At 38.4% G+C, this 144,179-nt stretch overlaps 1 protein-coding gene across 1 annotated transcript; it reads left to right on the top strand.

The window, feature by feature from the left end:
• The first annotated feature begins 9,530 nt into the window (after nt 1-9,530).
• On the top strand, nt 9,531-115,303 carry LOC121525012 (splicing factor SWAP). Its single transcript, XM_041810698.1, has 19 exons — nt 9,531-9,895; nt 11,462-11,625; nt 19,922-20,053; nt 23,635-23,711; nt 36,028-36,253; nt 36,472-36,572; nt 39,777-39,927; nt 51,274-51,529; nt 51,862-52,026; nt 52,204-52,297; nt 66,964-67,033; nt 67,955-68,058; nt 68,181-68,310; nt 78,142-78,338; nt 88,785-89,200; nt 93,041-93,172; nt 93,650-93,781; nt 100,048-100,120; nt 114,597-115,303. Exons 1-19 carry the CDS (start codon nt 9,696-9,698, stop codon nt 114,660-114,662), a joined length of 2,886 nt encoding a protein of 961 aa, XP_041666632.1. The 5' UTR covers nt 9,531-9,695; the 3' UTR covers nt 114,663-115,303.
• Nucleotides 115,304-144,179: the final 28,876 nt, after the last annotated feature.

Below are 144,179 nucleotides of genomic sequence, written 5' to 3' on the forward strand. Positions count from 1 at the left end.
TGCGACTAATGGTTTCAAATATGACTCTTTTGTTGAGTATCTCCAAAGTGTTGCTTAAACCAGCATGTAGACACATTTATGAATATGCATTTGAAGTATGTACAGCATTTATAGGTGCACTTTAAAAAATAGAAAAGAAGCGAAATTCCATTTATTCTAGGTTTATCATTTCAAAGTGAAACACTGAAGATTTTTTTAAAACTCTAATGTTGATGATTATGGCTTACAGCTCACGAAATTCAAAATTCCACTATCTCAAATTATTACAGTAACAAAAAACATCAATCCAAAAAATTGATTATTCAGAAATGCTGATCTGGAAAATTATGCCCATTTAGGCACTCAGTAATTGGTTGGGGCTTCTTTTGCACAAATCACTGCATCTATTTGACATGGCCTTTGTTGATTTATTGACTGGGGCCCAAAAGCAGAGCACAAGCCAAGGTAAAAGGTGAAGGAGTTTATTTACAAAGGTGCAAACACAAGGTGAGTTGGCTGGCTGGTGGCAGGCTGAAGCAGAGGGGATGGAGGCACTGCAAGGAAAAGACAAGGTATTAGAAACAGCAAAAATTCACAAATGTGATCACTAGTCAAAGGCACACTAGTTGTAGTTGAGTCAGGTTACCACTCAGGACCTGAAGGAATACTCTGACATTTGAAGCTTTAACCCAGGGTGGCAAAGAGGAGATCCTGATTGCCTCCAATTAGCAGCAGCTGTGGCACCTGATGAGATGCAGCTGAGAGTGCTACTTCTGCTCTGCCTAACCAGCCCGTAGAGAAAGAGCAAAAAACCAAAACAAAACCAAAGAGCCTTCTCTCCAACACAAAAGTTCATGATATGGCAAATCACTCTGTGGCACTGCTGGCTCATGAAGAAGCCCAGGTTGCTCTGATAGCTGCCTTCAGCTCATCTGTATTGTCGAGTCTTGTGTCTTTCACCTTCCTCTTGACATTTTCCTGGAGGTTCCCTATGGGTCAGGCCAATTGAATGGCCAATCAAGGAAAGCAATACCACGGTCATCAAACCAGTTTCTGGTAGTCCTGGCTTCACTGTGGGTAGGTGCCTAGTCCTGCTGACAAAAAGGAAATCAGTATCTCCATATAGCTTCTCAGCAGATGGAAGCATGAAGTGCTCTAAAATCTCCTGTTAGTGGCTGACAGTGTTGACTCTGGATGCTTTATTTTAAAATAGGACTTTGGACCACTGAGCAACAGTCCACCTCTTTTTCTCATATACCCAGATGAGAAGCATGTACTAGTATACATCTGTGGTACAGGAGTGGCTCGACTCCAGAAACACTATATCTGTAGCACATTTCCTGACCTGTCTGTGTATGGTGGCTCTTGATCCACTGACTCCAGCCTCTCCTTCTCTCTTTGTGGAGAGTGTCAATGATTGTCTCCAGGACAAGAGTCAAGTCAGCAGTCTACCCGATGGCAGTCGTGTGCACTAAAATGAACTTTTATAGGCTATTCTTTTTTTTTTTTTTAGATGCACCTGTATGCTCTTCCAACTGAAAATGTATTCTATTCTGACTGCCATTAACGCTTTGAATTACTCTTGTGAAATTAAGCCAATCTAATGCCATTGTTTCTTTTTTTTTTAAGTTGTTTGCTTTTTTTCTATTCCTTACTTTAGTTTGTGAAATGGTTTGTGTGGTACTGCTAGGTAAAAAAAGATATCCTTGAGCCTATATTTAAGCCTATTTTGATGCTATTTCATTCACTCTAGAAACCTTACTTACATTTTAAATACTTGTACTTATTAAACAAAATTTTGATTTATACCTCATATTTGAGGGACACCTATTGCTTGAGTCCTGCTGGTGCATGAGGCCCCAGTTACCTTCATGTACCTAATGGTAAAACCACCTGTGCATAAATCAAAGCCAGTCCAGCTTGGACAACAAATGTACACTCAGAGGCAATGAAAACGCACCACCAGTTTGGATTCAAATATTTTTGTGACTCAAATTTATTTTCTTATTTTAACAACTCAGATATGTTGGGTGGGTTGACTTTGATGAATTAAATGTGCCAATGGGCCGATTTGGACAATAATAAACAGATGCATTAAACATAATGAGCACAAGTTTAAAATGAAAAATCCCAACAAGACTCAACGGAACACACATTTAAAAATGAACTCAAAAGAACAGTCAGTATCGGGTGTGACCCCCACGAACATCCACACAGGCAGTACAACGTGTCCTCATGGACCTGACTAAGCGTCTTAGGTTGTCTTGGGGAAGCTGTCACCACTCTGCCTGTAGTGCATTCTGGAGTTGCTGCCTGGTTTGAGGTCTGGGTACTCTTGATGAAAGAGCTCGTCCCAGTTGGTCCCAGACGTGCTCGATGGGCGATAAATCCGGTGAGCATGCAGGCCATGGCAGACAGTTAACACCATGTTGTGCCAGGAAAGCAGCTGTGACACGAGCAGTGTAGGGTCTGGCGTTATCCTGCTGGAAGATGGTCACATCATTGTGATTCCTCAGGAATGGGACAACGGCAGGGTACAAGACTTCATCAATGTACCGCCAAGCTGTTAAGTTGCCATTGATGAAGACCAGAGGTGTTTTGTGATTGGCAGTAATCCCAGCCCACACCATCACACTGGCACCACCCCAACGATCATTCTGTCTGATGCAGCATGGAGCATGACGCTCCCCACGGTGACGCCATACACGAACATGGCCATCAGCGGCATGGAGGCTGAATCGGGATTCATCTGTGAATAAGACACTGTTCCACTGCATCAGCAACCAACAACAGTGTTGAGTGGCCCATGCCAAGCGATTTTCACAGTGACGTTCCGTCAGCACTGGCCCCACGTATGGCCTTCGAGCATGCAACTGCTGATCTTTCAATCTTCTCCATACTGTTCTGCTGCTAATACATGGCTGTCGTCTGCCTGGTGTCTCTGCAGCTGTTTGAGTAGCAGTCCTGAAATGATCACGCAGATGCTGAAGGACAATATGGCAATCCTGATGAGGAGTTGTCACTCTTTCGCGTCCTGGACATGGTCGGTCATTAACAGAACCTGTTTCATGGTGCCGCTGTATCAGTCTGGTGATGCTGGATGTACTACACCCAAAACGGTGAGCCACTTGCCAGGCACTTACTCCCGCCTCTAGCATACCCAGGGCCCTGTTCCGTTGTTCAGTTGACAGACGTGGCATTATGACACTTAAAAATGTTTTTTGTGTGGCTTTTATCATGCCTTTATATAGGGAAGACAACCACCCCTTCATTTCAACCACTGCACTTGCACAACTTCTAATCCCATATGTTGTACTCAACATGGATTGATGAGAGTACAACTCACACTGTTGAGTAACATGATAATCATTTATCTGTAACGAGGTACACATTGTGACCCCAATGGTCACTTAAGAACTCAAATTGGACTACTCAGGTCCTGAGCAAAAATAAATCAAAATTTAGAGTGTTGCGTTTTCATTGCCTTTGAGTGTACAACAGAGCACTCTGCGTGCTGTAAATGAACTAAAATGTTGATGTATATCCATTAAAAGAAATTCCCACCATTGAATATCAAGTCTGTGTGCATCGGCCCTTAGTATTTTCTTCTCCAAAGTTGTATTCAAAGTTGATATTGAAAGTCTGGCCCATGCCATATACAGATATACTGTACTGTCAGGTGCATAAGCTTAAGGCATGTAGGATTCATCAAGGGCCCTGATGTGTCACAACCTGGGGCTGGAGAGTGTGTGTGTTTGTGTTTTGGGTGGGCTAAAGTCAAGCTGGGCACATGTTGGCACACAAATGTGTCAGCCAAGGTCAAGCTAATATGTAAAGACATTCAGAGCATGAGCTAGGTTGTGTCAATCCTCCTTATTGCACGATGGTGCCCTCAGGCGGCTTACTCACCACACCTACTGCAGTCCTTATTTTTTGCCAAAACATGACAGAACAAGTTTGGCACAGTTCTGTATGTTGGTCTGTGAGGCAGAGGTGAAATATACAAGAGTGGTTCCAAAGTTTAGTTTTTTGTTTTCCACCTCAACCATCAGCACTTATGAGTGCATTTAAGGAAAGAAATGCTTAGGATGCTGAGTGCTAAAAATGCTTAACAGCAACAATTCTGTATAGAAATTTGTGCTGCCAGTAGTAAAAAAAAAAAAGGCACAGTGGACACTGACCCAAAATGTTGCTTTGTAGACACATAACACCATTTACCATTGATAAACATTTCATACCCTCTGTTCTTTTCGTGCTCTGTCCTGCTAACAGTTTCACTCTCTGCTTTCAGGAGTGTGTGAATCTATGGACAAACTTGAACAAAACACAGACATGGTTATAAATAATAAAGGGGAAAGATAAAAGCTTTGTGCTTTCAGAGAAAGCCTCTATCCCCTTCATCTGAGCTGTATACTGTATACACGCTCACCTGTGAACTTTGTTAGCCCTATTGAATGACTCAGATTTTATTTTATGCATAATTGGGCTTCAAGTAAAGCTATGGGGTACATGCATACAGCGATAGTTAAATCAAACATAAAGAAGAAACAAGAATTAATTAATTGCAGAGTTTTATAAGAAATTTGCTTTTAATGAATGCCTTTTGCTCTAAGCTATGTTTAATGAGTCACTAACCACTGGAAGCCCACCTCCAACCTTAAGACAAGCTGCTATAACACTCCTACCAAAAGATGGAAAGGGTCCACTCCAGTGTGCTTCTTTCCGCCCAATCTCTCTGCTAAATGTAGACTATAAAATTCTAACAAAGGTGCTGGCAATGAGGCTGGAAAAGGTCATTCCACAAATAGTTTTGCAAGATTAAACAGATAATTTGGAGTATCAGGGTGTAAGATCAACCTTGATAAAAGCAAAATATACCCTATCAATCAAGCAGCTTCTCAAATTTCACCATCACATTTCCCATTCAGAACTGTTAGCAAAGGCTTTAAATCCTTAGGGGTTGAGATCACATCTGTGTATTCATCCCTCTTCAATGAAAATTTTAGTATCTTATATGGAAAATGTAAAAAGCAAGTCTGGCTCATTTGTTCAGCTCTCTCAGTTGTTTGATTTACCCAAGGATCACTTCTTCAGGTACCTTCAGATTAGACTTTTTGTCCAAAAGAGTCATAGCTCCTTTCCAGACTTCTCAACACATAACATAGTCGATCATGTTCTTTCATTATCCTCATACTGTAAAGGTCTCATTTCAGTCTTACATACCGTAGCTGTGTAGATGACTGTATCCCCAACTCTCCTGAAGATGTTAGGAGACTTTGGGAGACTGATCTTGAAAGAAATGACAGACAACCAATGGGCAGCAGTGCTTTGGTTGATAAATTCCTCCTCTCCTTGTGCTAGACACCGCTTAATACAACTCACAGTTGTTCTGACAGTGCACCTAGCCAAAGCAAGCACAACATGCACTAGTTGCTATGGCCAACCTGTAGACCACATGCACGTTTGGTCCTGTCCTCGACTGACGACATTTTGGTCTAGCATTTTTGATGCATACTCTAAGATGTTTCAAAATGACATTTTTCCCAATCCTTTATGCGCACTATTTATAGCTTTGAGATCCTTTTACTCAAGAGAAAAGCATATGCTGTCATGGCATTTACCTCTCTAGCAAGATGCCTCTTCTTCTCTACTGGAAAGCACAAGCTCCTCCTAGTTTTACTTGACAGATCAGAGACCCTAGGTTTTTCTTAAAACTTGAAAAAAATGAATACACCATCAAAGACTCCTTGCAGGATTTCAAGGAGACTTGGTCTCCCTTACTAGACTTCTAAGATAGCTTACAAGTTCCACTGAAGGAAGATGAATGACCGCGGTTTGGCAGAAATAATAATGTAAAGTTGTCCTTACAATATCCCAACAATACACCATTTGGACACCTATTAGTCAGAATATGTCATAAGACGAAGGGTGTAGATGTAAAGAATGGTTAACTTTTGAGACGGGGAACTCCATACAGTAACACAACAACAAAAATGGAAAGGTTTTCAAAAATTGCCCTCTGGAACCCATTTGTAAAACTTTCCATTTTCAGGCACCCAAAATAGTGTCTGGGTGTCAACGAACAGCCAGTGATCAAAAGGTTGCTGTTTTTGGAAGACATAATTTTGATGAAAAGTGGCCTATAGCCTATGGACTTTCCAAATACCATTGGAACGAAGGGGTTAACACAGTCTGTTTCCAGCTGTACTGACACAACATGCCTTTGGAGATGTTGTTATGCCTTCACTTAGAATTAATGAAGAGGTTCTACTGCTAATGATAAGAAAAATACCTTAAGCTGCTCTCCCTGCACAACTTTTCATTATTTATAAGCACACTTGAAAATGTGATGCAGGGTGCTAACCTAGACGTGTAAAGTGCATAATTCAGCAGAAGAGAGTTGGCTTCTATGTTGCTGATATGCTCTGTGAAAATGTTACAACAACACATTAATAAAGTATTTATGGAAGTGTGGCCATGCTGTCAGTTTAACATGTAACCTCCTTTGTATGCTGCTACAGCGCTGAGCTGATATGCCAGACTTTATGGACAGCAGATGTGAGTTAACCATGAGACACTGCACAGACAAGAGAATCAAGATGAGTCTGGAATGGATCAATCGCAGATCAAAAGTTGACATTTGCATCAGTTACAGCAATTCACACTTCAAGAGAATCCCCCCCAAACATAACATTAAAACAAACATCACTGATTAGCTCTAGGTACAAAATGGGTAGGAGAGACTGAAAATTGAAAGGATGGAGACACAAAGACCGTTTCTCTTTCAAACATTACCTTCAGATGGATACACTGTAGAAAAGTTGTTGCTTACACTTGAACCGAGACATTGTCTGTGCTGTCCAAGCGGCAACCTCCTGTCCTGAAAAATGAAGCCAGTGCAGAAGTGCACAAAATTGCTGTACCACAAGGAACACCGAAAGTCCCGTCTGGACACGTTAAACAGCCAGTTTTGACACTAGAAATAAACTGGTTTACAGCCTGGTTCAAAACACCAAACGTGTCTCATTAGCTAGTGACTTATTGTGCTCCCACTGTATGGGGGTGAATTTTTTTGTACCACGATCGTTTGGATTATATTTAGGATGAAAGCTGATTGGTGCATCTCATTTCATTGACAAGTAGCTCAGCAGGCAGAGGCTCAGTTTCTGTCAACCAGAATGCTAGCTAGCAGGCTGACAGGAAGTCACACTAAGTGGGCGGGCCATTAGGTTGATCCAAAGGTCAGTTGAGACTGCAATTTCAATATGGAAGCCTCCACGGATTGGCTTTAAAAGCTGTTTGAGTCCGCCTATTGTAAGCAGACGACTGACGTCACACAGGGTTTGTCCAATTCTTTCTACAGTCTATGGTGCTGTCTTAGATTTTTAAATTGCAAGCCAAAATTTTGGAAGATAAGTTGCAATGGATTTGTTCTCATTTCAAATAAAAAACTGCTCTTGTAAAATTAACTTCAACAGCCTTAATACAGAAAAGTTGTGATGCTGTGTAAAATGTAAATAAAAACAGTATACAAATTTACAAATCTATTATCCCCACATTTTATTCACAATAGAACATAAATAACATTTTAGATGTCGAAACTAAGAGGTTTTATCATTAAAAAAACATAATAGCTCATTTTAAATTTGATGGCAGCAACTTAGGTTAACTTGCAACAGGTCAGTAACATGACTCTGTGTAAAAGGAGCATTTTAGAGAGGCAGAGTCCCTCAGAAGTAAAGATGGGCAGAACTTCACCAATCTGCAAAAAACTGTGTCCAAAAACTGTAGTATAATTTCAGAAAAATGTTTGTCAAGAAAAATGGCAATGACTGTGAATATCCCCTACATTACATACCACAATCAAAGGATTCAGAGAATCTGGAGAAATCTGTGCACAAGGGACAGGGCTGGAGGTTGATATTGGATACTTGTGATCTTTGGGCCCACAGGTGGCACTGCATCTAAAACAGGCATGACTTCACTGGAAATCCCCTCATGGGCTCGGGACCACTTCCAGAAATCACTGTCTGTCAATACCGTCTGCAGTGCCATCCACATATGCAAGTTAAAGCTGTATCATGCAAAGAAGAAGCCATATGTGCATGATCCAGAAATTCCACCATCTCCTCTAGACTGAGGCAAAATGGAAAACTGTTCTGTGGTGATAAATTAAATTTTGAAATTCTTCCTCTGAACCTAAGAGTAGAAGGACCATCCAGCTTGTTATCAGCGCACAGTTTGATAGCCTGCATCTCTGATAGTAGGGGTTGCATTAGTGCCTATGGGCAGCTTATCTGGAAAGGTGGTATCAATGCTGATAAGTATATGAAGGTTTAAGAGCAAAATATGCTCACATCCAGACAATGTGTCTTTCAGTGCCTTGCATATGTCAGCACGACAATGCTAATCCACATACAGTTTCCATCACAAAAGCACAGCTTTGCAGTAGAAGAGCATGGTTGCTGAACTGGCCTGTCTGCAGTCCAGACCTTTCACCAATAGAAAACATTAAGCACATCATTTACTAAAAATCCTACAAAGAAGACCCAGGACTGTGGAGCAGCCAGAATCCCTTTGGACAAGAACGGGGATTGTTGTTAAAAGAAGATGCCACACAAGGGTGAGGGTGGGGGTGGGGGCAGGGAACTTATGTCATGATCTTCATTTTACCATATGCTTTGTATATGTTAAAATAACAATGAATAAAGTTATTAAAAAAAAAAAAAAAAAAAAAGAAGATGCCACACAATGGTAAACACGGCCCTGTCTATACTTTTTTGGTATTGCTGCCATCAAATTCAAAATGAGCTAATATAGTCATGAAATGGTTAACTGTTCCAGTTTCAACATCTGATACCTTATTTATGTGTCTTTGTGAATAAAATAGGCTATGGGTTGATAAGATTTGCAAATCATTGCATTGTGTTTTTATTCACATTACACACAATGCCCAAACTTTTTTTGGAATTGGGTTTTCATTTGTAAACCTTTTTGTTTAACCTGTAAATAACGTTTTTTTTTTGTCAAGACAGTAGGCTATTTCCTTTCCTGATGTCCAAACCAGGATGTGACTGTGATAGTGATGGGAATCCTGACTCTTTCAGGGTTCTGTTACCCAACACTTTTGATACCCAAGCCTAGTCTAGCATTTAGCCCCTGGCAGTTTCTTGAGTTTTTTCCCCTATCATATCTCCTGTATTGGCTAATGATGGTTATATAACCTTCAAACTACAATTATGTCCCCATTTTCTCATACACAGAGGTTATCCCCAGTGCTGTAGGCTATCTGTTTCAATTTCGCAACGTAATTTCAGTGAAGTGCCGCTGAAGCACAGTGGGTATTCTCACTACTAGCACATTCAACCGATGTAAGTTCACTTAAAAAATACGATTGATTTAAACTTTAAAGGAACTATAAAATAATTTATACTTATTAATGGCGTTTATGGTACATTTTAACCACAGAGTCGTCACATGAATGCATTTATGAATATTACAAACAAATGTCGAAAGTGCGAATCGACTGCAACATTGCATTTACTTTCTTTCCAAAATGGCGACCAACGGGACGTAGAGAATCGTTTTGGGGTTTAACAACACGGAACATCGTGACATTTTAACCACCTGTGAGCTATTTGTTTACCAAAAACTATTACCGTAACGTCATTATTAATCTCACTAGTAAATAAATTGTTTTATTGAGCAAGTGGGAGATGAACCGTCGCGGAGCGGCAAAGAAAGACCACAACAACAAACCTGTGAAGAAGGATGTGAGTGACAGTGATAAATACGCCGACCTCTTGGTGTTCGGCTATGCCTGCAAACTGTTTCGAGACGACGAAAGGGCTCTTTACCACGATCATGGAAAACATCTTATCCCATGGATGGGGGACAAGAGCATCATGATTGATAGGTCGGTTGAACAAACTTAGACCGAAACATTATGCTAACCATCTATGCTGTCCGTTAGCCTGTTTCAAAATTCAAGGGACCACACGGAGTTTGTCTTAACAGAAGCTTGGAAATTACTGCACCTGACAACGAATGTGTTATTTCTGCCCGTTAAAGTGTTTATATGTCCTGAATTGACAATACAAAGTATCTGAAATTCCGTTACAAACATGCGAAGATACAATTCCCTGCCAGTCTGTGCTAACATCGCAATGCCGACCAAAAATAAACACCCAGGTGCCAATTTATTAGGCACACCAGCTAAACTACTGCAGTCTATTACAACACCAAATAAGAAGACTATGGTGGCATAAAATCTGTGGTGAAAAATATTTGTTTAAAAGGACATATAACCAGGTAGAGCTGTTGTATTTGACTGCATTAATTTGTGCTGTGTACCTTTTGAAAGTGCTCTGTAGAGATCAAGTAAAGTTTAATTCCAAAGGAGATCACGGGATAACAGCTTGGTAGGATTTGTATCTTGGCATGTTGGAAGAATTTCCTCAGGCATAATTTACAATTAGAAAAACAAGTCAAAATAGTGAAAGAACCAAATTAGAGTTTGACAGAGACCATGTGTGATACTTTCACCCTATTTTCAAATCGAGGATTTCAGTGCACACAAAACAATTTGTGTAGGTGTTAGTAGTCTGTACCTAAATTGACAATGCCAGAGAAAATTCAAACCAACAATAAAGTCACTGCAGATAAGGTGATTCAAAATATAACAATGTCCATTAAAATCATTGCATTTCTATCAATCGATCAATTACAAGGCATTCAAAACAGCAGCATTTCTACAAGATGTTGTCTTAGCATGCACATCACCTAACCTGAAAATGTATTCTTTTGAATCCTCTTGTTCTGCAGTGGCCCAACTTGTTATTCATTTGTACAGCCTTTGTATGTGTGTCTTTATCACATAACCCAGTTTTTTCCCCAGCAAGGTAGGCTAAGGGGTCCTGCCAAACCCCGAATGCCAAAGACAGCTCCCCATTTCTTTGTCTTCTCGAAGAACTGCAACTGAGAGGTGGCGTAGAGGGACGAACCCTGGAAATTGTCGCCCATTTGGGTTCTTACGGATAGGTATTTATGTACTCGGGTTTGTGTGAATGTAACTTTCTTTGCAGATGTAGAAGTAATTGATGAGAGTTACAGGGGGGGGAATTGAACCCTGTAAGGTAAGAGAAGAGTTGCTTTGTTTTTTCTTTTGTTTTGTCTTTTGATGATAGGGTCTTTGGTTTCTTATACATGCCCAGAAAGGAGATAGTAGCAGAAAAAATGTTCTTAACAGCACCATACCATTTAAACCCAATGACCTGATAAATGTGTTGAAGCAGTATTCTTCTGACAGTAATATGAGAGATTTTCAAAACATGTTCTATTGTAAAAGAATACTCCCTCTTGTCAGACAGAGGTAGATCTTTTTTATTGTAAATTTTGGGTTTTGCCTTTCCTTGGTAAGTAGGTCAGTGTTATGCACGGTTTGTCAACTTCTTCCTCTCTAATCCTGCTTTTCATCCAACAGATACGATGGGCGTGGTCACTTACATGACCTTTCAGAGTATGACAGTGGGTCATGGAATACATCCTACCAGCTGTCAGAGGAGGAAGAAAGGATTGAGGCACTCTGTGATGAAGAGAGGTACCTGGCTCTGCACACAGACCTTTTGGAAGAGGAAGCCAGGCAAGGTGAGCTGTCTGCACGTTCACACATTAAGCAGTGTGGTTTATTTAAAGCTAGAAAAAAACCTGCAAGGTAATCACAGAGCGTGTAGCAACCCTCAGTGGGATAGTCAAATGGTTTTGGTGGAGTTGTATGAGGTACTTAAAAGTACTGAGTATGCTTCTCACAAGAAAGATAACAGGCTGCAATGCCTCTGTTTGGAAAAGCTGCAGAGAGTATGGTAGCTATATACCCAGGGTAAAGGCCAAATCTGTATATTTTCTTTTTTACAGATATTCAGCTCTAGCTTTCCTGATGTGATCAACTTGCACAGCTATCTGAGGACTTTATCACCAGATTCAACATATTGTTATCTTAGTGATATCTAAATAGATATTGGTTGTTTGCAGTCATTTGATCTTGATGACGCTTGAGTGTCAGAAGAGGGTCACGAAGTGAGGAACACCAGTTAGTGAAATCACTGTGAATGGGGGAAACTTAGTACATGAAAGCTCTAAATTGACCTGCGTACTGCAATTACCATCAGCCAGTTTCATTATACATTGAGTATTATTCCTGCACATTACAAAAAAGGGATTTTTCCCACGAGTTAACCAGTATACTCGGCGTGAAGGCAACCAGCGTATTACCTAGTCCTGGAGATGTGTACTTCAAATCTGAAGATGTGGAACTTCCTGGTTTTCCATAGAGTCTTAAAGGGTCTTAAATTGGGCTTTGAGATTTAAAGGGATAAAATGCCATAGATTGTCTTATTATTAGTTGTCAAATAGGGAATGGTTGGAAGAAGCCAAGACAAGTTATGTGAGACTTACAAATTATATATTAAATCTGAACTTTGGACACTGTAAATCACTGTAAATCACTGTTGAATCTCTCATAAAATCTCCTTGATAATAGTTATCATTTTTCCTTGTGTTGATGTTGAAAAGGGTTTAAAAGTATTTGATTATATTTCAAAAGCAAGCAGCTGTAATTAAGCCAGCAAATGTGGCATAATTTAGCTGCTTAAGTACTGTTTCTCATGCTAGTGTTTGCAGCTATGCAAAGATAAGATTAATTTTAGATATTCTTGCTGCCTTCTCCTAGCACCGTCAACAGTGACGGTTATCACCAGCTGTACGCTTCAGAGTGACAAGTACTGTAAAATGAGGAATATAAGTCCCACTGGTACGTCAGACAAAGTCCATTTTTGGAGGTTTCGGAGAGGGCAAAAGGTTTATACTGTCCTCCAGCATGATGATATCGGTTGTGTTCAGCAAAATCCACAATGTGAAGTGTTCCCGCAGCGGTGTAGCTCTTTTAGCACCATTTGTCAGTTTGCACTCCTGCTAACCACTGGCACAGTTGTTGAGCTTGTAGCCTGTGGTGATAACTGCAAAGTACAAAGCCACAGTCCACAAGACAAGGTTGGTGTTTCTGCTGTATTTTGCCTTGTTTTGGCACAGCTTGCAATATTGTAAAACTCGTGTCTAACTCCTGACTTTCTGCTCAGCAAATTCCTTGATCAAAAAATATGGAAGTAAGACAAGAAAGAGTCAAAGAGTTAGATTTACAGAGTAAATTCACACACTTATACCCCTTAGCCCTCATCTCAGCCCTACCCTTTGGTTTTGCGTGTTCACGTCAGGTGAAGTGGTGTCCCAATTCTCTTTTGAATCGAGGGGTACGGCTAAGGGCCAAGGGCTACATTGCCCTTGAAATGAAGATTTTTCAGGACCACACTTAAAACCAAGAGGTATGATGAATTTCCCCCCATGCACTGCATTCAATTGCAAAATGGCACAACAGACTACGAAGGAGGCACATAAATGAAAAAATATTTTTGGCATAATGATTTTAGAAAACACAATAGTTGTGTTTTCTCATATAGTCAATCTTTAGCCACTGAGAATTGGAGTTTATTGTATTTTCGGTACCTCCACGTGTAAATTAGGGTTATAAATTTTATAAATAAACGGAGAAGATCAACACAGTATGAACGAGATGGTCGAAGCTTTATAGTCACCTCTGATGATGCAGTTGTTTATCGGCAATGTGTGATGATTAACAGCAATCAAGTAGTGTCTCATTTCTTAAGGGAAGGTTTTCACCCCTCCCCTTACCACTCTGTTTCAAGGGGCAAGGGGAAGGGCAGACAATGGTAGAAATGGGCTTCACCCTTAGACTCTAGCTAGTGTTTGGTGATCGTCATTTGCAGTGTTAAAAAAGTAGTTCATTCACACAGTTTTGAGAGCAGTGAATCAACACTTCCTGAGTTCATTCCCAACAGCTTTTCTGCCACGTCTACATTGCCACTTCAAATCTGGGAGTGGAGTTTTCTCATCATTCATTGTATGTTTATATGTATTTTAGATGTATTTAGATGTTGCCTGATGTACAGTTATCACTGCTAGGATTCATTTGCTCATCTTTCTGGTGGATTAGTGTTGTTTTTGATGGTAGACACATCTGCACCATGCGTGACATTGTCCATTGAGATATACACTCCCCACATGTGTTAGGGACAGACTCACAGGAAGAGATATTGAGCTGGTTCTTATAACTGAATGCCTCCCAATTTTACATCTGTTTATTTACTCTTTCCTTACCAGAAAACACATGTCTTTGCCCCAAATGTCCAATATCAAGTGGCAAGTTTCAGTAACATGGTACAGCATGGTAGTAACTTATCTGGTATCTCCTGGATTAATTTTTACATATAAAAACCTTTTTAAGTGGTTTGGAAGCTAAACTCCATAAAAAATATGTAACACTATAAAGTGTTCATGATTAACATTAAGAAAGAGTTCACAGAAGTTAAACTAAAGATGAGTTAACTATACTCTTAGTAAGAGTAGTATTTTAACTCCTGTGAGAGTTTAATTTCAACTCCTAAAAGAAAATAGTTAGGCTTCTTTAACTCACCTCTAGAGTTAATTGGTGATGTCACATGTACACTCAGATTGAGTTGATTTTAACTCACACAGAGTTTATTCCAGTGACCCGAATTTGCTGTGTTGTGTTTGGAAAAACCCGTCATTGTTTCAGTCTTGCTAGCAGCCGGTAGACTTTCTCATCCGTGTTGCTGGTGTACACTCGTAGCTTGTTTTGATCTGAGGTGTTCACTCCTCTTGGCTTTTTAGTTAACTGCACCCTAGAGGATCTGATTTACACAGTCTTTGTGGCCTTTTTGATTTTGTAACATCTATATTGATTAGGTTTGTAACGGTTCACGGAATTCACAGTTCGGTTTGTACCTTGGTTTTGGGGTCACAGTTCTACGATAAAGAATAAAAAGTCTCAGATTTATAATTCTAGATGACCCTTACTTATTATTTTTTCTTTTAACAATGTTAGTACTGCTTATGATTTTAAAAAAAGGCGTGTTTGAGATATGCATTTGAACCAATCACTCAATACTTTGATGCATCTAGTGTCATTAAGAACTATAAGTGATGAGAAAAACAAAAAAACAAGCAAAATGAAAAACAGCCTAATATCTCATGGTTTGAAAAAATAAAAATAAATAAAACATAATATGCAAATTAAATCGGCTACATGATTTTTAGTGCAATGTTCATATTTATGATTGATGAAGACTCCTGTAACACTGCTTTCAAATAAAGCTGAGACATGAATACTTGTGCAGACTCATCTACATCAGTGAAGGACCCCAGACTAGCTCCTGTAAACACAGGGTGGTTTACAATAGAGTCAGAGCGGAGCGCTTACCAACACATTTGCAACCTTGGCAACATTTACACCCCTAATATTCATACACATATTGGCAAGGAGCATGGGAACAACTGGTATATTGGTACTGGGGTATAAGTAGCAAGTTGCAGTCAGTTTTTTAGATGAGTGATATTTTTTTGGCTGAGTGATATTAAAGTAAACATCTCCTTTTGTGTCTTAATTGGGATTTTTGTAGGCCCATTAATCATCAGTCATAACTATCCTTTATCCCATTTTTGATGATAATATGGGTAACAGGGTTTCCTCCAGGATTTTTTGAAACTGTGGGGGAGGGCTTTGCGTAAACCCCCGACCCCCCACCCCCACCCATACGGGGTGGGGGTGGGGGGTCGGGGGCAACATTAGCTCAAAAATGTTCATCATGTCTTCTTATTGATACAGGAATTTTGAGTTTCTTTTGTTCAGACATAAGGTGAAAATAACGATGTTAGTTTTTTACCTTGACAGTTTGGGCGAGCAGCTCTCGCCTTCTTTAGAAGCGTCTCACTGACGGCGTGTGACATGTCAGCCGGCAGATTACCACATTACCACGACTTTTACAAATAAAAAATGATTGGGGTCCCTTAACTAAAAATTAAACATGGGTATTCCAAAGCTGTCAAAATAATTGTTAAGAGTTTAAATGTCTATGACAACTAAAAGAAAACAACATTTTTTTAGTTCTGTTCAAATAAATAACTTGGACATGCCACAGAATAAACACACTCAAAAATTTTTTCAAAAATGAAAATTATATTTTTTATGCTTTTACTTTGCCTCCCTCCTTACAAACATACAAAAACACTTTAAGATCATACTAATGACAACAGCCTGGGGATATGATTTGAATGAAAGACTCCTATAGTGGGATTCTGCTTTTATTATGTCCTCTTGCAATTATTTCATCTCAGAGGAGCCACAAGTCAGCCTCAGCCTTTAAAAGTTAATGATATTATGATAACTTTAAAACATTTATCACTCATATATTCAACAAGCTAACGTTGGTTCGTTCATGCTTGTTGTCAGACTGACCTGCACCCACGGACGGACACACAAATTGTCTCTCCTCTAGTCTGTCACACACACACAGACACACACCCATCTGCTCCTAACAGGAGCCTGACAGTCCGTCCCTGTTGTTTTTACCCAGTCCCGTATCGTAACAGAAACGAAACTAAAGTTCCACGGAGTTTTTACGACAACGACCTCTTTTAGATCTCATCTCCATCATGAGACACGTTTGATGATGAATATATCTACACAGGACTGCTAATTATCAGATTATAATCAGGGAAGTACTAAACTAAATGAAATTAAAGTTTATCAGCCGTCTGTGTGTGACGACAGACAGGAAGTTAAGGAAGTTACAGAGCAGTGTCACATTTCATGATTACAATTTCAAACTCTTATTATGGTTCGTAAATGTGCGCAAGTACAGACTATATGTTTGTATAGATCGATTCAATAATTTACATTTTTAACATCTGAAAAAAAGGAACATAATTCTGAGGGCATGGCGGCTTTTATGTTGGCGTGGCAGTGTGCCACGATCAATTACATCTAGCGGAAACCCTGGGAAATGAGCCATAGCAAAGTCCTGACCTACTGTAAACACATTACATGAGAACTTTATTTTCCATTTACATGCTTTGAATTTAATTAGAAAAGTGGATTTGTAAGTGTGATAGAAATTAAGAAGATCTTGCACTCACAAAAACAGTCAAATATGAGTGTTCTGTGTGGACCTTTTCTATTTTTATTTGTTGTTTTTGTTAACCATTCAGATGAAGAGGAGGAATGACTTTTCATCAAAGCATTACACACAGGGGTGTGCTTTAAAGCTTGGAATAAAATGCTTAAAATGGAGGATATCTTTCCCGGGCGGTCACATATGAAAATAATGATTGGCATATGCTGCTACTTCTTACCAGCAAAATGTTTTGACACAAATTGCTTGACACTTGAGTTCCATTCATTTTTGACGACTCACTCCACTCACTACTTGAATTTCTAAAATCATCAGTTTAGCTTCTTGTCAGTGCTGCTGCTGGGGAGCTTGAGTGTTTACACTTTTCTTAGACAGTCAGTGTTTCAGGCCTGTGTCCTCTTTGCACACTCTGCCTTACGCTAACATGATGTGTGTACAAACGGTAATCTTGCAACACTGCTGCATAGTTTAGTCTGTTGATTTTATTCAAATCTTGATTTTCCAGCACTGATTTTTAACAGAGATGGCATATTCAGCTTTTCAGACTCTAGGTCTGACTCAGGAGCGTCCATTTCCATGAAAATCACTTGTGCCTCTATGCTACTTGCATCTTAGTCTGTTTGACATTATAATGAAACTGGCTGTTTTGATGACAAAGCACCCTTCTGAAAGACAGACTTAATGACTGCAATTGAATTAATACAGCACCGTTTTAAGTGAAATATGGTGTCTTATGCCCAAACTGACATTACGGAATGAGTCAGCTAATGATTTGTGTCACACACACACCCACGCACTCCCTGCAGAAGGTTCATCCCCCGGGCTGCTTTGCCCTTGAATTTGGAGCCCTGACCCCATTCACTCAGGCTATTATCCATCTGTCCGCTGAAAGGACGGCAGGAAAGCATTAGAAATATTGATAGTTTTAGTGGGATTTTTGCCCTTGGTTCTTTATTAAAGATATAGTTTGCCATGAATTTAAATAGGAAAAGAGATGGTGCCAGAGGCCCAGGGAGAGTGTACAGTTGACTAGCCACTTGGAAGACCATAATTTTGTCTAGCTTAAACAAGGAAACATAATATTTTAATATAGGGTCCATCATTTAAATGCACATTCTGAATGCATATTAAGAAAAATAATACAATTTGATTACAACTAAACAATTAAAACAACCAGAAAATATAGTTTGTGACTTTCTCAGAGCTGGACTACTTTTCTGAACATTCCTCCTAAACTTTTGGCACATTCAACTGATGGGACTTCAACAGATTAAGATAAGAGCTCAACTCTGAAAATATCCTCCAAATTCTCAAACATTTGGCACCAACTAGAAATTCACAGATGCATTCATTCAACATTAGTGTTGTTGATTTCACACATTTCACCCCCTATAGTCTAAGGCGGGGATCATCAAGTCAAATTCCTGGAGGACCGGTTTGACAAAATTTCCCTTAAGTGAAGGTCCAGAATGTAATTTCATCTAACCTGTAGTATAATTCAGTCCAGTTTATGAGAAACATTGAAAATGACAAATTTTCACAAATTATGGGTAATAATAAAATTAATCAAACAATAATAATGAAATATCAAAATAAATTACTTTTGTTGCAAGTAAAAGCAGTTGTAGGCTATTTAAAAAACAAAACAGAATACTCACGGACAGATCTCAAAGTGCCAAGGTCACATAAAAAAAAAAAAAAAACTGAAATTAGAAAAATTAAATGAAAGGTGAAGTGTTGGTTCCCCCCTCTTCTTTTTTAAATATTAATTTTCAAAGCCATTTTTAAAATAAAAACATCTCAAATCATTTAATGCGCTTTAATAGGTGCTTTTTTCCGTCTTTCCCTCTCAGTCACCCTGTTAAAAAACTCACTCTGCTTCAGTCTTTTCTGTCCTTCTCAGAGTGTCATTGGGTGACAGTTTAAATTTAGAAAATAGATATGCAACAAAACTCAAAATTAACCTAGTAACAGAAAGTAAATGGTAAAAAAGTCTTTTGTTTACTCTAAACAATTCTTTACAAGTTAGTTTTCACTGTTGTAGTTGTCCTCTCACACACCTGCCTGCCTCTGCTAATCAAGATAGTGGCCCCTTTCTTCTCACTGGCTGCTGACTGTGAGAACAGAAAGGCCAACCCCCTCCCCAGCTTGACAGTCAAGTCATACAACCTCTCAGGGACAGTGTTGCTGTAATATTAGTTATGGTGGATACAGAAACGTAATGCCTCTGCACACTGAGTCCACTTTATCCATCCAATATTACCACACATAGAAGAAGAAATACAGCTTTTTACATCTAAGTTGGGCATGCTTGCCAAATATTGGTGCCTAGAAATTATCAGTCGATATTGCAGATATTTTCAAAATTTTATTCCCCTTCTAATAAAACATTAACCTATAGAATCCACAGATAATAAAGGCAATTGTTTACTTCCTCATGAGACTAATCATTCTGAAGCAGTAGGTGGCGTGTTGGCATGTCACCCAACATTAAACCCAGCAAGAAGAAGTCTCAACTGCACAGCACAGCTTTCCCATAAACGTCTCCATTTATGCATGACAGTGTGTTTTCATCACCTTTTGGTGTGTTTTATTTGCAGACTAATTGGCAACATGCTTTTAGTTCCTATTTTTTTTTTTTAAATTGAGGAATGTGAACTCTATTTGTTTTTGTACCAAAACACCATAGCAGATTCTGTTTATCTGTAAACATATTGAAATAATCATAATATTATTAATAATAATAATAATATTAATAATAATAAACTCCACACTAATTCTGAGTTATCAAATCCAGCAGTTTGCAAGACTGTAGAACTTGAAGATATTATTTATAAGGATTTATTTCCTTCCTTCATATCTTTTTTTGTCCTCTACAGAGGAGGAGTACAAACGTCTGAGTGAAGCTCTGGCTGATGAAGGAACCTACAACGCAGTGGCCTTCAAATACAGCGCGGACTACTACGACCCCTCTCAGCCCACTGAGGAGGAGGATGCCAACAAGGAACATGGTGAGAGCCTGCAGCACTTGTAAACTTGTATTACGCTCTTTTAATGAGGGTTTAAATTAGTAAAGAGTTTATAAATAAGCAAACAAGACAATCAGTGACAAGACAAGCTAATTCTTAACTGTGACAACACACAACATAATAAAACATACATTTTCAGGATGCCGAAGAAACCACCTTGTTTTTCATTTCTCACTGCAAAGATTCAAAAATTGTATACATTTTTTTAACAAAGCATGGTGACCTTTTTGCCAGAAAACACAGCTTACATGTGTAGGACAGAATCTTCAGAGTTAAAACACAAATATGTACACACACGTAATGCAGGAGAAATCCACTGCAATAAGAAAAAGAGAACAGATACTAAAAGTAGAGCTGACAGCACAACTGACAGCTTTCTTAATGTTGCGTTCTAAATAAGGAAGTTCAGTTATTTTTCTACTCCAGCAATGCGGCAACTGCTTTTGCTTGTCTACTGCCAAAATCTTCTAGATGTTTGGTTATTAAAAGAAATCACACAATAGTTTGAATGTGAATGTTTTGCCTGAAAATCTGGGATCTTTGAAATGCTTCTTGCTTCCTTGACATGCTTTTGGTGGAATTAGTTCCTTGTCTAAGTTGTTTGAATATTCAGCTGCAGCAGTCTTCTGTGAATAACGCAGCAGCTCTGTCTGATCCATTTCTTCCTTTATTCTTAACTGTTGTAATCCATAAGATCACCTGCAGATGCACAGACTCCAGTCAGTCCTTGAAGTAAAATTTTGCTTAAAGATCAAGCATGGAATATCTCACACATATCTAAAAACTGTACATTCAGCTCAGTATTATATAATACTAAATAAGAGTGAACGATGGTAGAAGTTTTTACATCTAGACTTTTAATCCACTGTGAACAACTGTGTTAACTGTCATCCATTTCAGTCTGACCTGGGACACACACACAAAAACAGTTGCAACTTTAAATATTTGATGTAGAGATTGCTGAAAGCACTGTGTTTCTGACAGAGAAGCAGACTGGATGCCCATCTCTAGGGAGACTGCAGTGCTGAGTTCAGGGTATAAGTACATGATCTAAAGCTAAAGATACCATCACAATTTTACCTTTGAGAATAAGTCTATAAGGGTCATGTCATGCCGAGGATTATGAGGTTCTTTCAACTGAATCTTAGCTATAGTTTGAGTCTTTCAGTTGATGTCTGCTCTTATCTCCTCCTTTAAAGTATATGACATTTTTACAATTCAAAGGCATCAAAACACTCTGCCCCATTAAATTTAAAATTTGAAGTTGGAGCGTTTCGCAGGATAAATGCAATGATAATCAAACACAGTGCTCACAAATCATTATGGCTATGAATAGTTTCTGTGTCAAAACAATTGCTATAAAAGTTTAACATCAGAATGATTTATAATCTGTTATCCATCTTAATATAACAAATATAAGTCTTTTTCAAACCTCACAGTAAAATCATGCTCTAATAGCTACCAAGCCATTTCCCAATACATCCATTAACTTCTTTAAAAATTTTGGGCTTTGTGTGAAATGTAAACTAGAACAGAATGCAATGGTTTGCAAATGTCACTCACCCATATTTGTTTCACAATAGAACATAAACAACATATCAGATGTTGAATATCAGACATTTTACCATTTCATTGGTTCACCAATCAGCAAAAAACTGCTTCTAAATGTTGTGGAACAATTTCATCAAGGTTTTCCTCAATGTAAAATTGTGAATATTAGAATATCCTACCATCTACAGCACATGACATCATCAAAAGACTGAAAAGAATCTGGAGAAATCTCTGTGCACAAGGGACAGGGCTGGAGTTCAATATTGGATGCTTGTGATCCTTGGGCCTTCAGGTGGCACTGCATTTAAAACAGGCATGACTTTGCACTGGAAATGACCTCACGGGCTCAGGACCACTTCCAGAAATCACTGACTGTCAATACAGTTCACCATGCCATCCACAAATGCAAGTTGAAGCTGTATCATGCAAAGAAGAAGCCACATATGACCACGATCCGGACCCACCACCATCTTCTCTGGGCCAAAGCTCATTTTTAGAAGACTGAGGCAAAATGGAAAACTGTTCTGTGGTCAGATGAATCAAAATTTGAGATTCTGTGTGGAAACCTCAGATGCAGTGTCTTGTGGACCCCAGGAGAGGGACCATCTCACTTGTTACTAGCTCACAGTTTAAATGCCTGCATCTGTGACATTTACAAACTTTTAAAGGAAGAGGGGGTGCTACACAAATGTAAACATGGCCCTGTCCCTACTTTTCTGATATGTCTTGCTGCCATCAATTTCAAAATGAGATCATATTTTTCATGAAATGGTAAAATGTCTCAGTTTCAACAACTGATAAGTTGTTTAACTTCTATTGTGAATAGAATATGGGTGTTATATAGAAATTAATGTGTTGACACGATATTCAGAAACGTCACAGTCACAAGACTGGCTGGGGATCTCCAGAGTGCAATGACAGCTGAGCTGGATCATTGACAAATGCACAGGCCAAATACAACAAATGCACATTCAAACACTTGATGCACGATATGAGGAGGTACTGCATGTGACCACTTCAGTCCCATAAAAGTACATTCCTTGACTACTATTTCTGGTAGCCTGTCAACTCTGAGCCAAACTCACCTTTAGCAATGTTAAATCATTCAAATATAAAACTTGGCATTTCCACACTAACAATGGGTTTATGAGATTTGAAAATCACTGCATTGTATTTTTTAATTTACATTTTACATAGTACCCAAACTTTTTTGGAATTGAGGTTGTATACTGTAACTGAATATATGATGATTTACCTCTGCACCTTGAGTGAAATACCTGAATAAGTCGTATTTCAGTCTATTTGGGACAATGCACTGTCTCATTCGGCTGTGTAAGCAGACTGTGTTCTTGTCAAGCTGCTGAGTCAATGTTTTCACTGCCAGTTTATAATAAATGGCAATGATGTATGACTGCCTCAAAAAGCAAGATTAAATCCATTTTTAAGCCTTCGTTGTGAAGAGTGATAATTTTGCCTTTCTTTAAGCCAGTAGCAGCATTTTCATACACACACCATTTTACCATGATGATAATCCTGTTATATAACTGGTGTGATGATTAAGAGCTTGTCTTCTTTCAAATTTGGGGCACTAAATTGGAGTTGAGACGTGACATAAAAGAGTGAACACATGGCGCGGAGTGGTTATTTCGGCTGTGACAAAAGCTGAATTTAAAACTGTACTCATGACAAAACCTCACATTACAAGCCAAGTGTCAAGTATGCCTTTCTTTCTATTCTGTTATTACTATGCAGAATCCCTGCAGTAAACATTAAACATGTAAATCTAGTTTCCACCGAACCCCTACATTCTTATTACAGTTGCAGGTGAAGTATAAAGCAAGATAAGCTCAGTGTTTGTGATAGATTCTGTATGGAGGATGGAATCCTGTGTCACGGCTCATCTGGGTGTTCTTTATACCCAGCAGCATCTTTGTTTTTCTTTTCTTTTGATAAAAATGACTAACCAGCCATGAACTTATTCTTTTTGTTCTGATATTTCTACCCATGCATAGAAGAGGCAGAGCCAGAGGAGACTGAGGAACCGTTCATTGCTCCCCCAGGGCTCGCTATCCCCCCTGATGTGGAACTTGTGAGTATTCAGCATCACTGTCACTCAATCTGAACACAGTTTAACATTTATAATATAAGTTGGTGTCTAGTCTGTCCAGTACAAAACATTCAGAAACAATCAGAAACTTGGGATAGACTGAAGATAAAGGCATAAACTTAAACATGGAAAAAGGAACTTGTTATGGGATGAAAAGGAAATAAGGGAACAGTAAAAAAGGTAACATTGATTTACGTCTCAAGGTGTTTTATAAAAGAGGCATATTATATGGTGTCAGGCTTGTACCTCTAGAGAGAATTGAATGAGAATCAACATATAACAGTGTGTCCATTTTTGATGAAAGGCTTTTCTTTTCATGAACAAACCATCTCTACTGTCTCCGACTCACTTTGTTTTCCCCCGTGGTAGACTTTCCTGTCTGCGCCGCTCCTCTTTGTGTTTCTGTAAAGTCAAGAAAAGCTGTGCTGTTCAAAAAAGACTACAGTTTAAAAGCCTCAGAAGCTGTGCTGTCTAAAATGGAAACACATGGAAATGAGCATGTTGACCCATGATATCACCAGGCCTATAAAATTGGGCTGGCCCTTCTTTATTCTTGTGGGTCATGACCCCTGGCTATGATAATTCACCACTGGTTTGTATTAGAGGATTTATGGTAAGTCAACATGATGAGGAAAACGATTCTGGTTTTAATTTCAGCTGCTGTGCTTTTAGCATCTTTTTACCGCTTCTAAATAACTGTTATACTGTCTTATTATTAGCCAGTCCTGAGCAGATTCAGTCACAGAGATTTTTGCTCTCAACACTCAACTGATTTTTGCCAGCATCAAAATTGTTTTGGTACTTGTGGCCTTATTCAATCCAAATAGAAGAAAAACACAAATTGAGAAGATTACCTGCACATTGATGTTAATGGATTAGGCTAATTCATTTCATGCAATTTGTCATACAAATCTTGTATCCCATTAAAGGGGCATTACATTTCCGTAACAGAGCTTTACCTTGACTGCTTCATGATATCTGGTTAAGACAGCTTACTCTCAGCCTGTAGTAAACTTTTATTCAGGTAGTGAATTTTTCTGTGCAATCCCCTCATCGCATCTGCACTTGACATGTTTGCAAGTTACAGCTTTTTTGCCTACACCAGATAAGGTTACAGGAGAATGATTTCTATGAGTCATGATTGATCGCCTGCAACAAGAGGGAAGAACCACAGAGCACACATCCACTGAACACACAATACAGAACAACACAATGTAATTAGTGTTTTATCTGGGCTGTCCAATGCCACGTTTTATTGTCAAGCCTTAACTTACTTTGTTAGATTTCCCAAAGTAAATGATGGAAAAAAATGTTCTACATAGGGGTGCATCTCTATAAATTAAAAAAATAATCAAAAAGTTGATTCATTTTAGTAATTCAATTCAAAATGGGAAACTCCTATAGGTTCATTTCACACAGACTTATATATTTTAAGTGTTTATTTCTCTAATTTTGATGATTATGGCTTACAGCTAATGGAAACCTAAAATTCATTGTCTCAGAAATTAGAATATTGTCAAAAAGTTCAATAACTCAGAGGTTTCCTGAGCCTTTAAATGGTCTCTCTGTCTGGATTAGTAGGCTTCACAATCATGGGGAAGACTGCTGACTTAGCAGATGTCCAGAAGACGATCAGTGACACCCTGCACAAGGAGGGTAAGACATAAAAGGTCATTGCTAAAGAAGCTGGCTGTTCACAGAGAGCTGTATCAAAGCACATTAATGAAAAGTTGAATGGAAGGAAAAAATTGTGGTTAAAACAAAAAAAAAAGGTGCCCAAGCAACAGCGATAACCGCAGCCTTGAGAGGATTTTGAAACGAGGCCCATTCAAGAATTTGGGCAAGCTTCACAAGGAGTGGACTACAGCTGGAGTCAGTGCTTCAAGAGCCACCATGCACAGACATATCCAGGACATGGACTACAACTGCTGCATTCCATGTGTCAAGCCACTTTCGAACCAGAGAGAACGTCAGAGGCGTTTAACCTGGGCTGAAGACAAAAAGGAATGGACTGTTGCTCAGTGGTCCAAAGTTCTTATTTAAGATAGAAGTCAATTTTACCTCTCATTTGGCAACCAATGTCCCAGAGTCTGGAGAAAGAGAGGAGCACACTTCATGCTTCCCTCTGCTGACCAGCCTTATGGAAATGCTGGTTTCATTTTCCAGCAGGACTTTGCACCTGCCCACAGTGCCAAAAGTACCAATACCTGGTTTAAGGACCATGACATCACTTTGTTTGATTGGCCAGCAAACTCACCTGACCTAAACCCTGGAGGGAATCTATGAGATATTGTGAAGAGGAAGATGAGAGACACCAGACCCAACAACATAGAAGAGCTCAAGGCCAGTTGTAAGAGCAAGTGTTATTTTTGACAGCCATTTTTAATTTTAGTCTCAGTCTTAGTCTTTAGGTTGAATGCTTTTTAGTTTTAGTCACATCTTAGTAATTTCTACCCCTTTAGTTTAAGTCTAGTTTCAGTTGACGAAAACTCAAAAACATTTTAGTTAAGTTTAAGTCCATAAAAAGTACTCACATTTTAGTCTTAACTTTTATTCCAAGCTTTATATCTATTGTCTAAATTTGGTACCAAGTCATGATAGTGTGTTCTATGCACCTTGCCAAACCTGAGGTCTCTATTTTCTACAGCTGAGAGGCAGAGTAGCGACTGATGCATTGTATTTGACAGAATTATTTGACAGTGGAGAAATATCATGGATTTTGAATATCTGACCAAAACTGAATTACAGTCATCTTGATATAAACTAAACTTACTTTTAATCAGTTTTAGTCATCAAAGCTCTATCTTTGGCTAGGTGTAGTCTATTCTTTCTCATGAAAAAAAGGCTGTTGACAAACATTTTTAATCATAGTTGTAGGCGACTAAATTAGCACTGAAGAGCAGCGTGGGCTTCCATAACACCTCAGCAGTATCACAGACTGATCACCTTCATGCCACGCTGCATAAGTTTCACTTTTGGAATAGAATTACTGAAATAAATCAACTTTATAATGATATTCTAACTTATTGAGATGCAACTGTATAGTCAGGCTTGTTTGAAGTGGTCTTCCTGTACGTTAACTTTGTTTATGAGTTGAGACTTTTCAGTCAAAAGTACTTTTCCTTCAATCTTTGCTATCGTCAACACACAGAACAAACTGCTTGGAATTCTTCCCACTTCATCCTGACTTGTTCTGACCTATTACAAACATAGGGACTCTTAACCTTGCAGGATCCGGATACGGCTGCAGTTGCTGGAGACGGGCTGAATGTGTGCTGTCAACTGAATCTACCCTGGTCTAAAAGCCTATTGATTTAGATGTTGGATCAGTTTTTATATAACGTAGTATATTGCATCTATATTTATTTCATGCTCAAGAGGCTGAAAGCTTTGGGTAGCTAATATTAGACACAAGTTGCATAGAATCCGGGATAGTTTGAGTTCAAAATATGAACATGACTGAGCCTTGGTAATTTATTCTTGAAGGAGCAGAAAGTTGAAGCAAAACTTGGTGACAAGTCTGATGTGAAGATCTTAAAATACCATCTGTATGGATGTCAAGCCCTGACAGTCTAATTATAGGACACATCAAAAATAGAGCATGGCTCTAAATGGAAACTGTTTCTGTTTTTCTACATGTCTGAGTTTTGACAATTGATTGATATTTTGAATGTCTTGATTTTTATGGACAAGTCAAGCAGAAGCCTTGATGTCTGATTTACATTCAATGACAAACTGGTATGAAGGCAGGTAAAAGAGGGAATTCTACTCTATATACATTTTTAAAGATATTTCAGTAATAATGAAATTAAACCACAATTACTGTGAGATGATCACAGATGGCCTATAAATAGATTAGCTGATTAGGCTGTCTTGTAAAACAGAAGAGAATAATTAGGACAACATCTATTGGAGAGTGAGTACAAATTGATTAGATTGGTTGGAGGACTTGGTTTCCCAGAGCTCATTGTGTTTAGCTGGAGGTGCTTGGTTTTTATGACAAACACTCTTAAAGTCTAAATATATTTAGTTCTTAATAATAGAAGGCTAGTGTGTGGGGGGAGTGTTGTCAGAGCAGAATATCTCAGGAAATGCACGCCTGTATTTACTCTATTCTAGTACGTTTGACTATATGGCTTTTGTGATTTATTATTTTGCGTATTTGAATGTTTTTAACAGACAGTTTTAATCTGATAACCTTGTTTGCCTTAATTTCTGTTATCTTTTACATTCAACTTTTTAGTTCCGTTGAGATCTCTTTTTCAAGGGAGGCTTGACCAAAAATGGCAGCTGTACACCTTTTTACATAGGGGTGTGAGTCTTTAATCATTTCATGATTTGATTCAGTTCTGATTCTGGAGGTCAGGATTCCATTTTTTCATTCAAACTGATTTTGTATTCACAACACATTCCCTATTAGTTATAATGGGTGCACAAAGGAACTGTAAATTGACATTTGGCATTAAAAAGTGTGTTCAAGTGTTCAACATAATTTACTTTTAAGTCAATAGCATTTTTATTGGCTGATAACCACAATGTAAACACATAGAGAAAACCTCAGAAACAAAGAGCTTTAGTGGGATCTTAAGTCAGATGAATAAATATGTAATAGAAACTCTGCAGTGAAAAAAAATGTGATTTTGAATCTGAATCCTTCACTGTTAATGAAGGATTTGAAGTTGGTGCCGGTCTTTATCAATGAAACGTGATAGATATTGTTGTTTTATTGTCTATTCAGTATTGGCTGGTAGACCCCTGAAGTGATGATCTGCCTTTTTTTTTTTTTTTTTTTTTTTTTAACCCCTGGTTGGGGCTTATGATATAAGCTCACACTTTTGACTCATTCCTAAATAGGGCTGAACAATTTGCAAAAATAATCTAATTGCGATTTTTTTCCCAAATATTGCAATTGCGATGTAATATGTGATTATTCTTGGGTTAATCTTATGTATTTTTCTACAAATTTAAGCAATAAATAATTCCATACGTAAGACTGTATATATTGAAAACAATGAAATTATTTCTGAAGCAATTAATCCACAGTAGCAGGAATATAGGGGTGCAACAAGCTTTAAACTTTAAAGGAGACAGCTGGGATGGGGGAAGTAAGACTTAATCTAATTTGCGATAAATTGTCCAGCCCTATTCTTAAAGTACCTCACAAATTTAATACTAAGCATACTGAATAGGTTAAGCCAATCATCCTCTTACCTGGGGTTTCATGTCACAGCACATTTAGATCATGGTTATCTTAAGCATATGAATTTATTACATTTATTTTCTGGCTCTGTGCCCAGTCTCTTAGAACTGAAGATGCCTTTTGGAATAGAGGTGAAGCGTCATAAAGAACCTCAGTCAAGTCCAATTGCCCCCTTGACCAAGTTTTGGATTTCAGAATCATTTAAATTAATATCTGCAATTCTGATTTTTCATTTTCCTCCCTGTACACCTCTCCTCTATGAATACAAATTGCACTGCTTTGCACACCTCCTCTCCACTTCTTTTTGCTTTTATGTGTCTTATTTTTGACAGTAGTCATCAGAAGTAGGCTTTAGTAACCCATGTAAGGCAACTCGTAAAAATGTTTTTATTTTTTTTTTCACATGTGAATGACGCTTTTTGTTGATAAATTAGCATGTAGGAACAGTCTAACTTGGCATATAGAAACAGTCCTGAATGCACCATAACATTAGAACCAACCAGCTCCACACACTGTTAAAGACATTCACCAAAGGACATTTCTCTCACTCTCTGATTGCTCTAGGTTTAGAGGCTTAGGGATTAGGGGAGTTCTCCCAAGAGTTTTTTTAATGGTAATATTACTTGGATTTAAAATAGAAAAATGCTTGAAAAGTGGATATGTTTGTGGGCTACAGGCTGTACAACTGGATGGGCCACCCTAAAATAGTTTGTTTGTGGCAGACATTGTGTGTTTTTCCCCTGAAATGTTTGATTCAGAATATTTGAATAGTTGATCCATTTTTGGTAGTTTCGCCTCAATTTTCTGTCATTTACTATTTGATGTATCAGTGTGTCAGTTGAACTCCATAAAAAGCCTCAACTGTAAAATTAAACTTATGTACATAAATAATGCTTTCTAATAGCATAACATCTCATAATTATAATAATCAACAAGTAACACACTGAAAAATTCAAAATGCATCGCTGTTGCTTTGTTCTGTGTGGTGCACTTGTGTAAAACTATCTTCCCTCAGGACCCAGCCAGTCCGCAACTAGACCCCTCACTCTGACCTCCTTCAGCAGCCCATTTCTTATGCATGCAAAAAAACAAGCTTTAATGTTTGCATAGGATATGTGCATATATATATACAGTACATCATCCTGGGTATAAGACATCCCAAACAACCTCATGGGAAGAGAACACCATATAGCTGCGGTACATGCATATATTATCAAGGTTCAGTCCCAAGATTGTGAATCTCTTTCTCTTTGACTATAGTTTCTTATTTCTGGACTTTTCCATTGTTGGATTTTTCATTATCTTTCATTCTTAGAAGAGGAAATGACATACTTCTTAGCTAGAAGGGAATGCTTGCATTAAAGACCAAATTCTTACTAGGTTGTTAGATAATGCAGCTACTATTCATTCTCAAGCTTTTTCATTATCTCACGTATTTTTATTGAGCTGAGATCATTGCAGTGCCTCTGCCTCTGCTGGACTGGCAATGGTAGTAAAAAAACAAAATCAGTTTGTAGGGAATGATGCTCATCAAGGATCACAGAGAAAACTGGAAAGAAGTCCCCATATCACCTGAAGTTCATTAAGTGGATCATTCAACAAATTCTCCTGAACATTTTTAAAATGTGTACCCCATCATGACTAAGTGAAAACAGAATTTTAGAATTTTTTGTAAATGTATTAAAAATAAAAAAATGTAATATTACATTGATATAAGTATTCAGACCCTTTGTAAAATGTGTAAAATTTAGCTCAGGTGCCTCTTTTTATCTTGATCTTTGCTGAGATGTTTCTACACCTCAATTAGAGTCCCCCTGTGGTAAATTAAATTTATTGGACATGATTCGGAAAGACTTATACCTCTCTATAGAGGGCCTCACAGCTGACAGTGCACATCAGAGCAAAAACTGCTGCTATATAGAATGGCCACCAGTCTGAACTTATCCAGTTCATACATGTTCATATACATTCACATGTCCCTGATGCAGCAGTAATTTGTGTGTCTTGCCCAAGCATGCATCAGTATGTGGCAGTTTGAGACTTACTCTCTGGTGGAGAGATGACCAACTTTAACCACTGAATCACAGTTGCCCCTAGTTAAATACTTAGCCAAGTTAGTGCTTGTTTAAGAATAAGAATTTGACTTTTCAAAGTTTAGCTCAGTGAATAAAATTTACATTGACTGCATTCAAACAAGGTACAGTCATGGACGAAAATGTTGGCAACCCTAGAATTTTTCCAGAAAATACATCATTTCTCCCAGAAATTGTTGCAATCAACAAATGTTTTGGTATACATGTGTTTATTGCCTTTATGTGAATTGGAGCAACACAAAAAGTCTGAAGGAAAAAGACAACATTGACACAATTTTACACAAAACTCAAAAAATGAGCCAGACAAAATTGTTGGCACCCTCAACTTAATATTTGGTTGCACACCCTTGGGAAATAATGACTGAAACCAATATCTTCCTATAACCATCAACAAGCTTCTTACACCTCTCAACTGGAATTTTGGACCACTCTTCTTTTGCAAACTGCTCCAGATCTCTCAGATTTGAAGGGTGCCTTCTTCAACAGCAGTTTTAAGATCTCTTCATAGGTGTTCAATGGGATTTAGATCTGGACTCATTGCTGACCACTCATTGCTGGAACTCTCCAGCGCTTTGTCTCCAACCATTTCTTAGTGCTTTTTGAAGTATGTTTGGGGTCATTGTCCTGCTGGAACACCCATGACCTCTGACGCAGACCCAGCTTTCTGACACTGGGCCCTACATTGCGGCCCAAAATTTTTAGATAGTCTCCAGATTTCATGATTCCTTGCAGACAGTCAAGGCACCCAGTGCCAGAGGCAGCAAAACAACCCCAAAACATCCTTGAACCTCCACCATGTTTGACTGTAGGTACTGTGTTCTTTTCTTTGTAGGCCACATTCCGTTTTCCGTAAACAGTAGAATGACGTGCTTTTCCAAAAAGCTCTACCTGGACGTATGGTCCAAGCTGACACTTTTGCACCCTGAGTCTGCAGGACAGCCTGAATTTGTGTGGAAGTTGACTGAGGATGTTTATCCACCATTCTAACTATCCTGCGTTGCATTCTTTTGTCAATTTTTCTCTTTCGTCCACGTCCAGGGAGATTAGCCACAGTGCCATGGGTTATAAACTTCTTGATTAGATTACGCACAGTGGACTAAAGAATTTCTAGATCTCTGGAGATGGTCTTGTGACCTTGAGATTGTTCATATTTTTCCACAATTTTGCTTCTCAAGTCCTCAGACAATTCTTGGCTCCTCTTTCTCTTCTCCATGCTTGGTGTGACACACACAGGCACACAACACAAAGGTTGAGTCAACTTTTATACATTCTAACTGGCTTCAGGTGTGATTTCTAGATTGCCAGCACCTGTTACTGCCACAGGTGAGTTTAAATGTGCATCACATGCTGGAAATAAAATGATTTACCCACAGTTTTAAAAGGGTGCCAACAATTTTGTCTGGCCCATTTTTTGAGTTTTGTGTAAAATTATGTCAATCTTTGCTTTTTTCGTCTAATTTTTTCTGTTGCTCTAATGCAAATAAAGGAAATAAACATGTGTATGCCAAAACATTTGTAACTGCAACAATTTCTATGAGAAATGGTGTATTTTCTGGAAAAATTCCAGGGGTGCCAACATTTTCGTCCATGACTGTGTTTTTATGCTGTTTTGTAAGATGCAGGTGTAGGAATAAGGACCAAATAATGACAACCAGTCTTACTGAGGCAGTAAGATTGTTGGTCATTAGTCAGTTCAGCATAAGTTTGCTGTGGAGTCTCTCTAGACTTTGTTTTAACTGTAAAATAAATACCTTGATGAAAGGTTGGTTAATGCCAATTTATTTCTTGAAAAACTTTGTAAGAGGGTTTTAAGAACACACTTCTTGCCAAATAACACGTGGTAGATTAGAGTCATTTTTCTTTTTCTTAAATGTGTATTAACTTTTAGGGTGCCCTTGAATGATGAGAAGTCCTTGCTGACTAGGAATGCATGAATGATTTTTCTAATGTTGGGCTATGTCATCTTTTTCTGCAGTGTCTCACAAGGTCATATATTAACTGACAGGATATGAAAGTAAATTTCTAAGATTGCTTCACTGTTCTGTGCTCTCAGCTAAGAGCTCCCAAGGAGAAAAATAATGAATGAATAATTCTTTTTCCACTATTTGGAAATGTGTGTACTTTTAAGAATGAATGTAACCAAAATAAACACAGGGATGCCTGACCATCAGAGGTGGAAAAGTACAAGAAAGAAAAATAACGGGTTAAAATTTACCTCAGAAAAGTACAAATGCTGGTCCATAAATCTACCCAAGCAAGAGTAAAGCATTTTTAGCTGAAAGTTTACTTTAAGTACTGAGTAGCTACTGAGGAGTTGTACGATAAAATATAATCTTTCTGTATTTGCAATAACAAGAGAATAGTTCTCCAACTTGGCTTATCAGGCAAATTCACACCTCTATAATAAAGTAAAACACAGTAAAATTTTGTTTAATTAAACTCATTGATAGAGGAGCGCAGGTGGCCTTGTGGTTAGGTCGTGCCCATGGATGTGGTTGGCTTGGGTTCCTACTGGCCTGTGGCTTTTTCAACGCATGACATTCCCCACTCTCTAATTCTTTGTTTTCAGGGTCTTTCCACTGCCCTATCTCTTAAATAAAGGCAAAAAGGCCCAAAATAAATCTTAAAAAAAACCAAACAAACAAGGGATGCACGATACTGGATTTTTGCCGATATCTGATATACCGATATTTTGAAACTCATTTTGACCGATACCATACCGATATTTAATTACATTTTTTCCACTGTAAAAGACACCAATTCCATCCTGTACTACAAATATTTCCTTTAAATATTGGTATACTTTTTTTTTAGCAATTGACAAAAAAATTGATTTTTTATCAGAAATGAAAGAGTTTTTTTTTTTTTTTTTTTTCCCAAATAGAGCCATACACTAATGAAAAACTTAGAGTAATGTCTTTGGGTTACATGTGCATTACATGCTATATGTATTTTTAACAGTATAGCCAAAGTCATCTGCATCTTTGAGGGCAATAAACAGCAGCAAAATGACCTGCTGACACTCAGCTCCACAGTGCAAAAAAGAAATAGCTTATAAATTTCGACTGATCCTTATTACTCAGCCAGTCTGCAGGATGGCTCCCTGAGATACTCCTGACAAAGTGCATTAAATGACAACGACAACAACAAAAAGACAGATTCTTAAATGCAAAAAATCTAGCTGTAGTTCAGAGCTTAAATATGCTTTTAAATGTTTGAGACTCAAGATGAACAAAAGAAATACCACTATAACTGAAGTAGTTCTCCTGATTCTGGTTCAAACAGCACTCACTAACTAAGCAACCAAGTTTAATGGGCATTTCACTGTAAACAGCTCTGTAACAACACAGTGACACCCACATCTCCAATGCTGGAGACAGGACACCTGCAGAGTGTGCGCGATGCACAGGAGACTTGGCACACAGAAGTCCGTCATTGCTTTTGCTGTGTTTCGCGCACTGTCACATAGCACAACATGCATGTTCTTTTTCTTTATTTTCCATATCCGAAACAGGTTATCAAAAGCGGCTGCAACTGCGGCTGCTGAGTGAGCACTCCTGTGAGTGTAGGACAGGCTTTTTAAGAATGAAATCAACATCTTTCCACTGAGGCAGTGAGGCTCAACATGCTAACAGGACAAAGACTTGGTGTCCATAAATCCGTGGTGAAGATAATATATTTAGCTTTTACGGGGAGCTTCTCTACGTGACTGGAAACAAAGTTTTGCAGTTCAGGTAAGGCTATAAGCGCCTGCTAGGTATAACGTAGTGGGGCTTTGAATGCATCATTAGCCTGCGGAAGCCTGCAGATTCCACCATGTTGAAAGGCTGATTATTAAGAGCTAATAATTCAATGATTTTCCTGTTCAGCTCTTTACCATTAGGTGGTCGCTGCTGTATTTTTTAGCTTTGTCGAATGACTTGGAGATGAGTTTTCCCTGGCACAAAGTTTTGTCATTCTTTATCTTTATAAGAAAGTCCTTGGGTGACGGTTTTTAAGATCCATAATTGAAGTGGTGGTGTTAAAGGTGTGTTGTCGAGCTCCTCCTCCCATCACATGTACTTTACAAGCGATGCCAACAACTACTTTGCTGTCATGTTCCCTCACCTCAAATTTAACACACACAGCCGACATGTTGAGTTTGTTGTTGCTGGCGCACGTCTGGCGTCATCGCATGCACTTTATTATGACGTCACATTATTCGCTGCACAGATTGGCGTAAACTGTATTATCCGCCAATACAATAATTAACTTTTAAAGCTATTATCGAAAATACGATATACTGCCGATAATATCGTGCATCCGTAAAACAAACCCACCCTTTCCTCATATATAGTTACATTTAACACTTTTAACTTGTGGTACACACAAACATAGGCACACACCACATATAGTTAAACCACTCTTTTGAAAGTATTAAGTATTTTACAATATAACAAAACTGCAGTAACTCTTGAAAATCTGTTTCAATGTGTGTCTCCTCTAGCAAGAACAAAGCATGGAGTCAACCCCCTAGCATAGCAAGTCTAACTCGGTGCATAAGTTGATTCATTGCACAATTTTTTTTAAACACATCAAAACACTCTACTCAAGGGCATAATGGGAAACTGCCCACACTTCCCACTAGATTTGTTATCGCAGTGGGCGGAGCTTAGGTTACTTGCCTGTTTTCAGAGGTGGAGCAACACTGTCAAATAACTCCAACACTGAGGATCATTTCACTTTAAATGGAGTTAAAAATTACACCTTAGAAGTTAAAATCAACTCAGTATATCAATAAATCAACAGTTTTTGCTGTATATGACTGCTGTTTTGGTATGTGAGATGTGGAATGGTTTTCTAATTCACTCTTTTCTGTTGTGTTATTTTGCCTTGAGCTGTTTGAGTGTTTCCAAGAGCAATATTTCTTGCTTCTGTGTATTACTAAATTAAAAAGGATAAATAAGTGCCTGTGTTTAAAACTTTACATTATAATTTTTCTGTCTTGCCTTTTATTTTTTTGTAGCCGGCAACCATTAAGACCCACAACATCATCGAGAGGACGGCCAACTTTGTATGTCAGCAGGGGGCTCAGTTTGAGATTGTTCTGAAAGCGAAGCAGGCTGGAAACTCCCAGTTCGACTTTCTCCGCTTTGACCATTACTTGAACCCCTATTACAAACACATCCTGCGAGCCATGAAGGAAGGTCGATACAACCTCGCCTCCGCTGGCAAGCAAGAGCAGTCGCAGGGTGAGTTATCGAGAGCTGCTATTGAATCCGTGGGTGTCGTGTCCCCTGCACAGACATTACATTTACAAAATCAATAAGTGTCATGTACTTTAATCAATGCAGAAATATCAGATCTGAACGTAAGCAGACAGATAGAGCAGAAGATTAGAATTGGACACAAAGGTTTAGCATTTGCTTGTAAATGAATCTTGAACTTTTGTCCCAAATTTCTCCCCTAGAATCCCACTCTGATGATTCAGATGATGATTGCGACGGGAATTACCTCCATCCAAGCCTGTTTGCCCCCAAAAAGTGCTCTCGCCTAGAGGAGCTTGTGAAGGTAATGTTCACCTACTGTCAACCTCAGTTATGTTTGGAGAGTAAGTGACAATTCTAGCTGGTGGGGGGGCCACTGCTCTCCATGTGACTCGCATTTACAACCTCTAAGCACTGCCAATTTTCATCACTGTATTCTCTAATAACTGTATTCTGCTTCCATCTTCATGCTGTTACAGTTCTTTGTTAGTGCTTTCATGTCCCACATTAAGACAGCCATTAGTCTTTGGCAGAGCAGCAAGATGAAAGAATGCCTTTTTAAAGAAACATAATGAGCCCCTTTTAGTAGCAAGCTGTCTTACAGTTGCCTCCTGTCAAGACAAATTTCCCTTTCAGATCATTTCCTTTCTACTAATGATTTATACTTTATGGGGTTAAACTGTTCCCAATTTTTTTGTGGGATGTGTGAACGCAAACAGCTGAGTTTTCCACCCAGATTTTACTCGCCAACCCCCAGTGTGTTTTCTGGGTAAAGCTGGAATGAGCTGATCTGTGAATGCGAAGCAGAAAAATTCTTGAAAACTCACTACAGGCGGGGGTAATGATGTTTATTTCATATGACCAGTGCAAGCCTGTACACAATACAGGACCCGAAAGGACGCTGTGTACGTAATGAAACTTATTTATAATGCTCTCTGTGTACCAGTATGTTCTCTTTGGCTCTTTTGTTGATATTGTCATTCTGTTGAACCACACATAGCATTGATTTAAAGATGAAAAGTCTTAAAAATAGGGTTTTACAGTGGATTCTGTTGCTTTGTCTGCAACTCTTGTTCTTTTCAAGTCCTGTGCTGCCTCCTCAAACCGTTCCACCCTTATCCAGCAGGGATAGTCTCCATCTGTTGGATGCATATATTAAGAAAACTCTAAAGTTTTCCAGAAATTCACATGTGAAAATAGCTTTATTCTGGCCCAAAGGTGTTTGCTTCACAAGAAAACTGACGAAATAATATGTAAATGTGCTTTTTTGATGGCTTTTGATCTCAGAATGCTTTAAACTAGGCGTTAACTGATCTAGCTTTTAAAACTGTGATTACATTAAGAATTTCTATGGTTAATTGTGACTAATCCCCCTTTTTTGTTGGATTTTTGAAATTCCACTATTTGCATTTGAAACTTTTTGTTCCTTTTTGGATTTTGGTATCTTTTTAAACTGTGGGCAATTTACTTTCTATTTGGACACAGACCTGCTTATATTTTGAAAGAAAAAAGGCACTTTGGCTTGATGAAGATTATATGAAATAAATCTAACCACAAAAAAGGAACTCATTATGGACTAAAGAAGAAATAATGGTACAATTAAAAAGAAAAATAATGACACAAGGTGCAGATGACTTTTGACTCGTCAACTGTGCTTTCTGTGAGATTTTGGAATCATTAGTAAGTACTTACTTTACAACAAACAAACACAGGAAAGTGTGTTACAATCAATAATAAAGCATGCCAATTAAAAGAAAATGAATGCGCTAATTCTACACTTTAATTGCATAACGATTAATGCATTTATGTTTACAGCCCCACTGTAAGGGTTATACAGTGGCAAGAAAAGTATGGGTACCCTTTGAACATGCCTAAAACTTCTGCACGGTACTGTATATATATATATATATATATATATATATATATAGTGCTTAACGAATTTATAAGACCACCTGTCATATTTGTCTCAAAGACCATCCAGCATCATGAAGTGCTTTAATGCGACTCTTTTATTTTCGGTGAGCTCTCCATGTTTTACCATTTTGAACAGGAATGAGGAATTTCAAACTGAATTCACCCAAATTTGAGCCGGCTCACTGGGCTTCTCTGAGAATTCAGAAATGAATCAAGCATAACATTCAACCACTAAAATCAATTTTTCTGTTCAGGAATGCAAGTAAATAACTATAATTTGACATATTAATCAAGAAATATTTATGTGCTTTACTATTTTTTCAGTTTTTTTGTAAATCAGTAAATTTGAAAATTGATGGATAACAATAATAATTGTACTTTAGCATTAAAAATATCATTTTGGTTTAAGAGCTTCTGCGTATTGGTGTATTAACCATTGCAGAAACATAGCAAATGATTTTGGTAATTACCAATGCTGTTAATTCAGGACAGCTGTGGCATAAACCTTACTTTTCTTAGGGTTAGGGTGGTCTAATAAATGTGTTAAGCAGAGTATATATATATATATATATATATATATATATATATACACACACACACACACACACATACGTGTTGCTAAAAAAATAGCCCACCCCACAGGATGTCTCACTGGAGAATATCCGGCCCCCCACCCTGAATGAGTTTGACACCCCTGCTCTAAGGGCACAACACAATATTCAGAGAGGTAAAAAAGAATCCTAGGGTTACAGCAAAAGGTTTGAAGGAATCGTTGGAACAAGCCAACATCTCATGAGTCAACCATACACTAAAGATTGAACAGGCATGGTGTCCATGGCAGGACACCATGGAGAAGCTGCTGCTTTCCAAAAAAGAACATCACTGCATGCCGGAAGTTTGCCAAGGAGCTACAGGGGAAATGTTTTGTAGTCTGATGAAACTAAGGTTGAATTGTTTGGGAAGAACCCACAGCACTACGTATGGCATACAAAGGGTACTGCATACCAACATGAGAACATCTTCCCCACAGTGAAGTACAGCGGAGGGAGCATCATTATTTGGGGCTACTTTGCTGCTTCAAGGCCTGGGCTGCTTGCCATCATCAAGGGGGAAATGAATTCCTAAGTTTATTGAGATATCTTGCAGGATAATGTCAGGGTGGCTGTACTCCAGCTGAAGCTCAGAAGAAGTTGGTTGATGAAGCAGTACAAAAACCCTAAAGTTCCAAGTTTCCATTTTGTACTCCAGTATACTGTGAGGATTCCTAGGCAGTGGAAAATAAACATATGAAGATGTATAAGTGAGCCAAAAAACAAGCCAAATGCAGCAAAATACAGTTATATACACAAGTGTTTTTTCCACTGTTAACTCTCACTGTACAGTATTTCATGAACACAATTATTACATTTTAATGATGATTTCAGTGATCATAGTTCCTGTCATTAGTGACATATTTACATCAAAAATAAATAAATAAAAGAGAGCCTAAAGCTCCAGTGTGATTGTGAACTTCTAAGGTTTAAACATGCCAAAACAAAAACAGCACTTTGCTGTGATAGCTTTGTTGACCATATTGGCTTTATGTTTTTTGCAGCCTCTTAAAGTAATGGATCCTGACCATCCTCTAGCTGCACTTGTAAGGAAAGCCAAACAGGAAAGAAATGGCACTGCAGTCGTGGAAACCAAACCAGAGGAAGTAACAGAGCCACCCGCACCCACCACACAAGTCCAGTACTCTGCAGACCGTGAGTATAAACCTTTTTTTTTTTTCTCTGAGAACAAAAGTCATGTGAAATTTATAAAGCCTATTTTTGTGTTCATCACACGTCAGGTCTTGTGTTCCTTCTTTTGTTCTGTCTTTACTTTTTCATTTCCTCCCTTTTCACAGACCAAGTAGTTTTTAGCTCACTTCTCTGCCGCTGAGCACAATAATGGATTTATCTGTAAATAAATAAATTTAAAAAGTCTCCCTGGCCTGTTGCATAACATATTTTTTCTAAAGTTTCTTTTCCACAAGATCCTGACATTTGACTTCCTCCTTGTGGACCATTTGTCCTTACTGTGTTTTGCTGCTGCTGGTTGCTCAATAGAGCTCTTAATATTTTATGCTGACCCTAGTCTATCATTGATGTGAAGGCATTTTCAATGCCTTTCAGAAAAAGTATTTGAATTTAAGGTATTCTGGGGTGCACTACACTTGCTAAGCACCAAAAACTTTACCTGAACCAACTCCAAGGCCCAAACTTGGCAGTCCACCTTGTTTCAGATTGCTCGTAAGTTGTTGTGAGTCATGGGTGTGTGCAGAATTAAAATTGTACATGAAGGGTGAGTGAAGTCTATCACATTGTGGGAATTTAAACAAAATCAAATTGTGGTGGAAATGGGGCATGTTATATTAAAGGGATAGTTCGAGTTTTTACGAAATAAAAGCATTCTCATTGCTCAAGAACTGCACTCTTACATGCTTTAATTAATCCCTGAGGGACCAGAATATAAACTGAAGGAAAAAGGATTTAAAAAAAAATTAAATTAAAAAAGTTACAAGTTTTGATTGGAACACACAGTTTAAAAGTCTGTGAGCCACTACAGGTAGTGAAACTGTTTACATGGATGCAAATAATTGGAATAAAAGGCTTTTATGAATGAAAGTGCTTCATCTAGACACACCAGTCAGAAGATAGTGATGTGATTGGGTTCATTAAAGAAGTAGTGAACCATTTTTTTTTCCTGCTGTACACTAAAGTATCTGACTGAACTACGAAAAAACACATCAATGCTGGTGTTATTTCTGACACTTGCACCAAACTGATAAAAATCTGCATTTTATGGCTTTTAATAAGCTCAAACGGACATCTGCTTAGAAAAATCTTTTCTGAAATGGCATGGCCTATGTGACGTGGAATCCTACCATCGGTGGGTTTCTACGTCACAAAATTTATATCAAAGGGGAAATGTTAATGCTAACTGACTTTACCATGCAGAGACCACTCCCATCCTGTCCTGCACTGCTTCGGCTCGGAAAACTCCGGCTTTAGTAACGCTGGTGCTGAAACAAACGGCCCAAACGTGTAGTGGTCAGGACTACCACTGTCTGTCACCACACTTCAGTGTGCTTCAGGGGACTCTGGAGGGAGGAAAATCTTTCACCTCAACGGATCGCTCTGACCTCTAATTTCCACATACAGTGAACACACCGTGAACCGCCGACCAATTGTACTGCGGAGCACATCGTTCCCTCTCTTGTCTAACAGAGCATTTCCACAGCCGACGCTCCAGACTGGCAGCGGTGCATGCCTGGAGGGACACTTCACTCCGCTTCGTTCAAGATACGCGGCAGGTAGGGCTGGGCAATTATGGTAAAAATCAGAATCACGATTAATTGAACTTTTTACCTCGATTATGATTAATGAACGATTATTCCACCCCCAGCCTCTGACTTTGTTTGTTCTGTAAATATTTTTATAATTTTAGAACAAACAACTGAAAGGAATAGGCACAGCGTAACAATTTATGGTTCTTTATCGAAACATTTGAAGTTAAAACACACGTCAGCTGAAATGAAAATGTTTTTTCGTAAAAAGTCAGATTTTTCCAAGAGAAGGGGAAAAATTGAAATAATTGACACGACAGGTTTATGTTGTTTAGAGGCTCTAAATGTCGGTTTAGATTATTTTCTATTAATTGCCCAGTTCTAGCTGAAGGTCTGTTTTCAGCGCCGTCCGCTGCCAAACTGCATCAATACCTGTCGATCAGAAAGCTCCAGAAGAGGAAGTCACAAGCGTAGAACATCCTGTTCTTTCAAAACACAACACAATGTACGGACTCCTGATCGTAAATCATCACTTTATCAACATTATGTCTCATCCTGCAGTGAGAGCAAAGGGTCACTGAGAGGTCAGTGGGTCACAGAGCTACAACGGCGACACTGATAAGGAAAAGTTAACTTTTGGGGATATTTAGCCAAAGAGTTTTACATAAAACCACAGATCCTTTAAGCAAACATTAGCCTTTTAACTTCCTCATGTACTCACCCAATGGCGGAAGCAATAATATCATGGACTTATACCGGAAAGGATGTGCTGATATTTGTTTTAATATACATCACACTTGATCTTATTATTTCTTCCTGCTTGGTATAACAAGTTAAAGTATCCACAAGTAAAACAAGTATCCGCCGCATTCCCAGCCCAGTGATACTTTGTGTGAATTCTGGGATGGGACTTTTGACGCCTTCTGTCAAATCAGCTGTTATGCTACTGGTGATAATCCTGATTATAAGAGTGATTCAGAGATGAAGTGAATCAGAATATGTAACATATTAAACAGGATAATGTTACTTTTCCTCTGCTTTCCTGTATCAAAGAATGAAAGGACAATATGAAGAAAATGCCTTGGATAATGTGCATGCGTATAATTAGCCAACTTTATTAGCTCCGTGACAATATGTGCAAAGTAATAAGGACTGTTAACTAACACTTTCCTACTTTTTTTTTTATCTTAAAAATTGGCTAAGAGAACTTAGATATGCAGTTGTGTTCAAAATATTAGCAGTGTGTTAAAAAACCTAAGTAAAGCTCAAAATCTTTATAATAGCTTTTATTACCATACACTCAAATGCATTGGGAACACTGCACATCCTATTCCAAATCAAAACATGAATAAAAATGATCAAAATGATCAAAATGTCATTACTTCACAGAAAGTGAATCAAAAGGAATATTAGGCTGTTTTAAAATAGCAGTGTATGATTTTTTTCTTTACAAACTTAAACATGTATAAACTGAAAAATGCTTCAAGATTTAGCTTTCTTGTGAATTACTGAACGAATATTTAGATTTATAACTACTGTTTCTGAGAACTGCTTCACATCTGCATGGAGTCAACAAACCTCAAACTTATTGTCTCTGCAGATGGGCTTCTGCAGAGACACTAGTTATATTTGTTTGTAATAAAGGCAACAGTATTAACAGAGGCAGTTCACAAAGTGATTTTGGTGTGCACACCAAAATCTAGACCTAAAAAAATAATGGTGCATGAATTATTAATGGGCATGCCAGTTGACAGAAATAAGTACTTAATTATCATACTTTCTAAGACAGGGCTATTCAATTACAAATTCAACTGGGCCAAATTTTAAAATCAAGAAATGTAGCCAGGCCAGAGATGTTCGGCGCCCAGTAAACAGCTGGTAATGTCAAAATTTCTAACCAATACAGATGAATTTGATGAAAAATATGCACTTTTTATTCATAGCCTCCCTTTTAAATTTGGCAATGTGACAAAATCAAATGAAAAAGTGCATAAAAACACAACAACAGAGCTGTATTTGAACATAACCTGAGATAGTAGAAATGTTTTTGCACTTGAATAAAAATAAAATAAATAGAATGAAAAAATACAATGAAATTCTGTAAATAATAATTTTGGCCACATCTTACCCAGACAAATCTTTGGGTGCATGAAATCTAAATTTGCACAGTTGTAGCTACAGCTGAAAAGGACTTGATTTATACTCGGCTTTTGGGGCTACTTCTGTCAGCATCGCTAGCCACGCTTCAAAACAATGCAGTGCATTGTTGGTAGACTGTTGCAAGGCTACACAGAATGTTGCATTTATGGTCTGAAATATTGTGGGAATTTATGAAAACTTGCAAAACAGGTTGCCCTCTGCATCTCTGGCATGAACACAGGCTGGGCCACTTGGGGGTTGGTTATGGGCCGCATATCGCCCCCGGGCCTCTCGTTGAATAGGCCTGTTCTAAGACATCATTAGCTGTTGTAGAGCAGAATTTAGTTAGTCACAAGTTAGAGCACATTGTTTTATAATGTCAATACGACGAACACATTACACAAGCTGGACAACTCATGCCACAAGGCTTTTTTTCCTGATAGAAGGCCTTACGCATATGCATGTCAGATCATGCATTTTAGTAAACATGTTCACACTTTGTTTTGAATCCTCAATCAGAATAATTTTCATTGGAGTGGAGAAATATTGCACATGCAAACACAGCTTGTGAGTTGTAAGGGCTTCATATTCTTGACTATAGAATAACTACCATCAAAGTGAGACAATTCCATTCTACAACCTTGATTATACAGCGGAGTCTAAACATGCATCTAATTGTGCCCACTTCTCCTTCATGCAGACTAAATGCACCTGAACCTTACAGCATACCTTAACAGGCACTTCATGTGCATTGCAACAGCAAATCTTTTATACGCAGAACTTGATGAACTGCATTATGACACCACTTAAAGAAAAATGCATGACAACATGTAATTTTATAAACTACATTGAAATGACAGTTTTGGAATAAATGAAATAAGACATCACTTCCCTTGAAAAGCACATAAAATCCTAAATGCTGTACATGATTTATGCATCTATCTAGGATGATTTATATCCACCTACACTCCACTTTATTCATTACATGACCGCTGAAGTAATTCCTCCATGTTTGTGTTTAGCTCTTCTTGAATTAGTTGCTGATATAGTTTGTGGTCAATGGTCAGGGCTGACCTTTGAGCATTTTCTTGTACGTTATTACATGTAATTTGTCCCTCAGTTGTCCCTCACTGTGGAGGCAGTTCCTTGACCTGATCTGTGGTGTCTAAATAGGACTGTTGATTTAGGGAAATTGGTTGTGAAGTGTGATGTGGTAGGCTGATGTTGGATCTACATTTTTGCTCGGAATGGAGGCTTTGATTTTGCTCAGTAATGCAATATTCAAAGGTGTTCTTTGTTTTTTGTTTTTTTTTTTGTTAGGGCCCTGTTTTTCACAATTGATGAGGTCGGATGTAGGATATCAGATCAATTGAAATCTTAAGGATGGGTGTCATAAAAGGATAACAAAATCTTATTGGATAAAGTAAGCTTTTTTTTGTTCTAATTTGGATAAAATCACGAGTTTGCTGTGCTCAAAACTTTCAGTCTTAATCCAAAAATTTAGGATAATCCTAATCCAACCACTGAGCTGTGCTCAGGTGTTGTACCAACAACAAAATGTATTTAAATTTTTTGCTCAATCAACTCATTTTTTAACAGTTATTTAAATACCCTAAACACAGAATCAAAATTTAGACGTATTTCACAGGTTTGAAATTAATTGAGCTGTAGTAAATCAAAGAAACACGTGGTCTACTGAAAAAACACCCACACACTGACAAATGAATTGTTTTTTAAAAGTGCACAAAAATTGTAAAAATAATGCACAAATGCATTAGTTTTCCATTGCTTTCAGCCAGTTGTGCTGGCATTCAGCAAACCTAACTGCTGATTCAGAGCAGAGATTTGTTACTGGGCAAAAGATGTGACCTATGTGACAAACTAAGATCAGTTTAGGTGATCAAGCATGAGAGAAAATGTTGGCATTAAATAAGTCTTAGACCAAAAGAAGTCATGCATAGGTACTTAATTGTTATTCTAAACATAGGCATCAACATTTCGGTGCATCTCTAAAAGGCATGTTATCTCCAGATCAACTTAATTAGGGACAGTGTTGTCAGTGGACTGTTGCTGGTAATCTAAATGAACTAAATAATAAACATAACAAGCTTTATGGAGTTAAATTAATCATTTTAACGTCATCATATTGTACTGGAATTATAAATGACTCAGCCTCATTAGTAACAGTGCTCTCACTGTATCCTTGTTGTAGTCTAGCTGAATCTAAAAATAAATGTAAGGTAGTTTAGTATGACATATTATTTTTAACTTCATTATGAATACTGAAATAACAACAGACTAAGAACCAGCCAGCATGCACATGCCTATATTTATGTTATTTCTATGCAGTGTTTTCCACAGGGCTTTAGGAGACTATGGTGGGAGAGACTCTGGACTGTCTAGGGAGGCATGCCACCCTGGGAGGAAAAAGTGTACTTTTTAAGTTAAATGCTTAAATCTTGTGCACTTTCAGAGCAAAATTAAGTGGCTTTATCTTCTGATTTTTTTTTTTCCCTCTTGATTTAACTTAAGCTATTCCAGCAGAAATTTCTGTCACAGCCTTTATTTTCTGTATTTTGGTTACTTTTATCCCTTAATTTATGATGGAGTTGTTATTTCATGTTTGTTAGCCCTGAGAAAACAAAATATATTTAAATGATACTCAAATGTAATTTCTATGTTTAGTTCATGTTCTAGAGAGAAATAATTGATCATTTTTATTACTTTGTTCCTCCCCCTTGGTAATGCATCTCAGCCAGAACTGAAAGTATTTTACTTGATTGTCTCTCTCCTCTCTGCCTCAGTCAGTAAATGTTATTTGTGGGTGCACAAATAAAATAATACTGAAATGATAATTCATGTAAAGCGACATGCCTGATTGAGCCTCAGTCTCATCAATGACAAGCTTTCACACTGTGGTTTGTCAGCTTAAAATGAGAATACAACCGGAGTATTTATTAGATCCTACATGAATATAAAGTAGAGAGGAAGAGGAACAGAAGGCAAACATTTATGTTTTACCTGCAGTTTTTCAAAGCTTGGTGCCCAAGCCCCCCCCACCCCCCACCCCCCCCGACCCCACCCCCACCCCTTTCTCTCTCTCTCTCCCGCTCTGTCACTGTGATCATCGAACTAATGAGATTCTGGTCAGACCAACTGACTGGAAGGACTGGAAAAGCGCTTGTAATCTGGAGTTCTTACCCTCTTTGAAAACAGGATGAAAGCCAGATTGAGCTGAATTACCAGAGGACACAGCCTGAGCCTTCTTAACCAGAATAAAAAAAATGATGAAACAGACTCAAATATATACAGTAGTGGCTATAAACTGCATGGTTTAGAAAATGTTGATTTATTGCACCTTTAGCTCTTGGTTGCCTCCTTAAATGTAGTCTATACTAAATGTAGGATTATACTGACTAGGGGTGTCAATGACTAAGGTTTTCCATAGTCGAATCTGATTCGTCAGATTTTGCCTTTAGTCGACTAATAGTCGAGCAGCGTTTCTGCTAGACTTTTTTGTCCCCAGACCGGCAGTCCCCAAGAATTCCGGCCATTTAGAACAACTATCGGACATTTGCTTCAACATTATTTTGTTGCATTAACAGCAGCAAAACGCATTAATCTCTCTCTTATTTTTTTTGTGTAAGTGGTTTAAAGTATCAAAATGAAAGCTGCACGCTTTTCCTTACACAGATACACAATGTACGCCCACGTTAAACTCATAAACAACAACAGTTAGCTTCACATCAGCACCATTAGCCTGTTAGCACTTTGGCCGCAGCTTACAACAGCAAAATACCATCCTCCACCAACAACAACGAAGCATCCAAACACATAACAAAGGTGCTCTCTTAACTGGACACTGCGTTAAAACTCTACATCTCATGATATCACTGTAACCTCTGCTAAAGCTGGAAATCCAACCATCCTGGTTTATTTGGACTAGTCCCGAAAAGACAAAAGCTCCACAGCGAGTTCTGTCCAGTCCTCCTCTCATTAACGGCTTATCCAAGACTACTTCTGCTAATTAGCTGGCATATGCCTCTCTCTCTCTCTCTGCTGCTGCGTCGGTGTTTCAGACGCTTAACTGTACAGGTCCCTTCATTTCAGCCTCTTCATCACTTGCAGCGATGACACAAAATCCCTCCATACCGCTGATGATATTAAACCTTTGGTTAACCCGGAAAACCTCACTTAGATTAAAATTCTGCTTTATGAGAAAGCTCTGGTCAAACTTTCCCACTTTCCCTGCATAATCCCCAGCGACTATGAGCTTGCGCCGAGAAATAGACTTGCTTTGACGTCATCATGCATACATAATTAGCCATGTGCTTGCCGTCTGAGGTGATAAACAAACCCAGTACCGCAGGACAGTGGGTGGAGTCTGATTCGACTTTGAGGCTCATAGTCGAATCAGACTCCTCTGAAGCGAATCGTCCAATCGCCGACTATTCTAGGTCACCCCAATACTGACCTTACAATCAGTGATGTTATAATCTGGGTAAATGCAAATTAGAACTGACTTGTCTAAAGTTTAGAAAACAGTGTGGAAATGGTTAAAATAGAGCACTGTTTATTTAAGACAGAATCAGATCAGTGATTAAGTTTGTTTGTAAAATGTGGCTAATGTTAGCAGTGCTTGCACCACCAGTTAACCATCTTCTTTGCATGGTAACATTGACATTCCTGTGCTGAATATATTAAGTATTGCGATTGATACATGTTTATTTGCTATTAACGGGAGCTACACTAGCCAGTTGTGGCAGGTAGTTGCATACAGTTTAGAGAGAACATTTGACCAGGATTGTAGGCTGAAAAAAAATATATATCAGGAGGTTGGTTAACCAACCAGTTAAATGTAATCTGATGTTGACTACTGAGGAGGCCAGATGTTTAATTGTTTAGCTGGTTAATCATGTGCATCCCTACTGCTAAGAGAAGTTTTTAAGACTAAAGCAAACTTCAGTATTAAAGTTAATCAAAAAACGTGTCTGTGGATCAGTCCTCCACACTCCTAAAGCAAATTTGTTTTTTTGTTTTTTTTTTTTGGCCTTTTTACACATGTGAAATGTTTATCTCAGCTGTAACACGTTACATCAAGTTCATAAATGAAAGCTCCTGTTTTGGTTTTCCATTTTCCTGTCTGGAGAAAATTGGATGTGCCATCAAAGTCAACAGGCTCAGTGACTAATGTGTTAATATCACACTGTCTCCACTTTGACACTGAAGATTTATTTTGTCCCTGTCCCTGACTTGCCCTCTGCCTCTTCCTTGCTCTCTTTTTAATAAGGGATAAGCGTTAATAACAGCTAGAAACCTTTTACGCCAAAGTCACATTTTGATTTATATCTTGTTTTTTTAATCTAATTTGAATTGATCATTACATGATCAATTTAAATAGGATGTTGTGAGCAAGACATAAAGATATGACTTTAAATAAGCAGAGCAAGTCTGATTATCATAGCACTTACATTTAACACCTATTCCAATTTCCAATTATGTCTGACAAAAACAAACCAAACGATTTTGTGGCCAGGGTTAGGGTTAGCAGATACTTTCTCAGCCTCTACTTTTTGTTTCCAGTAACCTGAAAACGTAATGCAGAGCTGAAGTGGTAAGATTTAATGAGTTCAGTTTCATTTAAAATGTCACTTAGCTGTAGGCTGTAAGATTTAGCATCACCCCACGAATGGCTCATTTTTTTACTTTCAAAATGGATTAAACAGGCAGCCTCTTGAAAATGTAGCTGTGATCTAAAAGGCTTCATCTTTGTCTGCCTTTATAGAACTCCTTTTCTTGATATTTTATCCTAAACAGCACAAATACAACATGACTATCTAATTTTGGAAATGTTTTTGTCAAGTCTTTTTTGTTTCTTTTTGACGGTGTGTACAAAAACCAACATTGTTTGGCGAGCATACAAACATGACGGTGTGCTGCACATCAATACTTGTCCACTCCAAACCTCTTTCCCCAATACATGAAACATCAAGGACAACAAATGTACATAAAAAAATACATAAATACATGTTAGAGTTGATTGGGTTGTCAAATGTTTGTCTTTTTATCACAGAGAAATTCTTTTCTCTGATTTGTGAAGACTGTTGACTCTCAGTCAGTTTCCCTCTTGGATGCCACTCTGTTATTACAGAGTGTTTCAAATGATTATGCAAATCGGCTTTTAGTGCCATAAACATTCCATTTTTTGTTTTTCTATTAAACATATGGATGGTATTGTGTTTCATGGCTCTTTGGGTCTCTAAATTCAATCTAGACACCTGTGATAATTAGTTTGCCAGGTGAGCCCAGTTAAAGGAGAACTACTTAAGAAGTCTTGCAGTTTTTCACTTTGTATGAGATGAATCTAGAATATTTGGAAGTTTCATTTATAGATTAAATCACTGCAAAACAATTAACCTTTTCATGATATTCCGAAATTTTAAGATGGACTAGTTTACTCGTATACAAACCTTCATACTAGGGATGGAGATTAAAACTCTATTCCATAAGGACCCGGTTTTGTATTTTTCTTAACCTGTTAATCAATAGCCTTTTAGCTTATCAAGACTGCTGCTTTGTCTCCAGAGTTCTGTGATGCATCGTCATTTTATCCTGTCAAAACCATCAACTAGTTTTCATAAGATGAAACATAAGCCGACTCACATCAGTACCTTTGCTTGTCAGCTCGAAGAAAACGAAAGACTCCAGCTTTGCAAGGTGTAATATGAACTCATACCACTGTCTTAAGCTGCGAAAGGACAAGTGTCTTCTTCATCTGCTCAGATCAGGGCTGAAAAGTACTCCCAAACATTGCAGCTTGTCCAGTTGGTTAAGATATTAATCCAATGTTACAATGTGTTGAATCTGGCAGAACAAAAGTTGATTAGCTCAATAGCTTAGCTTTAATAGCTGCAGATGGCTATTTGATGATGCATTCAAGGTCAGATCGCCGATAAAATGTAATGATTTGTTACAATACATTTCGACTTTTTTGTGTGTCTGTTTGCCAAACAACCAAAAGAAATTGATATTAACATCGATTAGGACTTTTTTTGCTGTTTTTTTTTTTTTTAAATTTAAATCACTTTTTTTTTTTTTTTAATTGCAACACTGAAAACTTTGTGTAACAAACAAGTCACTGTAACAAACTAGTACACCTTCGATTAGGACTTAGAATAATAAGCAGTCTTGACGAGGGTATCAGTATCAATAAATATTGACAATTTCTATATCAGACTTCATGTAAAACTTCAAACCTGATAATGTATACCCCTTGGGAAATTCTCAGAGTAATGAAAAACATTATAATGACTTTGTACAATTTCCATTTCCATTTGCAGATGCAATCTTGCCTGACCTGTTGATAGTCTTTACCAGAGTTTAAATGAAACGGTTGTCACAGTAAGAATCTGAAATCTATGAGTGCATCGCCCTTTTACTGAGATGCACGACCACCCTTTCCAATTAAATCTTAACATCTGTTCCCCTTTACCCTCCTTATCAAAGCTGTTTATTGAATAGTTGTGAATATGAATGTTTCATATGAAGAAGTCTGCGTCTCCATCAGTTGTAGTAGAGTTTGTCTTTTGACAGACAACTACTTTAAAAGATGGTTTAATTCTTCTCTTCTTTCTTCTTTCAGCTTTGTACTACGGGTACTACATGCTCCCTGATGGAACGTTCTGCTTGGCCCCACCTCCCCCAGGCATAGAAGCCACCTCCTATTACAGCACTATGCCCTCAGCTGTGACAACCACTGCTACATCTTCTGGTGCTTTGCATAATGCGGGAACTACATCCACATCCACCTCTTCTGTTACCGTCACAGTGGCACCAGCAGCTACAGCCCCCATTCAGGTCACCAGCTCTGCTGCTCCTGCTGTTGTGACAGAAACCAGGTATGAAGTAACTGGCTTCCATGGATAATAATATTTTATTGTAGTTTCTTTAAGTTTTAGTTGCATTTGGCTTGAATCATTAGATCTCATCAAATATAAATTTTTATGAACCCTTTTGATGAAAAGATATTGAGCTATAAAAAAGCCTATCAAGACTGACATTGAAAAGCACTTTGCCTAGTTAAAGTTTTTATCTTTGAAGTTAAACATTATCCGTTTTTTGATTAGGATGTTTGGAATCAGTCTTTTAATGCAACCTGTAGTTTTATTGTGCAATATGAAAAAAATCACAACAGAATTTTGATGCCAGTATCTTTAATTTCTTATCATAGCAGTCTGAAAGCTGAACCTCAAGTCTCTGCAGCAGCCACTCCAGCCGCACCAGCCATCATCCCCCCGCCACCGGACATCCAGCCAGTCATTGACAAACTGGCCGAGTATGTCGCTAGAAATGGGCTTAAGTTTGAGGCCAGTGTACGTGCCAAGAACGATCCGCGGTAAGTGTTCACACCGAAAAATAAATCCATTGGCCCTGTCAGGTCTTGGTTTTAGGAAGTCGTGTCAGTAAATTTTCTCTTCAGATACTGCAGAACCTCTTCATCATCCTCTGGCTCATCTTTTATGGGTTCTCACCTTTCATCTTATTCATATCCTTCTCTCTCTGCCTGCTACAGGTTTGACTTTCTGCAGTCTTGGCATCAGTACAACACCTATTACGAGTTTAAGAAGAATTACTTTATGCATAAGGAAGGAAAAAACCTGCCAGAGGTATTCTAAGCTTTATATACAGTATGCTCTGTGTGTATGTGAGTTAATGAATGTGTTCTGTTGTGCATAAGAATCTATGAGTTGTCCTCCAGCTTTGTGCTCCAATTAACACATTGCCATGACATTTGGCAACAGTACTTGCAGCCCCTAGTTAATGAATCCTAATAGATATAGTAACCATACAGCCACATTTTTCTGGCAGCTGCTCGAGAAACATTAATGAGGAAACCTTTTAAATGAAGCTCTTAATAGGTTAATAAAGCTTTGCCAAATAGCACATGATAAACACTATTGACAGTATAGATGCTAGTGGAGAAGGCCAGTTAGAAAAGAAAGGACGGTCATAGGCAAGGCAAGGAAGGGCAGGTTCATAGTGCTATTCAAAATCCTTCTACAAATTAACAATCAGAGCTGTAAATGTGACAAATGAGACACCAACATACTCAATATATATGATCAAAAGAAAAAAAATAATTACATTAAGCTAAAATAAGAAATCTGGATAAAATATACAAGAAAATATCAAGACCAATTAAAAAGTAAATTGCTTTTTTAATCAGTGTAATAAAGTTAATAGGTGGTGACTGAAATTTTGAGCAGGCAGCAGTTAAAAATGTTTATGACTTGTTTTATCAGATTTAACTGATTGAAAACTCCAGATTTTCCAGCAGCTTGTTCCATAGTTTTAGAGTGTTGAAATAAAAAACTGCCTCACTTTGTTTGGTCTTAATTCTGAGAACAAAGAGTAAACCTGCCCTGAGGACATTAGGGGTCTTAATGATACGTGGTGATCCAGCAGAACAGTTCTCAGCTGGTGGGTTGTGGATCTGTTTTCAGCAAATATGTGCCTCCTAGAAAGAAAAAAAAAAAAAAGGGAAAGACTCTGATATATAGAAGCTCTAAGCAGACTAATGCCCAGATGTTTTTAAAGGATGTGCTTTTTTAGATATGTTCTTTCTTTGCTAAGCTAAAGAATTTGTACCATCCAGGGTCCAAACTGCAACAGATCTCATTAAATAAATTCAAGCAGTTGAAGATTTTTGGAAATTTGGGTTTCTATTTCTCATGAACCCATTTGAATGAATGCCTTCAAGGCCAAATGAGACGTTGGTGTGCTTCTGCCTTTAAGATCTGATGTTACATCAACACATTTTGAATGATCATATCATTTTCAAACTGCATCATTATTAACTAAAATGTTGATGGGATAGAAGATGTTTGGTTTTAGCCTCTATGTGCTGAAGATACATGAAAAAGTATTTACAGTTGAGCAGTGACAGATGTGTGATTATCCCTAAAGATGTCTGACAGTCCTAGTGAGGGAAGTAACACAGGGCGGACTACAGCAGTATTTGAAATGACAACACAATAAACAAAAATGATAAATTGCAATAAACAATAAATTGGATGAGAATAACAAAATTTAGACAGTGATCAAGATTTTGATGTAACTGTGGATGAGGAGTAGTTTTGACGAGGAGGATGGGGTTTAATTGGTTATTGAAAAAATTTTAACAAACTTAAGGATAAAGGGGATTATTTACTGTTACAGCCAAGGGATAAACCGTCTGAGACGGATGATGTCGTACACTACAAGAAGAGGCGCATGTTATCTAAAGTTGATTAACTTCTAAACTATAAATCATAGCCACTTTTTCCTTGTAGAAGCCCTCTGTTCTGACATTTTAATGAACTTGGGTGACTTTGATTAAATCCACACCAGTAACTCCAACATCAAAGTTCTTTTTTTATCAACTTTTTTGATTGTTCCTGCAGCTAGCTTCAGCATTAGCCACTGTCATCTTTCCCACAATGCATTGTGGCACAGCTGTGACAGCCAGTGGCAGGCTGTCATGTTGTAACGTCATTCTCTGCCAAATCTGTGCCTGCTTCAACACTTTGAAACTGGATGAGAGAGCCTGGGGAGTTTATGATGGAGAGAAAGAGACCGAGACTGTGATGTGTCCCTCTGTGTCACTGTAGACAGAAACCCCTTTGAATAATAACTAAAAAGAAACAACGGACCACAAAATGCAAGCAATTATGTGAATATTTTGAAGACTTTTTTTCACAGAATATCTTTTTCTTCTTTTTTTGGTCCCTAAGAGATGGGAGAATAAGTTTGTGCAAAAAAATCCCTTAGTCACCACTGTTTACTGTGTGTAGTGTATAAAAACCTTTGAGTTTTAAATGCTGTTTGGATTTTTCTTTTGTCTTTATAGACCCATAAACTTTTTTAAGATTCATGTGACATTACTGCAGCACACATATTCTTAAATCATTGTCCTGAACAAATGGATGTTTAGAGCTTGGTTAATGTTTTACATAACCTGGCACGCCAGATGGATTTGTTTCACACATTCATCTGGAAAACCACTAATACACAGTTTTTGGGAAAGGGCAGAGCCTTTGAAAAAAATACTCTTTAGGGTGATTGGATGAACGTTCTGTCTGTCACATCTTTACAGGGCCAATTAGAGCAACAAAATACATGACGTAGTTGCCAACAGCTGCACCTACCCCCCTACCGAAGGAATAAACTCCATTAGAGCTGCATAACTCAAATAATGGCGACTGTAAACATGTCAGTACACGACTATTGTCGTTTTTGAAAAGAAAACAGCTCACTGCTGTTCTTTGTTCTTCTTTTAATGAAGAAATGTCGTCAAGTTCTGATGAAACTGGCACTTCAGCAGCATCCGCGCTCATGTCTTCCACCATAATTGCACTGGCCTCTTGTTGCTCCTTGCTTACATCACAACTCTGCTGCATCCGAAAGTACAGCCCCTTGACGTTGATTGATCCTGTCACTTTCTGACCGGGCCCAAACAGTTCAGAGTGGAGCTTTGCAAGATGGATTTGCCAGTGAGAAACACGGAAACGGGTGTATCCATCTGCTTTACAAGGTTATGTTTTAAAGGCTTTTTAAGACAAAGAGTCCAGGCAAGACGGAATGGTTAAAAAACAGCATAGGGCTGACAGGGTGAAGCTTTTAAATATATTTGCTTCATGCTGTATTTGTTCCAAAGGCTTAGAAATGAAGATATTTATAAACATTGAAATCCTGTGCTGTTTTTCAGAAAACTTCAGGTTCTGGGATGTTGTTTTCAACAGTACTTAGATTTCAGAGGCTGTTTTTAGGTCTCAATGGGTTATGGAGGTTGCGGTTGGTCCTAAAGCTATACCAGTTGAGAACCACTGAACCAACAGATCTGATTTTGGCCTAAGACCATTTATTGCTTCACAGATTTGGGTTTTAAATCCAACCTTTGACATACATTTAGCCAGTTTAGAGATCTGTCAATTTGTGTAATATGTTACTTTGTCAGTGCTGGCTAGGACACTAACAGCAGCTTTCTGGATGAGCTGCAGCTGTTGGATCATTTATTATTTTCTAAAATCTGACACAGTTACAAAAATCCAGTATCCTTATTTTCTTGCGACATTTTAAAGAAGGTTGTCGGCAATTTTTACCTGTTTTACCAGGGATGTGTCACTAAAGCATCAGCAGAAACAATGCTTGTATTAATAATGATAGAACTATGATCTGAATGAAGAAACTGAGTAATAGTAATGTTCTTGACAGTTGACATTTTTTAGAGTTATCATTGTGGTGATCTTTTCTCTTTGTTAGATGTTGGAGTCTGTTTGTGTTCACTTATTCCTTTGCTGTATTATTTTAATTCTGTTGCTCTGTGTTAGGAGATAAAAGTTTAGTGATTGAAGCGTTAAGGCCTCACCTCAGAAGGTGACCGTCACACCTAGACTGAGCTCAGCCCTCTAATTTGTCTCCTGTCATCAGCCCTACCTCTCCACACATGTATGTAGTTCAGTTTGATAGAATTGCAGCCGAAGTTTAGATAAGGGGAAAAGGTTGTCTGAGCATTCACTGCACTTACATTCAACCTTGAAATTACACCCTTTTTGGTTGCTGATAAACGAAGACCTTCCATGCTAAAATTAGAAACCTGTGTTAAGATGACGGACAAAAATGGCACATTGAAAATGACTTTTCTCCCATTGTTTCAATTTTCCAGCTCTGCATGGCCTCTATAGCAACTCTATCACTGTCTGTATACCAGCAATAGAACTGAAATCCAATTGTGGTGCATCAGAGCCTCAGTGAGGCTTCACTCTCAATTAGCAGCAGTGCCAACAGACTTGTAGCACTCTCACTTGATCCACTCGCTAGTGGCTTCCCAGCGGCACATTGTCTTATAAGCTCTATGGCATATTGTTTAAGATGTGATAAGGTAGGATTGTATTGATCCCCACAGGGAATAATGTGTTGTTTACCAGTAACTGTCGCCTCTGTTTTGGCAAGGGATTGTTGTTCTTCGAGTTGAAATCCCCTTAAGGCTTTAAACCAATCTCAAATTTAGGGGAAAAAGAAACATGGCTTGTACTGCGACCACACCCAGAAGACATATAAAAGATTTTGTACAAAATCAGCAAAACAACCAAAGTATCAGTGTTCACATATAAACCTGCTGACATGTACTTAAATGAGAGAAAAAAAGAGATATTGCCATGCCAAGGATTGACTTACAGTTTCCTTTAGTTATCTTTACTATTCCAGATTTAAAGATTTTATCAGTAAATATATATTTTTTTCCCTGCTAAAATAGTTATATAAAAACATAAATTAATTTAACATTTTAATGCTTTTAGATAACATCCTTTAAAGTGAAATCCAACAACCTCCAACACACTAGATATGTTGGAATGAGATCGCTGTAAATATGTGAAAACACAGGTCTGTGTGTGACTGAATTTTTGATTTAGTTCCTTTAAAGTTTTTTTCACAACATTTGTATCAAGGCTTAACTTGGCAGGGCAAAGTGTAGCGCCTAATGACATCACAGAGCGCCAAGAGAGTTTACCCGCCCCCTAACACTACAACGATATATAATCGCAGAGCATTTTGTCTAAATGCAGTCTTTTGTTAGCTGATGTCACTGCCTTCATTGAAAATTAACAGCCAGCTAAAATCTGTGTTTTTGTTTATTTTGAGGTAAATTTGCCAAGTCTACCAGCCACAGCCATCTTTGGGTCAAATAAGTATCACTTCTATCTCTCTGGCACAGAGCCAGCATTGTTCAATGTGAGGTAAGGAGGCAGGCTGAGGTTAAATGCTTGAGTACTACTTGCTTATTTTCCACTTGAACCAGGCACAGCAGAGCAAACATATTACCTGGTGAAGGTTTGTTTTCATCCATATTTCATGTTCTTAAGTCCTGGATGATTAACAAAAGCAGGCTGTGGCTTTGTCTGTTGTCTGTTGTCTGTTAGCATCGTGATGCTAAAGTTTAGTTAAGTGTCAGTAGTATAAAGACTTTTATTTCGTACAGCAGCATCAATATATTGGGTGTTTCAAGCAGCAAGACGTCTTAAATGGGAGAAAAAGATAACTTCACAAAAATGTAAACAATGAGAAACAAGGAATACCTGAAGTGTTAAATCTGGGATGAGAAAATGAAACTGAGAAGTTTCAGCACTACACTGTCTGCCTGTCATGGCATAAATGTGATTGTTTCTCTGGTGGCACAAAAAGAGAGTTGTAACATAGCAGCATAGCAGACAGATGAGTCCTCCTTTCAGGTTGTAGCATTTTTTAAAATGTAAGAGGATCTTCTTTCTGGTGAGTGGGTGCGGCTTTGGTGCATTTAACCAACATCAATCAGCACCTGGAGCAGGTATTGCAGCCTATTTTTCATAATTTTGAAGCTTAATTTTTTAAACTTAGAGATATTTTTCATGACTGAAATTTGGCCTAGTTCACAACACAGACACCTGTCATACAGCTAATCTAATATATATATATATATATATATATATATATATTATCAAAATTTTTACTTGATCAGAAGTTTAAATTTACTAGATCAGAATAGTGCTAACTGCTGTTTTCACAAAAGCTATTGGTGTTATTAGTTAAAGGCTGTTTATATTGGAGTAAAATTCATTTTGCAATAAGGCAGGAGTTATTAGGAAAATCCACAGTGGATACTAATGGCAGGTGGCGGAATTACAGTTTAGTATTTTATGAGGATTTTTTTTAATTGACTTGTGATTGACATTAACCATTGAGCCTGCTAATCATACACATCCCTAATTTGAATGAGAATTAATGATACTTCTGTAAGGTAGAGTGTAGAGGTTTTTAGCCTGTTCAGTTGGATAAAAATGAAAGTAGGAATAATTTAGAAATAATATCAAGTATAACCAGATACATTTAAGTTTGATTTTTTGAAGGAAACTGTAATTTGAACCATGTTTCAGTGATAGTTTGGTGTTTTTGAAGTGGTAATGTATGAGATACTTTTTAGTGACAACTTTATCAGCCACAGGAGATGCCAGTCAGTAAGGCTTCTTTGAAGAGAGACCTGCTATTGTGCAGGAAAAGAAGCCAGACTATGCAGCTATGAAAAAAAATTTAAAAAATTGTAACTGGTCTTTCTTTAGAGGGACCACACTGGGCAGCATCTCCTGTAGCTAATAAATTACTTTTGCCTCTTGAAAAATACCAAACTGCCCCTTTAACATAAAAACAGCACCTTTGGTGACCATAACTTTCCCGTTTTATCTTTATTGCTTTTGTACAGAATGCTATCTTTGTGAATCCTTGTGTAGATTTTTCTGTAGCACAAGTAGGAGTGTTTTATCTCCAGAAACTTAGAGAAAAACTACTTACTTTGACTAACTCAAAACAATAAGTCTCATAATTTTGTTCCAAATCTCTCAGATATGCTTGTGGAAACATACCTAGCAAGCAGATTAAAGAGTAGGTACAATGCCAGCATCAGGAATCTTTCTGCCTGTGAGTCTTGTTTAGAAATTGACCTTTTCTTTATTAAGAGTCCTGCCAAGAGGGCTTCTAACTAAGCTGATGAAGGCTAAGAGATGCATTAAGTATTTTCCAGGTACCGTAATAAATCTTATACATGGCATACAATGAAAGCAATTATGACCTCAACTCCTTCAAAACACAGCCTGCTTGTCTGCCAAGGTTTCTTTAGACTGTGATCTCATGGCACCATTGAAGATGAATGATATTTAAGTAGGGCAGCATAGTCACCAGGTATTTTAAGTGCTTTAAAGAAGTAATAATGCAGTCTCATTCCTAGTCATTGACCTTTTAACATTCACATTTTCAATAAATAAAACATCAACCTTTTGCAATTCATGATGTCCATGATTTTAAACAGGATGTTTATCATTTAACTTAAATCCCATCAAGTTTCCTTTGCTGGTGTTTTCATGCCATTTAAGCTTAAGGTTACTTTTTACATGCATATTCTTTAGCATAAATTCAAGGTTTGTTTTCTGTGCTTTTACTCAGACTGGGAAGGCAGAAGTGCAAAAAGTGAGGGAGAAAGTTTTGCAAGGAGCAATTTGTCTTACCGTGAATCAAATCAATTAGCTTGTCAGAGTGCAGAGGAGTGTGGCCCATTATGACACAGCACAGGCTGCTCAAACAAGCAGCTGCTCGGCTTTTCTATCAACAAACCTGTCGTGTGTTTGTGATTGGTGCTGCAGCTAATGGGATGCAGATATCGCTGCTCTCAGTCAGTGCCATTATTTATAGTTTCACAGTTAATGAAAAAAGTGAGAAAGGGCTAAATTAAGTCAAAGCAGACAGCAGCAGGATGTGAAACCAGTTTTGCTCTCTGTATCATATTTTAGATCTTAAGACTGTGGCAGTTTTTGGGTGGATAAATGATAAATTTTTAAAAGACAGTTTCTAAATGGTGAAAATGATAACCCTTATCTGCTTTCAGTTAAGTGGTTCTGCACAGTTGGTGTTAAGAAAGTCATGAGTTGATCTTAATAAGCAGAGTTACATGCGATACCTCAATTTTAAGAATGAAACACAAAGTGTCATAGTTAAAATTATGAATTAACCTGACCTAAAACTCTCCTTTTTCAGTTTAAAATGAAAAAAAATATATATCCTCAGAAGCACTAATGCAATATGATGGTTTGGTAGGGGCTTGGATGTAGTTAAAATCTTAGATAATCATATAGACTATCAGTCATAGATTACAGGAAGATGTGAAGTAAAACTCATCAGATGAATTCATTGGACCAGTAGCTGGAAGAGTTATTCAAGTAGAAGCTTAACTAGACAGTTAAATTTGGACAGAGTGCAGCAGTTTTCATCCATTTTCATCCACTATCTTGTTCAGTGTTCATAAACAATATTTAATGAGTGTGACATACTACTTTAGTTGAAAGTTTGTCTTACCAATTTTAAACATAATGTTTCCAAGAAAATAAAGCTGTTCAATGTTTTAACTACCCTTAAACTGAATGTAGCAGAAGACATTTAATATATTAGTGAAATTAAATGTACACTCTACCCTTGAAGCAGCCTTCAAGAACACCAACATGCTGGCCCCCAAACATCACTAGTGATGCATGGTTGCTCCTCCCCTCTCACCTGCAGGTTTACTTTCACATTAGTAGCATCATTCCAATGGTTCGCACACGGTCGGCTTGTAAATCTACCAAAAAGACAAAAGAAGAAGGAGCGACCATAGCAGCCATCAGCTTGATGTAGGGGTATGTAATATTGAAAAAAAAAAATCATCTGAAGATTTTTTTTATGGCAGGGTCATGATGTTGATTTTATCATTTCTTTTCATTTTTGATTTTAAGTCCAACTTCTATGAGCAAAACAAAGAGAAAAATGAAAAAAACATTCCCATTCAATGTTTTAAAAGCACAAATACTGACTTTAATACTAAACTTTATGTTGTTTATCTTTTTTCTTCTGCAACGGCCTGTTGGTCAGTACATGAAATATTTTATTATTTGCCATTTTATAGTTGACGCTACTAATTAAGGCGAGTCTGTAGGTCTTCTCCCGAAATATTTTAAGCATTCAACATGATAGAATTATGACTTTTCTGTGCCTCCTTTTTTTGTCTTTAAATCGTGTTCAGTGTTCATCAGGTACATTTTTACACACTGATATTTATTCTAAAATGTGAACTGTTGGGAGAATTCATAAAGCTGTAGCTTTATACAAGTAACCTGTTCATATGCAATAGTATATGACACAGGTTGGTAAGAATGATAAAACAAGTAAACATAACCCAGGATGGGATTCATTTCTGTGATACATGATCATGAAATGAAGAAATAACCTTCTCCTACAGTAATACAGTCTTGATTTTTATTCATAACAGACGTGGAAGGATGACTTTTTTGTCACACACCTGTCGGCTGCAGATTGAACTTGTGGCATTATCCCAACAGGTTTAGCCTCATGTGGAGAGATAGTGATATTTGTTACTTAGTAAAACACTGAAAGAACAGAAGAATATCCACTAGAACAACTGTAAAAACACATCTAGATCTTCCTCTGCTGCACTCCCTGTGTTACATAGCCATGCAGTGAAGAAAGCAGTGCTGACTGTGTTTCTGTGGCCTTGGCCTCTCATCTTTCTGACTCTCATGATACAGTCTCTTGAAATTGTCAAAAAAGTTTGCAAACTTTGTGCACATCATCCAAATAATGGTTCTAAGCATGATGACTGTTGAGAAAACCCCGAAGCAGTTCCATATAGGCCAGTTCGAGCTCTTTAAAAGGGTGTAATCTTAGTTTCATTTTCACCGCTCTGTAGGAAGGCAGAAGAGGAGGGGGTCAGTGAACATAGATATAGTCAAGTAGAATGCGACTCTGCTTCTGCTGATCTCTAATACATTCTATTTTTTCAGGATCAAATATCGTCCTATTGCATCCTAATACTGTCCATTGTGCCACTGTGGATGATGTTATTTTTGATAAGCTATCAACTTCACTCTTCCTACTTCTGCATCTACCATGCAGCTCAGAGCTTGGTCTGTGCTGTGTTGACATTTAGAATTGGTTTTACAACTCCACTCCAATTTATTTCAATGAATAAAATGTCCACTAACTAAATAGAGGTGAAATAACCTTACATTTAGTGATGCAACATAACAATGCTCAATTCTCCTCAGCACTTAGAGTCGAAATAAATACGGCATAATAATGGAGCAACATTGAACTTATAATTGCACTAATAATTGCATCAATAAACAAAGTAAATCAAGTCTCAGGCTGGTTGTAGTGCTTTACTTGAAGTTGATGTAGCTTTATTTTTCCAAATGGGATGTCAGCCTCAACCTCCATAGCCACCAAATCTTCAACTGTCTGCTTGAATCCGCTGACTTTTTTTCTGTGACCCCGTGGGTCTTTATCTGCAGTATATAATTGAATCTGCTAACTTGTATGAGGCAGCAATGCTTGTCTGTATAGGAGCGCTGACCTGGCTAGTGTTAGCAGCATATTTTCTTCCTTGTTTTCATGGCTTTTGGACAACAAGTGGCCATCACACATATTTTTGTTTATTTATTTATTTATTGTTCACACACAAGAAATATAATATATGTAAGGAAAACTTTTACAGCACTTACATCTGTGATTCTGTGATCCTGAAAATAAGAGAGTCTTAACAGACCACAAATATTATATTTACATGACCCATCCCACATGGAATTAGCCAGACACATTAACTAAAAATGATAAACATATAAGTGCCCCCCCAAAACACATTTAAAACACTTCAGGAGGGAATATGAAACATACGCACAGACAAAAGTGCCATGTTCAGAATCATTCCTGAGACCATCCCATCAGGCGGGCATGTGCATCATTCCTTGGACTTGTACACTTGTGTTCACATTGATCAAATAAACTGGACTTGAGGCCAAGTGTGCCCTGATTGGAGTCTCATTGTGAAACCACCCTTAGATTCCTGCTTATTCTCTCCACTGGCTGTGGATCAGTGGTGAGGTCTGTTGCCTCATCTTGTCGGGGTTCAATCCCCAGTTTCAGAAAGTCACATGAGAAAAAAGGGACTAATGCAAGACCCTGAACCCCAAATTGATCCCACTGTTGTGTCAGCTAATGTGTATATGTAGGAGTGAGATTAGTTCATGCTAACAGACACTTAAGATTGCTACAGCTACAGGTGTGGATGGAAAGAAATGATTTGAATGGGCAATAAGTGTAAAAGCTCTGAAAATAGTCAGAAAACAGGAAACGTGCTATTTAAGCTCAACCCCATGTACCGTTTACCTCTAGTAGCCGAAAACCTGTTTACCAGTGGTGATTTTGTTGCCCTCCTGATGCATGTTCCCATTTATAGTAAAGGATTATGAGTTTTCAAACCTCACTGTGTCTGAATGTACCAGCAATGAATGCCAATCAAGGTATATAAGAGATTTAAGGGCTAAGCTACATGTGTCAAAGAGAGCAAAATCAAAATCCTGCCAATCTCATCAAAGGTCCTAACAGAACAGTTTAGAGTGAGTTTCATTTCGCTTCTTTTCTGGTGAACTTTGATTTTTTCTAGACTTTTCCAGGAGTTATATTCTCTGGGGCCACTCTAAAGTGCTTTGGCTGTTGAAAGCACTGTTCAATTACAGCTGAATAGTGGGAAGGAGTCTTTGAAGCATTCTTCAAACATGGTAAAATGAACCTCATGAGGTTAGGCTTTTTTTTCTCCTGCCGTGGCTTTGGCTTCATCACTACTTCTCCCTTTTATTCCATCAGTGGTTAATATTGGGGAAGTGGCTAAGAGCACTGGGTCCATAGGTATTACTACAGAGAGTTTCTGGTTTTTTAACTTGTGCACACATTCCTCTGTAAAGGCTTTGTTAATAACTTTGTTGATGTGAGAAGTGACAGATTATACAATGAGATATCAAAGGGCAAAATGAAGAATTTTAAACTATTAAAGCTTCCAATTATACTGCCTGGTAGTAAAAGATAGATTAAAGAGAGGATAATGAGACATTTAAGAAAGAATAATTGATTCTTTTTTAATATGTACAGGTCCATACTTTCATAAAACAGATTTTTTTTGATAATGGGAATTTGCTGTTAACCATATGTTAACACCTCCACCTGACAAATAAATATTCTTATATACTCACAGCTCCTTTTAATGGCTTATTAACACAAATACATAATCAGTCAATCACATGGCTATGTATGTAGTTGAAACAAGCTGGTCTGAGTATTTATCTGTTGATCTACTGGGATTTTCATTTACGACTATGAAAGTTTTATGAGAATTGTCTGAAAGAGAACATTTCACTGAGCAGCAGTTCTGTGGGCTAAAAAGCCTTACTGATGGCAGAAGTCAGAGGAGAATGACCAGACTGCTTTAAGCTTGTATAAAGGCAATTGTAACTTGAAAAACCACTCATAACAACCAAGGTTTGCTGAGGAGCATCTCTGAATGCATAAACCTCGAAGCAGATGGCCTACTTCATCAGAAGACCACACTTGGCACCACTTCTGGAAGCAAAGAACGTGAAGCAGAGGCCACCATTCACATGGGCTCACCAGAATTGGCCTGTAGAGAACTGATGAGTTTCAGTTTCTTCTGTAGGAGCATTTGAATAGTAGTGTTAGAATCTGGAGTAAACAACATCAAAGATCGCCACACTACCAACACCCATAGCACGTTCAAAGTCACTTAAATCACTTTCTTCCCCTTTCTCATGCTCAGTTTGAACCTCAGCAGGTCGTCTTGGCCATGTCTACTTGGGGTGTAATTAGAGGTTGGCTGATATTGTTTTTTTCAGGGCAGATACTGATACAATTGTTAGTAGTTTGTGAGACCAATAACTGACTTGTGGAACCAATATGCATTTATTTTGATGTACAGATGTATTTAATTTGGCAAAAGAAACAATGCATGATAAAAAAATCAAGGAAAATAAACAATTCAGCCCTGTCTCTATCGGCATGAGACATGACACAGTAGCCACAGGACAAAAGGAAGTAATACTATTTCCTAGCTGTGTCAGTGGAACCTAGTTTTAAATACTGCTTGTGTAATCATGTGACATCCAGCCAATCAGATTGTGTTATGTGCAGGACAATTGGTGAGACTGTGGAGGGTAAATAAAGCCTGGGGGGAAGGCACACTTTGGAGTTGAGTCAAAGTAGAACACTTCTTGATTAACACATTTTAGCGATTTTTTTTAAAAATTGCCAAATGCCAAATATCGACTTCAATAATCCGTCAGGCCGATAATCCGTCAACATGTTGATTACCAATTTCATAAAGACACAATACAATACCTCACCCTATCAAGTCTTTGGACAATAATACAATATTTTCTGATACCATAGAGTCTGCCATGATATGATTTCAGTTCTGTTGGACATGTCGTCTGAGTATTTCAGTCTTGCATTGGCATCTAACGCTACTGTCTTTACTGATTTGGAAGCCAAAAGAAGTCTGCACATCCGTTTTGAATGCTGCAGAAGCCTTTCTGCTGAAAAGGCACAAGCAAACGGCTCGCTCAGGCTGGAGGCTCACGTGATCTCATTGTCTAAACGGAGAAGAAGGGAAGAGTAAAACGACTGAATGTCTGCTGCCAACTAGTGGTCAGAGGTTTAATTACATCACAAAACAACTAACAAAGTAAATGATTGATTAATATATCAGTACAGCTTTTCAAAATATTGATACAGAATCACGTCACAAAATATAACAACATTTTGGTGAGTGGATATTTTTAACACTCGCCGTTTTTAACTTGGTCTTTACCTGAAATATTCCCTATCAAAAGTCCGTACTGTTTTTATAAAGACCAGTAAATAAATAAACAAAACCATTTTTTTGTAACACGGGCACTGTCAAGCTTAAATGGGGAACGTTTTTGCTTGAGTTCTTTTTCTCTCTCCTATTGAACTGAAACTTCTTTGACATTTCAGCCTGTGGAGTCCTATCTAAAAGACTCCAAATAATGTATAAAACAGTCCTGTGAGTCATTTGTTATATAGCCAAACTCAAATGTACACAAAGAGAGGCAAGAATTTTGGTGTGCCTTGAGAGACTTCTTCTGTACACAAGAGGAAACTTCTCGTCTGCTTTTTCATTCATTTTCTAGACTTTTCAGAAGTTGAGTGAAATAAATCTCATTTTTTTTGGCTTCACTCTCACAAGTTTTCTGCTTTTATAAAAGGTGTACTGACCTTTTGTTCTGCTCACCACCTCCACACTCTTACACCAACATAATAATGAAGGACATCCTTCAGGCAACAGCCAAGGGTTTCTGTTTTGCACAGCTAATGCTTGTTCCTCTGCAGCAACATTTACTTCGGCACAGTAGGGAGACAGCATCAGAGGTATTAAATTAAATTGTGAATGCAGCTCATAAGATGAGGTACTGCATAACCTGGAAACAGTGGCGTTTCATTCAAAGTCGCCACAGAGGAAATGACACATCTCTTTGTCATAACCATTTAATACTACTTTTGATGAAAGAAATGGCAAGAAGATATATAAGCAGCTCTTCTGGATGTATCTTTAGGAAACTTTTTCTGACACCTACATTTTGCACGCATCACAGCCACTGCACTTCCTTTTTTGATATACATAAAAAATACTGGTTTCCAGCACCATCTGTTGTCAAAATCCCACTGGTTTATCCATAATTTCAAGTAACACAACAGAAAAATGCAACATTGTTTGAATGATATGTATGTGTTCTGCAGCCACAACTTCTTACTACATGTTTGTATATTTAAGTGTACTCTTAGTTGTAGTAATGCACCCATATAAACTTACAGGATATGTTTTAATCGTTTCTGTCCCTCTACCTTCATTTAGAGCGACACAGTTGGAGCTGCTGATAAGCTTCAGTCAGACCAGTCGATGAAGGACTCAAAGCTGGCAAAAGGTACAACATGATGATGGAAAAAAATGACTTAATTTCCTCATATTTTGTTTTGTAAATGAGATGCATAGCATTTTGTATATGTGGAAGATTTACCTGCACATTTAGTATTAGCTCTGGTGTGCATTTAACTGTGTCTATGTGTCATATGTTTGTGCTGATGCCCACCTGCCCATGACTTTTTTGAATTTATGCCTACAATTTCATCCGGAGATACCAGGCTGAAAATGTGTATGCAGAGATGAAAGAGTCTGCTTAGCACAACACTAGCGGGACCCATAAGCCTGCACATATATGCAAATTAAAGTCTAGATTCTGCAGACTATTGGGAGGCAATGGGTCACGGTGTAGGCGCAGGAAAAACTAATAACAAGTCAGTGAAGTGCACAAGAAAACCATCCAGCCTTCCACAGCAATGATAAAGGTCCTGTATTAAGGTCATTTCTTTTGGGAATGATGCACACTGTATTATTTTTATCTCTACATGAGCAGACATGTTTGATTTGCAAAATAGGAATCAGAGTGACATACCATCGCTGCTTTGTGGACAAGTCTCACTATCCTTCTGTTTGTCTGTCTGTCGTTTCTGTTTCTACATCACATTCTCCCCCGTGTCCTCTTTGTTTGCCTGTCTCTGTGTGTGCTGCTGTTTGGCTAACTGTCCTTCACTTAAATTTTCTTTGGCTCCCCTTTCTTTCTTTTTCTCCATCTTGCTGTTCTTACTGTCTGTCCCTCTCTTAATCCTTTCTTCTCCCTCTATTTTCAGCCTTGTCCTTAACTTCCCTTTTTTTGTTGTGAAGAGTGCTTTTACTTCAGTGTATTTTCAGCAGTCAAGGCCACACTGCACTTGTCTACCTGCCACATAATGCTCTGTAATATTTTATAAATTCACATCTCTCCTTATGTCTTTCTGTGCCATTACAGTCCCTTTTGCTCCAATCTGCTTCGCCATTAAGGCAAAGGAAAATGACCTGCTGCCACTGGAGAAGAACAGGGTTCGATTAGATGATGATTCAGATGAGGACAAGGTCTAGTTCAACTTTGTAAACTCATTTCACATATATTACCTGTGGACAGGTATGGATTGAAACTGATCCTTGAAAAAAATGTGTAGTAAAAGTAACAATAAATCTTGTACTTTTTCCTAAAGTTGCTGGAGGAAGGAGGACTGGAAGCGATGATGGATGGGGCTGCGATGGTGGAGAAGGAACCTCTTCCAGTTATTGCTCCTGAAGAGAAGAAACCTACCCTCAGTTTGGAAGAGCTGGAAGCAAAACAAGGTATCATTATTCAAAACAAACTTTATTCTCACTAATTAGGCAGTGGAAAACCAGGAATACAGTATTTTAAAAGATATATCAAAAAAATGAAAACAAACATTAAAAGCTGCATAGACGGGGATTTTGAGTGTGTAAACTTTTTATAAATGTTGTCAAGTTAGAAAAAAACAACATATTTCAAATTTAATTTAACCATTTTTTGATTTGATATCTGTTTCTATTAAACCACATATCTACCAAAACTAAGTCCCAGGAGCTTCTTTTCCAGGGACTCATTGGCTCTTCAAGCCTGTTGTTGTCTACTTTTCCACCAAGATCTAAAGATCTGTGAAGAGTCCACAAATAAATCTGCTGACTTTGAAATGCCACAACTGTTCATTACACTGTGCTCAAAATTATTATGCATATACTATTTTTGTTCATTTTTTCTAAATAGCCTATATCATTGGCAGTCAATTGGATGTTTCATTCCTCAATAATTATATTGTAATCTGATTTGATTCTACAAAATTACTAATGATAACAATGGCATTGTTTTGCAAAATAATTTAAATGCAGCATTACAAATTTATGCAAATTGGAATTTCTAAACATGCAATAGTTTTTAAAGGATTGAAAACAGAAATCTGATGTAATTTTTTGCATTAGGAGGTAATTTTTCTTAAATCAAAACTTTTTTTAATCAAAAAAATCTTTACAGATCAGGTTAATATATATAGATCATATTAATATAGGTGCCCTTATTTGATATCACCTTAATAACTCATGTCCATTAAACTTGTAGGTCCATGTATACAGTCCCCTCCAAAAGTATTGGAATGGTAGGCCCTAGGGATGTAATGATAATCGGTATCACCATAAACCGTGGTAAAATTCGGGACGGTTAGTATTATCTTTTCAAATTTTAATTACCGTTAAAACCGTGTCTGATTACCGCGCTTTGAAAACTCACGGTGATACTGCTCAATTCCTGGAGAAGCCGCAGCGCTCTGTGGCAGTAATGCAGCTTCATGGATGCCAGCTGCCGTTAAACACCATAGAAGAAGAAGGAGCAGCGCTCGCTGAGACTCTGGTGTGCGTGCGCAGTTTGAAAACATGGCGAGAGAGAGCGCGAAAGAGCAAGAGAGAGAGAGATTGTACACAAAGGTACATGAAACAGTGAAAGTGTTCTTTCTGAACCAGTTTTTGTCAGATCTGTAAGACTAGATCTGGTCTTGAGCACTGAATGTAAAGAAAAGTATTCTTGGATCTTATCTACAATTTGCACAAAGTGCAGCTACATCTTATGGCCATAAGGTGCCATCTTTAATGCACATTTTTATGTTTGATGTTAATATTTTAATGTTCTGCCAACAAAGTACATTGTGTGTGTTATTTTATTTTATTTAAAAAAAAAATGGTTAAATGATTTCAGTGTGTGTATAAGTACTTTCTGAACATTTTGAGCACATTTCAACAATACCATGTTAATAATGATAACCGTGATAGTTTTGGTCACAATAACCATTATATGAAATTTTCATATCGTTACATCCCTAGTAAGCCCAATTCCTTTATTTTTTCTGTAGTCTACAAAGATTTGGGTTTGACATCAAAAGATGAATATGAGACAAGAGATCAAAATTTCAGCTTTTATTTCCAGGTATTTACGTCTGGATCTGATACACCACCTTGAAGATAGCACCTTTTCTTTGAACCCACCCATTTTCCATGTGAACAAAAGTATTGGAACATGTAACTAACAGGTGTGTTTTGTTGTCCAGGTGTGTCCTATTACATTGATTATTCACACAATAAATAGTGCTGAATCTCTGCACTCAGTTTCAGATTTGGGTTTTGCCTGTGCAGACTACATTTATAGCTAGAGGTGTAACCATCATGAAAACCAGAGAGCTGTATATGGGTGAAAAACAAGTGATTTTGAAGCAGAGAGAATATGGAAAATCAATCAGAGCCATTGCAGAAACATTTGCCATAGCCAGTATAACCATTAGGAATGTCCTAGAGAAGAAAGAAACCACAGGTGTACTAAGTAATAGATGTCGAATGGGTAGACCAAGGAAAACAACATTAGTTGACGACAGAAACATTGTGAGAGCTGTAAAGAAAGACACTAAAACAACTGTTAATGATATCAGCAACAACCTCCAGAGGGTAGGAGTGAAAGTATCACCATCTACTGTTCACTGAAGACTTCATAAACAAAAGTACAGCAGCTACACTAGAAGATGCAAACCATTCATTAGCAAGAAGAACAGGAAGCTAGGCTGATATTTGCCAAACAGTACAGAGACAAGACTCAAACATTCTGGGACAAAGTTTTATGGAGTGATGAGATAAAGATGAACCTTTACCAAAGTGATGGAAAGGCTAAAGTTTGGAGAAAGAAAGGATCTGCTCATGATCCCAAACACACAAGCTCATCTGTGATGATGTAACACATGATGATAGCAGCAAAATGAACTCAGAAGTCTACAGAAACATTTTGTCTGCCAATTTTAAGAAAGATGCTACCAAACTGATTGAGAGATCCTTCCTCATGCAGCAAGATAATGACCCAAAACAACAAAGGAGTTATCAGGGGCAAGGAGTGGAAGGTGTTTGACTTAGCAAGTCAATCTCTAGACCTAAACCCTAGGGAGCATGCATTTTACCTACAATAGAAGAGATTGAAGGGAGAAACCCCCAGAACAATGCAAAAGTTTGGTGATGTCAGTGAGTCACAGGCTTGATGCAGTTACTGCAAGCAAAGGATTTCCAACAAAACATTAAGTCTTATTCCCTTAAATCTATTTTAAGTCTGTCCCTTCCAATACTGTTGCTTAACTAAAAATTTGGTGTTCTGTTACAAATAAAGCTATCTCTTAACTTGTGAATCAGATCTGGATGTAAATGCCTGTAAATAGAAGCTGAAATGTTGACCTCTTGTCTCATATGTATCTTTTAGTGTCAAACCCAGATGTTTTCAGTCTACAACAGAAATAAAGGAATTAGTCTCACCGTTTCAATTCTTTTGGAGGGGAGTGTAGTTTCTGCCTGTATTTTCTTGAGAATTCTAGAAAATCCTGCCAGAGCTGCTGTTTTGAGGCGAACTGCCCTCTGTCTACCCTCTTAGAGCTTTCTTTTGAGGATGCTCCACAGGTTCTCAGTAGGGTTGAGGTGAGGTGATGATGGTGGCCACACCATGATTATTTTTTCCCCTTTATGCCTGTACCACCCATGGCCTCAGTGGTATTTTTTACAGCGTGGGATGGTGTATTGTCTTGCATTGAACAATTTTGCTCTTGAAGGCACAGTTCTTCATTTTAAACCATGACGGGAAATGGGCAGTTAGAACCCACATATATTGCTGAGGTCATTTTGACAGCTTCAGGCACCTTCAGAGGAGCCTTTTTACTCACTTCCTACATTTCCAGCCCAAAACATCACTCTACCAAATAACATTCATCATGAATCATGACTGTCAGTGATGTAGAATGACAGGAGAAGCAGCACAATCGAAAACTTAAATCAAATGTTTGTTTAATTGGAATCATATTTGCATAATAATTTGGAACACAGTGTAATCTGAAATATTCATCACTGAAGGGCTTCCCTAAAGGCACGCTGCTGTACTGAATTGAGTCCATCAATAAATCAAATTTTGATTCTTCAGCACTAACAAGTGTTTTCTCCAGTCGCTGTTCGCTGAAATGAAAGGTTCTGAGCTTTTACAAAGGCCATTGAAAACCTTCAGTGGAAATGTAGCTTCTTTCAGTTCTGCGTATTTAGAAATTATTCTTCTTTTGACATACAGAATGTTAATAGAGCTATTGATGATGGTTATGACAGCAGTCTTTTTTTCCCTCAGCTCCATGGTTATTTACTCTGGGTGAGCCAGAGTTTAATTCTTTGTCTCAGCGTCAGCATATAAGTAGAGATGCTTACAAGACGTCTCTGTCACACCCACTGGCATGCTGTTATTTTCTGGGAGGGTTGAAGTTGAAGAAAAAAACAAGAAAAGAAGAGAGGGGATGAATAAATCCATTGAGTCTCAATTGTAAATTCCCTCAACAGGCTGTACCCTGTTGAGGGAATTTATAATTGTGACGAGAAGAGCTGTGTTATACTGCAAACAACAGTCATATTTCTCTCCTTAGGCCTTATGGAGACACATTCTCCTATTTTTGTTTCTCTCCGTTGTTCAGTCATGGTTGCTGTATTTCCAAATAGGCTCTCCTTAGTCTTTCCTAACATGAAGTGATACATCAGTGACCTTGCACTATGAAAAACTGACACAGTTATAAGGCCAACAAAACACAGCCTGTGCTGCATGAGGTTTACACTTACTTTGCTCTTGTAGGGCTGATACCATATAAATCTAATAACATGGTGATATCATCCCTTTTCCACTGTTTCTGCGTAAAGAACTGAGAAAAACATTATACATTATACTCTCATGCATGTTGCCAACTATATTTTCAAGGTTAGAGCCACTTTTCTAACATATTAATATATTTCTTTATACCAGTGGCCATAATTTTGGAAAGTAATGGGCCTCTTTAACTGGAAGCTGGAAGTCATTGTACTTCATGTTGATTTATTGCACCTTGTCATACTTCAACACCCTCCAAAAGCACATAAAGCAGATTAGCACAGTTTTTCAAAAGAAAAATGCCTATTTGGACAAAAGCACCTGCATGAGTCTGCATAAAAGTAGGGTTTTTGAAATGATAACACCATCTCCCAAGGTATGTAAAAATAGCCACAGTGTAACTTTATTTACCATCATTAATAAATAAGCTTTGTAACCTGTGAGTTTATATTCATGAGTGTTTAGTGTGAGTGTGTGCTAGTTTCCAGCAGCCCCAATGGGTTGAAATGATTAGTTGACAGATGTCAATGGCAAAATACACACAGACCGATTACAATTTTGAAGTTGGTTCAATCAATCAAACTTTATTTATTTATAATTTTTCAAACAAATTCAATTGCAGTTCAGATTGCTTTACAAGAGCATGGTAAAATGTTTGGCAACTAGAAAAAATGGTTAAAAAAATAATAATAAGAGACTAATGCACACCAAAAGGAATGGAATAAAGAATTATAAAAAAGGCGGGTAATTAAAAAAAGAAGCAATTAGAATAAAAAGAAACCGAAATGGGAGCAATAAAGAATTAAAAAACGAAACATTTAAATTAATAAAATACAACATCCATGAAATATTAATTTTAAATCCAGAATAATTAAAAGCCTGTAAAATTGGACATAAAGATTAAATGATTATAACTAGAGATAAATAAAATACTTAAAGCCCTGAATGAAAAATTAAAATGTAAATTTAAAATACAGATAAAAATAAATAAAATATAACAATGATTGTGACTGAATACTAATAATCATACAATTATAAAGCACAACATTAAAGCCAATCTCCTTGGACAACTCTCTCCTTCGCTTCCTCTGGTCCATGTTTAGTGTGGTACACACCATGTCACCAAACAGCACAGTGACTACTTGTCACCCTTTAAATAGGCCGGCTGACTGATTACAAGTTTGTAGACACCTGTGATGCTAATTAGAGGACACACCTTGGTTGAACCTGTCCCTATGGTTACATCATTTTCAATCTTTTCTAGGGGTACCATCATTTTTGTCCAGGCCTGTTTCATGAGTTTGTTTTTCAAAATAATTCTGTTGAACCACAATTCAAAAGCAGTGTCTGATTTTCATTGGTTAATTTTCATTGAATTTTTATTTATTATCACTTTTGTCAGATTCAGGTTATTTCTGTGACCATTGTGGGTTTTTCTTTTATTAACAGAGGGGTACCAACAATTTTGTCCACGTGTGTATATATAGATATCTATATATACAGTGCTTAACAAATTTATTAGACCACCACCCAAAGTAAGGTTTATGCCACAGCTGCCCTAAATTAACAGCAATGGTAATTACTAAAATCATTTGTTATGTTTCTGCAATGGTTAATACACCAATATGTAGACGCTTTTCAACCGAAATTGTATTTTTAATACTAGAATATAATTCTTATTGTTATCCATGAATTTTCTAATTTACTGATTTACAAAAAAAAACTGAAAAAATAGTAAAGCACACTAATATTTCTTGATTAATATGTTAAATTATAGTTATTTACTTGCATTCCTGAACAGAAAAAAAAATGTTTCAGTGGTTGAATGTTATGCTTGATTCATTTCTGACTTCTCAGAGAAGCCCAGTGAGCCGGCTCAAATTTGGGTATAAAAAGGTGAATTCAGTTTGAAATTCCTCATTCCTGTTAAAAATGGTAAAATGTGGAGAGCTCACTGAAAATGAAAGCATCTTCATGATGCTGGATGGTCTCTGAGACAGATATGACAGGTGGTGTAATAAATTTGTCAAGCACTGTGTACACACATATATATATATATATATATATATATATATATATATAAGTATAAAACCCTTACTAAATTTTTTATCTGTATGCTTGTAATTATGACTTTGACACTCTAACACAATTAACAATGCTGTTTTGATGCAGTAGCTTGAGGCTGCCTTGCAGAAACACTCAATTTAGCTGCCAATCATTCTGTCACCTCTTTAGTAAAATGCCCAAAGACATCGTTTGTCCTTAAAGATGCTTAGTTTGGCATCTTATGACATCCCAAAGGACAGAATGAAAGTGTACTATCTCCCTTAGACCTTAGAGGTAGAGCATGTAAAGATGGACAGAGAGACGGTTAAGACAATTGTGCCACTTTTCAGCATCAAGGGGGCTGACAGGTCCCGTTTAGGGTTCACTGGAACAGAATCAGAGCGTAATGTTCTCTCTCTGAGCTGACAGGCGGCCAGAGAAAGAGGCTGGAAAAGCCTAATAAATAGCTGACTGTATTGGCTTTGCTGTGTGGCAAAGTGGCTGTCAGTCAGCGGGCCTAACCTGATCAGATAGCAGGCGAATCTCTGGCAGACAGCAGAGCTCTAATCTGTATTGATGGGCTGGAAAACTTCCACGTACACTAAATGGGTTTCCAGAAATAAGTACATGAATCCTTTAGGTCACTTTTAGCTTTTCATAGTGGATGTTCATGTTTATTATCGTTGAAACACTTCATACCATCATGTATTGATTATTTGATTCAGACGTAGGCTCCACGGTACTTAAAACACACAAACGTGCTGTCTTTAAAGGGAGTGTAGCTAAGTCATTTAGCACCCCACAGAGACTTAAAGAGTTTAATTTGCTTGCCAACTGCTTTTACAGCTGGATTTTAGGGAGCTAAATAAATCATCCCTTGGGTGCATCTCACTTTTGATTTCAACATCAGCTGCCAGGTTTCCAAAACTGGCAAGGTTTGGCAAACCTGCCAGGCAATAGAGCAGTATTGTTGCAGCCTTACGTGACGTTTAAGTTGACAATGTGTGAATTTTTGTGCTCACAATTGATTAAAACTGTTCCAAAGTAGCCAAAAACAAACACAATAAACATTTCAGCATAACACTCAAGTCAAAGAGTTTTGAGTCACAGTTGAAAAGTAAAGTCTAAGTCAGTTCCCTATTACCTGGATAACAGAGACTCCGTTTTGAGTACCAGAGGTTCTGCACTGTCTTTGCTCTAAAATCCTTGTAAACAAATGTATGATTCATAAAGTCTCTTCAGGCATCCTGACAGGAACTGTTTCTGAACAAGACAGTATGTGAACAAGCTTGCAGGTCAACACAAAGTGTCAACCTCCATTGTTGAAAAGTGTAGCCAATTCTGAGGAGAAAAAAATGGCTGGATCTCAAGTGTCCAATTGAAATTGGCTGCAAAAGCCCTGTAAGTCCCATTAACACTCAGATTAAAGTGATGATTTGACAGAAGGAATAAAAATATTTACAGCCTGTTCAAGAACAGATTTGACAATAGTTTATGTCCTTTTTGGCACAGTGGAGCTAATTTTTATCATAACTTGCTGCTTAAGTTTTATAAGGTGGCAAGCAACATACATAATTAGGGTCATGGCTGATAAACAGGTGCATATTTGCTATTTACCAGGAGATTTAAGGCTAGCCTTTGCTCCATCTCTTTCCCTGTTGCTGGGATGGCTGAAATTCCATTAGAGACTGCGTTTGACCAGCATCATTGGACTTCAAAGCTCCTCTTCAGAAATAAGTTTAAACTATATTGAAAAAAAACAAATATTGTAATAGATTTTCTATTTGTGACATGTATTTTTATTTCTTTAATTTAAAGAAAGGAAATAAAGCAAGATAAATGAAGTTCCTCTGTGTACATAGATTCACCCTTTTTGACCTTTTTGACATATTTTGTTAAGTGATATACCATGTTTTGACCTTTTCAGCTCCTAACTTTGGCTTTTTCATTCTGTATTTGACCTTTTAGTCATTAAACCATATTTTAACTTATATTTTGACTCTTAAAGTTAGGATGTGGAACTTTATCTAGTACCGCCACCTTTTAAACTCGGGAGTTTTACATTCTTTCTCATATATATGCCTTTTAAAAACATTATTTTTCCATGTTAATTTCATGTTTTGTCCTTTTCAGCTAATAAATTTGACTTTTTTCAGATAATGAGCCTTTAAACTTATCATTTCCACTTTTTTAGATTTAAAAATGATTTATCTACAGTGCTAAATTTGTTTTTATAAGTTATTACTGGTAAAATTGGGGTTGACAGTTTATGGTTAAATGTTGACACTGTTGGGCTTTAGGGTAGACCTAAATCTAGAATCTGGCCCCTGCTGTGAACAAGTTTGACACCCCTGGCCTACAGGGTATTTTGATGTGCGTAGTATTTGAATGTATCAGTTTATTTTTTCAACTTGATAATTGAATAATACTGTGTGTGTGTGTGTGTGGGGGGTGGGGTGCTCTCCTTTTTAAAGAATTACTAGTCCAATCAACAAACTAGTCAGATGAGTAAAATATATTGTCCTTCATCAAATGTTTTGCCAAATTATTCTAAAATAACAGCAGCTAGACTTATCTTGGCAAACACTGTGTTCTGTGTCACTGCCTGGAGTATAGATGGATTCATCTCTGCTCAACTATTGTTCACACTCTACTCAAATATGATTTGCCTCGGCAGCCAGCCTATTTTTAATCCGGAAGAGATAACAGTAGCCCCAGTGGTTGCATAACTTAAACTTGTTTTCCACAAGCATTTGCTTTGTACTTCACTGTCTTGTCTTGTTTTCTCCATCTCACTCATTCCTGTTGCACTCTGAGCCCAATCTCATTCCTGTGTTCTCTTTACCTATCCATCCTCCACCCATCTCTGTCACTTCATCTCCTCTGCTCATCTCTCAAAATCATACTTTTTTTTCCACCCTCGATTTCACTCAGAAGTCTGACTCCTCTTCTCCACCTACATCTTCCCTCCTACATCATTTTTCTGTATAAACCTTGAATTACATGAAATTACCTATCACCAGGGAGTTACCCAGGCCTCATCAAAAAAGTAGAAACTTTGTCAGTCCAGAGCATTTGGAGATACAGAAACTACCAGCTGTCTCTTAAGAGAGATTTGACAGTAAAATGATTTTTATAACCCTGATTTCTTGTCTGCCTTTTAATTTTCAGCAGGTCTCTTCTTTTTTCCAATGATTTGATAGCTTTCTTTTCTCTTTAATAACTGGTATTTTCTTTCCAAAGACCATCCACTTGTCAAAAAGAGCATACCTTCTCTTCTCCATTCTCCCTCTACCTTTTCAATACTTTCTCTACTTTATATCCTTAAGTTACCATCTATACAAATTTATCAATAAAAGCAGTGAAAAACAAACAAAATCTCATCTTTCCTTCTCGAACATGTTTCCACCCTCTTTTCTCCCTTCCCTCAGCCAAGCAGAAACTTGAGGATCGTCTTGCTGCTGCAGCCAGGGAGAAGCTGGCCCAGGCATCTAAAGAGTCCAAAGAGAAACAGCTACAGGCGGAGAGGAAGAGGAAGGCTGCGCTCTTCCTACAAACCCTCCGTGGCCCCTCATCCGGGGAGCCCGATGCCAAGAGAGCTGAGCTAGATTCATCTGCACAGCTTGAGGTATGTGAATGGCTGACAAAATCTGGCCAGCATTTGTCCTGTGCATGTTCTTGTTTTAACAAGCACAAAACATTTTATTGTTTTAACCAGAGAGCTACATAAATCTGTTTGAAGTGGAGCTGCAATGACAGTGTGCGCAAGAAGTTAAAACCATATGTCCACATTAGTTAACAATACTGACGTGTTATGGAGATTTGATATTAAGGCTTTGATTATTGGATACTCTGAGTTGCACTGATGAATTAAAGTTCACGGAGGTTGTACTGTAACACTGTACATATACAATTATCTATTTGGGTATTTTGTCATAACTAGAGATGGAGATCATTAAGTTTCATTGACATTGATACCGTTACTAATACTCCTTATATATCTGAGTCCTTCACAATACCACTTTTGATCCTTTCCTGTTGTTTGATGGAAAGACAAAATGAAAATACATTTACATTTTTAGCACAAGTGGTACAAGCTAACCTTGCAAAGCATTAGTACTAGCCAGATTTCAAATCTATCATCAGTCAAATCCATCCCACGAAGCTCTAATCTGAAATACTGCCAGGTTTAAAAATAGACCAATCAGCAGTATTTGAGGAGAAAGAGGCTTCGCTATTTGAGGACTATAGTAGTACTGGAATCAGTCCAATGGCTGCCGCCAGTGTAGCATTTAGCTCAGATGCAGATATGGTATAGCAGCATTTTTGTCAGAACTGGGTCACATGTCTTTATGGATTAAAGAGGAAAGAACCGCACTGAAAGCTTTTCATGACGGAAAGATGCTTTTGCTTTTCTCTCAACCAGGCTCTGCATGACTTTTATCCACAATAAGCTCCACTGTTCAAAACAACGGGAACCCCAGCCTGTTGAGCTTAGGTTACTACTATGAATGTGACAGACAGAGGGTTCATCCAATCACCTTGCAAGATTTTTTTTTAAATCCTGCCCTTACCAAATGCTTTATGGGAGGTTTTCCTGTGAATGTAAAATATATTCTATGCAATGGAAAAGCTGAGTACAGCTTGAGTTAAAGCATTAAAATTTTGATTGATTCAATCCATCAAATTGTATTTATTCTCCATTTATTTAATATTGCTGGATGAAACAAACATTTCTCGGATATTAAAGATGCTTTTCAGAAATTTAACTTTCTTTTCTTTTTTTTCGCCATTAGATAACATCATGACACTATTAACATTCGCCTGATAATCATTTTACCAAGCTGACCGCAAATGCATTATTATATAACTGTCTGCTTATTAAGTCCAATTAACTTCAATTCTGTTGATTTCAACAAGGATTTCATGATTGGATTAATATTTTTAGCTAATGGAACTCAATAAACGTTTTCAGCCCTGATCTGAGCAGATAATAATAACAGTATTGCCTTTTACTTAGAAGCGCCTTTTATCGCTAGAATGTCCCCTTCAACTTCATGATGAAATTAAAACAATACACAAAGATAAGCCCTATGAATAAATAAACAAGAAAATGTGTAGGAAATCAATCAGACTGAATGTGTGAGTTTGAAAAGAAGGGTCTCGAGAAGGGATTTGAAAATGGAGAGAGAATTGATGTTATGGATGTATGGTGGGGAGCAGAGCAGCTAAAGGCTCCAGCTCCAATTGTGGTCAGCGGGGCAGGTTGGGATAGTGAGGTGGATAGAGGAAGAGGACCTGAGAATGTGGGTGAAGGTGCTGATGTGCAGAAGGTCAGAGGATGAAGAAGAAATAGTTCTACCGCAACTAAAGCCCGATTTATGAGTGCATGCTAATTTGAGCAGGTCTTTTTCTTCAGGCAGACAGTTGAACGTGCTGCATTTTATTTTGCATTTTTTTGCATTTTATTTAATGCATTATGCTGATGTGCTTTGAACTTATGTTCCCCCTTGTAAGATCTGATACATGTATTTTCACCAGTGATAATATAAAACAGCATTAAGTCACTGAACCCACTAGACTCAATTGCAGCAACAGTAAGCTCAAATGCTTTTGATTTGAAAAACACAGGTTTTAATCTCCATTCCTAGTTATAACATTTGTACACACTTAACACACAAGCTCATTGTGTCAACACTGTTCTTAATCCTTGTTTCTTAATCAGTAAAAACTATAAAGGGCTGACTTTTCCTACACTTGATCCATGTTGTATAAACCTGTGCTACACTCTGTTCTTCCCTGAGTAAGAATGAGCCTTTTGGGGGTTGACACTCCAAAATAGTAAGCTTGCTTAATGGGCTTACATTTTGTTGTAAAGCAAAAATGGTTCTATGACATCAATCAAAAAGAAAAGCTAAAACAGAGGGCTGAATGTTGATATGTTCATTCATTGGTTAACATGATCCACTACAGTTACAAGTCTATTAAGGTCTATTAATCACAGGTTTGATACCTTAAGAAATGAACAATCTTTGTGCAAGGAAGAAGCAAAGAATAATGAGTTAAATCTTCCTTATTAAGTTATTGGTGTATTTTGATGTAACATGAATCCAATAAATCATCAGTGTCATCGCTCATTCCCTTTCAAGATAGCGCCTGCAGGTATGCCCATCACTGTTTACATGGCAGATTTCATCCATTAATCTTAGATAGACTTGTAGAGGCAAGCTCATATTAAATTTCACCTTTCAGTGTCAGCACTCATACCCAGCACACATAGACTGCCATGGGACTTCTACTAATTAGCTTGTTAAGTCTGCTCTGATAGGGGTTGAAACAGGCTTTTTGGATTATGTGCTTATTTGGATAACATCTGAGGAAAAAATGTATTCCCTCTAATGCAGCGTTGAAGAATAAATGAGCCTATATTTTGTCAGGACAGATGAAATATTAAGGTTTCCAAGTAATATTGTTAAAGTCAACACCCCTGGCTAGACCTGTCCACCCCTAGGTTAGAGGCACATTTTCTTAGCTCTGCCCCTTCGACAGACTTTTTTAATATTTTGAATCTTATGAAGTTGAACTGCTGTCTAATCTTTGGTCATAGCGAAGATTCAGCAATTGGGTAATCACTGCTACAGCTGGCTTGGTAACACCATGCTAAAGCCACCCTTGATCTTAATGTCTGAGTGGGATTTTTAACATGTTCATACCAGATGGCACTTCTCTTCATTTTTATCCTTTGATGCTTCTTTATTGATTTTGTGCAAATGAATTCACATACACCTTGAGTCGATCAGTGTTTGGCTGTACTGAACAGTATGCATTAGATTTGACTATTCAATCCTGGAATATTTTTGCAGCCAAAATAAAATTAATTTAGGAAAATGGTAAACATATAGTCATACTGTATATAGAGCAGGTGAATGTTCTACTTTCAGTCCATATCCCAAAACTGAGGCAGGATTCTCACTACAGATGAGCCCTTGCATTTATTCTCTCTCAAATCTACTGTACACACAGATCGACCCAGGGGAAGAGGACTAAATCTTTTTTAAAGTCTAAAATTTATTAGCATCATTGCTTTTTTTACTGTTTTTCATTATTTTTTTCCTCAAAGCAATAAGTGATTTCATGAGAGTAATTTCTCAAGCTCTTCATGTCGCTACAAACTTACAACTGCATTTATGTATCACTTTCTTTTTGGCTGAGCAGATTGGGAAGCATTTTCAGGGCATAAAGTTAAAGACATTTAGTTTAGTTGTCTTTTTTTTTTTTTTTTTTTTGCAGCAACAAGAGAAAAATGTTTGACTGTTATTAACCTATTTTTTTGCAAGTGTTTCTATAGTACTCCCAACAAGCGTCACCCACAAGCTTTATTGAAAATGCCATACAGGATGCCTAAGAATCAAGTAAAAATGTTTTTTATTGCTCATTTAAGTGCTAATAATAATGATAACTAATAGTTATGCATTTGCATTGAAATTCCCTCACAAAAAACATGATAAATATTAGGAAAAAATTTGAATTTGTGTTAAAGTTGTACAAAGAATTTTTGGTGAGCCCCAGAAGATTTTCTTGTATTAAATTGGGCCTCAGATTAAGTCAGCATACTGACGTTTAGATAAGTCTGCTCTATTAGTGTTAATACTATTTTAAACCTGGCTCCTTAGACAGAAAGAAAAAAATATCAAAGCAACCTGCCTTTTTCATCAAGCATAACCTCATCTGTTTTATTTCTGGAGATAAAAAACCATAATGTTAAAAAGTCTCCTTTGAGAAGTTTCTTTGGAGTGCCGCAGTAATGCAACCTAAAAATCATTCAACTGTCTTATTAAACATGGAAACAAAAGGCAACAAGACTTTATAATGCAAATAAGACTGCTGTGGTTATTTGATATGTAGATTGTGTGTCTTAGTGATGGATGGTTCATGTCAGTTCCTCATGTGATGCACACTGAGCTGGCCTATTGCCTGTTAGGCCAGGTGGTTGTGGGTAGGCTCCTGTCACTGTTGTGCCAGCTTTGTTTTTCTCTCCAGATGTGGTACTGCCTCTGCAGTAGCCAACAAAGCCAAAAGTACAGTACCTAGAAGAAACCACTGGCATTAAACTCAGTGTATCCTGATTATTGGTAGTACTGTGTGTTTGTGGTGGCTTAACTGAGGAAAAAGAAATATTTGCAATCAAGATGGAAACAGTATAGTTGACGTAAAGAATTTCAATCTTGATTGTTGGGATTGCATAATGCTGTCAATAACGGCAGATAGCAGTCTATCAAATATGGTAGAATGATTAATCTTGTTATCATCCTAGTGTGAAAATATGTGATGTACTCATCGTGGAGGATGCCTAAGAGGCAATGAATTAATAAAAAAACGCATTTTCCCACAAAACATGCATTCCTTCATTCAGTAAGCCTCCATAATTTGACCAGTCAGATGGAGGCCTGTGCACAATGGTCAATCAAATGAAGCTCCAGTTAGAAAACAGCCCCCAAAGTCATCCCAAACCAGTCCAGCCAGTGCCTGTAGCCATCAGTCCAAGCCTCTCAAGTGTAAAGTAAGACTGGGAGGACCAAGACCTAAATGACACTGACTTTGATCTGCATGCTCAGATACGGTGAGTGTGACATCACTTTGCCCATTGTTCCTATCATTTCATGCATGAGGCCAAGTATTAGTTTAGGTTTGCAGTTAGATTATACTGCCAAGATACTGTAGGTGAACTGCTCCACAACTTCAGTGCTCTCACCGTGTACGGACCTGGATTTGATGGCAGCATTCTAGGTGTCCTGAATCTTTGTTTTGGACTAGGAGACATTCGTTCCCAATGCTTCAGCATCCTCAGGGCACGTCTAGAACTGGTGACACAGTGTTTTGAGCCCTCCTTGATTTCTCTACACTGTCTTATCTGAATGACTTTACATCTTGTTAAAGCAAAAATCAAACTGTAGACCGACAGCGCTGCAAGCTGCTTTTTTTACATTCTCTCTCTCTCCCCCGTCTCTCTTGCTCTTTCTCTCTGCGATCAGTAAACAAACAATAATTCATGCTTATCACCAAAAGGAGAGGATTTTCCTGCATACAAGTGAGAACAGCATGCTTTACTAGCGCCAGAATAAATTAAAGGAGACATATTATACCCTTTTAAGACAAGCTTAAATTGATCTCAGAGGTCCCCAAAACATGCCTGTGAAGTTTGTTGCTAAAAAATCACTCCAGTATAGGATTTTTGGACATTTAAAACCCCCTCTATTTCAGCCCTTCTCAGAACGAGCCGTTTCTGTGTCTGTGGCTTTAAATGGTATGTAGCTGTCTGACTCCGCCCCTGACCACACCCCTCTCAGGAAATGGAAGCAGGACTCCTGATACTACAGACACTTTTATCCAAAGGTTAGAACATGACTGGGATTTGAACCATCAACCTCCCAGACTCTAGTCAGCAGGATAACCCATTGAGCTATCCAGTGTCTCAGCTGGTAGTTGAGAGGATCAGTAGAGGAGGGCAGAACTTTCCTCCAAGTGGGGGAGGGCCAACCAAATCTGGGGGCGGGTGCTTACGCTCCTGGTGAGGTCACCAGGAGCTAAATCTGAGAACAGCTTGTTTCAGCACACATTTTCTGAAAGGTGGAGAAAGAGAGGGGTAGAGGGAATGGATTTTTCTGGTATTTGAGGGGATTGTGGACAGACCAGGGGCACATATTTGTGTTAGAAAAGCCTGAAAAAGTGATTTTTGTATGTCTCCTTTAAAGACAGACTCCGCCATGGGTGAAATGTTAGGAACATCTCCAGCATTTTTGTCAAGTCATTTGTCTATAAGAAGGGGACAGGATCAAACTTTTATCAGTAGGTGCAGAAGTTAGTGTGAGAAGCTGTGTGCAACTGTCAGCCCATAGTATGAATCTCAAGTTTTGTGTCATGAACATTTAAGTTATATAGTGAATGCTGATATCGCTGTAACCGAGTTATGGACAGCTGGAGCAGAGGCAGAGATAAAACATATCTCCCCCCTCTCCCCGTGGGGTGAAAAGTTATCATGGAGGGGTATCAGTAGCAGAGGGGGTAAGTCCCCCCAGCAAATCGGACCCTGCGAAGTGCTTCGACGTCAGCGCGGCACGCTTGAAGGTGGGGCTGGCCTGCTTTGGCCCTGCTCATAAGCACCATGAACTGGTGATGGAAATGCAAATCAGCACAGCTTGGTTTGGCTCGGTGCAGCCAAAAGCCATAGTGGAAAAGCCCCACTACTGTCTACTGAAGTCAGAGATGTAGCCACCACACTTCACAGTACTCACTGTACCAGAATATGAGGCAGGCTTCAGCTGGATGAGCACAACTAGAATCCCATGGAGCTCCAGAATCCTCCAGAGGGCATCTCTAATCACTGAGTCGAATGCACTCTATCGAATTCTCCAAAGTACTCAGTTCTAACCCTTCATTGTATAGTATCTGTAACACACACTATGCTGTATTACAAACTGTGCAACATGCAAGGAACATGCATGCAACTTATGATTTAAGAAAATGTTATATGACAGTGTAGTTACATGTTTATGACTTGTATTTGAAGACACTGGGATAGTTTAGTAATTTTGATGACTTATCTCTAAGACTGCAGCAGGATTAGATACAGAAAGATCAATATTTTTGACATTTTTTCCCCTCTTTCGTTCAACTTACTTACTTCAAAATTAAGAAATAAAGGACTGTGTCATAATTTTTTTGGAAGTGGGGGAACAAATGATTACTGAATTTGGAGTTTGTCAGTGGCTTTAAGGTGACTCATGATTGTGGAGAATATTTAGCAGCAGTATTGTGTGCATGAATGCGATGTTATTGAAGATTGGATGAAAGAATTGTGTAGTAGTGCAGCAGGCTTGAGCTTTAAAGGTTTGAAGTGGGATGAGAATGCTGATACCATTTCATCTTTGTAGACTTGACTGACTTGGGTACGTTGATGCAAGCTCTCTGCTTCCCAGAGTACCCATCATGTTGTTTGTGTGACAGCTCTACTGTAGCTACTGTAAGCTTTCATGTGTAAAAAGAACTCAATGAATAAGCTTTGCAGATCTTTTTGCCTTTGTTTGAAAAATGTTTTTCCGTGTCTTTTTTTTGGTTGGAGCAGAGTTGAAGAGTAAGAGGGTTCTTCATTTCTGCTTGTAGCTAGACACTAAAGGCTACCTGTCACTGTCTCAGCCTTTATCCTGTATCACCAGCCCAGCATTACAGTAGTTTAGGGAGTTCTTTAAACCTTTTTCAGAAAGGGAGCTGGTCACTGTCTACCATCTGTTCAGGTCATAGTTTCTTTTACAGCTGCCTCATCACAAGTTGTTTCCCTATGCCCATGACCCCCAAAATAAAGGTGCCAGAGTCTCCCTCTGTATCTTAGGATGGTAGAAGCATAGTTGAACACAGCTGTACACATTCAAGAATAGTCATGTGCAGACTTACGGGGTTTTTCAACATTTCTTTGATTGGAGTGTAAATCTTGCCAAATGACCCATGTTTTTGTTTGACATTTAACTTAATTTTATGCATATATTTTTTATGTAAAAGTTGTTAAAACATAAAATTTAAAAACATTAGAAAACAGTCTTAATTTTTTGGAAGGCATCTGGCGACCCCCTCTCAGTATCTCGTGACCCCCAAGGAGGTCCCAACGCCAAGGTTGAGAGCTGCTGAGTTTCTTTTATGAATGGCCCCATTTTGAATATACTTGCCCTGCCTTACCTATGTCAGGGAAGTAGTCAGTGAAACATAAATATTTTTCACAGGTTCATTGATACAACAGTCCATGTCAACAGATATAGATCTGTGCTGCTTATCTTATTGTCTACATCTATCTCATGACAACATTGTCTGTGAATGGGCTGTTTTGTTGGACTGATCTGATAGGAGCAGAGTCTCTTTTAATACCTGTTTCTCATGTTGTTCATGCTAATTAAAATGTCTTTCATTGAAGTGTTGGAGAGATAATTAGGGCTATATTTATACTATATTTATTTTAAACAGCCCTAAAATATAGAGTTCCTCACTCCTCCTATGTTTGTTCAAGCTTATAAAGATGTAATTTTCAAGTCATGTTCTGTTTTTTTAATTCAGATCGTTTTCAACACAGGTCTTCTAGTGTTACAAAAAGTCCAACCTAGCATGTTTTCCTAATGAACTCTTGAATAGCTACACATTACTACCACCCAAAATAACAAGAAAAAATAGATGAACAGTAGTAATAATTGTAATTTTATTGTTTATTTTTACCATGCATCAGAGCTGGTGTCTTGAATTGTAACTATAGATAAGGGACTCATTAAATAGTTTACTTTGCATAATTTGGTTTGCATATATATTGTTTTAGAGAGAAGACTGGATAATCTTCTCTTTCCCTAGCTTCTTATTGTGACTCCTCTAACTGCCCTAAACTTTGGTATCTTTTCAGAGCAGGTGTGAGAGGGCAGACGTTTTCTCAGCCTGGTGTGTGGATAAGCTTCCATGTGTCAGCCCTAATTTTAAACCAACATTCCTTCCTATCATTTCATTATCTCCCTCCCTTTGCCCAGACAGCAGATAGTGTGCAGACAGAAAGGTGTAATAAATATTCCACCTGTCTCTATTGGCCTGCCTGTTTTGTAAGCCATGTATTGATTGTCTTCTGTCTTAAACCATTTACCAGGTTTCTTGCCACCCTGTTCTTCTGTCCCATTTGCCTTCTCTTCTCATTATCATCCCTCCTTTTCCTTGCTTTTCTTTTTGTCCCACCCTCTTTCTTTTTATTCTGTCACCAGAGGTTAGCAGATGGGCTAGAGGTGGGGGTATTGAATTGATGTGATTGAAGTCTCTGCACACTTTCATTTCCTTTCTGCCATCCGTGTTCATAACTTATCCCTTGAACAGTCGTACCATTTATGCTAATGCTAGCATATAAAACATGTCTTTCTTTATCCAGATGCTCTCAAGGGTCAGAAAAGCATATGTATGTAAAACAGGGGGTGACCTTAGGAGCTATTTAAGACCTAACCCTAGAAGATGAAACATGACCTTAGAAGATTTAATGTCATGTTTAATCCACTTTGCAGGTCCAGACCAGTCTAGCATGAGCAGACAGACTTGCATTGGGTTAATTAGAGAAACTTAGCAGCTGATACTTGTAACATTGTCTATAGCTGGAGGGCTGCACTGGTTTATATAACAAACTCAATTTAATCAGCTGAGTACGGATTTTTTTTTAAGTATTCTGCTATAATGCAGTACACCCCTAGTGTATTATTCATAGCATTTTTGAAACAATGTCATTTAGTAGAGTTTTGAACATCACCAGAGATTGAGCGTGTGCATGTTTTTAGGATTTATTCGCCTTTTTTATTGTTTATTTATTTTTTTCTGTATACATTAAATTCAGTTGGCAAGGATAAACAGTTTATTTCAGTGTAACTATAATGGAATTATTGCAATAGCCATCTGTGCTTACTTTGCCTTTATTAATCGGAAAAGACAGTGGATAGAGTGGGAAATCAGTGAGAAAGAGAGGAATGACGTGTTGAAAGCCATGTGGGTTGAACTGAACTCTTTGAGGACTATAACTTTTGTACATGACCTAGGTACTTGGCCAGCTGGTACCCAATATAAAAAAAAATTTAACAACTATCGGACCTTTAATGGAACACAGTTTACATAGAAAGCAAAAAACATATTTTACATTACAAATAACAGTGTGGCATACTATATTTATTATCAGTCTTCATCTGTATGATGCTAATTTCTAACTAGTGTTATTTCAGGACACTTTGCAACGGATGAGTGTCTTGACTGTACTTTTTTTTTTTTTATTATTCATTAAGACTCAACATTAACCCAACATGAGCACAGCCATGCCACAGTGGCAAGGAACAACTTCCTTTTAACAGGTAGAAATCCTAAACAGAACCAGATTCATGTTGAACAGCCATCTGTTCAAGCTGTTTTGGGGTTGTAATGGGACAGAGGGAGGAAGAGCCACCAGATGGCAAAGATCCAACAAAAAGGCCACACTGAGGAAATATGTTCATCTAAACCTTTGCTTTTCCTTTTCCTTTATTTCCAGATCCAAGAAGCCCTATCTCTCCTATGTGACCCTATACCTCCTCAAGTGTCTTCTGTGCCAGCTGCATATCCTCAGGATCAAAGACTCGCCATGGAGAGCCAAGGAGCCCATCGCAGCAGGGAAGCCCCATCCTCCTCCTCTTCATCATCCTACACTACCTCCAGAGGATCAGCTAGAGACAGAGAAAGAGACCGAGACAGGGACAGAGACAGGGACAGAGACAGAGAAAGAGACAGGGACAGAGAAAGAGACAGGGAAAAAGACCGAGATAGAGACAGAGACAGAGAGTCAGACAGAAGCAAAGGGAGAGACAGGGATAAGAAGAAGAAAAAACACAAGAGGAGGTCAAGATCAAGGTCACGATCCAAGAGCAGACACTCCCTCCCCAGTGCCTACAGGAGATCCCACAGGTCTAGGTAAGATACCCAGCTCAATAATTTATTTGGATGTTTTTTCACACAGTTTGTCTTTTTTTTCTTAAATTTTCATTCCAGCTGAAAAATAAGGCTTTCCCCTGACAGTGCTCAGCGTAGCTGTCCGGTTCAGATCTTTATCATCCTTTGCTGCTGTTCTCTACAGATTCAACACCTGGGATGCAGCACTTTAATGTCATCTATTGTTGTGCTTCTTACACTTTTAGTGCTGCCTGGTGTGTGGAGAGCTTTATTCTGTAGGGAACAAAAACACAGATGTAAATGATATTCATTGAATAAAACCATCTTTTCTAAAGAGAACAGATCAAATATTAAGGTCTATGGGTGAAGATTTAAAGGGTTTTTATCCTTAAGTTATCTTTTTGAATATACAGGCTTTCAAGTAGTCATGTCAGGGATAATTATTCTATACTCTTTGTGCACTTGATACCTATTAAGGCTGTAAACGTTGATAATCACATAATTGTTAATACCACGTAGTCTAAAACATAAGAAAATCTTGATTTTATGATCTGTGGTGCTGAAAAATCTTGAAGAATAAAATAAAGATCTGCAGTCATATTCTTAATCAAAAGTGAAATTTGAGATGGAATATTAAACAAAAACAAAAAAATTAGAGGTCTATACCCTATTTCAGAACAACTGATGACACACAACTGAATGTCAAGGACATCTACTTTTGTTGTCATGGTATCCCAACAAGTATAGATATGTTAGCCTTTTACTATTTTTTTACTGAAGTTTGAAAATCGGATATATTGATCACCCTACAACCTACATTCAATAACCTTTGTGCTTGAAAAAAAAACACATCAGGGTAGGCAATTTACACCCAACACTGGCCAAATATGGGTATTTTTTGCAGTGTCGAGTAAACTTGCCCACAGTACCCACCACTGGGTCGGATACAAAAATGAAACCGTACCTATAAAGTCATTTTGTGATAGCAGACAGCATAAATTGAATCCAAGTTTTCTGCGTGTTCTCACTGACTTTATGAGTAAAGCCAAGTGGACCCGCACCCTCACTGACCAAAGAGCCCCTCCTCCCCATGTCAGACATCTGGGGGTCAGGTATGTGCTGGGATGGAGTCCAATATTACAGGTTCCTATACAGACTATAACTGAGTGACTCAACCACGGGTCATCTGACGATCATTTCATTATTTTAGTATTTATCTGTGATTGATAAACTGGTAGGCAATCCCTTGTTGTCTTTTTATTCCTCACATGCATGTTGCTATTGCATCTGATGCGCTGCTCTGCATCCTGCGATTTTAAGGGTAGTTTCTACACACTTTAATAAACGTCATCTGCAGACAGATTGCGACAGAAACATTTAGAATTTTAAAAGATTAATAGAAGAGAACAGAAACAAGATTAGTTGATTAAGTCAGTCAATCGTAAACTTCAAATTCATTGCATACTTAACACTTAATACTTAAAATATTGATAGAAAATTATGTTTTCTTCAGTCTCTGTTGTTCTGCATGCCTTAATTGAGTCAAACTGTGAAAATCTAATAAATAACAGATGTACAGGCTTTTAAGTGTGGAAAATTCAACAATAAAAAAATCAGATAATGTATGAGAAAGAATAGTTAAAGAAAGAACTAAAACAAAACAGTTAGAAATAGTGATCAGAGGTAATGATAGAGCTACTTTGTTTATGCCGTTCACCCGTCTGGCTAGAGTCAACAGTATTGATGAGGTTGGTGTGTTTTGCCTCTCCTACTCAGTCTGACATTATCTTAACCTGCTGGACAGTTCTGGCTTTGGTTTAAGCAGTCTTTGAACCCATCAGCATCATTGTCTATCAAAGGCTTATAGATGCTGTGTGCCTCTGGGAACAGAGAAGAATTTCTCAAAACTTAATTTCAACGGTTTTATTCTTATGCAGACATTTCTTGAAACCACTTCATGGTTAGGGAAAAAGTCAAGTGTCTCCTATACCTCCTTTTCAGAGTGGATGAAAACAACTTTTAAAGCTGTATGTTTTTGATGTTTTATTCAATACTTTCTAATACCTTTAGGTAGTGAGGGAATCTAGGAATCAGTATTTTGGCTTTCAACACACAGTATTTGGCAGATTTGTGGCTCAAATGTCTGATCTATAATGGATTGTTAGTACTCATATACAGTTATCTTTTTACTGAGAGAAGTAAATCATAAGAATACCACTGATAGGAGCTGACTTAACAGTGCAGACAAAATTCTGCCTGTTTATAACGCCTGCTGATACGTGATTGGTTAGTACTAGAACAGTCAGCATTAATGCATCAATTGAAATTAATTTAGGTCCATAATTAATGCATTAATCTACTTAATCCCAAGTAACTGCATGCGTTATTGTCCCTTTTAGCACACTGTGGTTCAACTAGTGTAGCGTCTCCCTACAGCTACAGTCATGTCAAGTATTATACCATGGCTCCTTAATGTGTTATTTTACTTTAAAACACTCACAGGCACGGCTGAATGGTTACATTTATATATCAAATTAGCCAGAACAAGATTCACAAGTTGGTTAAACTAATTACCTATCGGTTTATAAACACAGGCTTGAAATCCCTGTCAGATGCTTCTTTGAATGACGCCTCTTGCCACCTGTAGGGGCTGTAGCTTCAGTTAATGGCTGCTGCCTTCCTGTAGCGACTGTTCCCTCAGCCCCAAATATGAGAAGCTTAGCGGCTAGCATGTTGTAGGAAGAACATGGCATTACAGTTTTTTGAACTAGAAAAGTGAAATAAAAATGTGAGTAGGCTGTCAAGGGATATACTCACATATAAATACTTTACCAAAGTGGAAAGTGGCCACATGTTGAAGCACAATGTTAATCTGCAAAGATGAACGAAGGCTGGTAGAGCTAGCTGCTAATGTTAGCCACACTCTACTGTGTATCAGGCTCACATCATACCCTTAAAGACAAAATGACCCTGTGCTGAATTTGACTGATTTGTAAGTATTTTCTTCACTTTGGACTGAGGGTTAAACACAGTTTAAATGGGAGTTAAGCTGATTGGGGAAACAGACACCTGGGAACTTCTTCAATCCGCAGCTTGTGTTGCGGAATTCAAAATGGGTAGATCAAATGCAATTAAACGTTTAAAATCACTTGACATCCCTAGTTAATGCATCTAGGACTACAAATATTTGGCAAACAGAAACCAGAGCATATCATGAATCCTATATATAGATTCTGCATCTTTATATGGAATCTGTAGAGATATATATGTTTGTTTGTTTTTTTCTTTTCCAACTCTTGGTGTCTTTAAAGACAATCATACTTTGCATGCAAGGCAGTATGGGACAATAAACTTAGCCATGCCCTTTACTGGAAGAAGGAATCCAAGAAGTGATTTAATATCTTATATTATCCATAAATATTTCATACTGTTTTCTTTTCAGGCTGCTTTTGAAAACACTATTTACATATTCAGGGTCTATGTGGTGTAATGCCTGTAAAAATAATTCTGAAAATTACACTATGCATGCTTTTTTTCTCCTGCAGCCCAGTTGCACAGTGGAATTAACTTAAAAATGTCTTCATGTGAACTCTGACACATTTAGGTCTTTAAGTAGTTGAATAGAATCTCTACAATATTGTCAAACCCTCATTTTTTATTCCTGCTCTAAGGTTTCTTGAAGAACCATACTGATAGCTCGCCTCATTTCTTTCTCTTGCACATTACCTCCATCATTGTCTTATCAGCCTCCCCTCTTGTTCTTCATTTTATATTCATCAGCTCATCTGCCGAGCTCCATATTCTGTAATTTAATGGCTTTCCCCGTCTTATTACATTGTCTTTGTCCTTCTGTCTGGCCAGATCCCGCTCTCGCTCCCCGGGGAGAAGGGACAGGAGGGGCCCCTCGTCAGAGAGGAGACGTGAGGAGAGAGAGAGAGACCGCTATCATCCCAGCAGTAGCTCCAGCCTTCCCAGGGGGCATTCGAGATCCAGGTAAACCTAACAGCAGGTGTTGTCAGCCCATGGTGAGACAGAGAGTCATGGGTCTCCTCGCACAGCTGCTTGTGTTTTACCGAAAACATCCATTATTACACTCGTAAGGGCAGAGAGGGGCACTATCACTGTCATAACAAGGTTTTTAGTTGTGCATTTTAGTATCTGTTTATCATCAAAACAACAAGTGTATGTGATAAGGCTATGTATTATGCAACATTATATTGAAGTCTTGAATCTTTAGCTTCCCTGCATATAGAAGGCTATAGCCAAAGTATCGATACAAAACACATTAAAACTCCAAGTGATAATTTAAAATGTGACCGCTTGTATTTGCATGACTTTTAAGCAGGGCTTTTTGAATATGCAAGCTCTGCCTTCATAAAGTATTCCACATCCTCGATGTATTCTGTTTTCTTTGGTGTTACTGCCTAAATAATAAAGTTTCCTCTGTTCACTTCTCTCTTCGTCTCACAGGTCCCCTCCAGATAAAAGGAGGAGCTCCTTGCCTTCCTCTGGTCAAATGCAAACTGCAGGTTCCCCATACTCCTCACCAGGCAGAGTTCTGTCCCCTTCAGCTAGTCCCGCCTCTAGCCTGGGACTCTCCAGGTAACCATCTACAAGTCTGTCAATCCATTAAACAGCTTTCCAAAGTCAAACAGAAAAACCTTTTACTTGAAAGATGAGATTGTTGGGAGATTTGGGGCTTGAAGCTTAAAAATGATCAGATTTGAACAATTGCTTTGAAATTAGATGTTCTTTTTTTCTTACAGACTAATAGATTGGTTCCTCTGGGCCTTGTGAAGTTTCTGTCTTGCATTAAAACAAACTAAATCCCTAACACAAAGAGACATCTATTAGTGCAACAGCTTCAAAAGTGCAACAACAGTTGACTGTTAAAGCAACTAATCAAAACAGCACTGAATGCTCCTGACAAAGGCCAAACTACAGATTATGTTCAGTTAATTTCTTCTCTGTAAGGCTTTTAAGAAACACTGTCTCTTTGTTGAAAACATGCTCACACATTATTTTTCTTAAGTCTAGTGTTCAAAAACCACCTCCCCTGAGCAACCATTATTCAATCATCATTTAGCAAGCGGAACTATTCTGAGCAGGCCTATCTTCACATGTTGAAGTGATGTGCATATGACTGTGGTAAAAGGAAACCTATGTTTAATGAATTTAGAGGGTGGTGTCTATTTTTGTGGCAAGGACAAAAAGTAAAGTGAGTCATCCACTCTTATGTAAGCTGCAAATGTTAAAACGAAGGCTATTTGCTATGTTTTGAGGGGTCCAAGGAAAAACAGAACCCTTTTTTCAAGATAATTATGAGAAAGTTCTCTGCTTTTTGGGAGCTGGTCAAGAAGGTCACCATCATTTCATTCATCCATCCATGCATCAATCTCTTCTGTTCATCCTGGGCCTGGATGCAGTAGCAGCAGACTGATCAGGTCAACCATGACATCCCTTTTCCTGGTGGCATTTTCCAGCTCCTCCTGGGGTATTCTGAGGTCTTCCCAGGCCAGATGAGCTATGTAATCCCTCCAGCAGGTTCTGGGTTTACCCTGCAGTCTCCACCCAGTTGGATGCGCCCAGAGAGGTGGCCAGGAGGCATCCTGATCAGATGCTCGAACCACCTCAGCAGACTCCTTTTGATGTGAAAGAGGCTACGATGAGCTATCCCTTGAATTTCCAAGCTCCTCAAAAGCTTCTGCTGTTCGGCACTCTCTCCCTTCTAACGCTAACTTGTTTGTTTGTATTACATTTATCATTTCGTCATTTCATCATGCATTCTTATTGGTTGGTTTGTCGACGCAAGTCACAGCAGCTGTCTGATTGTGAGATGGTCATCCTAAATTTCTGACAGTCAGAATTATATCCTAGGTTATCTTTGGTCGCAAGACATGAAAACAGCAGTCTGTCAGCCTGTCTCAGTGTGAGGTTAAGCCCACTGTTTTAGAGCCAGCCAAAAGATATCAACAAGACTGGTCATCTTTCGTCTGGGACAGCCCAAAATTTCACAGCGTATCCTGAGGGTTTTCATTTTGTACATGTGATCTCACTTTTGGGTCACAGCTCATAACCTTAAGACTGGAACAAAGATAAACTGGTAAAGGGAGAGCTTCGCCTTGCGGCTCAGCCCCTGCTTCACCACTACAATCCAATTCAACGCCTGCAATATGGCTGACGCTGCACCAGGTTGCCAGTAAGTTTCAATTACAATATGCAGCTTCTTTGTTTTATTCTTTATAGGAAGAGTTGTCAACATGCCCAATTTGTACTTTTACTTTAATCAAACTCATAAATCATCAACCAGAAAGTTTATCTTCAAACTATCTGTGAAAGTATTAACATTACATAATAACTGAAAACTAGCTTTCAAAACTGTGCCCATTTTCAAGGTTTTTTTCTTTCCAAACAAGTGAAGCTGGAGCCTAAACAGGCAAATTCAGCCAGCACACGGAACAAACATCAGCTTAATCAGTGAGGTGGCTACAGCTTTAAACATGTGCGTTGAACATGGAGCTATTTCCTACCTTGTCTAAAATTAAGCACTCATTGTTTAAACATTTTGATGAAGAAAGGGGATTTGCTGTGCAAATATGGAAAGGTTGGAAATGTGGGCCAAGATGGCAAAAGACCTATGTAAATGCCTCTCCTTGTAGGCACCATGGGTGTAGAGAAATTTTAAAATCTGTAGTAGGGCTGCTTGTATGGAACTGTGTTTTTTACATGTAGTCTTTCTGTTGCATTGCTGAGGGATCACGGCTCTAAAAACAGTAACTACTGGAGAGACTGTGTGTGAATGGCAGTTAATTACTGTGTGTGCTTGATTTCTTAACAGTTTCCCCATGCCCATTTTCATGTCTAGCCATTTTCAGCTGCAAGAGTCATCCAAAAAAAATACACTTCAAGAACAACTCCAACACTAGCTTAATGAAATTGTAGCGAGTACAATAAAGCCTAGGTCTTGTCTTTGGTATCCAAGGAATTCTAAATCCAGTATGGACTGAGGAGACTTGAAGCATTAAATCTGAAGAGCCAGAGATATGACGGATTAGAGCCAGCATCATTCATTCTCAGGGTCTTAAGGCAGAAATGCTTTCGTAGCATGCAGCAGCCTCTTCTGATGTCTTGGGGTTGGTGGTTTAAATTATGAAATATTTCCAACAGAGAAACACACAGGCTGCATATATTATTGTAAAACTGCAAAACAAACTCATTGCTCTCATGTACCCCTCCCTATGTATTCCCAAACAAAGCGTAAACCCACTGTACTACATGTACTAAAGTAGGTCAAGCTGCTTTCAGCAGGAGACAAATGTGGATACATGGAAAACATTTTTTATGTATGCATAAACAATGAAATCCCTATCTGTTCATCACAACAACTGAAACCGAACCTTTTCTTTTAAGCAGGTCTGGTTTAATAAATTGTTTTTCATTTTTTCCTGATTGCAGAGTGTGAGATACTAAACAAGTGATGTTATGAGTAAGGGCTGAAATAGTGAAGAAATTAATATTAATACACTCAAAGGAGGCACCTGACAGGCCGGTTTGCAGGAATATTTCGCTCCTTACATTACATTGGGTCATATCACTGCAGGGAAATGTCAGTGCTTATTTATGTTGCTCTCAAATCTTTACATATGTTGAAGCAATTAACTCCTCTGGAGCAGCAGTGTCAGATGTTTGATTAAAAATGCATTTCAGTAAAGTCAATTTGTACCGACCTGAAAATCACTGACATATCATGCATTAGGAAAAGGACCACCGGCCATGTCATCACCAGAACTGGTACCTGAACAGAAAAGCTTAAAGAATGATTACATTTGCATTCACTGCACAACTGTTTAATTAGAATCTGCCCCTGCCTAGGGGATGAGGACATATTTTCTACATTCAGACTTTAATATATGACACTTTTATAATTGACACTCATAAAAAGACTCACCATTACATACCAAGAAGTATCTGCATCAAGTAAAAGTACAGTTACTGTGGTTAAAATTTTCTTGAGTAAAAGTACTGGTCTATAAATCTACTTAAGCAAAGTAAAAAGTATTTTATTTAAAGTTTACTTAAAGCACTGGGTACTGAGTGGCTACTGAGGAGTTGTACGGTAAAATATGATCTTTCCATTCTGCCAAGAACAAGAAGAGAATAGATCTCCAGCCAGGTTGTTCAGGTAAAGTTACATCGCTACATCTTTACTGCTTAAAGGAACGGCGAAAATGAATCTAACTGCAAGAAAACGCATTGACTTTCTCTTGTATTTATTTAGATATTTTGAAAACCGTTAGTCACAGAATGTTTATTTTTTCACTGTTTTGTCCCCAAGAGATGGAAGAACAAGTCTATACAAAGAAAGTGCTTTGTCACTATTGTTTACTGTGTGTTATTAATGAAAATCTTTGAGTTTCAAATTCTGATTTGCTTTTTTTATTTTGTCTTTAGAGTCCTATTACTTTTTTATAATCCAAGTGACATTACTGTTGTAGATATATTCTTAAAGCCCAGGTTGTCCTGAAAAGAACTGACTGTACACCATAGGGCTGATGTTTTACAAGCTTTTTAAGACAGAAGTCCAGGCGAGGCATGATAGTGAAAAAAAATAGCTGTGAGCTCTAAGGGTTAACAATATGACAGCGCCGCAGTAACTCTTAATAATCTGTGGTAAGGTGGGTCTTCTTTAGCAAGAACAAAACAGATTCAACCTCATAGCAAGGCAATGCATTCTAATATCCTATGGGTCTTCTAGGAGCACCTTAAGTCACAGGCAGGAACTCTAACTCAGTGGATAACTTCACTGGTGAAAATGACCATAACAAGAAAAAACAGCAGGGATCACTGTTAAACAGAGTTGCACTAGCACTGGTGGATCAACACTGTAAAATAACTCCAAAACTGAAGACTATTTCACACTGAATGGAGTTAAAATTACACTTTGGGAGTTTCAGTCAACTCTGAAAGTTTCCACCCAAAGATATCAATACTCAAGTTTTTCCTGTGTACAACAGCTGTTTCGGGATGTGTGAGGAGTAATTCTCTCGCTATGTGCCTCTGTAGGGCCAACAGAAGTTGAAAAAGTACAAGAGTTTTGTACTCTAGTAAAAGTACACTTAGTCTGGTTAAAACTTCCTTAAGTAGGAGTTAAAGATTTAAAAATGTACTTAAAAAAGCACAAATGCCCCCAAAAACTACTCAATTACAGTTACCTGGGAAATGTAATTAGTTACTTTCCACCCTGGGATAAAAGAAATACTGGTATTGAAATACTGTAAAAACCAGGGAAACCCCAAACAACTACACCTCAAAACTATCACTGTATCATTGATGTACAACCCTTGAGGTAATATTAAATAGGCATGGATTTATAGTATAGATAGATGGTCCCATAAACATAATAGCTAGCTTGTAGTCACGTGAGCCCAGTGGTGCTCAAAATTCAACTAGGGGGCAGAAAGTGAAGAGTACCAGCAATCCTTAAGAAATAGGAGACTGAGTATGCTTAAAGCTCTAAATATACCTGCACAAAGCAGGTATCAGTAACAAAATTCCTGATACATTGGTAGCATCCCTACTCTTTGCAGACAATAGATTTTTGTAAAAGTTTTTTTTTTTTTTCTTTGGCCCAAAGGAATGACTGGTATGCCTGGTGTGGTGATGGATATCACAGGTAACTTAGTCCTGCAAACTTCCTACTGCACAGCCAGCCAGTTGAAGGCATACATAAGTCTCAAGGCGTTTGTGTAGGTCAACAGCCTCAGATCTAAAACAACATCGAATGACTGCTGTCTGCTCCACTGAGTGATACTTTAGATTTTGGGAAACATTGCCACTCTGGCAGTCTTTCTAGTTCAGCCAGATGTTATGAAGCTTAGTGACTGTCGTCTTATCTTTTATGAGTTGGTCACTACACACGTATTTTCAAAGGACAAACTGAAATTTTTAACTACTGCTTTTTGTAAACTAAAACCCAGAAGCATTATTTTACCCAGCAACATCCAGTTTCACCAGTTTATAAACTATGTGATGCTCTTCATTGATTGGTTAAGAAAGCTGTCTGTTCCCTTTAGTAGTTTTGGTTCTTTTCAGACAGTTGCATTATAAAACAACCAGAACCAGGGATACCATAGGGAGGTTGGCTTTATTTGAAAAATTAATCGTCGAAGGTGTTGCACTACCTGCAGAGGTTGTTTACCAGTAAATTCTTCACCTGGATGAAGCTGCTTTGTGAGTTTCCTCTCTACATGGGATGGAAAGTAGAGCAGCATGCTATAATAACCACAGGATATGAGCGTAAACAGGTGTATAACACACATTTGACTGACATACCCAGATACACACATCCCAGACATTTTCATGGGGAGCTGAACCCTGAAAACCTCACAACATCATCAGCAGTCTTTTCTGCAGTTTCTTGTCACCTGTTGTGTTTAATCAAGTTGACGGGCTTGATTTTTTTCTATTTTAAAAATCCCTTGATAAATTATGAAGTGTTGAACAGCAGAGAGATTAAAGGCTTTAGACAGAGCTATGAGGCAGAATTTGAAGCCTGCGATTTTGGCACTTCTCCCGTTTGTCTGCATGATTATATACTTGGTTGCGTTTGACATTGTTGACATGGAGGATAGTTTCTGCAGGTCACATGTCATTCCTATCTCACCTCTCTGTCTTTTCCCTCTCCTCTTTCTCCCTTCTTCCCCCTCGACAGGCTCTCGACGCCTGTCTAACTTTGAACATTGCAGAAGATATCATGAATATTGTATAGCCTCTCCTGTTAACATGATTGGTTTTCTCCCCCTCTTTCTCTCTCTTTCTCTCGCTATTTTGTTTGTCTCCATCTCTCCCTCCATCTATTCTCTCTACAGGGGAGGTTCCCAGGAGAAAGACAAAGCAGTGTCCTCTTCCATAGTATCCTCGGTCCAGTCTAAAATAACTCAGGTATTGTTCTTTGCTTTTATCTCAAGTATGTCCTTTGCTGACCTTTACAGCCTGCTGAATGCAAGAATAGAGTGTTGTTCTTTGTTTCCATCAGGCAAAGTGGATGGACAGAAAGTGCTGTACAATTTCACAGACAAAAATATACCATAGCCTTTATATAAGACCTTTCAAAAGCCTTTGTTAGAAGTCCAAGGCGAAGCAATAGACTCAGTGTGCTTTGTTGCAGAAACACCTTATTTACCCCCACTGATGTAGCAACGTGATATCAGTGCCAGCCTCAGCAACACGCCATCATTTCAAAGACAACAATGATTGAAATGCTTCAATTTCAGCGTTTGATTCTCAGCTATTATTTGTTTACAATAGAGTACTCCCACATGAATTTGCACATCTCTTTTAGACTTGATAGGCTTTAAAATTACATTTAAGCCCACCAGCGCTATACTTAATTCTAATCTATTGTGTTTTTTTGGTCAATATCGAATAGCTGGCAGAGACAGATAGCATGTAGCTGGCAAATCTGAGCATTTAGCTGCTAAAAGGACAGATTCTATCATAGGGGTTTGGTGTTGGGTTTTTTTTATTTTGGCCCAAAGAAATGGGAGAACAAGTTTTAGTTAAAAAAAAAGAAAAAAAAAAGATTTTTATTTTATATTTTATATTTTTTTTACTATGAGTAACTTAAAGAAACTTGAGTTTTATTTTCCTTTTTTTTTTCTTTTGTCTTTGTATTCCAATATCTTTTTTTTTTTAATCCAAGTAACATTACTGCAGCACACATATTCTTAAAGCCCACCTTGTCCCAGAAGAAAAGGATAATTAGATCTCGACTGTGTGCCACAGGGTTGTTGTTCTAAAAGTTTTTTTAAGACAATAAGTCCAGGAGAGAAAAAAAAAAAAAAACGAAGCTTAGGGCTCAGATGGTTTAACATTTTTTCGGTCCCAATTTCTTTAATAGTTGCAACTGTAGTTATAGGTAATTAAACTAGGTGAATAAAGTATGATAAATATGTAAAGATATACAGTCATAAGGAGTTTTTTAATGCTTTGTCTGTTCCCCCTCCTACTTTCCTAGCAGTGTTGACTACGGTTTCACCATCCCTTAAATGTCTCTACCCTTAGTAGCTGTAGTTAAACGTGTTTCAACAATATGTAGCCTTCCTTGTAAGAGTAACTTCGTGAAACTGCATGTCAATGCACACTTCTTCAAACCTGTGCAGCAAGCACAGTAATCTAAAGTGGACATTTTCTGGTATATCAGGCTGTACAGCAGGATTAATCAGCAGGAACGGACTACTGTTGTTAATGGGAAAACACATTCGAAAGCAGACTTGGTTAATTTAATGGTGGTATCAAGCTGATGTTAAAAGTGTCAAAATCATGCCACTTTCTTGTTAATAACAAGCAGGTGATACAAAGACTTTGCCAGCACGGGTAATTTTAATTAAAACTCTGGTGATGGGACAAAATCTCTATAATTGACAGACTTTCATGTAAAAACAAAGGCAGGGGCAGGTTTCCCTTTCACCTTGGGCAACAAAAAGAGCTAGTATGAGGTATTTCAGTTCACGTGCCTTATATTGTCCATCCTGAGCTGTGTCATATGAGCACATATTGATGGAAATAGCTAAACAATATACCCTGAAACCTTAGCCCACACTCTTTTGAAGGTAATGGTAAGCCTTCTAAAAGCCATTCTGCTGGCATTGGAATAGGTTGTTGTTCTTTCTCACTAAAACAAATCATATTTCTCTATTTTTGTCCATGCTGGCATTGGCATGTCAATCATACACTAGGAGCATTTCCTAAACCCTTTTTCGCTGCCCCAGGCCAGTACAAAAACATAAATAGTGGTGTGGCACACTCAGCCTTATGATGTATTGTATTAAATGACTCATTTTATATGTAACATAAACCATAGCTAAGTGATGGACTATGTCTGCCATTCATTAGAGTATGGGACACCATGTTCCTCATTTGAATGTTTGAGCTCAAGATAAAACACATCCTGTTCCTGAATAAATGGTACACACATTAATCACTGTGTAACCCAACACACACCTCAACAATAAATTCTGACCCCAGAACACGAACCCCCTGCTCCAGCTTGTTTAAAATTCTAATGTCCAATTTATGGCTGCTATCATGCCGCTTCAGAAGTGCACCTTAATCACATGCACACACACGTACCTGATAACAAGAAGAGAAGAAAAGGAAGGACTAAATTCAGAAAAAAATTGTTTTTTATGTTATTTTTCAGACCTCATAATGCTGTGATTTAAAAAGAAAATGGACAAAATTTCTCCAACCCGATATTCACTTACTCAAGTCCTCATTTAGACAGAAAGTAGTACACTCTTCTCTGTATTTCACAGTATTTTTAATTTACTTGTCTAGATTTCCTCTCACATCCAGCCATTTGTGTATCATTGATATGTATTGTTTGGCTTGTTTGGGGGGGATGGTCCAGGACAGTGAGAATTGGATGATTCAATTTAAATGATAAATCATAAAAAAAATTATTTTTTGATGGCTGGCTGGTTGTTTGCTTGTTTGATTGGGTGCTTGGTTGGTTGGCCGCTTTTAACCATCAATCCATTTGCCAGTTGGTGGACATCATTTCAGTCAAACAAGGTTAGATTTTTTTGGGTTGGGTGGGTTGGTAACTGGTTGGTTGGCTGGCTGGCTGGCTGGCTGACTGGCTGGCTGGTTGGTTGTTTTTTTTTCTCTGTTGGCGGGCTGTTTGGTTTGTTGGTTGGCTTGGATGGCTTGCTGGTTTGTTGGCTGGCTGGTTGTTGTTTCGGTCTGTCAGTTGGCTGTTTTTACTTTTTTTTTGGTTGTTTTGTTGGTTGGATTGCTGTTTGGTTGGTTTGCAGGTTGGCTGTTTGCTTGTCTGTTTGTTTGGCAGCATTATATATCAGGAAAACAAGGTTTTCTTCGGTTGGCTGCACTCCTATTTTGGGTGACTCCAGTTTGGTAGATCAAGTCAGTCTCTCAACTGGAGGGTTGAAAGTTACTATGTCTAGCTCCTACTGTTAGACATTGATATGTCCTTGGTCAGAACTTAACTCAAAGTTGCTCACACTGGCATTTGAATGTGTATGGATGTGTGTAAATGGGATTAGTTATACTTATTACTCTACAAAGCAGCCTTCACCATCAGTATGTAAATTTTGAGTGAATGGGTGTGAATGGGTAAGTGTGACGTGCAATGTGAAAAGTACTTGGAATTGTCAGATGTCTAAAGAAAGTGCTATACAATTTCAAGTTTATATACCATTTGTTTGGTATAAATTCTTCCCTTGGGATCAGCATTCAAATAAATAAACTGAATTTTTAAAAACTATATCCGACCAATGATGCAAGGCATAAATCAGATGAGCTTTCTGGCAAATTGATGGTGATCGTCCTGAAATGATTTCTGTTTCTCAAGTGCACTTCATGCTATAATGAAATATTTGAATATGCACATACCTTACAATGAACATGCGACTAAATGTATTCCACTTACAGATCACAGTCTGGTTTGTCTTTTTAATCAGTGAAAGGAATCTGTAGCTTCAGTCTTATAAGGAAAATAAATTAGTTGTCAGTAAAAGTATAAAGATGTGGTGTTGAGAGCCTGCAGCATAGGCCAGAATGCAAGAAGCACTGGGACGAAAGCTAATGGAGGTCAATAAACTGTGAATGGAGAGGCAACAGGAGCTATTGGTGAACACTTTCAGAAGTCGCTCTGAACTTGTGGCACACTGTTGCTTCTGTGTGGGAGAGAATGACAGAGTGTGTGTCTGACTTTATGTTCTGTGTTTATTCAGCAGGGCACAGACACAAAACATTTCACTTTTTCATTTTCTCACTCATGACAAAAAACATCTTTTATCTTTCTGTTTCTCATCATGTCAAACGAACTAAGGCCATTTTTTCTCCTGCCTTCATCACAATAACCCAACAGAAGATCGTTCATGAAAACATGCTGTCTGCCGCCGTTGCAACATGCACAGATTCACAAGCACTAACTACTTATACCCCATCTGTGATGTTTTACAAACACATCTTGAATAATTCAGCACATCCTCATCTGCCTAATGGTCTCTTCCTCCCTGAGGGAGACTGCTAGCTGTTTGCCTCACCCTTCTCTCATTTTGTTGTAGATTCTTCATCTTTTGCTCAATCTTTCTCTCTGCTGGACATTTATTTGATGGATGATTGGTACAACCTGCAGAGTAGCCTCTATGCTTGAGTTAGACTTTCAATAAAGGTATTTCTTTTTTTAAAGAATTTAATTTGAGTGTGAAGCCTCAGAGTAGGCAAAAAAAGTAAAATTATATATCACCACCAATTTTTTGTTTTGTTTTGTTTTTGTGCTTTTACACAAAGCAAACGTGCTTGGCAAATTGTGCAAGCAAAGTATGGCTACATGATAGGAGGGGAAATGACCAATGACCTGACCTACAATTAACCTGGCACGCCAGTTGAATTTGTTTCACACATCCATCTGGAAAACCACCCATAGACAGCGTTTGGGAAAGGGCACAGCCTTTGAATAAAAACTCGGAGGGTGATTGGAGGAACGTTGTCTGTCACATCTTTACGGGCCAATCAGCGCAACAAAACACGTGACATAGCCCCACATCATGAACCATGGCGACTGTAGACATGTCAGTACACGACTTTTGTCGTTTTTGAAAAGATAACAACTCAATGCTGTTCTTTGTTCTTCTTGTAACGAAGAAATGTCATCAAGTTCTGATAAAACTGGCTCTTTAGCAGCATCGTCACTAATCTCTTCCACCATAATTGCACCGGACTCTTGTTGCTACCTGCTTACGTCACAACTCTTTCGTCACGTACTGCCCCTCATCGCTGATTGGTCCTGTCACTTTCTAACCGGGCCCAAATGGGTATATCCATCTGCTTTGCAAAGTTAACCTACAATAGCAACAAAGAAAGCAGCAGCAACGACAAACTGACTAAACTACAAGCCAGCGAAACTCAGCCAAGCCTTTTTTTTGTCAAATCGAGCACTAAAGATCTGTAGTGTTCAGACTTGATACTGTATGTTCCCACATTTTCATTTGTTAGCGGTAGCTCATAGCCTAGCCACTGTTCTCAATGCTTGCTTGAAGATCATTTTCTTAGTGTGCTTACGCCTCAATTGTGCATCAAGATAGTTCAAATCAATAGCCAATACACCAAAACAAAAGATAGTTCAAACCTATGCATGTAGGATACCCTTTTTGTGTCTCTGCCCTCCCCAGATATTGATGTTTGACAGATAGAAGAACAGTTCTTCTGAAATAAGAGTTTCTTCATGGTTTGGCTGTTAATGGTTTGGTCTTGCTAATGATTGCATTGTAGAACTGAAAATACAAGAAACTCACTTTGTCACGTTACAGTGTATTAACGGCATATTCAGATAGCCAAACAGTGTAGCATATGTCAGAACTCTGTGCAGCTCATTTTCTTGACTCATCCATAAAAATGCAATTAAGTACTATTTGCGAAATTCGTGAATCACCTATTGACGTCAGTGTTTGTTGCGGTGCATTCACATGGAATAAGCTGTAAGTGCAACTAAAAATATGTACAAAAAAATATAGTTACCACCCTAAATTACATAGATGTTGATTTGCACAGGATTAGTTTTAGCGGTGGACCTCTGTGTGTGCTGAAGTATGGTAGGGTATTCTCCCTTGAATTTTTACTCTACAAATTACAGACATGGCTGATTTGCAAAACACAGATGTCCTGCGTGGTTATTACATATTACCAGAGGTCTCTAGGTGATACTAGTCTTGTGTGAATAGGTCATTTCTAATTATGACACAGTGGCACAATATTAGCCATTTTACTTCTACTCACCGCAGCAAAGGTTTTGAAATCAAGCAATCAAAATGTGACTGAAGTGTAGACTTTCAGATTTGGTTTAAGGAGATTCACAAAAATGAGCCATTTGTCATTCAAATAACACAGCCTTTTTATTTCGAGTGCCTCCATTTTGAGTGGCTAAAATTACACCAGCATTTGGTAGCTGTTTGACTGGGGCTATCAATAGGAAGTCCAAGGAGGTGTCAACACAATGAAGAAATTCAGAAGCAGCCCTAGAGTTTCTAAAGTTAAAAATATGTGAATATTATTTAATGGCCAAGCCAATCATCTGATCCCAAACCAGTAGAGGCCAAGCTTCTCAGTTATTTGAGGCAAAACAAAAGAAAGACCTACAAACAAGAAGCAACTGAGGGCAGCTGCAGTAAAGGCCTGTCAAAACATCTCCAGGGAGGAAATGCAGAATTTATTGAAATCTATGGACTGCAGACTTCAGTCAGTTATTGACTGGAAAGCATTTTTATCCAACAATTAAACCGTTCTTTTTATTTATGAATATGTTAGTTTCTTGAAATACTTTTGAGCCCCTGATAATGGAGTTACTCTGAATGAAGTGCTGTGAATCCTTGATGGTAAATACCACATTTTTGTGAAACCCTTTCATAAAATTAGACACAAAACACAACAGTTTTCTATATAGCTTCTGTTGTGATAACTTTACATGTCCAAAGTGGGCAGCTCATCTGTTAAGGTTCAATGTTATAAATCAAAAAGTGTACTTTCTGAATGGGCATTGTTTACTGTGAGTATGGACTTCTTAAGTCCACGTCTTCAGTTAGCTTTTCCTTTGCTTTAAAAGAAAACAAACTGCAATAGTTTCTCTTTATATTAAAAAATTATCCCACTTCTGTGGGCGACTTTGGCGAGGAGTCAAAATGACCTCGGACCCTTAATCTCTGAATTCTCCTTGGCTAGTACCAACAGCAGGTTCAGCACCTTGGAAAGCCTTTTGGGGCTTAGTCATGTCAACCGTGCAACAGGTAAAAAAGTAGTTTAAAACTTATGCTATTCCACATGACCCAGAATTCAGTGAAGTATATGTCCTTTCACTGAGTGTTCCAGGGATTTTAAAAACTTTACAACACTCTAGGATAATACATATACTATATCTTATCATATTTCAAGACTTATTCAGGATAGGAAAGATTTCCTAGATATATGTATGATTGAACCAGCTTACAAACTATTAAGGATTTTAAAGTACTTAAGATTAGAGCTTGACTTCTAAGTAGTCTGAGTCTCAGAATTATTATTTTTTTCCCCACAAGAACTAGAAAGCTTTCCTTAAACTCAGTAGGACTTGTCTTAGGTCATTCGGTCTTTAATGTAAATACTTTTTAAACAAACAGGCTAATTAGTACTTTCAGAAGGTTTTGTCTTGGCTGTGGGAAGTGTTCTCAGGGATATATTTTTGTATTTTTGAAGCTGGATTGTATGAGGATCTTGGCAATAGTAATGGTTTTGGCCTCCAGAGAGTTCAGTATCCCTTGCCCCTTTAAAGAGAGCATTCTGGGTGCACCAGCTAGGAAGCTAGGCCATACAGCGCTACAGATTGGTACAGTTTCTCCACTTAATTTGATGAGTTCTTTAATATCTGTGATATAATTTAATTCAATATGATTTTATTAGTGGTGTTTAATTAATCAAGCACCCGTTCCCAACTTATATTTAAACAACAGTCTTTGAGGTTATGCATTTTTAATGGCATTGAGAGAAAGATGAACACAGCAGCACAGCGTTTACTCCTCGTCATTTTTATGCAGTGACGTGGAGCACAATCCCTGTCTTCAAGCAAGCAGCTATGAACTGCGCCATTTAAGATATCACACAAAGTTTTAAGGATATTTTTAATGTCAAGATGTTGTAGTTTGATGACCATGTCTGATAACAAGTTGTTAAAAGGCTGCACTATGGAGCTGTGTGCATTTTTGTCTGCTCCACAGGAGTCATAATCACAAAAAACGTCACTTGTGTCATTTGTGTTTTCCTTCACTGCGAAAATTCGTAGAATGTGGCAAATAGTTTCATACTGCGAGCCTGTGTCTCTGTCACTTCTTTAAAATCTCGCTAGATCCATCCGTCCTGACAGAGAGCTTCATACAGCACACGCTCATGTGTCAAAGCACTGAGACAAGTTGGAGAGGTGGAGAACAACTTTTTAATTCTGTCTCTGTTATGACCTGAGTAGGCTACAAACATATGCCTTTATCTGTTATATTTCCATGGTAAAATCCACATAATACACGGGCGAACTACGGTGTTTAACGTGAGGTTTCAGTGCGAGAGAGGGGGAGAGATAGGGAGTGGTTGGGTGGGGGTGAGTGAGCAAGAGAGAAGAAAGCAACAAGCCCTGATCTAAATCATCATTCACCCATCTCTCTGTGATATTTACATGGTTGATATCCACATGATAAATGAGCAAACTTTGGTGTTTAAAGTGAGGTTTAGGTGCAAAAGAGAGAGAGAGAGAGGGGAGGGTACTATTTTTGAATCATCACTCACCCATTAAAATGACTTGGACTAAAACGAAATTTTGCAGAATATCGAACTTGTTCCGAAAAAAAGACAATTTGGGCATCAGTGTGCAGAAATTATTGTAACATGAAACTGACTCATTGTGCAAAGGCCTTAACACTCTGCATACCGACCTGTATTCCTCTGTAACTTGCTGAACACCTCCAGAAGCCTCTCAGTCCACTATCAGCACGGAGACCGACACACTATCACTAATATATGGTGTCGAGGTCAGTGAGAGAGCCCACTGGCTACAAGATTTTTTGATAGATTAAATAACCTCCTTGAGAGTCCATGTATGCAAAATGGAAAAGGTCTGTGCATCTGTCTGTGTGTGTGCACTGAAATGCAGGCTCATCCTCGTCATTCCAGTCCATCAAAATGACGGACAGCCTTCAAAATTCTCCGTCATCCAATAAAATCCGTCAATGACGGAGAATTTTTTGCCATCTCTGCTCATCAGTGTCAGAGAAGACATGATGCCAGCTTTGCTTGTGGTCATCTTTTCAATTGGTCCACTCTGGCCTGTGTTATATTTTGTTTCATCTACAGCAATCACCTCCTTGGCTAGAGCTTCTCACCTTTTTTGGATTTAGATCGTTTCTTCAGTGAAGGCTCTCTGAATTCTGCACATCTCCTCCTCCAGCTCAACGGCATCCTCTCCTCACAGATGGCTTCTTTCTCTGCATTAAAAGCCTTTCACCTTCTTGATTTTTCTTTAAGTTCTTTACTGAAGGCCTTTCTTTCTTTTTGCCAAGGTAGCTTTCTCCAACAGAAGAGCAACTCTCATCTTCTGGATGCCATCCTTTTTCTTTCATATAAGCCTTTACTTATAATGGCCATGCTCATATGCTCATCAAACTCATATGATGTTCTCATAGCGCTCTGTTGAAGTCCTTGCCCCCTTTTTTGATGTGGTGTTTTTCCACTTGGAAAATCTTCCTCGTCCTCTAGAGGTTGGTCTTTTCCTGAGCAAAGATCTCTCTGATGGAGGCCATTTCTCTGTGCTCCAACTCGAGGCCTGTCATTGCCCAAACATGGTGCTTTCTTCTCCTTTGAAGAACTTTCTTTTTCTCCTCTGTTTGACCCACAGTTTTTTGCTTTTTTTTTCCTTTTCTCCTTCTCCGGCTAGTAGGCTTTCTAACCTCTGTCATCTGTACACTCTCTCTGAAAGGCCTGTCTCTTTAAGTGGACATGCGTTCCATTTTCTTCTCCAGCTTTTGTTTCATTTTCTCCATACGGGCCTCTTCAAGTAAGAACTGCTCATAAGTTTTGCCCACTGAGAACTCTGGCATCTACCTCCATCAGCCTCTCCTAGAGTGGCAGTCATTGGCCAGAACTTACTACTATCATCATGGGTAATTTTCTAGAAGAAACAGAACATTAAAAATTTGTTTTATTGTTTCAAACTATTTTTAACAAAAACTCCAAACCCTATCTGCCTTATGCCATGCTCTCAGGAAACCTTGAGGGAATCTTGGTAATGACTGAATAGATTTTAATTTGAATATATTTTCTTTCAGTGTTAGCTGCCTGTTGAAGCAATTTCCAACCAATTACCAAGGTTTGGTAGTAGTAAGGAAGTTTTAGCCTGCTTTTAGCAAGTATTAATGTACTGCTCTGTGATGCTGATCCAAGGCTGCTTTGGGTGACAATTGGAGGGATGACCATACTTTGACATCACCTCTATCCAGCTTTTATGTAAAGAGATGCATCAGGCAACAATGTTTTGGCTGTAATCAGAACATTAAAGCATGGCACGGGGGGAACCAAATTTATCTCATAGCTTACAAATTAAATATCAAAACATGAATCCCATCCTTTTTATTGCACTTCAAAATTCCACTATTTTGCATGTTTTGGTTTTGGGCTGCAGAGAAACACTGCAGCGGCTTAACCATAGTGTGCTGAAAGGGATGTTAAAGTTTGCAGTGAAGTGTGATTTACAAAACAATGCACAAATTATAGATCTGTGTTGACAATAAATGATGTGGATAATCTTGGCAGTCCTATTTAAATCCTCTAAAAGTTATCTGACACTTGCAGCATCATTTTTAAATTATGGTTTTAGAATAAAATCCACTTTAATTAGATTTGTTTGACAATAAGAAATACAAGACTAAAAGGTCCTGCATAGAATCAGACCATCCATTGCCTTTACCTCAGGTGCTTTAAGTCCAGCATGCACTCTATAAGGTCTGCTCATTACTCACTTGGTAATTAAGGCATCCCCTTGAATTAACAACATAATGAAAAATTCCAATTATAGGACCACCGCAAGTAAAATATACCTCATCAGATCTGAATATGCCACTGCTGAGTCACTTTAACAGAGCAGTGGATGGATTATTGTTCTGTTTTCAAATCTCTTCCATTAGTTTGTGGTATATCCAGGTTAATAACTGTTGTTTTAATGGGATTATTTAAGTTGTTCTAAGTAGGCTGCTACCTTTTCTGAACTGTCTCAGCTGAAATGCAAATTATTTAATGATGTTTTCCTATCATTGCTGGGCTTTAATTTAGGATTCAGGAATAAAACAACCTATTAGTAATCGTGCTCTAAGTTGTTCTAATGTTGAGCCCTTTTTGTGTCTTTATATGTTGTTTTAAAAATGTGTTTGTGTATTTAGATACACAGGGGCTTAGAGAAAACCAGCTTTTGATTGATTTGATATGACAGCTCCCTCCCTCTGTGATTACAGCTTTTAATTTGTCTCATCTGTCAGGAGAGCTCAAGGGTGGAGATTTGTTCATGCATGTATGACTCACTCTTGGGTAGAAAATTAACACTTTCTATTCAGCAAAAGCAGGATTTACCCAATGGTCAGTAATAGATCAATAATAAATAAAGAGGGAAGGTATATTTTTCTATTTCATCTCATTACATGGTAAATGTCTCCGTCCATTGCATCTGCAGTCACCAAAGATAGGTTTTCTTGTTTTTTAGCTTTATTTTTATTGATTTTAATCTTAATCAGGAGGTGGAATAAACAGTAGCGTAAAAATATATGACCATTCGGGTCCAACCCATCAAGCCTTTAGCAAGGGTGTCCAACCCAGAAAGCAAGTGTACAAAATAAGTAACCTTGATAAATAAATGGGCAAAAAAAATCCAACTATCCCAACTAAAAAAGGCAGAACTGAGATTTTAACACCTGACTTACACTGACATACAGATATACATAGGATTCAGTACTTGTGTGTGAAACAGAGAAGTACTTACTGTGTTGTAGGCTTTGTCTCCAAAAAGTCATCCAAGATGTTTCAAAAACTCTCCATGTGTACCTGCCAGGTTATTCTTCATCTTGTTTAGTATGCGTGAATCAATTCACCAGTCTAACCTTAAATCATAGATAGTTTCTCCTCTCTCCAACGCATTTTTGTTGGAATGGCTCCATTTCCATTTACTGGAAATAAACATTACCCAGACAGTGTAGCACCACTACTTTGTTTGGGACTACCATTTTTAAGTCTCAAACTCTCCAGTGTCAAAGACTTTGCCAAAGGCAAATTACTCGTGCAATTGATTTGATAGTAGGGGGCAGTTTTCCCAAAGAATGAGAGTCTATATGTGGTAGAGTCTGACAAACTTTATTTATTGGACTTCTAAGAAACACACACAAGAAAATTGGCTCACACTCAGGCCTTGTTTACACAACAATGTTCTGCTTAGTTTCCTGTTTTTGTTTTGAAATAGTTCCCTTTCAGACTGCAATGTTTTGAAGACAATCTCTGTCTATACGAGACCACAGGAAACACAAAAAAACGTTGTAGTAAAGTGATTTACTGCCCAATAAATCTGTCTCTATGACAAGGACAGTACTGCACATTCACTGTTTTTTATGTGTTTTTTAAGCATGACTGAAGAAGTGTTTTGGAGGAGAGTCGAAACTTTTTCAAGAATTTGTAACCACTCAGCGTTTGATAATGTAACATTTTTGTCATACACGAGAGGAGTCCATCACTAAATCCTCCTCCTCATCACCATCGTAGCGCGGCAGCGAAATTTCTCTGCACATATAAACACAAAAAAGTTTTGCTAAACAAGTCTTGTTACGACGTAGATATCCACTAAGACTGTTCAATTTTCCCTGGACAATTTTTTTCTAGTACAGGCTTTAATTTCCTGTGGATTTTCTCAGAAAGTGCAGAACTTCCTGCTTAAGCGTAGCAGGAAAAATGTAGCCTTTTCAGAACAATATTTATATTTTCCCTTTTTCAATTTTGTCTGTTTCTTGAAAGTGAATACAGCTATCTTTTTTAACCTTAACACTGAAGCTTTAAACCTGTCTCCTCCATCAGCTGCGCATTGATGTGTAGCCAATGAAGGAGGAGATAGGAAAGTCTATGGGCTGAAGTTTCCATTATAAAACTTTAAGAAAAAAGATAAAGGTATAATAATTTCCATGAAGTAGATATATTTGAAAAAAGTGAAAAGAGAAATATCATTCTGGAAAGGCTCCAGCTGCACTCATGAGCAGCACTGTGCTTTATGAGAAAAACCCATAAGAAACTGAAGGCTATAGGATCTGAATTTGTCTGTGGAAAATTGATTAATCTCAGCGGATATCTACGTTATAACAAGGCTGATCTTGCAAAGCAGTTTTTGTGTTAATATGAGCTTTGTAGTTTTCTGCCGTGCTGCTATGGTGATGACAGTAATTATCATGATGATCAATAAAAAGTTAGATGAAATATTTTCCAAATTTAATAGTATGACTTTATCCAAAGAAGCTGGCACTGATAGCCCTACAAACGAGAATAATGTTTCCCCTTTTCTAAACCAGCTGTCTGTGACTTGACAACCTCAATCAGAGGTAAGAATACCAGACGGCTCGGCTCGAGCTGCCACGGCTTGGTTCAGAGTGCTGCGCTTAGCAACTGACTGCAGCCGCAGAGTGCATGTGTGTTTTCAGAAAGTGTTGTTTTCCCTGTTTACACAGAGACGGAGACGGGGGCATTTTGGAAAACTTTCACCCTGGTGCCCATTTTCAAATTGTTCAGTTTTTAGGCTCCAAAACACTGTTCTCGTGTAAACACAAGGCCTGATGCTACAAAAGTTTTGCGTTTTCACCTGAAAACGTTGTCGTGTAAACAGGGCCTTAATCATGAGGGGAGATTGTGCAACAAAGTTGAGCTTCTAACTCAAGGCTCTGTTGGGATTACCTTACTGTTTAGAGTGACTCCCAAGTGGCCATTCAAGAAAGAAACTGCACACATCCTTAATGATTTTCTCTTATCCAGTACTGCTCTTCGAGTACATACAGTTTCATTTCTTTAATTATCTGCATGATGTTTCTCACACGCATTGTATATTTGTTTTTCATTTTAAAAAAAAAAAAATATATATATAGCATCGGCAGCAACGTCTTTTCTTCACATCAAAAGAGAAACAAGACTTATCCCTGAAATCTAAAATCCCAGTCGCAGGTTGTTCAAAACAAAGCTTAAAAGACAGCAACTCATCAATCAGTCAATCCAAGGGCTTCAATTGTATTACCCTGACATAGTCATGGAAGGTAATAGTATTTTTTTCTTCAAATTTGCAAACATCATGAGTCTGGTTTTATCAGGATTCAGAACCAGTTTTAATTTACCCAGAGTTTCCTATACAATAACAAAACTTCTTGTAATCAATAGAGATCCTGATACTGTGTAGGAGAAGAACAATAAATGACAGTGTCAGTGACAGTGGCTTTGACTGCTGGTTGGAGGATCAGAATTTGAACATTGCATAAAGCTTCAGCTGCTACACGACAGCTCTCCTCATAATAAGAGAAAATGTGTTAATAAGCTCACTTTACATCTGACACATTATATTATGTGTTTATAGTATGTGTTTAATGACTATGGGGGAATGTGAACACAGACTCTTATTCGCTTTCATGAACTAGAAATATATTTTTCATATTCCAACTTCAACATGAAAAAGGAAACTCGTCCGATGTAGTCACATGATCCAGCATTTGACCAAGTGTTTTTTATCCTTCTCGTTCTCTGTAATAAAATTATGCTGCATATTTGTGTGGACATGTTGTACATGAAACTCATCCCTCTGTCTTTCTTGTGTTTTCAGGATCTGATGGCCAAAGTGCGAGCTATGCTCGCGACCTCCAAAACCTTCCAGCCTCCCAGCTCCTAAGAGGCCATTGTTATCTTCAAACCACATCAGCTTTGGCCAGTCAGCAGTCAGCATTGTCAGACTGTCTTGGACACTTAATTTGTCTGGATCTGTTTTATCACCCAGTCTTAGTCCTTGAGTTTTATGTCATCTTTATTTGGCATGGCGGAATTCATTAGACACTTTATGGCTTCTGCAGCACTAAAAAAGTCACGTAAGGGCATTCATTGAGCTGAATGTTTCACACCTGACATAAGAGAACATTTTCCACTGAATAAATCATGTTTGCAGTTGGCATGTTTTGGTTCCAGAAGAATCAGGTGTGAAAACGATCCCTATATGTTTTTTTTCACTTGTCACATGTTCCGACAGTCATTTTATGCAGCATTACCTGAAGCTGCTGGAGGTCTGAATTTGCACCTTCTATGAAGGGTTGTTTTGATCATTTCAGTTCTCTTCTTTTATTTCCTGTTCTGTTCCCACCCTCTAATTTTCTTCTCTTTTCAACATGTCAGCTGTCTATTTGAGAAGCTGTTTTGACTGTCTTCTCTGTCATTCAGCTCTATTATGTGGCCTTCTATTACTTATTTTGGTTTGTAATGTAATTAATTAAATTCAGATGAACTTTGTTATCCAAACTGTCAATAAAGTTTCATTAATGACTTATGTGGCCTTTTTTATTTGACTGTAGATATTCTGTTCTCTGATCACAAACTTTCCTCTCTATATGCTGTGCTAAGTTTGTCACAGCAGCATTGCTGATAAACCCGACAGACATTACTGTTGATCTGCTGAAATCCTGTGGGTGTCATCTGCTGCTGCTCAGGAGGCTCTTGAGGGCCAGCAGGCAGATAAAACAGTGTGCAGAAATGGTTAGTAGACTCCTGTCTGATTACCTCAGTTCTAGCTCATACAGCCTTATAAATGATAGGAGATACAATCTTTATAAGGCCTTGCAGAGTCTCATAGTGTAAGGAAACATCAAATAAGACCTTACGACAGTAAAAACGAAAAGACCTTTAGGGATGAGATGTATCTGTTTAATCATGTCCAAACTGCATAGGACACGAGCGAGTGTCAGCGTCAAGATCAGCTTGTTTACATTGATTCCTCTCGTTGTGTCCTGACAGCCCACAACTGACACAGTGATGTAGCGTGACACTGCAAGCCGTTTTTTCCCCGTTGCCTTGTTCCTAATTTTCTTCCCCGTCGCTCACGTTGACATGGACAAAAAATGAGAAAAGAGGGAGAACAGGCACCAGAAAAGTCAGACAGGACAATTTCTTTTCTTTTACTTTCCAAACACAACTGAACTTGCTAGCCTATTTTACAAAGTGGAGTTCGTTGTGCGTTAACCCTTGGAACCCAAAGCCAGTTCTTGCTATTTTGGGTCTGCTTGTATTTTTAATACAAAAATGCATGCAGAATCTCAACCCTTCTGAGCACAATCAAGTTGGAGACAATCTGTTTTTACAGAGCAACCTGGACTTTTAGAATACGTGTGCTGCAAAGATGTTAGTTGAATGTATCAAAAATTATATGGCCAGAAAGACCTTTATACAAATTACACCCAGATCAAGAATTACCAAGACTTTTCACATCTGCATTTAGTTCCTTCAGGCCTTGTCTATCAGGAGAAAAAATAACAACTTAATAAAAAATGCACAACAGAAATGATCTTGATCACTTATCTCAATAAAACCAGTTCTCATTTTGCAAACATATCATGAGCTTGAAGTCATCTTTTCATTATTTGGGCCACTGAGGACTTGGCTTGCTCGGATTGGTCACTACCACCAATAAAAACAGTAGAAGTTGTTGTCTACTGTCTACTACCAATAAATAAATAATAAATAGTTATTTCATAGACATTTGTGGGTCCTATTGAAAAAAAAGCCTTTGAAGTTGCACATTCTATCTTTAGGTACTCAATTTGTCATGCTTTGATATTGCATTATATTTGGGGGAAATGTTCAATTTTACTTCAACATTACCGATGGCTAACCTTGTAAAGCAGATGGATATGCCTGTTTCCGTGTTTGTCACATTATGAGGTAAGCGACCAGCAACAAGAGGCCGGTGCAATTATGGTGGAAGACACTAGCATGGATGCTGCTAAAGCGCCAGTTTTATCAGAACTTGACAACATGTCTGTTAAAATAAGACGAAAGAACAGCATTAAGTTGTTTTCTTTTCAAAAATGACAAAAGTCGTGTACTGACATGTCTACAATCGCCATGATTCGCGTTACGCAGCTCTGATGGAGTTTTCTCGTTTGGTAGGGGCGCAGCTCGCTGGCAGCTATGTCACGTGTTTGTTGCTCTGATTGGCTCGTAAAGATGTGACTGACAGAAAGAGTTTTTTTTTTTTCAAGGGCTCTGCCCTTTACCAAACGCTCTGTGTGAGTGGTTTTCCAGATGGATGTGTGAAACAAATCCATCTGGCGTGCCAGGTTAACCAATGGCGCAATTTACCAAAACATATTTCCTCCAAAGGCTCAATTCCCCCCTGGCCAAAAGACCTCTTTCTTTTAGAGAGCCATATTTTTAAAATGTTTGTCGGTTTACCCCCCATCCTGAAGTAAATAAAAAGGTTTTATTTATAGACATCACTGTCATCCTATTACTGTAAAGACACCTCAAGTCAAAATTGACTCATCTTACCCCACTCTCATATGCTGTTAAGCAACCATATGGTTTGGTCTCCAACCTTGCAAAACAGATGGATTGGCTAGATCCCATACCTTTAATCAGGATAATCAATCTTATAAATCTGAAATGGTTGTGCTGGTCAGGTAACGGACCTGACCAGTCAGTGTCATTTAAGAAGAAGGAGGCAGTAGCCATGGGTGGGGTTTAGTTGTACTGGGGGAGGGTAGCAATGGCTGTTGCTAATGTAGCATTTAGCTTGAATGTAGCCATTGTATAGTGGCAGTTTTATCAGACTGAGCCACATTTCTACATAAAAATGATAGCAAAGAGCTACACTGAAAGCTTCACTTGGCTAAGAAAAGTTTTTGCACTTCTCTTCTTTTATCCACCAACAAGCTCCACCATTCATACGGCAGCACCTGTCTGTCGAGCTCAAGTTACAACTGTAGCTGCACATGCCTACTACCTCACTTTTTTTCTTGATTCATCCAATCACTTTCCAAGAATTTCTGGAAAAGTTCTGCCCTTCCCAAATGCTTTTATGAGAGGTTTCCCAAATGAATCTGAAATATATCCTATGCAATGGGTATATGAAACAGTCTTAATGGCATGTCACATCAAGTTTTAAAATAAGAAACATAATCAGAAACATTTAGAAGGGATTAATATCAAACAGGAAGTGAAGAAAATGACAGCTCAAGTTGAACAAGGGCCAGCACAAGAAATACAACAACAAGCTATTCCCTTAATTTAAAGTACTCTTTCTCAAACTTCAGATTTTTTAGTAAGGATGCTGGTAAGTGGACCAATCCAACAGACACACTCACTCTTGCCTTATCCTCACCTGTCACTCACCCTTCTCCACCTGCAGACTACAAATTACAATGGACAGCACTTCTTAACCCCCTTCTTTGTACTGAAATGAGGCCAAATTACCCCCACAATGGGCGCTGACATGCTGATGACATTATTTTGAGCCAAGAACGGTCAATGATATGGCTGTTTGAACCACAGAAATGACACCACATTACATCCATAGAAGTGGCTCAGGTTGGTACAGTCCACAGCAGAACAGATTCTTGTATCAGTCTGAAGCAGACCCTCATTTTTGGAGTATTCAATGACTGTATAGTTAGCCTTTGTAACATTTCCTTTCTCGCTCTAGTCTTTTAATCCATTTGTGCATGCTGAGCTACAGCTTGTCTTTTTGATATCAAATAACTAAATCTGCATTTAGGAAATTTGTACAGCATAAAATCAACTTACTCACCAGGTTTGAGGAAAAAAATGTAAATAGATATTTTGCATAGAGGTGTCTCATGCAGCATATGCTCCAGAGGAAATGATAAAATTAAAACATGCTCCCTCCCTGCACTGGCATCGTTAGAGCACATTTTGAACCACAAACCCTGATCTCAGTGCAATGATAGAGGCAAAGTAACACACCTGGATGTATTGATAAGTAGGCAGATAGTGTTACCAACTGATGCAGAAAATTAAACACCAACCAAAGAGTCCTCCATCTCTACGCTGTTTAAATTTTACCTTGTGTTTTATCCGTCTCCCTCTTTTCCTCCTGTGATTCCCCCATCACTGCGGCTCTTTATCTTCTGCTTTATAGTTTCCACATATCCTGCACTTGTTCCACAATAGCCATCCTGCAAATCGAGCCTGCAGACTGTACCTGTGGCAGGTAGAATTGCTTGGTGAAGGCCAGGGATATGAGACCCTATCTAAATGCTGATGGTGTCATTACATTACACCCATTACAATGTGCAATCAACATTTACTGCACAAAGGTTAGTTAAATCATAAAACCTGCCTAATGCTGATTGCTGATTCCCTGAAAGAGAAATCAATGTTAGCACAAAGAACCACGGCAAATCATATATGAGCCACAGAGTGTGGGAGACAGTTCTAAATGAGACCATCCTTAATATTATTAAGTACTTCTATCCATCAATCCATCCAAGATCTATAACACTTGTTCAGCTCGAGGTCACAGGGTTAAAGCTGATCCCAGCTCTCAGAGGACAAGAGGCGGAGTTTTTCCTGGACTAGTGGACTGTCAGTCACAGGGATGGCATACAGAAACAAATATTAAAATGGATTCTGATAGCCTCTGCTACTTTTTCAGGTAGGGATGCAGGATATTGGATTTGTGCCAATATCCAACATGCCAATACTATAAACTCATTTTAACCAACACTGATATTGGTAGCAGTGTAAATGTAGCTCAGACCCAAAACTGAAGACCTAAAGTCCTTAGAACACACTTTAATAGCCTGACATGCAAGATATACTGTTTCATATAACCACCGCATGGACATATTTCACATTTATATAGGAAACGTCCCTTACAAAGCGTCTGGGAAGCAGCACTTTTCAAAAAATTCTTGGAAGATGATTGGCAGAATGTTATTTCTATAACATTCATTATGGGCCAGTTAGAGCAAAAAGACAAAAAATAAGGTCGTAGACATGTGCAGCTCCAGTAGTAACCTGAGCTTGACAGTCTGGTGCTGCAATAGTTTTGAATGTTGGAGCTGGTTGGTAGATAGAACTAAGGACGGTTGGAAGAAGAGTGACAACATCTTTTCCTCCACAAACATGTTCATGCATATAACTGATATTTACAGCAAATAGATCAATTGTAAATATAAGCAGAAATTTTCACATCGGAACTTTTCAAGCTAATATCTACCAATACTGTTATCATGCCAATAATATCATGCATTCCTAGTTTCTTGCTAGGAGCTTTTGTCAACGTGGGAGCACATCTCAACACAACAGCAGAGTGCCCAGAAAGATCCAATGAATGCACAGAGAGAACATTCAGACTCATGCCAAGAGCCCCTACGCAATCAGGGATTTAAACCCAGGACTTTGTGTGAGAGGCAATACCGCTCACCATTGCAACACTAAGAGTCGCCAAGTTTTTCAGTGCCAGTTAAGGGACAACATTTTTTTTTGGAGCTCAGTGCCAAAACAGTGTTGGTCTGATACAGTATGTGAATGAAATTGTATATTGACTTGAGCTTGTATGGCACCTTCCTAGTCATCTGACCACTCAAAGGAGTTTTGACTCCGCAGGCCACACATACCCATCCACACCCATTTACTCCACACTCGTACACTGAAAGGAATGGCGGCGTCTGTGCTATAGAGCGGCCTTCAGCATCCATTAATCCCATTCATACACATCCTCTATACACAGTCACAGGTCAGTGATGCAGCAGTGGGAGCAAACTGGGGTTAAATGTCTTGCCCAAGGACACATGTGACATGTGACTCCGACATGCCAGTTGAGAGATGACTGACTCTACCTACTGAGGCACAGACATCACTGTGGTGTATACACTGAGAAAAATTGTTTGTTTAGTACAGTGCTTGTAAAAAAGTATTCACCTCCTTGGATGGTTGCAGTTTTATTGATTTTATAAATCAATCATGGTCAATACAGTTTTTTTCTGTATGTATTTTTATTTTCTTTACAATAAAAATACAAAAGCACCTCTTTAATGTCAAGGTGATGGTAGATTTCTACAAGGTGTAAGATATAATAAGTGACTGCATAAATATTCACCTCCTTCAACTCAGTATTTAGTAGATGCACCTTTGGCTGCAATCACAGCACTCAGTCTGTGTTGATAGGTCTCAATCAGGATTGCACATCCTTGTCTCTCACCTTGTGACAGCTAGGACTGGCTCCAGCCTCCTGTATCCTGAATGGGATAAGTGATGTAGATAATGGATGATCTGAATAGTTTCCCTCTTCATTATCCTGCAAAGCTTCACTCTCTGTAAAAATCATCGCCAAGGCCATCTGAGCAAAGAATCTTTTCACCGTCTTTATTGATCGTGACAAGGAGCCATTCAGACAAAGCTATTTATGTATTGAACCCTGCCCGCATTTTGCATCTGAGATACATTAAAGAAATGTAGAGTGGTTCCCAAAAGTCAGGAGGTAAACTATGTGGGAATTTAAGAAGAGAGAGGTGTATGTACAGTAAGTGATAATATGAAACAAAGTTGTAATGTTGCAGTGTAGGCGTCATGGGTGTGTACTCCTAGGCTATGCCCTTATTAGCCACTGTACCCCCCATTCTGCAGAGGTTTGGAGGCTGTATTTCAGCTCTGCTGATGCAGTGGGAGGGATGGATTTCAGATTAATAGAGCACAACTCACAGCTGATCAGTGCGCTTTTGGCACTGAATCCTGAAGGTGACACTTGATGTAAAATTATGAAGTACATTAATGGCCTAACAGTACGGCCTACGTAATCACCTACGTAATCGTAGGCCATACTGACAGAGTACAGAGAGAGTATGATGTCTCCTTATGCAAATGTTGAAATTAAGTTCCCCAATATGTTCTTCATAGAAGATAGGCCAGGGCCAATGAGTCTAAGGTTGAACAAATTATTTGTCATATTACTTTTCTTTCAATAAACTCTGAAAAAGGTTCCCCCCAACACCACATAATGGTCTCTCCTAATTGAGCTAACAGTATCACCTGTGACTGTTAGCTGTATTGTTATGTTTGTTCATAATAACAAACCAATTTTTCATCCAAAAACACCCCTAGACCTGACAAATTACTCCACATACCTCCATCTGAAAATCATTTTAGATATTTTCTTTGCAGAAAAAGACTCAAATCATGACCAAGAGTTTCACTTTCGGTCATTGTGTCACTTAAAAATTAGATTATTAGAGTGGAATTAAATTTCTCACATCTACCTTTGGCCCCCCTGTAACCTTTCATTGACTATCGGCAAAGCTCCTATTTAAGAACTGCTCTAATAACTTTAAATTAAATGATAAGATAAAAAGAATTATGGAGCCTCACGATACAAATTGAAATCAAATTAAATAAATGGCCTTAAAATCCAAAATAGAAACATGACTCTCTTGACTATTGATAGCTGCCTTTGACAGTGTGGAGCTGTTATTTTGTCATGAAAATAGCTTGCACCTTTTACTCGTGAGGCTCTTTTGTGCAGCTTTGTGGCAGCATGCTGTGTTAGGTCATGCTCACCTTCTTGGTCTGATGAAAAGTGCTGAAGGTGATTCACACCACTGATCTCCAACTTTTTAGTTTGCTTTGCCACTCATAGAAGGCTGTAGCTGCTAAATCATTCAGTTAACCAAATTCATATCCACACTTTTGGTCCAGAAGTCACTGAACAACAACGTCCATGAACATTTTTTTCCCATTTTTTTTTTAATTACTTTTAAGGAGTGTGATCTAATGATTACATAGAAGTATCATCAGTTTAGTTTCATATAGAGAGTCATGTGACTGATACGGGACAGTTGGAAACCCAATCACCACGGTGCAGCCTTGATGAAATAACTATTATTCTGCAGATAACCAGCAGAGATTGAAATGTTCTCACATCATTGGTGCATTGGCAAGAACTTCCTCAGACTCAGTAAAACTAAGAACTCTTTACTCACAGTAGAACACCAAAGAGTGAGCACAAGTCTTGACTTCAAAAGAGCTTCAGTATCTCAGGGCCTTTCTTACATAGCTGACAGACAAAACAGACAAGAAGGGGCACCAACCATTGAAGCCAAGGAGAGTCGGTGTGCTCCTGCCCTCAACACCTTTTAAAAATGCAGCATCTACAGCATTCTGACTTTTCTTTTAACCCAAACGCTCACAGAGGATATTTCAAACTCTGTTCTGTACAGCAGAAGTCAGTTTTGCCTTCCTTTCACCTTTGGAGAAAACTCAGCAGGAACATAAGGACTTGTACCAAAAAAGTTAGGAGAGTTTGTGCAAGCCTGAGGCTAAAGAAAGCTGAGTAATCCCTCCCTATAGAGAAACACAAACAGCTGACACAAACACAGTGGGGCTGCTAATGTTTTCTTTTTTCTTGATTATTATTTCCCAGCACTGAATCAAAGTGTTGTCCGTAACCTACTTTGTTAGTTAGAATTCAGGTTATATATGAAGAGGTTCACACAGTACCCTAAAATCATCACAGCCTACCAAAAGCACTGAGTTTGCTCCTTTATGATTGGATTTAAGGACAAACATCAGTATCTAAAGCTGAGCTAAAACTTGTCTACTGTGATATTTGAAGTGTCTACAGTGCTGTATGAACAACACTGCATCTTGTCCTTGCACAGCCACCTTTATACATCTTTAATGTCTTTTCTGAAGAGACATACAGAAATCTTTAGTCCCATTTCCAGCTTTTATAAGAGACACCTGACTGCAGACCTCTATGGTGGGGGAACCTAGACCATGAGGGACAGAGTTGTTGGGTTTTTCTTCAATTTCTGGTGTTATTTTTAATTTGATCCTCATTACTCTAAACCTAACCTTTAGGGTTTAGGTGCCTAACCCTAACCCTCTGTGGGGTTTCCTCAGTGTGGGATGTGTTAAATCTAAATTTATCCCCCTCAGTAAATTTTAGATTTTTATTCATAAAATTCTGCTGTTTAAAAAAAAAAAAGACACCACAACCTCTGACAGCAAATGGAAAATATACGCCATTCAGAACGTCTTTTTGGTTCCAGCTTGGCTGATGTACTTCCTGCCCCACGGTTGAGGTCGCCCCATTGTAGAGGTCTGCAGCCAGATCCTCTTGTGACTTTTATCTGAACCTCATTTCTCCTTGTAACAGTATGCCATGGGATAGTGGGCTGAAACCATCCTGTAGACCAGTGATACTCAACGTGTGGTCCTTGAGCCACATGTGGCCCTTTTAACATGATTTGTGGCTCTTTTTGTCATAATTTGAAAATATTTTTTTGTCTTAAATGATTCGGGTCGTATCTGTCTATATGGTGCACAAAGAGGATGGATTATGTGCCTTGATTATACATAACTTTTAACATCATTTCAACCTATCAGAGGGTCATCTTTTAATCCCCTTAAGAAGCAGACACACCTGTAAGTTGGCATTTTTATACTAGAATAGACTGAACTCCTGTCTGCTTTTAAACTTCTCTCCATCAATTGTGCCACTGAGGATACAAAACACACAAAAGACATTGTATGATGCAGTCTAAACCTAACCTTAAACTGAAGGAATTAGAGATGATTAAAAACAGTAAACAGTTGCAAATGAGGGACAAAAGTGTAACTTCATCATTAGAATATTCAGACACATTGACAGGATTAGACAAACATATTAATCTTGTAAACTCAGACTCAGTGTAATGGAAAAGCCCCGTTAGTGGCAGAGTAGCTGAACTGAGGCCTCTCCGCCATGCTAAACACATGAACGCTTGCTTGGAGTTTACAAAAAAACACCCAAAGGATTCTCAGAGTGAGAAACATGAGTCTCTGGTCTGATGAAACCAAGACTGAAAAGTTTGGCATCAATTCTAAATGGCTCATCACCTGACGAATACCGTCTCATCAGTGAAGCATGGCGATGGCAGCATCATGCTGTGGGGGTGTTTGTCAGCTGCAGGGTTGAGGGAGATGTCCTCAATGAAAAACACCTGCAGTGTTATGGACCTCAGACTGGGACAAAAGTTCACCTTCCAACATGGCAATGACCCCAGGCACACAGCCAGGACAACGCAGAAGTGGCTTAGGGAAAACTCTGTGAATAGCCCAGCCAGAGCCCTGACTGAACCACCTCTGGAGAGACCTGAAAATGGCCGACCACCAACAGTCTCCATCCAACCTTACTGAGCTTGAAAGGATTTGCAAAAAGAATGGAAAATCTCCCAATCCATGTAATGATGCAAAGCTTCTTGCATCATATTAAAAAAGACCCAAGGCTGTAATTTCTGCCAAAGTTTCTTCAACTAAGTATTGAATAAAGGGTCTGAATACTTATGTCAGTGTCACATACACCGATATTAAACTGTGGAGAAGGTGCACAGCTTGTGTATTGAGAAAGATCAGTAAAGATGTCATGCACAGCAGGATATGCTTTTGTTCTGTGGTTTATTTTTGAATAAAAGAGGACAGTGCAGCAGACTGGAGTAAGAGAAAAACATACAAGAAGATTGCAGATATCATCAGATTCATGTTCATCCCATGACTGCACTGTACAGCTCTTGGTCAGCACTCCTCTTTCATTTACAGCATGTGGAGACATTGATCATGGTTTAGCCTGTGTTAGATGGGAGTACAGGAAAAAAACACATAAGAGATGGAGAATAAAAACAGACAAACTGGAGTTATTTCATTTCATCTCCACTCATTAACATGAAGCACTTCATTCTCACTGTACTGCTGTATTGTGATATACTCCACAATGATCACATCTTTCATCTTCTCCTGCTCTTTCCCTCTCACTGCGACATCCTCCTCTAGACTATTGACAAAAGAAATGCTGTCCTTTTCCCTGCATACATTTGGACACGGTACATCTATTTATTTCAGCCCCTGACTACATTCTATCTTTCCTTATTGAAATGACACAAAAAGAATGTCTAACAAGGGGCACCGGTCACCCACTCACAGCCCCCTCACATGCAACAGTTACAGTAAAAGGTATCAACCCCCTTTGATGTTTTACCCTTTTAGTGATTTGATAAAACAATCAAAGTCATTATAATTTGTTTTTTTGACACAAAAATTTAACAAAAACACCTCATTTATGTCAACGTGAAAACTGATTTCTACAAAGTCATGTCAGTTAAATAAAAAATCAGCAATGTAGAAGAAGTGATTGCATAAATATTCACCCGCTTTAAAGAGACTGACATAAATCAACAGAGGTCCAACCAACTGGTGCTAATAGTCTCACAGTTAGTGAAATGGGGATCACCTGAGTACAGTGAATGTGTCTCAAGTGATTGTAGCATAAAGACACCTGTTTCTGGAGGTCCAGTCACTGGTTAATCAGTGTTCCTGGTTACCATTACACCATGAAGAGAAAAGAACATTTCAAGCAACTCAGAGAAAAGGTTATTGAAAAGTTTGAGTCAGGGGATCGAGATTAAAAAAAATCCATGGCACATCAAAACTCCTCAGAGTTCTGTTAAATCCATCATCAAGAAATGGAAGGAATATGGCACATGAGCAAATCTGCCTAGATCAGACCGTCCTCACAACCTGTCGACCATGCAAGAGGAGACTAATGAGAGAGGCCACCAAGACACCTATGACTACTCTGAAGGAGTTCCAAGCTTCAGCAGCTGAGATGGGAGAGACTCTGCATACAACTGCTGCCCGGGGTTCTTCACCAGTCAGTATTTGCTCCAAGGCTTCTGCAACAATCAAACGCTTCACCATCATCGGTGATCAACAGGTCTAATTCTCTCCTCTTGCTCCTGTGAGAACCTTACCTCTTCTGCAAAAACTGTGATAGGGAGGGCCTTTGGGATTCCAGAATGTCAATTGGTTGGCAAAAGAAGGATTAAACCAATTATGTATGCATTAGTTGACGGACAAAGTATTCATTCAGTGTCACACAGTGAGAAGTGACGACATGTGCCCATTGCTCTCTTATTGGCCCTGTCTCCAGCTGTGGACCACATCAGATAGCAGGTGAGGGCAGAAGTAAAAAATGGTATTCTCCCATTCACAGAAGGGTTTTCTAACCCTATTTCTATGATGTAAAATGACAAAAGTTATAAATAAAAACATAGTGAACATGCGCTGGGGAGTCTGCCAACTCTCAAAAAGAAGAGTTTGCAGCAACTAGAAGAAATGGAAATCAAAAAAATCCATGAATTAAACAGATCAGCAGTTACTAAACATTCTGCAATTTGAGTTGTGGGCAGTTTTGAATAGGCTACAGAGATAAGTATGAGCTGGACATTGCCACATTGGCAAGAAGTCCAAGCAATATTCATGCCTAAATATATGCATGAATAGACTTTTCTCTTGCTGTACAAAAGGACAAAAGGTGTTTTAATGCTGTAAAGAGCAGCAAGAGATATAAATGGAAAAGTAATGGTGTTCTAATATCATAATTCCAACCATAAATGACATAATCTGAAAATATCAGTTATTATTTTATAGGTGTTTTGTTTTAAAAACATCAGAATTATTCTCAAACAGAGGTGCACAGCATCACACTTCATACCTCTACTGCTGTGGCCCTGAGCCCTGACCTAAATATTATGTCCCTTCTCTGGCACAGGTTAAGTTGGAAAGCCTCATTTTCTTTGCACATTTAAGTTGATCTGCGACTCGAACTGATGTAGAGAAAGGAGTTAAAAGGAAATCTTTACTCCAAAGAGACCGTTTCTCCATTTATGAACGAGGTCTTTTGTTTTTTCTCTTCAGAATGATACAGCATGAGCCAGGCAGCAGGTTGTGTGTGGTGTGTGATTAAAGAAGAAGCCTGAAATCTTGGAGTGATCTTTGATTCCAGTCTGTCATTTCACATGCAGGTGTCCAGAGAGGTGCAATCTTGTTTCTAACAGCCCAGACTTACTTCCAAGATTAGACCCTCTCTTTCATTTTCAGAGCCAGAAAAGGTCATTCACCCATTCATTACCTGCAGGACTGATTATTGCAATGCTCTGTAATGGAAACTTTCACAAGCTTCAGCTGGCACTAAATGCCACAGCAAGGCTTTTACCGGTTCCAGAAGATTTGAACCCCATTCTTGCTGACCTTCACTGCTTACCTGTTACTTAATCAATGGCCTTGAGTTTTAGTACCAATTTTTAAGGCCTTTGATGGCCACCCACCCTCTTATATTTCTGATCTTTTTACTTGTTTTGCACCTGATTGAAGCTTGATAAAATCCAGCAGGAATTTTATCAGTGGTGACTAAAGGTGATCCGACCTTTGCGGTTTGAGATTTAGATTTCCATGCCAGACAATCTCAGATCGGTCTGTATCCACTTTTTTAAAGGTCACATATTTCCCCCTTTAAACCAATTTAGTATTGGTCTCAGAGGTCCCTAAACATGACTGTAAAGTTTTTTTTCTGAAGAAACAGTCCAGTATTGGATTTTTTATGCCTTAAAACCCCTCTGTTTCAGCCCTGCTCAGAACAAACTGTTTCTGTGTCTGTGGCTTTAAAAGTTACTGACTGTCTGACTCCACCCCTGACTCCTGAATTTTTGCTCTATCTCATTTGGTTGCAATTCTACCAGCAGTTAAAGACCCTGTAGAGTGAAAATAGATCTGTATTTAGGTTTTTTGTATGATAGGTCACTGTGTTATGAACCCCCTGGTCAAATTTCAGTCAACCAAAACATCTCTAAGTTTATGAAATTGAGCTTAAAAAAAAATTGAGCAGTAAAACCTGCTCTATGGTGTGGGCATGTCAGTTGAATGAACTGAAGCCACGCCCCCTCAGGAGTGATATGATCCTCTTGAATTTAAAAAAAAAAATGCTACAACCTGAAATGAGAAAAGCACTCACCCAATTAGCCTGCCTCTTGACCTTTTGTTGACCTTAGAAGAAGAGACAGGGTCTGTTGTCTGGCTCAAATCTCTGTCATAATGCTTTAAATGATCCATAGACCACTGTGGCTGATAGATTTGGCAAATTTACCTCACAATGAACAAAAACAGCATTTAATTGACTGTTAAATTTCAGTAAAGGCAGTGACATCAGCTAACAACAGACTGTACTGAGATGAACTGCTCTGTGATTTTATATTGTAGTGTTAGAAGGGCAGGGTCATTCCCTGACATCATGAGCCTCACCAAAATTAAACCCAGCCAGGAAAGAGGTAAAAAAACAAACAAACAAACAAAAAAAAACTTTCTAATGGTCCCAATCCAAAATTCAGTCGCATCCAGATCTCAGTGTTTTCACATGTTTACAGCAGCAACCATATTCCAACCTATTTAGTGCGTTAATACAAAAACTTTGGACTTCACTTTACAGGGTCTTTAAAGATAGAAATGCATCAGGAGTAGTTTAACTTTTTGAAATAAATCACAGGAAAAATATGAACATTTTCAAGCTTTTCTTATTTCTTTTAAATGCACCTGTACATACAAGTATTCATGCTGAGACATGGAACATCATGATCATCTGCCACTGCCACACACTGAACCAGATCTAACTCAGTTGAAAATGAATCCCTATTCATTGTGTTTTGCATGTGATTGCTTTGGCTTTGCTACCTAGTATAACATGCTTTTATGTGTTCTTAGATTTTGCTCCTTGCTAAGAACAAATCACAGATTATAAATATTTGATGAATGCAGATTCTTCCTAAAATTGCACGGATGGGTTTTAACAACAGAAGAATGGTTACTGTGGTATTGTGTAGCAGCGAGACTGAGCCACTGATGCAACAGCACACTATCAAACAGGAGTACCTCACACCAATGATATGCAAGGTTAACAGCAGAACCACTATTTCTGCTGGTTATTTTAGAACCAATGGTTTTATTTTCAGCCTGTATTTCTCCACTGGAAGGGTTGGAGCTGAAATATGATAGAAAAAGGTCAAAATGAGGTACAGGCATTCAAGCTTGAATCCAACATTATATTTGCCAGAATTTTTCCCCTTTTTACAAGGTTTCATCAGGGTTCAAGCAGAAAGGTTCTTTATTGATTTCACAATGGACCGTTTTGTACCTGCAGAGCTTTTTGAGTGTATTTCAGAGGGGGTCAAAGCAAAGTCACAACTCTGAAACAAATGCGGAAACAGATCCAAGTCACAGTCTAAAATCTACAGGTTACATCTTTTTTAGGGCAAGTCAGAGGTTTTAAGGCTTTAATGCATGCTCCAAAAATAAAATAGGCATTAAAGAGCTAAAAACAGAATGTGCAGGACATGAGTTATGCCTTTAAGAGACCCACAGGGAAATAATGTGTGCGAAAGTGGAAAAAAAATATGTTTGTGTTGAACTCTGGGCCTCATAGAAGGTACAGCACTGCTAAAATCAACTTGTAAGCATATCTAAAGTTGGTGAAGCAAGGATAGGAACCAAATTGCTAAAACAAGCTGACCACAAAATACGAGAAAAAAAAATATTAATGGACTCTTTTTGTGCAGTTCATTGATTTTCTCAGTGGGGCCAAAATCTCTGAAAACAGGGGGATGGACTAGAGTAAACGTTTGTTTTTACAAAAGCTGCTTGGTCCATCATCATCTCCTGAAAAAGAAGTGCCTCACAACAGAGAAGAGCTAAAGACACTTGTTGCAAGTCCAAGGGAAGTCTCAAGTCAATGCTGGCAAGTCCAAGTCAAGCCTCTTATGCTTTAGATAAGAAATAAAAACGGCTCAGATACTGTAAATATAAATGAATGTTACTTAGGGAAACAAGAAAATGTTGCTAACATTTTTTGATGTGCTAAGTAAAGAGTGTGAGTGCATCTGTAGTGCATAAATACAATAACTGTCTCAACACAGTTAATAACCCATTAAGGAGGTAACATTAAAGTTTCATGCTCAGTAACAAACCTGATAATAAATAATGAAGTATTTTCCCATCATTTGATGACTTTTACATTAAACAATCACTTACCTTTGCTTTGTTGTTGTTGGTTCTTAGTCATTAGCAGGTTGGAACCTTCTAGCTGTGAGGAGACAACCCTAACCACTACACCACCATCAACCCCTAATGTGCATTGTGTTTTAAAGAAACTTTTATTGGAAAGTTATTGCAGAAGTTGATTTATTACCCTCCCTTTTCTTGTATAATAAGGCCTCCCTCCTCTATCAGACCACTCTGTCATTTCACCTGCTGTAACCTGGCTTTGCTTAAAGAGTGAGGGAGAGGGAGCAGCAAAGCAGAGGAGAATAGACATAACTTACACAGATTGTGACATTTTGCATGGGGCTTGTACAAAACATTAAGGGTTTGCGGCCCTCTTAAAACTGGCACCCCAGGCAGGCTGGGCCCCTGAAAAACCCTAGTGAATGGACCTCACTCAAGTGGGATTTGTTTACGATGTCAATGCACATGTGTTGGATCAGTAGCATTGGTGCTTGTTTAATCATGACTCTTTTTAATCCCTTTAAACTTCTTTTCCCACCAATTTTTGCCACCTTTGACCCATTTTTACTACATTTTTTGCGACTTTTGACCTATTTTCAGTAATATTTCATCATCAATCTTCATAATAGATCTTTGTTTGTATGGCCCCAATACATAACCAACGTTATCTAAGACCTTATACAAAGAGAGCAGGTCTAGACCGTACTCTCTGTTGTGGCCTTTTACAATAAACAAGCATTTATCATTAGTTTTAAAATAAAGACTATACCCTATAATAATAGAGACAAGCGTTAATCACCATACACACAGCGCTAGCAGTATTTAGCCCTGTTACAGTGCGACATAAACCTTCCCTCACTGTAGGGCAGGTCTGCTGAGTAGAGAAGGCTCATGTTGACGGCTCTCTAGTGAAGTTGCACTGGTTGGAAATTTTTGTAAATTTTTTAACCATTTTCAGTTTGTTTTTGGCTGACCGCTGAGGTCAGCCCTACAAATAGCTCAGTCCGTATGCTGACTAACTGAGTAAGTGACTGAGTGAGTGATGCCACTTTCAGAGCCTTACCATAACAGAGTTGGGTTTGCTTGTACTGAATGCTGTCGGTAATGTCTGCCTCCACTGTGGTAACTAGAGCCATACATACAGAGTTGCTATGGGCAAGGTTTAGTTGGACTGAAAGCCCTCTAATGGCCAACGATGCTCTCAATACCTCAGATATAGCTTTAGCATTGCGTCTGTTTTACCAGAACTGCACCACGTTTCTGTATGAAATGAAGACTGAAACAACACTAAAAGTTTTTCATGTTGGGAAAGATGTTTTCACTATCTCCTGACCTGCTTCAGCATGACTATGTGATAGTTAAGGGGGAAAAAGTTTCTTCTTGTGTGAATACTTGAATACAGTGGCTGCTGGTGGAGCGATTAGCTCTGACTTAGTCACAGCAGCAATTTTGACAAAACCGGAAAATTCTTTATTAAAACAAGAGAAGAGAGCAACCAGAGATGGGCACTGGAGTCCACGACTTGGACTTGAGTCGCACTTAAGTCACACACACCAGTGACTTGAGACTTGACTCCAGACTTGTGATTTGAGATTCGTACACAATCTTTTTTTTTTATTATTATTTTTCCATCATGATCAAACCATTTGACTTCAGGCTTTAATCTGTTGAGGGCAAACACCTGACCTTTCTCTTCCTAAAGCTCCTCTCTGACCATGGAGGATTGTCGCTCTGGTAAGAATGATATTGTCCAGGTTGAATTTATGAGGGCTTTGACCCTGGGTGATTACTTTTATCATGCATACCTTGAGCTAACCCTGTCTGTAGCAGCTGTAGGTAATGTGCTCATTTGTGGACAATGGCTGCCCCTTCGGATGCAGGGAGTGACGTGTGATGTAAGAGAATAATGATGATGGCATGACAGCTCACATTAAAAATATACAGGCATGCAAAAGAAAAGAAATAAAATAACTGGACACAAGTCTCAAACCACAAGTGGGAGTTGAATCTGAAATCTTCAAGAGGAGATTCAAGTGATGCCTCAAGTCACGTCTACATGTGACGTAAGTGTGACTCAAGCTTGAGTCTCTGCCTCATAACGATGTCATACGACCAGATTGCTTTCATGTACAACAGAGAACCTTTAGCCTCCTAACAGATTTTTCAAAGACTGTTTTGTACCAAGTTCTTCAAAGGATCTTTTAAACAGATGTTTCACGACAGCTGTCCTAAACCAAACACCTGCTCTACATCTCTCATTGTGTTGCATTAAATCTGGCAACCTCTTTGAAAGTTTCAGTGGATAATGTGCAGCAGCAGCGTCCTGCTGTGTGAGTCAGTGGGGCTTTTCTCTGACTCAGATCACTACATTTAAACTAACCCATTAAAGCCTGAAAACACAAATTATATCAAGAAAATTCAATTTTGGGGGTACTGAAAAAATCCAAATTTCCATAAAATTTAACATATATTTTTTTTGTATCTCATTTGATACATTAGGTGTTTTTGGTAACTGATTATCCACTTGGGGGCATTTTGATCATTTATCAGATTGTTTTCAGAAATTTTTTTTTAGTAATTTATTGATCATATTGATTAAATAGAGGTATCATAAAAGTATGTATTAAAGTTGATACAACAGGCTTTAAGGGGTTAATCCATTTTTCTCAGATTCTACGATGACATAGTATCTGTTCTCAGGGCTCCTGAGCACGGGTACAGCTTCTGGTTTCCATCTGAGAAGCGTTTGTAATCTGTGTTATACTGACCAATGAGCAGCCTTAAGTGTACGCAGGACAGTCTGTATGGACAGCAAAAGCAGGCAGAAAGCAATCCATGCCTGTGACGTTCCAGCTGCTCCCAGTGCTGGTATATTGGCAGGCATCTGCATCAATGTGTAGCAGTCACTCCATTGTAGATTAAACATTTCAACTTAAGCTTTAAGATATGTCAAAAAACATTAAATTTCCTGACTAGCTTGAATGCACCCCACATGATTGTTCCAACCTCCATTCAACAAGCAAATACTTCACGAGAGATGCAGTCGATGCTGGTGTCTGCTGATAAGAGGGGGCTCTGTCTCTTTATCACTCTAACACAGTTGTTCCTGCATTTCAACAAAGAAAAAAGATTTTAAAAAGGTTTTTAGGAGGGAGGGATATGAAAGCACAATCATAGAATCATGGTTGGGTGCTTATACCTTTGGCAATGGAAATGAGACTTATTGAGACTAAGTTCCTGAACTAAGTTAAATTAAAACTATATTTTTCATTGTCTAACTGAGGTTACTGGTATTTAGTCTGCAACATAAACGTCATCATTATTTGGTCCATATGGCACAAGTTGCCCTCATTCAGATGCTTCTGTGACTCTCAGTTCTACAGTAGATCAGTAAGCAGCCCTGCTCTGTGCACCCTTGAGGGCACTCAACCAAGTTTTGTCAGATGTAAGGGCATCCTAGTGGTACTTTATGGTGCTTCATTTACTGGGAGGGCACAATTTAGGGCACCCTAGAGGGTGCTCAACCAAATACTGTCCAATGGGAGGACATTCTAGAGGGGTGCTACACAATGTTAATTCATTGACTAAAACTATGATTACAAATGTTTGTCAACTTTCTTTTTCCATGAGAAAAACAAGACCAAGACTAACCAAAAATAGATCTTTGATGACCAAAACTGACAAACTGTTTACTTTTTGCCAAGATGACTAAAACGGAACTAAAATGTAATCTAGGTTTCATCAGACATTCAAAATCGATGCAGAACACGATGCCACTGTGTCTCTTCTTCTGCCTCACAGCTGTGAAAAGCAGAGATTACAGGTTTGACGAGGCACATAGAAACCGCTTACATGATTTGGTGCCAAAGTTAGGCAAGCAAATTAATACTTGGACTAAAAGACTAAAATTTGAGTGCTTTCTGTTATAAAGTGACTAAAATGTGACTTAAACTAAATGGCATTTAATCTTAAAAATAAAGCTGAGACTAAAATTAAAAATAGCTGCCAAAATTATCTCTGGTGCCACAGATTTGTGTGTGTGGGGGGTGAGGCTCTGTCTACTCTGAGGTTGTGAACTACAGTCATGTTACATATCACTTGTAAAAATCAATATAGTTATCTTTGAGTAAGAATATTTGTGTTTAGGGTTATTCTATTTGGATTTACACAAAAAAGTGTTGTTTATTTATTTATTTATTTTTTTTACCTCAATGTGTGACTATTTACTTATGTGTCCGTCCTGGGGCCTCAAATTATCTTAGATATAAAAGTAGGAGGACTCAAAGAAAACAAGGTTGGGAACCACTGCTCTAGAGGGCCACTGGTAAGGCCACCCTAAAAGGCACTTTACAGCGCTCTGTCCTCTGGAAGGCTACCTAGAGGATGCTTGATCAAGTGCTTTCCAATGGAAAGGCCCCCTAGAGGGTACTTTACATTTTTGCCCAATAGAGGGGCATGCTCAGGGGCACTCAACCAAGTTTTGTCCAATGGAAAAGCATCTTAATGATGCTGTAATTACTTAAAGGGTACCCTTGAAGGCACTTTACCATGTTGTCCACTAAGAGGGCACTCCTGGATTGCATTTTATCATGTTTTCTGTTCCATAATGGGCATCTAAGAGGGCACGCTTGTGGTGTTTTTCTTTTTCAAACATTCAGACACTAGGGGGGCTACAGTTCATTGCTACAGTAAGTGTTAGCTTTTCGATGTAAGACAAATAATCTGCTTCAGAAGGGGTCCAAAACTTACAAATAGACCACATGCTACTGCTAGCTGACTTTCTGCCACAGTTAAGCTCCGCCCACAAAGCACATCATCACTATGTACAAACACCAATAATAAAAGTGTATCGAATGAAACATTTTCAGAAGAACTGATTTAGGACAAAATATTGCAGGCAGAGTTTCTAATTGTTGCCCACATGGTGTAACTGTAAATACGTATGCTTGTATTAATCAAGATTAATCACTTTAGCTCACTTCAGCCTGTCTAACATAACCCCCATCTTTACTATGTAAAGATAAAAAGATGTCAGCTGCAACATTTCCAGCTCTATGAATATCAAATTAGGGAATAAATATGGACTCAGTAAGTCATTACTAGATTCATTTGAATGCAGATGTCATTCCCACTGTCTGGGATAATTCAAGTGTCAGAGCACAAGAGTACAACTCTATGTTTTAGTGTGGACAGACAACTGCATCAGCAAATACGAAAACACAATTTAAAAAAAACATTTTATCATAAAAGGAGAACCTGAGTATATCCAAACCAGTGAAAACGGCGAAGCGCTCTGCATGTTGAGTTTTACTTTTACATGATGTTGTACTACATAGCTGACGTTTTCTACACATATTTAAACATCTGTCATGGACGGCCAAAACTGTTATAAAAACAATGAATCTGTCTTCTTCCCATTGATGAAGAACCCCCGTTACACGCTTAAGAACAGCTATAAAACATAAAACCAATTTTTCCCCCCTGCCTTAGTCCTATCAGTGTGTGTCTTGTGCTGATACTGTAAGACACACGGGTCAAAAATTCAGCAAGCAGTTCATCTTTCCAGTCCAATGTGTGTGAAAAGACACTTCTTTTATTATTTTTAATCTTTATCTGTTCATACAGCTGCAGTGGCTTTGATAAGGCAGGGGCTGATGCCTTATGCAGCATTTTTTTTTAACCAGTAATTGTGCATTACTCCTGAGGAATAGATAAGTATGAGTCTGACAGAGTCTTGTGAGAAAGATTTATATAAGGGATGAGCTCATAACCCTTTATTACCAAGGAAGAGGCTTAAACTCCCTCTAAGCACAATGAGGTCTGAGTTTAATTCAGTGAAGCGCTGTGGAAAGTAGGGGAGTATGTCTTAGAAACGGACAGAAAATATTAGTGACCTCTATTCTTCCCTTTGGGGACTGTGAGTGTCATTTTTAACTTCACTTAGCCTCTCTTATTAGAGTGCACAGTAGATATGACAGGAATGAACAGGGGCAGGAGTGACTTTTCAGTGTGATGTGAGGAGTCGACTTCATAAATTTCTTATTTCAGGAAGCAGGTGAACTTTGAAAAATGTGGGCTTTCTTTACAAAGTTCTAATCCTTTTTGACAGCTAAAAGCACAGCCATAGAAAATGCTACCTTTACTATTTGAGCATGGCTTATATTACTACTATTACACTTGAAATGGATCAAATTACTTCAAAGGACTTGAATTCAGGTGGGAAAGAATTTGCAAATCAGTGCATTCTGGTTTAATTCACATTTTATACAACAGCTGTGTTTTTAGATTTGTGTTTATAGACTTTTCGTCTCTACAAGACTTTGGAAAAGCTCATGTTTTACAGGGGAGCTGACCTGCAAAAGATTTGTTCAGTTTTTGTGCCAACTAAATGTGTGCAAATGAGTCAAAGATACTGAAAGTTACAAAACATATTGTAAATGCATCCATAAATGTACTACAGAGCCAAAAGTGTCTGTGCGATGGTTGCACACACATTTTAATGAGCCATTACTGAGTAATCTGGGGCAAAATTGTCCCCTTTCTCTGCAAATAAGCCTTGTAGCAAAAATGTCTAATTCTCAAACACTAGTGCTGATAGAAGGCTCAGCTAGAGTGAAAATTTTACCATCTGCTGAGAGTTGGTGGTAACTGTGCCACAGTGTTTATGAGGGTTATCACTCATAATATTTGGATCTGCTTTTCATGATGTGGGATACGTTTCACATCCATCTGGGCAAAAACCAGATAGTCTGCATTTGGGGCGGAGCATTTCAAAAGGAAACCTCAGTGGGTGACAACAGGCCAACCAGAGGAATGAAACATATCAGTTAGCAGGCATGTACCCTGCCAAGAAGTAAACTATAAAAAGGCAGCTCAACAAGCAGTTGTTGTCGTGTCAGTCCATGATTTGTCACTACAAGTTAAGTCAGTTGGTAAATAAAACTCTTGGGAAAAGACCAAAAACATATTTTCCACAAAAAAAAAAAAAAAGAAAAAGAAAAAAAAGCTTTCATTGGGGATCTTTGTTCTTATATTAAAAAGAAATTGTTCCCTAGTTCTGATAAAACTGCCGCCATATCTTCAGTCATGCTAATTTCTTCCCCGGCTGCCATTGTTTACAGGCTTGCAGTCTTTCTCCTTAAATGACTCTGATTGGTCCGGTCATTCTCCGACCAGGAACAAGCACATCAGCTTCAAGCTTTGCAAAATCGATCTGTGTGCTGACAGACATGAAATCTGGACAATCCACCAGCAAGGTTACACTGGTTTTGTTAAATGAAAAGAAATTCCTCAAAATATTTTCCCCACTAGTAGTGATTGTTTTAAACAATATGATTCCAAATGATGTACAAATACATTACTGGACTGTTATTAAACCTTGCATAAAAAGTAAGGAAATTTGCATTTGGTAGATTATGTCTTTGTTGTAACAATGCTTCTTCGCAAAATATCTTATACTGTTGGAAAGCCTGTTTATTTCCCTTTTAAATGGTGACACATTTATAAGGAACATGCATTTGTGGGATGAGCAGCAGAGCTGAGTGTGTGGGTTGCAGTCATGACAAATTTGCCAAATCTCTGCCAATGCTAAACAGCTTATTCTTCCACCAACTCTTGTTTGATGTTGTGGGTTTGATTGGATGATTGAACACAAAATATATTGGCAATTTAAAAGTTTATGCATTTAATAAACAAGCGCCTCAGTTGCATGTGGAAGAACCATACAACAGCCTGCACTTCTTTCTCATGCTGGCCACCAGCCTGGTCACACACTGCTGTGGGATGGCATCCAATTCTTCAACCAGCATTTGTTGCAAGACAGCTAACGTGGTTGTGTTGGTCACTCTGGCACAAACAGCACACCTCAGCTAATCTCACAAGTATTCAGTGGATTGAGGTCAGGAATGCTGGCATGCTCTCCACTCCCAAATTTTGGAGGTAGTCTCCAATAAACCACGCTCTGTTGGGGCGAGCATTTTTATCTCAAAGGACAGAGTTCTGACCCAGACTGTGGAGATATGAGATTGCCACTGGCTCCAGGTTGCTGGTTGCTTATATCAACATCTCTCTGTAATGAGATTGCCTCCAATGATTACGAGCCTGGTTCTTTGAGTGAGGGAGATGCCTCCCCACACCATCACACTGCCTCCACCAAAAGATGCTACTCTATCGATGCAGCAATCAGCATAGTTCTCTGCATTGTCTCCACAGTTTGACCCTATGATCCAATGCTGTAGGTAGAGACTGGACTCATCACTTAAAGTTACGTTCCTCCACAGGTTCAAGTTTCATTGCATGTGCTGCTGGCACCAGCAGAAGCAGGCCTGATGGTGAAGGGCAGTCATGGCAGGGCTCCTTGGAGCCCAGTGAGACTGAAGATGCAAATCTGTCGAAGACAGCCTACGGTTCCTAAGTGCTGACAGAGTGAGGAAACAGTTTTCCTGTGGTGTCGTCTTCTAGGGAGCCAGTCTCTGACATTCCCTGTTACATGGAACTTGGCCTTCAATTTGCAGATGGTACTAGGGCTCACCCCAAATAATGCCACAACCTGGTCTTGCGGAACACCAGCTCTGAGTTGCCCTACCCCAGGGGTCCTATCCACATCAGTCAAACTTGGCATGCCAGTTCTTGGAGCAGACACCCACTGACTACTGTAGTAGGGCCCATGCACACAGGTGCCGACAATGGCACCTGATTTTCAGAACTTTGGGGTACCAGAAGCTCAAAACATGAGTCAATACTGTAATTTTTGCAGTGCAGCTTCAAAACGAGAAAGACCACAATGCATAAAAAACAATAAAGTATGATATCTGATAGTTGATTTTTTAAAATCTTGCCAATGATTCCCAGTGCATTCTGGAAGAACACATGGTTTGGAGCATGCCTTAAGACAACAAACACAAAGACTAGAAAAACTGAATTTTATCAGCACTATTATATTTTTTTTTCAAAAATAAAAAATAATAAAAAAAAACAGGTAAACATCTTTTTTTTTCATTATGAGTGAAAATTCCACAACAGTACAATGTTTTCCCCTACCATTCATTTTAGTAGCAGCCCACCACCTCACTAGTCCTCCCACTCCTGTAAAAGAACAACAAGCAATACTTTATTTATGGTATTTATGTGCACTTGTTTTATTTCAGCAGAGCAGGAGCCTCTTTAATGTGTTTCCCTGCTTGCATGTTCCTACAGAGGGTAAGTTTGACACAATCACACTGACTGACACATATCTGGCATGTTTTATCCCAGGGGATGAATTTTAGCTTAGATACTTTATTCCTTTCCCTTATACCACATTCTATTTGTTTATTTAATATAAGTCACTGAAAGATTTATGTGACTGTGACAGCTGTTGTTCACAGCATGTTGCTCTTATGATTCAAAAATAGTATGGATGGTGGAGACCAATACATCCATTTTTCACAATCTAGGGATTTTTATTCTGTTTACGAAGATCTCCTCTCTTGTAATATCTGAAGAGATTATTGATTTATATTTATAGCAGAGGGGGGACAGGTTGTAGATGGGCAGTGCTCATTGGTTTTAATAAGAGAGAGCATTGCACTATGTTGTCTGTTTATAACCTTGTCTCAGCAGAAACAGTAAGTCTGTGCTTTCAAGACAATATACAGATGAACAAAGCAGACTTTCACCACTATATTTTTCTGTTTGTTTCAGTGATTTATCATCTTAACGGAAGAAACTTGCTATACACTTAGCACTGTATTAATCCAAGGGGAAATTACATTTTTACACTGAACATGTCAGTCTGAAATACATGCACATGTACCAACAGGATCCTGTGGACATGCACCAATGACGAAAATTCAGAGCGAGGTCTTGCTTGATGTCACCTTAAGGCAGTGCTGAGGCAGAACTGACGCCTTTCAAGCTATCAGACCATTTTTCAGACTTGGTCCAACTGGGACTTGGACTGACAGCCTTCCACTTCCCAATCCAATTCCTTACAGACTGGGCTACTGCTGCTCCAGATGCTTAAATGAAGCCAGACAGTGACTTTCTCAGCAGAAGTAGTGTTAGTGAATGAGACTGATGAAATAAAGAATGTTATCCTTGAGAAGTGCTCTGACTCACACCCTGGTGAAATGTGAGTTTGTGACCTTAACTTATTGCCACCTCTGTCCCATTAACAGAACTCTTCATTCTTCAGGCATAAGTGATATCACGTGCCTGCAAGCGCACTAGTTTAAAAAGCAGGGGCAGATCCATAAAGGTGGCTTGGCTAGGGCCCTGGCTTATGAGGAACTGTTCAGATAATGCACTATCAGGCATTAACTGTCCCGGCCACCTGGAAACTAAGGGTGCACCCACACTACGCAATCTGTACTCGTACAGTCCTACATCCATTTGACTCCTCCCCAGTCCCCCTTTTGGCCTGCACTCACACTGCTCAACCAATCCAGGCCGGAGTACAGATATGTCACACTGCCGTCATCTTAACTTATAAATATTGGAAATAATAAATTTCCAAAATTATCCCTCTTTTCCCTGGCCCCTTTTGTGCAGGGGCCGGGGAAGTATGCCGTGCCCAAGCACAGAGTAGTACGCTCACACTGGTCAAACATACTGAACTTTAAGCTCAAACGTGCTGAGGCACGGTACAGATTAACTTGTGTGAGTGCACCCTATGTTAGGGTTAGGGCTAAGGAAACACATTATATCACCTGTTACAACATAAAAATCTGAGTCTTCTAACAGAATTCTTTTGAAACCCTGGTAGTCCCTTATAAAGAACTTGCCTGAGCTTATTGTAGACAATATAAAATCTGCAAGCTCTTATTAAAAACTGCACAGCTGATTACAGCTACAAGGAGAAGAAATTCAGATTTCAATCTGTATTCTTTAAATGTAAACCCCAAAAATTAACAATTTAAATAACATCAGCCCCTGAATTTAAAATGATTGGTGGAGTTGTTCAAGTCTGTCTAAGGTCATATTTGTGTTATGTGGTGCTTAGAACAAATAAATCAGTGACTTTCAAAGCTTTCCGACCCACCTAAACACATCATTGATGCCAATAGCAGCCAATATATGTATTAAGAAAACAAATAAACAAAAAACATATAAGTCATAAGAATAGCCCCTTCTGTCTTGCTTGGTCATACCCCTGTCAGAAGCACAGGACCCCAGCCAAACATTAAATCACAATTTTATATGTAATCAAATGGAGCTCATCACATCTGCACTGATTGATTCTCCACTAAATTGCAGTCTGGCATTTGCAATTTCATTAACTCATTCTGGCAGGGAAAAGGAGAGTGTGTGTGACTAACACACTGAAAGTAGAGAGGCAGCGTGCGCAGGGCAGAGCAAAGGGACTGGGGAAAGTAGTTAGAGAGAAGCACTAGGGCAGGGGAGTGATTTGTTTGTTTTACGGGACCTGAATGCATCATAATTCAGAGAGACATCTGAGTGGAAGGCAGTGGGGAATAAAAGAAGTTTGAGCAGAAAAGTAAGGGTCTCACTCTAAACTGCAATATATATAGCAGAGCTGTACCTTTGTGTAATCATGGCTCCAATATGTTTGGAGAAGCACTGAAGTGGCTTTGACAGATGTAGTCTGACCTGCGACTAGAGGACTGACTGCATGTGGAGTCACGAATCAGGGCACCTTGGCCACGGACTCAGACAGAGACACAGTGGTCTAATTAAGACATGTGGCACCAAGACAGGGAGCAGGCTGGCAGAGGTCCCATTGGTAAACACACTCTGTGATGAGACAGATGTACAGATAAAGATATCCTATCTGTCTGTCTGTCCGTCTGAAAAACACAATATCTCTGAATAGATATAAGGCTGTAGCATTCTCCTCCATTTACTTCAGATCATTTCCAAATGTCAAGTCACACATAATTGATTTAGGCCAGATTCATTCAGTCCACAGCCTACTGACCAGGGACACAAATTTAGCATTACAGACTTTGGACATGCTAATAAGCTAACTTAGCACCTCTTTAATACCCAATATGTAAATTATGCTGCCAGAGGGCTCTTAATCAACGCAATAACAGACGACAATGAGTAGAGACTCACTGCTGAGCTCCACCGCTTGCTTCTTGATTTAAACTGAGGACTGTTTAACATGAAACGGCATTCTATATGATGTTTCAACTAAATGCTAAACCAGCCTTTTGGTTTCATTGATGGATTTTACATAATGGGGAGAAAAGCTGTTAAAAATGACATGCCTTGTAAATGCTGCAAGTTACATGCAACGCATTCTGGGTTCACTCCCAGCGTGATTAAAGACTCATTCCCCTAAAAAAGGGTGTCAAATTCATACAGTATTGGGTTGCAGTCAGATTTGCTCCAAAAAGATGTCCTGACTATTTTTTTGTATCATCAGTATGACCAAAGAAATACTTTATGTAGGGTGCTGGATGATTTATCTATTTATTTCAAGTTTTTTCAAAACAGATTTTAATGTTTTTAGCATCCACTGATGAAGAATTTCTAAATCTTGGTTAATCATTGTTATAGTATTGCTATAGCTAACAGAAACCACAATACATAGTATCTGATCTGCCACTGGGTTATGTCACCTGACCTGGGATCAGTGCATTAACAGTATGGAGTCAAGTGAAAAGGTTTTTTCCCTCAGTGGAGCTCTGCCAGGCAACCTGATCAGTTCATAGTGTTGCAGCCCTTCTTCTGCTGAGTGAAAACTCGAACTTTTAAACACACCTGAGCCCTGACTTTTGTTCCTCTGCACGTCCGTTCTATCAGAATCCTATTCACATCACTGTCGCACCATGTGTGCGTAATTTAGTACACCTTTTAGCACTGCCTCAACCAAACAAGCACACCTCTAATGTCATAGGACAGCCTGTATCCAAATGAGGATTAAATGTTCAGTTAAAAAGACATCACCATGATCAGAGTATTTTTTTAACTATTTGATGAGCACTAGAGGTAAATGTCCTGTTTGAACATAAGGGATACAGACAACAATGTCATTTCCTGACATACAATTAAATAGTGTGTAAATTCAGTTGATACTAATTTAGCATTACAATTGTATGGTAAAGGGGTTGAATCAGTTGGTAGATTAAGCCTGTCACACACATCTTTTCAAAATAAAAAAGACTAAAGAAATACTTCTTCAGTCTTCTTGCAAAAGCTTGTACTCTATATCAGCCTGGGACAGCGTGTTTTGTTAAACTGAGGTGATGCAGCAGCTGCTTCGTGAGTATCTGTCTTTTTTACAGGGTTATTCCCTGCTAAAAGGAGTTTAATGTACCACATTTAACTAATTTTTTGCATGCTATAATTGTACACAGTTCATTATAAATTGATGAAATTGTATGACAGAAATATTGTAACTACTAAATATTAAAAATCATTTTTCAAAAACCTCTTTCCTCCACAGTGTCTCTTGGGCCTGATGAGACCTGCTTGCAAGCACATAACTTGAGTTTGACACCTACACCTCATATGATCACATAAGGGGTGTTTTTTTGTGGTACTACAGAGAAAACATGCAAAAGCTTTCAGCTTTCAGCACAACTGTTTCACT

This window comes from Cheilinus undulatus, linkage group 17, assembly GCF_018320785.1.
Source record: "Cheilinus undulatus linkage group 17, ASM1832078v1, whole genome shotgun sequence".
In the NCBI taxonomy this organism is placed as follows: Eukaryota; Metazoa; Chordata; class Actinopteri; order Labriformes; family Labridae; genus Cheilinus; species Cheilinus undulatus.

Bases quoted from the DNA above. Each gene is read 5' to 3' on its own strand.
- LOC121525012 (XM_041810698.1), top strand. From the start codon at position 9,696: ATGAACCGTCGCGGAGCGGCAAAGAAAGACCACAACAACAAACCTGTG. The intron at 20,054-23,634 runs GTGAGAGCCTGC...ACCCATGCATAG, and splicing joins GGATGCCAACAAGGAACATG to AAGAGGCAGAGCCAGAGGAG. The intron at 93,782-100,047 runs GTAACCATCTAC...TTCTCTCTACAG, and splicing joins TCTAGCCTGGGACTCTCCAG to GGGAGGTTCCCAGGAGAAAG.